The sequence below is a fragment of the Carassius auratus genome, chromosome 30 (assembly GCF_003368295.1).
Source record: "Carassius auratus strain Wakin chromosome 30, ASM336829v1, whole genome shotgun sequence".
In the NCBI taxonomy this organism is placed as follows: domain Eukaryota; kingdom Metazoa; phylum Chordata; class Actinopteri; order Cypriniformes; family Cyprinidae; genus Carassius; species Carassius auratus.
This window is the reverse complement of record NC_039272.1, coordinates 20,002,874-20,144,854: the sequence shown is the minus strand read 5'-3', so window position 1 is coordinate 20,144,854 and position 141,981 is coordinate 20,002,874. Positions and strand designations below refer to the sequence as shown.

Sequence of the window (141,981 nt, the reverse complement as noted above, 5' to 3'; positions counted from 1 at the left end):
GACAATGGAAGCAATCAAAAGCAACAAAAGAGCAATGATATGCAAGTGTTATAACAAGTCTCAGATAGCTTAATGCAGTACACATAGCAATGTTATTATTGTAATAGTAATATAATATATTATTAGATATATTATTATTGTTATTGTATAAATAAAAAATAATAGAGCACGCTAGTGATAAAGTCCTTTTTTATCTTGTTAATTGTATAATAAATTAAAATAAAATGTTGTGTTAGGTTTTTGTTTTTGTGTGTTATGTTTTTAAAGAAAACCGTAAGTAAATTAATAGAATGAAAACCTAAACTCCTTTTTATAAAGAATAGCATTAGAAAAAAGAGTGCTAGTGTTAGAGGGTCAAATAAAGATGGAAGATATTTGTTTTTAGCCAATTCTTGAAGATGGCCAGTGGCGGACTGGGACCGTAAATCAGGCCGGGAATTTGACTCCACCCCAGGCCACCTCTGTTTCTGCAGTCACCACCGCCCAATTAATGTGTCCACCATACTGCTAAACTTTTTGGCTCTTTCAGTTGTTTGAATTGGGTTATACTTAAAAAATAAATCAAAATCCTTAGACTGTGGACAGGCAAAATAATCAAATCAAGTATCAAGAAGTATCAAGGCATTCACTGTCTCTATCATCTTTCCCTGAATCCCCCTCTCTCTCACTCTGCACATTGAGTTTCTCTGCAATATCAAATAAGAACTTTCGATAATCTATATTAATTATGCAGCCATCAATTGTATGTCCCAATGATCACAGTCCTACTACTGATGACCTTATAAATCATAAAAGCACATATTTTTCTAAGAGTATATCCACCGTTTAGTTTTGCTTATAGCTTAAACTTTAGCTGAAGGTTCCTGCTCTGACTCAAAAGCTGAACTGTCCACCCTCTCTTGTTCAACAGCAGGAGCACTAGCAGCACTAGTGCTAAGTAACACTAGTACTACTGTTGCTTCTTTCGTCACCTTCAAAATAAATAAGCATTGTACACTAGGCTACATATTGTAGGCTAGAAATAGAAAATCAGTTTCTGGTCAATTTTGGCACTAAAAAAATACTGTATCTTCATATGTAAAACAGTGTGCTAGTTTGTCATTAAAGGGGGGGTGAAATGCTCGTTTTCACTCAATATCCTGTTAATCTTGAGTACCTATAGAGTAGTACTGCATCCTTCATAACTCCAAAAAGTCTTTAAGTTTATTATATTCATAAGAGAAAGATAGTCTGTACCGATTTTTCCCGGAAAAACACGAGCGCCTAGAGGCGTGACGTGTGGGCGGAGCTAAAGAATCACGAGCGCCAGTAGGCTTTTGCGTCGAGAGCGTTTGGAAGCTGTGACATTACCCAGAAAAACATATTTAACTGCTCTGACATTGCCTTGAGGAAAAAACCATCATCCAAAATAAACCATGGCTAATAGTCAGATTCAGCCGTTTATTTATGATCCAGAATCAGATCCCGAGGCTGAAACTGAACGAGAGCAGCAGCAGCATCGACTTGCTCCGAGCGGGGCTCGAACCCGGATCTCCGATGGGAGGGGACGCACTAACAAGGAGGCAGAGATATTTTAAGCAGTTTTACTCACCGCCTGCGGTTCCAACACACGATCGTGACCCTTTTTCGTTGGGATTGCATCATCCTTAAGAAATAAACGATACGCAAATCCGTCGTCAAACTGGCCCTTGTTTGTAAAACAAGCATCTTCGAAATGCAGGGAACAAACACAAACACTTGCACAACTCCGTTGATGCTCTGTAAAAATAAACCCCGTCCACTGGTCCCTTAATGCTGTTTTTTCTTTGGTAATCTGTGCACGGTTGTCTTGCCCTGGCAACCAAAAACACTCCTTCTTTTGTGACATTTCGCGACGCTCTCGCTCTGATCAGTGATTGTCTGTGCACAGCCTCTCTCTGCTCTGCTATACAGGAGCGCGCGCTCTTCCGGCAGATGCGCCCTCAGGACCCATATAAGGAAATTCCGCTCCATCTAACGTCACACAGAGCCAAACTCGAAAAAAACTTTCCGAAACTTGTGACAAACCGGAAGGAGTATTTTTGGAACGGAAATACTCCTTCAAACGTACAACTTAATTTTTGAAACTGTGTCCATGTTTAGCATGGGAATCCAACTCTTTAACAGTGTAAAAAACTCAGTATGCATGAAATAGCATTTCACCCCCCCTTTAAGATGCTCTTTTAAAACATCTATCATTATATACATTTGTAATATATATTTTTTAAATAGATTTTATCTATTGTAAGTCGCTTTGAATGAAAGCTTCCGTCTGCCAAATGATTATTTAAATATCAGGGTGGAACAGTTCAACTTTTTCACAGTTCGGTTTGTTTCACGGTATTAGAGTCACGGTTTCGGTATAGTTGTATGTGCTATGTTTATGGAAAAACGATACATTCAAAAAATATATATTATCATATGATTACGAATATTCTAACTACAAGCAACAGCACAAATAAATACAATAGAGTAAAGATACAAATAAAATAAACTGACTTTCAGGTTTTTTTTTTTTTTCTTTTTGCATTAGTTTTTAGGTACAGAAATTAAAGTAATCAAATGTGAAAACAGCCTTGCATTTTGGACTATAAATTAAAGATTATTCTTTAAGTAAAAAAAAGCTTTTTAATCAAGAGCAGTGAGTGATTTCTCGGTTGTTGCCGTTCGATTAATATAAAGACTGTCACTTTAAGAGAATGCACTGATATAGTTCGTATTAGTATTGAACAAGAGTATATGATTTGTAGAGGTTTTTTCATCGCTGTTATAATGTCTGGAAATCCAGAATGCGCGTCCTTCAACAGAAAAATAAATTATCTGAACCCTGTTTGTTTTACGTGTTATTTATTTAAACCATATTACAGATGCTTTGTCAGATTTAAGTTGAACAGCGGTCCCAGCGCATGTCGAACCGTGTGTGGTGAACTGAACAGTTCGTTTTTTTAAGTGAACCATACTAAATATAAATGTAATTCTGACCGACCTGCTCCCTTACTGGCGAAAATGGCTGGGATTTTGCAGCAACTTGCTGCGTCTGTTGCCAGGGCTTTTCTCCTTTCCCTCTGCTCCTCCTTTGCGCTCCATTTTTCGCGCGATTTTCTAAGATAAAGCCTGCCTCTGGATATAGCCAATTAGGCAGTGCTTCGCTGATGTTTGGTCATGTGGTGGGTTCATATCACTCCGCGATCGCCTGATTCGTAGATTCATAAGACCGTCAATTAATTCGCAGTTGCATAACAGCCTATTGCACGTCAGCCTGATAGACTGCACAGGTGCTCCCGATGGCCAGTCTCAGCTGCATGGATTGAGTTGGGCAGGTCATTCCATTCAAAAGTCAGTGAAAGTAATTTTATGCCTCTTTGGGATGGCACAGTAAAGCGACATTCACTTGCAGAAAGAAAGCTTCTAAATGGCACATACGTCTGAAGTAATGAATTTAATTAAAGGAGTGCAGAGCCAGTTGTGGTTTCGTAGGCAAACATTACAGGGTTACTCCACCCCAAAATGAACATTTTGTCATTAATCACTTACCCGACTGTCGTTCCAAACCCATAAAAGCTTCATTCGTCTTCGGAACACAACTTAAGACATTTTGGATTAAAACCAGGAAACTTGTGACTCTCCCATAAACTGACACGTAAATGACACTGTCGAGGTCCAGAAAAGCATGGTGAGAATAGTCCATCTGCCATCAATGGTTCATACGTAGCATAACAATGTATTATTTCTATAATTCTGTGTATTTGTTCTTGTGTGTGCAGATACCAACATTTATGAACATTTGTGAAAATGTTTTATTATAGCACATATAAGGCAAATATGTTATAATGTATATAATATATTCAAAACAAGAGCTCCTAAAAAGAATAAAAATAACAGGACATATGATTAAAGTTTGTAGAGAGACATGAATTTTTGAATAAAGTTGTTATTTTAGTTGTCTTCGTGTACAAAAAGTATTCTCGTCGCTTCATAACATTGAAACACAGATGGCAGTGTGACTATTCTGATGTTGTCTGTCTTTCTTTACTGGATCTTGACAGTTTAATTTACTTGGCAGTCTATGGGACAGTCACAAGCCTCCTGGTTTTCATCCAAAATACCTTAAATTGTTTTCCGAAGACGAATAAAGGTTCTACGTGTTTGGAACGACATAGGGGTAAGTGATTAATGACAAAATGGTAATTTTGGGGTGGAGTAACCCTTTAATGCCTTGAAGTTTATGTGAGCATCTATTGGTAGCCAGTACAAATTGCTAAACAGAGATGTGACGTGCATTCTCTTGGCTCATTTAAAGAGCCACACAGATGGGAAATCAAAAATTACCTGTATTACAGTGTATGATGTAGCTGTCCATCAGTGTAAACAATGTGCAAAGTAATTAAACCAAAAGGTACACGATTTATAAAATTATTGGCTTCTAAAGTAAGGAGTGGACTCTGAATCGCTGAAACGAGTCGTTATAGATTTCAAATCTTTTGCCCATCTCTATGTACGTCACTAGAAACACTTTGCATAATAATCTCCGCCTACCGTCTTGGGAGAAACGGAACTCTGACCTGCCCCACCCCCCTCACAGAAGCTCTAGTTGGTGTGATAGCATCATGTTGAGGAGACAGTGTGTTTTTAATTGTAAAGGCAAGTTTGTTTTATTTTCACTGCCAAAGAATGAAGATCAGAAGAACCAATGGCATTTCACTGATGACTGCTTTTCTAATCTCGGTGAGTACAAGGCGGGATTTTCAAAGCGTTTGGCCATAAAAGAGGGTTCATTACCAACTTTATTTAGACCAACAAGCATGTCCGAATCACAATGCGAAGTATGATTATGAAGTTATGTGTTTGTTTTCTCCCAAGGGTCTTATTAGTATGTCGCGCTAGCACTAACAGTTATATGTTAAAACCCTCTGGAGTCGATTAACGCGGATACGCATTATGAGTCATTTTCCCCTGATAACCCCGAAAAAGTCAGCGCTGATCTTCATTTACAAACACGTGATTAAAATGAAGTGTAACACCGTGAATACTCAACGAAGAGACATGAGAGAGATATCTATAGAAAGCTTGACATGTCTACTTTATATTCTGTGATAAAGTAATCCATATGAAAACAACATGATGTCCAATCTTTCACGTCTCCCTTCATTATATCTAATGTGACCACGCCCCACGCTGAACGCGCTATTCAGATTCAAACTGAAGCGCGCGGCTTGAATACACCCACACAGAAGAAAAAGCAGCGAAACTGTTCAAGTTTTTTATTTTACTGTTTGCTTCGCGATGAGAGGAATAAGACATAATTCACCCCAAAAAGATGCTAACGCATTGTTTACCGTGAAGTTGTGTGCGGAACAACCAATCAAAACTATGTTAGTTGACCAATCAGAACACAGTATGCTACCGAAAGGTGGGGTTTAAGGAAACTGAATCTTTTGAACGGCTTCGCGCGAACCGCTTGGGGATCTCTGAGAATTGAGGTAATTTTAAAATGATATTTTGACAAAATTACAATGTTTTTTAACCTTGGATGGATTTAAACCTGTTGTACAGGACTTATAGACAGTGATAGGAAGCTTAGAATTTTCATCTTACTGGCTCTTTAAAATTAATCTTGCTGCCACGTTCTGGATTAATTGTAAAGATTTGTTAAAACTGGCTGGAAGATCCACTAAGAGAGCATTTTAATAGTCCAGCCTGGACAGAACAAGAGCTTGAACAAGGAGTTGTGAAGCATGTTTTTTAAGAAACGGCCTGATCTTCTTGATGTTAAATAGCGCCAATCTATAAGTTTACTGGTACATGTACTGTGTATTATTAATTATTATTTTGTCTGTTAATAAATGCTATAAACTTGGCTGTATTCTATAGCCTATACATTTAATAAGTTGTGAAAAGTGATGATCTGATTAATTTCTTATAAGAAAGGTTATTGCAAGCATGTTTCACATTTTAAACTGTAAACAGAAATGTTTATACTTGTGGGAGCTAAAAGACTCCTATTCAACATGAACATTCCTCTTGCAAATAGATTTGTAATTTTGAAAGATGTTTTTGTCTTAAATTGGCTGTATTTCAGCACATAAGGGGAAAATGAATAAAGAGAGAAAACCAAAGTAAGCATCTGGTAGTTTAACTGATTCACAGAACATAAGACAGACACACACACATACAGACAGAACGCTGGAATAACACAAGTGATTTATAACAACAGACCTTTTCAAACAGCTCTCGAGTGATCAGTTAAACAGTTAAAAGACAAAAACATAAGTATTTTAATTTGAACTTTCATTGGAATTTATCTTGGCAGTGTGACGTGTATCCTGTTCTAAAAAAAAATTATAACTATATACCAGGTAGGCACTAGGCAGTCTCTCTCTCTCTCTCTCTCTCTCTCTCTCTCTCTCTCTCTCTCTCTCTCGCTCTCGCTCTCTCACACACACTGAGTCACACAAGAGGGTGCTGTATCCAACAAAATCCGAGAACATTAAGCTAAGTTCATTCAGACAACTCTAAGGCAACTAAATGGGCTTATAACATCAGGATCTTTCTATTAGAGAACCGTGACAGTGAGTATACCTGTTTACTTTGATCTTTTCTGCTGTAGTTGCTTTATCACTTCATCATATGTGAATATTTTGTCTTCCTTCTTTCTCAGCACATCTTCAGATCTTCTTTATGTAAATATATTGACTGAGTGGCATTAACTGAATCGTTTCTATAATTCTGTGTATTTGTTCTTGTGTGTGCAGATACCAACATTTATGAACATTTGTGAAAAGTTTTTATCATAGCACATATAAGGCAAATATGTTATAATGTATATAATATATTCAAAACAAGAGCTCCTAAAAAGAATAAAAATAACAGGACATATGATTAAAGTTTGATAATTATATAATAATATATAATGTGATATATATATATATATATATGTATGTATGTATGTATGTATGTATGTATATGTATATATATATATATATATATATATATATATATATATATATATATATATATATATATATATATATATATATGTGTATATATATATATATATATATAGAAATTTATGTAGATATTCTATATCAAGATGTGCATATATACATATATATATATATATATGTATATATGCACATCTTGATATAGAATATCTACATAAATTTCTATATAAAGATTGAATGCCCTTAACATTTTAAACATAATGAAAATGTAATATTTGTTTATTATTATTACTAGAATTTAGTCTTTTGGTGTAACATCCTTAGAATCATTTTTTAATGCTTTTTATGATTTACACGTGTCCTTTTTATGCTGAATTTATAATTTGATTTTCCCCTTCTATTTGTGTATAAAATCTGATTTGAGAATGTGTTAAGGGGATTGTTCACCAAATCATTAATTCATCCTAAAGCTGATCCGAACCTGTATGAATTTCTTTATGCAATGTTTATTTGAAATATTGATTTTTCTCTCCATCTAATGTAAATTAATAGACACCAGACTGTTTAGTAACCAAATTTGATCAAAATACCTTCTTTCATGTCCTGAGTAAATAATGACAGGATATTCATTTTTGGATGTTGTGTCTCTTTAAGGCAAAGAACTAATGAAATACACAGTGATGCAGAACAGCTGTTTTTAAGTATAGATGCCAAAGTGCGGACATTATACTAAGTGGGCTATCCCAAACCGATCGGTAAACAAAGGAGCCACACCTTATGCGTGAGAGTTTAATGTGTAAGAGTAGTTAATCATTTTACAACCACATTGTAAAATAGACTGGCAACAGTTTGGGTGACAATGTATTGTTTTATCATGATTGAATATCATTGCCACATTACATCGCAATAAAAGTAGAAAAAACAAGTGAGGAGAGAGACAACTGATGTAAATGTTTAATGCTTTATTCCTGTCTAGACACTGATAATAATCCTTCAGAAGAACATGTTGCTGCTGAATAAGTTCCCTGCATGGCTTTCTGCATTCGCTTTGCTTTTGCTGACTCAAGAGCCTGTCTCTACGTCAGAGGTCACAGCCTGTGGAGTTACGGGTAAGCTTCCTGCTTATTCCACTGAACTGATAAAAATAAATAAAAAATGGCACACTTCCAGACTTCTATTCATTCTGTTAAGTGCAAAGAGAATCAAACATTAGACTCTTGCTAAATATAACCATCTTTAATCCTCCCATTAGGTTCGGGTCAATTTGACCATTTTGATTTATGAGCTGTCGGAAATACTAGTTAACCTATGATTTTATTCTTGATCTTTTGTGTCTATTTCTCATTTAGGGCCATGAACATTCATGCAAAGTGTGGATACACTGATGTGTTTTGAAGTGCACACATAAACTGGTTAAAATTTTGATAAGCAACTGTGCAGACCCAAAGTAAATATATTTCTTGGGTATATGTTGTTATGTTGGTGTTTTACTACACTGGAAAAGGAAAAAATAGCTTTTCCTCATATATTATTATTTTTTTTTTAAAACTGGATAAAACTTTCTCAGACTCAGATGGTAAAAGTGAGTGGGGGGATATCCGTTCATACCTAATTCCTTCTTGTTTTTTAATGATCTGATATTTAGGGAATTGCATTGAATGCAATTCGGATCAATTTGACCAGCTCCATCAAAGTCGTACCCGTTAAACCCCTTAACTGGCACTCACATTTTTGAACATAGACTTTATAGTGCACGTTCCAAACACAAATTTTTTTAATTTATGAATGAAAACATTTTGTAACATGATGTTGATGTGCCATTTACATGGTAATGCAATGTCTGATTTTAAAATGGGTTTTTAAAGGATGAATTTTGAGATTTTATATTTTCAGTTGATAAATATTTTCTGATGATTTCTAAATTGTGATAGAGAAAAAGGCAACTAAGAAGTCTTTTTTTTAAACAAATGTCAGAACTCCTGTTATAATGTAGATTTTTGAGGGTGCACTCTTGTCATAAATTAATCTATTACTTTTCCTACATAATTTTTAACAAAAAACATTGGTAAAATATATATTTGGGAGTCTTAGACCTTTCCAACGATATATAGTTTGTCAAGATTAGATAAGATTTCATTGTAATATGTTGAAGTAAATGTAGGCGTCCCGGGACAGGGTGACAGTTAAAGGGTCTCTTTTAACACTTTCTCTACCTGGTCTTTTTGTAGCCTCATTTAAATAATGTCAATTGACCAGTCCTTTGACCATATCCGATTTTTTGTCCTGACATTCTATTATACCGTCACATTTTCCTACCAGTGTTTACTGCACATGTGCACATCAACATTGCATTCTTCTTCTTATGCTGAACAACATTTAATGTATCTGAAAGGGTAGGTTTAGGGTTGGGTAGGTGTAGACTACACAATCTATTTGGTAGAAATAAAAACAAAAAAATATTTATTGTTGGTTTCCTGTAGCTGTATCCCTTCTAGCTACAACCGTGAATATAACACATAATTATTGCATTACTGTAAGGGTATGTTTAGGATTGTGGTAGGTGTAGAGGTTAATGAACCAACTTTACAGTAGCTTTTTTCGTTGTCGAATTGCTCTATCCACTGTTTTAATGAGAGGTAGCAAAATCTGACAGGGTAGGACAAATCGACAGAACACCAGCACTAAAATGAAAAATATTTTTGGGAGGAAATTGGTCTCCCTCACATTGGGAGTTGTGAGGACAATCGGATATGTGTGTTTAGACGTAGGTCAGATGCCCAGATATCGGATGTGTATCTGCTTAAAATCCACATCTGGAAGTGGCAGATGTGGAAAAATCGGGTCGAGTGCAGGTTTTTGTGTTGACACGTGTAAAACAAATTCCGATCTGTGTCAGATGCAAGCAAAAAAATCAGATTTTTTTGTGCCAGTGTAAACGCAGCCAAAGTTTCCTTTATTGCTTAACTTAATGACCAGGCAGGGAGGCTTTAGCATGACTTTGTGTCGCAAAGCACCAATAATTTGTTCATTCGATTTCACAACAGTTTGACTCATGGGATTAGATGGAGTTTAAAAGTCTAACTGGATTCTTGTTGCAGGTGCTTGGTCTGTCTTCAAGTTGTTACTGCATTCAACATTGTTCATAGACCTACAGTGTTTTTTTTTTTTTTTTCACAGTGGATCCCCCTGCCAATATTGAGATAACAGACCCTGGCTTCCTGGGGTACCTCAGTATCCACTGGACTCAGCCAACCAGCCTTCAGAACCTTACAGGCTGCACAGTTCGATACCAACTCAGATACTATGACACCTATGAGGAACGATGGAGGGTAAGAATCCCTGAGAACTCACAGAACAGACCACACACAGTCTCATTTGTTTTCCTTTCAGCACATACGCATTTAGTGTATTTTTTACTTCATACATGACATAGCTATGCTATGAAGGATTCTAAGTTTATTTTGTGGTAATTTGTCTAAAATTGTTCTGACACCACATTACTAAAGCTCCGTTCAGTCTTGCTGGATAAACCTTCTCTAGTAATGCAGCCAAGTGCATATTTCTTTCTGAGCACTTTTACTGGTTATAAATATAGTGCTGTAATCTAAATAAAAAAGATGGTTCAGAGCCAAGTAAGTAAATCTGCATTTGTCTCTGCTCACAAGTCATGGTTCAGTAAACATCCTACACAACCTATTTGTAAACTAAAGACGGCTAAGTGTTCCATGTAACTCCTCAAGATGCAGTCTGAAACCCCTCAGCCAGAGTCAAAATCTGGGTTTCACTTAATGCAACCCCTCAGAAAGAACATCATCTACCTTCAGACAATGCACTAAGTATTAAGAAAGAAGTATTAGTTCTAAAGCATCTGCAAAACATTGTGGCTTTTCATGCATTATGTATACTGATATTATGTTGTTATTCTTACAAACGTTGATGTATGACTCAATATTTCCCTCTTTTTGTGTTGTACAGAGTGTTCGAACTGTCAAGCTAACTTATGCAGCTCAGTTTGATCTTGAGAAACCAATCAAGGTGAGAATACTCACTGTGCTGAAGTGTGCCTGTACCAAAGGGACAGAGGTCCAAGGAGAGGAGAAAGAGTGGGTCTACACACCTGAACCTACAGGTAAAGATTCAAAAGATATTCCTCCCCACTGAAGCGAGCAAGAGCAAAGATGAACCAAATATAGTGTATTGAGATTGCGAGGAACCTAACTGAACATGCACTTTACACATGCACTCAGTAAATCAATCACAATAAGTTTACCTCTAAAAATGGTTACTTTTGATAAATATGTTAAAATAAGACTCTAACATTCACCGTATGTAGTAATAAATAGTCTTTTTTACAAATAGCAGGGCATTTCTTTGTTTTTGGAGATGACGTAAAAATCCCTGTGATTCCTGTTATTGATACTTGTGCTGGCAAAAATATTCATGGCTCCCGCGTTGGTAACTAAAAACACATGCTTTTTTGCGAGTATCTGATTGTTAGCTCCAGATATTGAAAATAACGAATTAGGAAAAAAAAATGACAGACAAGAGTGCACAGGAAGACCCAACAAATATCAGCAAGGCTATGTAAACATACTGCATTTGCGTAATGCTGCATTCACACCATGTCGTAATGTATTACTGTAAGTTCAAGATAACAACAAGTGGCTTTTTACTTGGAGCTCTTCACACCCTTAAACTCTGAACTTTGGTACAATGCCTATAGACTCTAATGAATCTGATGTCATCAGATGGTACAAGTTGTAGCTCTCAGGAAATTCCCAATTCACAAGTTGTTATTATGAGTTCTACAAGGACGTGAATGCTTTTTACAAATTAGTTTTTCGTAATCATGGTAATATGATATGGCCTGAATGCACCTTGGTGCTGCATTCATGTCATCATCACTGTAATTTTGAGATGACCACAAGAGACATTCTACTTGGAGCTGCTCATGCCCTTGTATTCTGAACTATCGCACTCACTGCCTAAATATAGTGCTTAATGAATCTGAAATGTCAGGTGGTACCGTTATGTGGCTCTTTAATGTATCGTGAGTCGTAACAGATCGATGAAGTGCCTAGGTTCAAGTGGCATGTGAACCGATCATCTCTTACTCTTTACCAGTTATAGCATGAAATAAATATGTATGACTATCAAAATGTATCTTGTTTCAATCATCAATACACACAATTTCAAGTTCAAGTCCATCCACATTAATCTACTTTGCAATCTGTTCAGAGATTGTCTTACTATAGGGAGATAAGAGGGTCAGTATTCCTTACTATTGGAGAAACTGTAACAGCTAGCTTGGATCACGTGTGCCTTAATAACCAATCACATTACACCCTTGCCGTCATTGAATTTCAATCAGAATTTTACGACACTCAATCTGCATTTATGGATACCATAGGAATAAATGAGAAGTGCCATAAATTGAATCCCAGATGTCACAAGAAGTCAGTGAATCCTCTTATAAAACAGCATTTGGAAACAACACCAAAATTATTGTTTAGTGTAAAATGTTGAAGATTAATAGATTGTCAATTCATTAAATTATAAGCCGTTTCCTCTAAAAAGCTGTTTATTCAACTTAGCCTCTCCTCCATTGACATCCATTCAAACAAAACAGTCTTTGGTCTCCTTTCCCACATACTGCCAGAGTTAACATTATCCATTATGCTTTTTTGGCTAAAGGTTGCAGGCTTCTGATGTGGTTTGTCAGAAAAAAATGGCAGATTCAGTGTTTTGATTGGTCAGGCTTAGCAAAATACCAAAAAGGAACTTAAAAATAGGTACATGCTAGTTTAAACAGACCAATCTGGAATTAATTACTCAAACATTCATAATATTAATGTCCTGTTATCAAGGTGCTTTTTTTCAAAAGTGCTTTTGAGAAGTAGACCAACTGTTGCATGATTTAGATTGAGTCTTTCTATGAAATGATCCGCTAAATCTCATTATAGGCCTTACTGTTCGATTCGAAAATAACCGCAAATGTAATTAATTGAACTTGAGAATTATTGTCATTTAATGTCATAATTGTTATCACCTGTTAAATTAAACATGTAATCATCTTTCTCAGGTGTGGCAGAATCACGAATAAGAGATTTTCACTGTGTCTACTATGGGAAGGAGTACATGGAATGCACCTGGGAGGCAGGACCCGGCCAACCTCCAGATTCACAGCACTACCTCTATTACTGGTGAGCACTTCTGTATAAAATGCTGATAATAAACACCATTGAAGCATTCCAAATGCTTTGACAGATGCATTAAGGGGTTTTTACTGTCTGTGCCTCAGGGGGAGCAGAGGACAGGTTGAAGCACAAGTCATTTTATCTTGAATTTACCGAGTAACATCGTAGAATTAAGTGCTCAAATTGCAAAGCTTCCGTTGTTTTATCTTTTCCATGGAAAAAGAAATGCTATCCTTACTAGGGTGTACAGCACACACATTTGTTTTTGGCAAAGTTTAACATAAGCCATTTTGGTTGGCAGTCGTGGTTGAAACACTAGGATCTGATCACTGCATTCCACTGCACTACAGCTCAAGAGTCAGGACTGCTTAGCTGGAAGTGTGTAGCTCTTTCTGTACATTTATGTAGCAGGTAAACAGAATCTTCAATCTGATGTTAAAATACGATTTCAAACCCAAACATCTCTTCATACTCTGAATGTAGACATCATTTCTCTCTAGGGTCAATCGCATGCGTAATTTTCTTTCGAATAATATCTAATGATGCACATAGAAACAAACATTTCAGTTTTATGTTGATATTCCATGTTTTGAATAATATAATAAGCACACTTAAAGACTCAACTTCATGAGTAAATGTATATCTGTTCTTCCAGGCACAGGGAAATGGATGAAACAAAGGAATGTCCAGAATACTTCATATCATCTGAGGGTCGAAGTGGATGCAGGTTTCCTCGAGAATCACTCCTGGAGTTCTCGAAGTTTAATTTATGTATAAATGGATCCTCTCCAGCAGGAAGTCTGAAAATGGCCTACTTCTCTATTGAGGTCCAAAACCATGGTAACTACAGACTGCTTTACACCTGACAGAACAAACCTTTCAAAACCCAGCTAACTAGGGACATATGGTCTGACTCTGTTGTAAAAAACATATTCCTCATGTTCTTCTCACCTTCTTTCTCTTGCAGTAAAACCCACAGTGGTCTCCTCTGTGCATGTCTCAGAGACTGATGGAGAGCTGAAGTTAGAGTGGTCACCACCTAGTGGTCAGGTGCCAGACCACTGCTTGGAATATGAGGTGGAGAGCAGCACTACGATGGAAAATGGCAAAGAAAAGCAGGTATTTTAATTGTACTGTTTTTCTTCTATCCAGTGCTGTTAGATGATTAAAATCATCTTAAATAGTAGTAAAAATAAAAATGTACATACTATGTACTTATAGTAGTTACAATAACTATGTAATAACTAGGTACTAACCCTGAACCCTGAATCTCTTAACTTAACCCTACCCCATGTAGTTACCTTGTATTACCAGAACTTTTTCAGATAAATACACTGTAAGTACACTATAAGTACATGTAAGTACACATACTGTAAAATAAAGTACAACCAATAGACATTATCCTCAGCTCTGCTTTTCATGTCTTTGTGGTTGTTGCTGCATATTTTAGGTGTCTCACATTTTAACCATGCAGTTCAGATTATAGAGTACTAATGGGCTGATAAGAATCTGATATATTAGATAAGGGAAACATCTGAAATGCCTTCAGGAGAGGGACTGAGAAACATAACATTTATAGCTTTGTAGCATCTAGTCATTTATAAACAACACTAATTGACGTGAACAATTGCCATTCATTTCATTCTGAATCTCCCTTTCATGCACTGTCAAACCAAAATTTGGTTTAGCTGGTGTGCCAAAACAAATACCAAAATAGAGCCAAGAATGTGGTCTGTAAAAATCATCAATTAGGGATTTTTTTTTTCCCCTTCAGGAAAAGATTGTTCTTCAGAATTTAGAGGACACATCTTTTGGCATCCCAAGAAAGGCGGAAAGTCAAAAAACTTGCTTTCGAATCAGGTCAAAGGTGAACATGTACTGCGCTGATGGAGGATTTTGGAGTGACTGGAGCCAAACAAAGTGCACAGGTTAGACCTTGTTGTTTAAAGAGTGTTCTGTCATCCTGATCTTGTGAAACTAATATAAGTGACACGTTTATGAAGATTTAAAGATAGTTGTTGAACAGCTGTTGATAATATTTAAGGTTAACACCTCCAAAGACACCCTTAGTATATGGGAAGTCATGGCCTATTGTTTTAAGAGTTGGACTCATAATCCAAATGTTGTGGGTTTGAGTCTAGTGCCGGAAGGAATTGTAGGTGGGGGGAGTGAATGTACAGTGTTCTCTTCACCTTCATTACCACAACTGAGTTGCCCTTGAGCAAGGCACCAAACCCCCAAATGATTCCCTGGCGCTTCAGCAAAAAAATGGCTGCCCACTTCTCTGGGTGTGTGTTCACAATGTGTGTGTGTGCTCACTACCGTGTGTGCGCACTTTTGATGGGATAAATGCAAAGCACTAATTCTGAGTATGGGTCACCATACTTGGTCACTTTACTTTCCATTTTAAACTTCTAATGTTAGTTTTTATCCTTCATGTCTTTTTTCTCCTGTCACCATCAGAAGATAAGGAAACTCAATACATCCCAAAATGGAGATATCTCAGTCTGGTGGTCATTGGCATTGCTGGAGTCATCATCCTCTGTCTTTCATTATGGACATTAAAGAAGATGTAAGTATATGGCCAAAGGATTTATTAATAAATAAACCAACACTTTGATAGGTTAATTCTTCATTGATTTTATATTGACTCTAAAACTCATTTCTCTTCCCACAGTAGCATAAAAAAGATCAACAAAAAGGATGCCCTCTATACTTTATACAAGGAGAAGGTCAACAAAACCATGCCCACTATCCTTAGCCCCATTTTAAAGTGATGCTCCCTAAGACCTGTTATGCTGAATTAACTTTTAGCAGTTCTAGACTGCAGTAAAAGTAGACTACTCAGACACAGAAATAAACATGAGAAGTGAGACTTCAACACCCTTAAAGTGATAGCTGATAGAATCAGTAGTCTTGTGGAATAGGTATGTGGAGACCTTAATGAACCACAGCACTGACCCGAATGTATGAACCGCTTAGGTTTTCAAGACACTATACTACTATGTGATGTGTTTACGCACATATCATGTGTTACTTAAAGTTACTCAAAGATTTTTCAAATACTCTTGTCAGTTTAGTCAATTATTTTTTTCTAAATGCCAGTGATCTTGCCAATGATTTTTCAAATGCCTATCATCTTGAAATTTTAGCCAATGATTTTTCAAATACAAATATCTTGTCAGCTTAGCCAATGATTTTCCAAATGCCAATCATCTTTATATATTAGCCAATGATTTTTCTGATTCCAAAGATCTTATCAGTTTAGCCTGTTTTTTTTTTTTCAAATGCCAGTAATCTTGCCAATTATTTTTCAAATGCCAATCATCTTTATATTAGCCAATGATTTTTCAAATTCCAATGATCTTGCCAGTTTAACCAATTATTTTTCAAATGCCAGTGATCTTGCCAGCGATTTTTCAAATGCCAATCATCTTTATTTTAGCCAATGATTTTTCAGATTCCAAAGATCTTATCAGTTTAGCCTGTTTTTTTTTTTCAAATGCCAGTAATCTTGCCAATGATTTTTCAAATGCCAATCATCTTTATTTTAGCCAATGATTTTTCAAATTCCAATGATCTTGCCAGTTTAACCAATGATTTTTCAAATGCCAGTGATCTTGCCACCGATTTTTCAAATGCCAATCATCTTGGTATTTTAGCCAATGACTTTTTCAAAAGCCAGTGATCTTGTCAGTTTTATTTTCCTATCAGTTTTTTTGCTGTTTCACTTTGACCTATGACTCTTTCAGTATTTGAGATTATTTTACTGCTGATTACGTAATGAAGAAATCAGGAGTAAAGAGTTCATACATTTAGGAAAAAAGTGTTTTATATACATTATTCAAATAAAATTTTCAAGTTTTTACAACAGATAAAATCAACAAGAAGTCTGTAAAACACCCCCAACCCACCACTACAGTGTGTACAGATATGCAGATACAGAACATATTTCCATTCTTGTTCTAATCCTAATCAGAACATCAAAGCCCTTCCTGTTGATCATCATCACTTCCTGTGCTGACTAAGTATGTATGGTGACTGGAATGGTGATGTTTGGTTGAGTCATCATGATATCACACAGTACAGCACAAATGACACTCTATACCTCCCAAGAAACAGACTCGCTTTATTCATAGAATTATCGCTCATGCAACAAGCATCATTGTTTTTTCAATGGTCTACATTCACGTCATCAAGCCACAGTTCTGTAATAGTAAACCTAATTACTTTCTTTAACTTACTTTCTTTAACTTTAACTTACCAATGTAATATTGATGGATGCTAGTGTGGTATCCACACCCTGCTTACTTGACTCAACTTGCCTAGAAATAAGAAGTTATTAAAGGGATTTTCGGTTTTCCGAAAAGTGAAAATCCTATCAGCATTTACTGTAAAAATCATTCAGCATGTCTTTAAAATCTGTATGTCCTTACTGCTTCTGTAAAACACAACAGAAATGTCAAAACAATGTCTCTGTGTTGTGTTTTGTTTTCATGCAATGATATTTTGGACAGACATGTACAAAAAAGATGAACGTTTCATGAAAATATCTTATTTTGTGTTTTGCACTTTTTGTGTTTTGTCAAAAAGCTATTGTTTGCTGGCCAGTGTGTCTTTTTACATTGTCTAATTCATTGATAGAATTAGGTATTTTCATTCTTGAATATTTCATTTGCACCAGTTGTGACCTGAGAGTTTGGTATTAAAAATACTAATAATAAATTGAATGAACGTTTTGTAACACTAAATTAAACACGAAAAGAGTGAAGTAGTATTTTCATATGAAACAGTTGTTGTTAAAAAAAAATATTGTTTTACTGTGTACAGCAGTATATAATAACTAACACTTTGTAACAGTATTTCCATGTTGAATTCAAGTTTGGCCACTTATTGATACGGTGTCAAAAATCCTCTAATTCTACCAAATTCATCCTAATTTTGTATCAAAGGTTTCAATTGTGAAATTGTTTATATGTATGAATAAATAAATAAATCTTATACAATAGTCTATTTGTGTTACTATAAGCCAAGCTAGTATATGGTCACTGAATTCATCTTGTAAGGCAGGTTCCTGCAGAAGCCTGTCTGGAACTTAACATAACTAAAGCTTTGTTTCTTTACCGTAGCTAAAGGTCAAATTTGCTTTAATTATGGAAATTAAATTGACTGACAGTGAACATTATCAGTAAAGTAGTAAAGCACACCCTCCTTAGTTTTTAAAGGCCAAGTTTACTGGAACAGACAAAGACCATTATTACTGTAATCCTCTATTCAACAATCTCACAATATAAACCTTGATAATCTCATAGAGCTATAGCATTCACTGGAATAAGGAAAATGAACCATGCAATTTCTAAGGAAGGCTGCACATCAACCGTGACTACCATGCATGAAAGTGACACATAGGTGGCCATTCATCAGAAAGTGGCAGACAAAAACCTCAGTGAAACTGTGACTCAAAATGAGTCAATGGTGAGCCGTCCAATGTGAATAGCACATTACACTCACCACGTATGATTTGATTGATGAGCTCAACAATAAAAAATGAAGATGATTTTTCATCTTCAGACTAGATTGCTGAAGATGATACATGCATTTGCAATGGTACTTCCAGAATGTCAAATCCCAAACACTGCAAGACACAAAACTTGTTAAGAAGCTCAGTGATGCCGTTGTCTACGGCATCTCCCAAGAATCACACAATCAAACTCTGAGAGCTGTTCAATAAATTAAAGACTATCTATAACTATCCATTACTGTCGAACACAATTGTGAATTCTACCAGAATTCTTCTCCTTTTCCAGTAACCCCAAAAAGTAATTATCCAAGTCACCCCAAGGACCCAAGAGAATTCAGAAACTGTTTCTGTAATGAAGCTTTAGATAAAAGTTTATTTTCCACTATTATAGCAACATGTTGCAAGCTGACCAAAAAAAATGTGAACTGCTAAAGCTAACTTGCACCACCACAATTCCTGTATTTTTAATCAGTTACTGAATTTAGTGGAAGCAAGGTCTGCCATTGACTTTGGGATCATTGTCTTTCCAGTAGATTAAGCCACTTAGCTGTATGGAGCAGTACACATTTCCATTAGATCATAATTAATGGATTATTAGTAATTGTCCAGGTCAGTTAAAAGTCAAAAAGTGTCCATAGCATGATTCCATTTAGATTTACGTATCGTCTTGAAAAACTGAGCATTGCAACCCAAAAAGCATTTGAAATTTGGTAATGACAAGCGATCTCTGTGAGTTCATTGTAAAAATTAGTTATGTTCACATACAGATACAGAGGTGTAAATAAGCGCTTTAAAAACATTATTTGGTATCCACTTTCTGACTGACTGCATTCTTTAGAAATAAAATGACAGAAAACCTATAACATGACTAGAGCACTTATTTTTTTCCTGGAAAGGCGGAATGATTAATGATTATTCGCATAACTCAAGCCATTGCTAACTAAAATACAATGGGCCCTATCATACTACGACGCAAGGAGCAGCGCAAGTGTATTTGCTAGTTTCAGTCCAGCACCACCTCGTTTAAAACCCTTTAACATGCATTGCAAGTCTGCAGCCAGACCCTTTTGACTTTTTTTGCGATCAGATTACTGCAATTAAAACTCACCAAACCCCATTTTTGGCCGTTTGTCCTTAAACTTATCATTGAATAGAGTATGTAATGGCAATTATATCCACTGGATACTGTAGCACTGCAGCAAAAATATATTGTCGCTGAAAAGCTGTGACAAAACTGGAATGTATTGATGTGACGCCTCTCTTCAAACGTAGCTGCAAGTAGCCTAACGTCAAAAATTTGGATTAAAACAATTTAATCGTATTTTCTTGTTCTGGACCTCTTAACAGTTACTTTAGTTAAAATGGCAGAAACATGGTGATAAAATGTATACCTGTTTTTACCTTAAAAAATGTGCTCGACCGCTCGGTTGAGTTGCCCAGTTAGGGTAAAATGAACTGCATGCAAGCAATGCGATCATAACTTGGAATAGCAATGCACAAGATCATAGATGAATTTGTTCCTTTGTCTGAACAAAAACCAATGCTTCGTTGCATATCACAGAACATCATATCAATAATTTATTCTATTCTGCTTATATTATATTGCATTGATCATCTGCCTTTTACCATATATTTTGTACAGATTGTCACTACGTAGATCCATTATTGATTATTTTTTTATTTAATTATTATTTTGTTTATTGTTTGTATTTTTATTTTGGTTCGTTGTATTTGCTTATTTACTTTAAATTATTAGATTTCTATTACATATATCATTTTATAATTTTACATATAATTTTTTGTTTAGTGGATTTCTGTTATAATAGGAACAGGTTTATATATAATCATGGGTATTGTCATATTCTATGTCATCATATTCTACTGTCTGTAAAGTTTTTATACAAAAGAAAAAAAAAACCTTCAGTTGCACAAATGAAAAATTCCATTAATGCATCATCATGTTTAGTTCATGCTGAGTTACCCTAAATGGGCAAGTCAACCGGCTGGTTGACTTGTGTATTTGCTTAGTGAATGGGTCATCTAAAAAAAAAAATGGAAAAGTTGCTCAGTGTGGTGTCAGGAACACAATTTTAACAATAAATAATATTTTGCAAATGTATTTCTTAGTGTGACTGTTAAAGGGTTAAGCTCAGTTTTATGAATCATTGCTAGTGTTTCATACCATTTTATTTATTAAATAGTTTTCTCCATCACTTGTTTACAAGAACATGACAGCACATTCTTCTTGTTTAAATACGAAAGCAGATACTGTTGCATCTAAACAAGTATATAAATCACTGTAGTCACTTTGATTACTTTAAGAATGTCTTTTACTTCCTTTCTGGACCTTGAAATTCCATGTGTTCACAACACTGTCGTAATTTTGGTTATTTTTAGACAAAAAATGTTTTTTCGATGCTTCAACAAATTCTAACTGACCCTCTGATGTCACATGGTCTACTTTGAAGATGTTTTTATTACCTTTCTAACCAAGGCGGTATACCGTACATACATTTTCAATGGAGGGACAGAAAGCTCTCAGACTAAATCTAAAATACCTTGAACTGTGTTCCGAAGATGAACGGAGGTCTTACTGGTTTGGAACGACATGAGGGTGAGTTATTGATGACATAATTTTGATTTTTGGGCGAACTATCCCTTTAAGTCAACTTACAGACTAGTTGAGATAGTGAAAACTTAACATGTTAAGGGGGGGGGGGGGGTACAATGGTGTTTCCTGTATTCAGAGTTGTTCACCGTGTTAAAGAGATGGATTCTCATGCTAAACATGGCCAAAGTTTTAAAAAATAATTTAGAAGAATGACTGAGAATTTCTGTGCTGAAAATCTTAATTCCGGGTTGGTACACGTCTCGGCTGTTTTTTTTTTCTCGATCGTGGATCTAATGACGTAGACAAGAACGTAAGTCCTTATATGATCATTTCTCCCGGAAAAGCGTGCCCACGCAAACAGATTAACCAGAGGAGAGCGAGACCGACTGCATAGTATTTGTTCAAGAATGCCTCCAAATGCCTTTGGATGTGAGGGAAAGTTTACCCTGTTCAGCTTCACCAAGAGCCCAGCGTTACATGAACAGTGGAAGCAGTTTGTTTTCCGAGGCAGCAACGGAGTGTATCAAGTGCGTTTGTGTGTTTTTTTGAGCGATGTTTGATGTTTTGAGCGTTTGTGTGTTTTTTTGAGCGATGTTTGATGTTTTGAGCGTTTGTGTGTTTTTTTGTTAAAAACAAGGCCCAAGTAAACGCTGGATTTGGACATCGTTTGTTATTAAAACATGGAGCTGTCTCTGTGATAAAAGACCCCATTCATGTAAGTACAATTGTATCAGATTTCTCTTTTTTTGGAAATCAGCACATAAATGAATATATGTTAATGGAAACAACACAAAACATCAGTATTATAGCTCCGCTGGCACGCCTCAATGAGCTAGGCTTTTTCCGGAAAGAATTTGAACGTTTTTTTATTTTTTATAAATATGATAAAACTAAAGACATTTTGGATATATGAAGGATGCAGTACTACTCTATATGTATGGGAGACCAGGGACAGCTGTAACAGGGGACGGTTGTAACACCTTGAATTCCTCCAATCAGAAACAACCTATTGTGCACATGCTCAGTTATTTTCCCTCAATTTTTGCCATAAAGGGAGCCACATTTGAATCTTCCTGACAGACTTATCTACAAAAGATTGTTTCTGAGGTAAAAAAATTACTTTTCTTTCTGATGTACTTTTTTGGATGCTGTTATAGGATCAAATGTCTATCAATTCAAACAAGTATCATTAGAATCACTGTTTTGTAAGCTAAAAATAGAAATGGCTAACAAGTGTCAAACTAGCAGTCAAGCTAGCTCACATGAGATGGAAACATGGTTGGTGGTACTGGGGCGGTTGTAACGCCCCGTTCTGGACAACCATACCTCCCACCTTTCTGTGGAGGGGATTGATTTTTGCAAGAGCCATGGCATCGTCCTCCTTTCATTCCCCCCACACTGTTCCCATAAGCTGCAGCCCTTGGATCGCAGTTTACATGGGCCACTGAAGAGGCTGGTATACAACTGCTGTGACAGCTGGATGAAAGCTCATCCAGGAGCCACAATGACCATTTATGATCTGCCAGGCATTGTGAAGAGTGCCCTTCCCCGTGCTGCCTCACCGGCAAATATTCAGGCAGGGTTTGCATGCACTGGAATTTGGCCTTTTAATAGGAATATTTTCACTGAAAGTGACTCAGACTAGGCCTACCAAGCAACCAAACTACAAGTCGTATCATTACATTGAACAAATTAAAATGCAGAATATATATATATATATATTTTTTTTTTTTTTGCAGTGTAGACATGTGGCTGGAAAGCTTCAAAGCTTCATGTAGGTCTATATTGCAACCACTTGTTTTGAATATTGTGACGTTTCAGGAAACTTGTGTGAAACAAAGAACACTTATGATATATTCGGGCGTGATATATAACAACGAATTACCACTAAATTTCCATTCTCAATGAGCAGTCCAAGTCAGGTTCTACATGTAAAGTTTATCTATTGGGAGCTCGTTGTGTCCAATGTGCATGGAGACAGTGTGTCATGCTGGATTAGAAAAAGATCTTTCCAAACTGTTGCAACAGCAATTCTCCACAAGGTCATGATGCAACATTAACATTGGCTTTCATTAGAATAACTGAATTAGCAAAACCATTCTTTAAAAGAGGGATTGCGTACGTTTGACTGTAAAGTTTATATTCTAAATTAGCAATTTAATTAAAATCTGAATACAGTTATTGGTTTACTGACTACTCGTCCTGAATAGAGTATGTGTATTCTGCTCATACAGTCAATGATTCTGCTCTACATAAAGAATATGCAGATGGACACTTTAAGTATGTCATTATTATTATTATTATTACTCTTTATTTCAGACTCATGGTCCATATGAAAAGAAGAAAGAATGAAGAGGAAAATACACACAGAGAATTTAAAAGACATACAAGCTTGCATTCCAATGCTTCCGCAAGCTGGAAAAATACCTTGTATCACTTAATGTAACATCATTTAAGACCATTATGATACCATTTTTTGAATCATTCAGCAGACATATGAAATTATACATACACTTCCTTAAGACAGCATGCAAAGTAGGTACATATTCATTAATAATCACGATTACAATATTAAGGTAAATCATCTACAGTCTTATACAAATGTCCAAGATGTTTAAATAGTAGTCCAACGAACTGCTTATGATTCATTGATGTTCAGCAAGGTCTACAGCACCCTCCGTTGGTGACTAATTATACAGCCCATACAGAGCGCTCCTTGGACCAGCTATTCTTATTGGTCAAATTTCTGAGTCTTGTTTAGGTTCTGGGAATGTTGCTGTCAGTTGAGTATAACAGCAGAGGGCAGCACAGGACAGATAATGTTTTCATGTTCATCGCTTCACACCCTAACCACATTTTCACTGTGGTCATCATAACTCATAAGTCATTTAGTTGCATGAAAAATGCGTTTGTTGTGGTTGATTAGACTTGAAAACCACTAAAAATAATAAGCATTGTATTGTCCTGTTATTCACGTTTCTTTCAAGGCTGTGGTTTGTTCTGGCAGTTGTTGTTGTTGTTGTTGTTTTAACATGAGTGCCATTGGAATTTCTGTTATGTAATTCTGGTTATTTGCTCAGCCACTAGAGACATATGTTAAATCATGTAATGGAAAGACCAGATAGTGTGAAGGCAGGATGTAGAAAAGGAAGGAAGGAACTATAAGGGGTATCAGTTATAGATGTAGGAGTTATAGAGTTTGCAGATGTTTTTCTTGTGTATTATATTTACAATGAAAACAATGACATTCCAATACTCCTCAGAGAACAGTGTCATTTTTTTGCTTGCAAACCCTTTTCCTGCACTAACCTAATAATAAAAAAACTTAAAATAAAACTATTGTGTTTGAAAACTTATAATGTGAGATGATGTTCTTATTCAGGACTACTCATTTCAAACTTTTGTTTATATGGATGTTAGTTTCATATTACATTGTAATGGAGGCAGTGAAGGATCTTTTTTTTTTTTGTATTTTAATGTACACCCAGGTGAAATGGATCATTACTTGTACAGTCCATTGGTTTCTGAGTAGTTGGAAGCAGATCTGATGGGAGCATGACTGGTTGTAAGAAAGGGGCAGGGTTTAAACGAACTAAATGACTGAAGAAGTCTGGCTTACAAACACCAGAGAGACGTCTGTTGTTTCACCAGAAGATTAAGTTATGACATTGAAAAATTACCATATGCATGGATGAATTGCTCACAATAAGATCAGTTACATGCATTTAGAAAACAGGGTCAATTTCCCTTTTATTAACCTTAATTTAGGCAAGGCAGGTTTGTTTATATAGCACATTTCATACACAATGGTAATTCAAATTTCTTTACATAAAATAAAGTAAAATAATAATGAAAAAAATATATATCTATATATGTATCACAAAAATAAAACAAGGAATTTAAAAACTGAAAATTATTTAAAAACTGACTTAAAAATAATTTAAGACAGTTAAAAATAGAAAATGATTTTACATAAAATACAGTGCAATAATTTTGGGTTGCATAAAATACAGGGCAATACATAAAATACAGTGCAATCAGTTCGGACATCACACAGTGCTTATTCAATAAACGCATAGCTAAACAGATGAGTTTTGAGTCTAGATTTAAAAGTGGCTAATGTTTTAGCACATCTGATCTATTCTGGAAGCTGATTCTAACTACTGGTGGCATAATAACTAAAAGCAGACTCTTCTTGTTTAGTGTGAATCATTGGTATTTCTAACTGACTCAATCCTAATGATCTAAGTGGTCTGCTTGGTTTATATTCAGTGAGAATATCTGGAATGTATTTCACTCCTAGGTCATTGAGTGATATATATATATACGAGTAAAAGTACTTTAAAATCAATCCTAAATGTATCTGTAAGCCAGTGTAAGGACCTGAGGACTGGTGTGATTTTCTGGTTCTAGTCAGAATCCTGGCAGCAGCGTTCTGGAAGAGCCGCAGCTGTCTAATGGTCTTCTTGGGAAGGCCGGTGATGAGAACATTACAGTAGTCCACCCTGCTAGTAATAAAGACAAGAACAAGTTTCTCCAAGTCTTGACTGAAAACAAAACATCTAATTCTTGCAATGTTTTTTAAATGATAGTATGCTAATTTAGTTACTGCTTTGACATGATTACTGAAACTAAGGTCTGTCTCCAGAATCACACCAAAATTCTTGACTTGATTTTTTGTTGTTTGACGCCTAGAGTCGAGGTATGCATTCACCTTGAAAACTTCACCTTTGTTTCCAAATGCAATGACTTCACTTTTTTCCTTGTTTAACTGAAGAAAGTTCTGGCACATCCAACTGTTAATTTCATCAATGCATTGGCAGAGGGAGTCAATGGGGCTGTAGTCATTTGGCGATGAGGCTATAAATCTGGGTATCATCAGCATAGCTGTGGTAGGCAATATGTTTCTTTCTCATTATTTGACATGGGTGCATATACAGGCTAAAAAAGAGCGGTGCAAGAATTGACCCTTGTGGGACTACACATGGACACATTATTGTTTCTCATGGACGTCCACTTAGACTTATGCTCTCCTAGACTCACATAATAGCCTCTCCCTTCTAAGTATGACCTAAACCATTTGAGTACCATCCCAGAAAGCCAGAGCCAGTTTTCCAGTCTCTGTAGAAGTATGTTATGATCAACAGTGTCAAATGCAGCACTGAGATCTAGTAGAACCAGTACTGATATTTTGCCAAAATCAGAATTTAAGCGAATATAATTTATTATCTTTATGAGCGCTGTCTCTGTGTTGTGATGCGGTCGGAAACCAGATTGAAAATTGTCCAGGTATCCATCTGAGTTTAAGTATTTGTTCAGCTGGTTAAAAACTACCTTTTCTATAATTTTGCCTATAAAAGGAAGATTTGATATTGGTCTATAATTGCTCAAAATGGTGTTATCAAGATTGCTCTTTTTCAGATGGGGCTTAACTGCGGTTTTCAGGGTGTCTGGAAAAGTCCCAAAAAGAAGTGAGGTATTCACCACTTTTAAGAATTTTTTTTCTAATCAGTTTAGTACACTTTTGAAGAAGATGTGGGAAGTGTGTCAAGATAACAGGTTGACAATTGTAGCTGCTGCTCTATTAGACACTATTGGACACTAATAGACATAGTATCTTTTTGATATTTCGGCTGAATCTGTCTGACCTCTGCATAACTTGAGCATGTGCTAATCGCCTTCCTGATATTAATGATGCTATAGTGAATTTCAAGTTTCATCTTCCGTCACATCCACTCAGCTTTTCTGCATTGTCTTTTCATACTCTGTACTGCTGTTGATTTTCTCCAAGCTGCTTTCTGTCCGATTGTTTTCTTACTGACTATTACAGAAGCAATATCATCAATAACATTCCTAACTTTTGAGTTAAAGGAATCAATGAGCTGATCTTCAGAGTCTGTAGAAATGCTTGGTGTTAAAGCTATAGCCTCCTCCACACTAGTGTTCTTGTTAATGCATCTCTTTTAACAGAGAGAGATCAAGATAAAGTGGTAGCAGAGTTCAATATATCAAAGAAAATACAGACGTGATCAGATAATCCTTAATAACAATGAATGAAATGTTTAGACCCGTACTGATGATTAAATCTAGGGTGTATCCACCTTTGTGTGTGGGTCCATGCACATGCTGAATCAGGTCAAAAGTGTTTAAAACGGTTATCATTTCTTTTGGAGTTTTGTTTACTTTATTATCTATGTGAATATTAAAATCCCCTGCAATATAGCAAAAAAGTCAAACTCTGAGGAAATCATTGATAACATTTCTGTTAACTCTAAGGCTGGAGAATATTTTGGAGGCCTGTAAATAATGATCAACAGAATGCGTGGAGAACCTTTCAACACAATCCCTAGATATTCAAAAGATAAGTACTGACCAATGACCAATTGCTTGCATAGAAAGACATATATAAATAGAGCAGCTCCACCTCCACCTCTCCTAACAGTCCTGCAGACACTCATGAAAGTAAAGTTACGAGGGGCTGCTTCATTGTGGACTGTTGCACTGCAGTTTTCTTCTAGCCATGTTTCGTTTAGAAACATAAAATCCAGATTGTTTGTGGTTATTAAGTCATTGATTAGAAAATATTTATTTTTTAGTGAGTGAATGTTTAAAAATACTTGATTGCAGTGATTAGTGTCTTTACAGAAATCTTAGTTTGATGCATAATAGGCCTCAGACTTCACTCTCGTGATAAAACAGAAATAAAGAAAGATACAGGCACAGTGGGTTCCCGCTTGTTCTGTAAATATTTTTGAATGTCTATTATAAAATTCTAGCGGGAATATTATATTAGTATATTATAGCGGGAACCCGACACACATCACTGAGAGCTGCTATCAGTTGTTTTTGGTTCACCTAAGCAGATGGAGGGTTTGGGACCTGGCATTGTGACAGCGGTCGGAGAGCTCTCACAGGAGCAGGCTTTGGTAGTTGGTGGGCCCACCGTTTATTAGTTGATATCTGGGGACTTGCAGCAAAAAAGTGGGAGATTTTGGTCCCAGCATACACCAGTTCCTCCATTTTCTGTGAGAAGCATAGGAGTAGAGATGCTGGAGGGATAATGCGTCTGGTGAGGTGGTCTGTATATGGTGCTACTGGTGGCTGTGATATGTTGTCCTGGCTTCCCTGGCTGTTTTCCAGAATGCCGTCCTTGTGTACTGAGATTTGGAGCTGTTTTGATACATCACAGTCTGTCTGTGATGAGCTTTATGGGCAGGGCTCAAATGGGATAGTGTCCATGAGCAGTGCTTGTTGTGGCTGCGTGGTGTTATCAGTGTCCTTGTGGGATTTGTCAACCACACGAGGACTCGGATCAGGTGTGTCTGGGCCAAATGGATTGACACACTCTGCTGAAGGATGACGGATGGAGAAGTAGATATTGAAAGCAGCATATTGTGGTATTTCTACTACAATTTTTTTCTGATAATGGGCTTGCCTGCACTCTGAGCTGAATGCCGTTGTCTGGTCAACCATGTTAGCAGCTGGCTGATCCGATCCATGTTTAATCACATTTGGGGATTCCTCCCCAAGTATTCATTAATACTTCAAATCTGTTTTCAAGATGTATAGTGGGTAGTATAATACCAGTATTCACAAGCCTTGTCATAGTCGAATCTGGGGTAAAGGATGCTACGGCAGCAATATGAGAAAATTGTGACAATCTGATGTCTTGTGTGCCTTTGGGTCTGTTTGTGTGATGATCAGTTTCAGCTTGTTCTTCTACACTTTTAACAGTCTACAGGTTTAAACTATTGAGATTCACTAGATTCATGGGAGTCACCAGCTGTATGCTGAGAGGGTCCATGATGATGGTCTGCTGAGTGTTCCGCCTGTTTTGGAAATCCAGCAAGTAACTTTGTTTCTAGAACCACAATCCTTTATAGTTTATAGTTTTAGAAGTTTGCAGCAGTTCATGCAACAAGTATATTCAACAAGAGGCACTTTCTCTCTTTTCTGTTTGAAAGTAGGCAGTTGTTTTCCCGTCTCTGGAATGTAAGCTGCTGGCAGTCAGAGGCAAAGTCTTCTTTTTGTAGTATCTGTTGTTTGAGCACTGTGCTGATCTGTGCTTTTATCTGAAATAAAATCTTAGAAAAATCTGAGAAAAGTACAGAAATAAGAAATGAAGCGTAGAGCAGTAAGCAAAAATGTCAGAACTGTAGCGAAGCCGGAAGCAATACCAACAATTTAGAGACTATTGTGCTTTGAGTGTGTTCTGTCTTTGTTTTAGGAGGTATGCCAGTGAGCTAACTGCATTTGAGTGTGCAAATATACCATTCCAGTCAAATGTTTTGGAGACACTTAACTGAACACTTGGTCATAATGAAAAATAAAAATAAATAAATAATAATAATAATAAAAAAAACTTTGGTCTGAAGGTATGGAGACGAAAATAAATTGTGCCTACAAAAGAATTTATTTTAAAACTAAAACTTCAATTTAAGGAAAATTATTTTTGTTAAAATTATTATTATATATTTTTCATTAATATAATTTTTTTAAATGTGGAAAAAAAGTCTAATGAAAAATTCTAGTTGATTTCAAGTCTGTGTGTCTAAATGTTTTACTGGTACTGTGTTAGTCAGGATGAGATAAAAATGACAATCCATGTCCATGCCTTAATTTATTTTGCACATATATTGTTTCTATGGTATTACTGGTCTCTGGATTGAGTGAAAGAAAAATAATGATGGTAGGAAAAAAACTAAACCCCACCCTCAAGCGCCGCATCCAATTTTCCCCATACATTTTGCAATTGCTGTGGCATTCCTAGACATTACTCACATACAAGATCTGCCCCTCTCTCCCTCCCTCTTTTTCTTCTTCTCAGATCTGCCCCTCTCTCACTTTCTCTTTTTCTTCTTCTCAAATCTATCCCTCTCTCACTCCCTCTTTTTCTTCTTCTCAGATCTGCCCCTCTCTCACTTTCTCTTTTTCTTCTTCTCAAATCTATCCCTCTCTCACTCCCTCTTTTTCTTCTTCTCAAATCTATCCCTCTCTCACTCTCTTTTTCTTCTTCTCAGATCTATCCCTCTCTCACTCCCTCTTTTTCTTCTCAAATCTATCCCTCTCTCACTCCCTCTTTTTCTTCTTCTCAAATCTATCCCTCTCTCACTCCCTCTTTTTCTTCTACTCAGATCTGTTTTCGCCCTTTCACAAGTAAAACCTAATCTTTGTCATTAAAAGCAGAAAGCACACCCTGGATAAAGAGATGAAGTGGGAAATATGTTGGAGTCAGAAGGGTTAGAGAAAAGTCATTATCTGGCATCTGTTAATGCCATCATTGTTTCATTATTCTCGTTGGCAAAGAAAACTAAGCAAAGGATGGAGCACAACTGAGATTTCGAAATTTTACTGAATTTTATTAGCAAAATCAATTATTAATCACTCATGTACAATGTATTAACATATTAATGTAAAGACCTAGATTCATATTGATTTTAGACCAGGAAATGAAGCATGCAAGGCCGAATTTACCTTATAGGCAGTTTGTTTCCATGAAGTGCAGCAGAATATGTTTCTCTGGAACTTATATAATAGAATAATGGAATGTATGTCCGTCTGCACCCTAATAGAATTTACTGCAGACTAATTAAATTATAATGGAATGTATAGGATATCACCTCACGTGTAGGGAATAGTTGGTTTCTGAAGAAAAGGCCTAGAGCAGCTTTATTTTGAAATGATACAATGAATTTGTAAACTTTGGTTTAAGCAGTGTGTGTTCTGTTCATTGTTATTGTCCAGCTGGGGTTTGCTGAGGGTGTAAGTGAGTCTCTACGTCTGGTCAGCCCTGCTGATGGACCAAGAGGGACGGATCATGGATCATCTGGACTTTATTGGTTGTTCAAGATCTGCCGAGGTCGACCGTAACCTGTCATGCCTGCCTGCGATGCCCCTTTGTTAGTGCCCATCTGTAGGCCGATTACACTCTGACCTTCTTTCAGCTGCTCGTCAGAGAACTCCCTCTTGTTCTCCTGCGATTTCCTGATGTCGAGATGAGAATAAATCACTCAGTAAACATATTCAACTGATTAAATGTGTGGGGATAGTAATTAAGAAATTGTAACATTTAGTGAACAAAATGCATGCAGTTGTTCAAAAGTGCAGACATTAAAAATTTTACTAAAGATTTCCATTTAAAAAAATTGCTGTTTTGTACTTTTTATTCATCAAAGAGTCATGAATTTTTTTTCTTACTGTTTCCAACAATAATGATAGTAAGAAATGTTTTTTGAGCAGCAAATCATCATTTTATAATGATTTCTGAAGAATCATGTAGTAATGCGAGTAATGATTCAGCTTTATCATTACAAGAATAAATTTCAGTTTATAATAAATGTTTTTTTTTATATATATATTTCAAAATATTACTGTTTTTACTGTATATATGATCAAATGAACACAGCCTTGGTGAGAAGAAACTTCTTTAAAAATCTTACAGACCACAAACTTTTGAACAGCATTGTACAAGCAGCTTTCACTTGCCACCAAATGATATATATATATATATATATATATATATATATATATATATATATATATATATATATATGTGTGTGTGTGTGTGTGTATATATATATATATATATATATATATATATATATATATATATATATATATATATATATATATATATGTATGTGTGTGTGTGTGTGTGTGTTTATAACAGTCTCTCTCTTATTTTGTAATTATAATAACATTTCTGAGACTCACACTTATCTGCGTTTGCTGGTTCCATGCTGGACACATTTAAAATGTCTGACCAAAGAGTGTTTGTAATCATGTTGCCATGACAATAAGCCACAACTGCAAATCGCCTTTACAGTAGTTTGTTTATGTTTTTTGGTCGCTATGGCAGCCTGGTTCATTTTGCAAACAGGAAGAGGGAACTACAAGACTCACTTGTGGAACCAACTGGGGTCTCCGCGGTAACAGCCATCATCCTTAGTAACAGCAAGACTCCCTAAAGCCAGCAGTGTCATTTGCACAGCGGCAAGGTCCTTACCTACACACACACACACACACACACACACACACAAACAAACATATAAAAAAATAAAAACTGATTCAAAATAATATTAAATTCTGTAATAGTATATAAAACTGCTAAAATAACTGTTATATGCCAGTTCTGTTTTCAATGTCATAAGATCAAATCAAGGCAAGAGAGTTAATAATTTTCCATGAACCATGTAAATACGCAGGAGATCACATGAGGTGGAAACAGGTGCTCACCCTCCCACAGGTCAACTGTTTGAAACATGTCAGACTTGGTGACTCCGTAGCGTTCGGCAGCACCAAGAAACTGAGAGATCTGCTCCATCTGTTTAAAAGCCATTGGAGAACTTTGGATCTTTTTCACAGGCTTTGAATCCTTAGCGAGACTGTTAATCAGCTCACATAAAACCTATAAAGAAAGAACAGAAAAAGAGATGAATAAAAAGGTGAAAGGGTTTGGATAATTTTACAAAGATATAAGTGGAGACTTACACATCCATCCTTAAGCCACTGCTGGAAGCCTTGTTTTCCAGGTTGAGGTTTTCCTACAGAATCCCCACACTGAGCGACGATCCACTGCACCAGCCGATCCTCCAGCTCTGGATCATACTTCTTGTCAATCTTACTCTGCACCTCACGACTCAGACCGTAGGCTGGACCTTTATTTGCCATTTTGCCTGAGAAAACATACACAATTAAAATAATTTTAAAGGGCACCTATTATGCAAAATTCACTTTTACAAGTTGTTTAAACATGAATGTGTATTGTGTACACAACCACCCTATAATAATACTATTCCACCCACTTGGGCCGCTCCTTTTTTAATCCAGTTGTAATTTTTCAGGTCATATGATGTGATTTCAAGTTTTCCTTTCTCTTTGGAGTGTTACAAGCTGTTCGTGAATAGATAAGTTCCCTAAAGTTGCAAAGATTAAAGTCTCAAACCCAAAGAGATATTCTTAATAAAAGCCCTCCTAAAATGCCTTGTTTAAACATGCCCCCACATGTCTACATCATGATGTGGGAAGATTTGCATAACGATGCCCAGATGTTCACGCAAAAAAAGGTGTAACTTTGATTCTATCTGTTCCCGCCGGCACCATGTTGTGCAGACACTGTTTCACTGTGAAAGTGAAAATACTTTGTTTGGCCTTCCAAAAGAGGACATGGCTAGAAATCAGTGGTTAAGTTGTATTTACAACTCTTTTCCAGAACAGTTCAACCCAAATATTCAGATGTGTTGACTGGAGCACATTTCATGAAGGACTGTCTCCTGATCCCGGGAGAGAAGACTACAATGCAGGCTGTTCAACCTCACAGTCTTTAAGTACATTTACTTATTTAAAGAATTTGCCACCGATGATACAAACCCGAGTTTTGAGCAGTGTAGATTAGCACTTGTTGTTTGTCATTTCTCAGAACACAAATGCAGACATGGTTTTATATTTACATGGCGCATTGCAACACAACGTGTAAAAAGACAGTTATTATAAGTTATTATAATCCATAATTATGTCCCCACTGGATGCAACAAATACCTCGTTTGTAATTATTTTTATTGTCTTTGTCTTGTCACGCCAGTGTTCTGACCGGGACATGCATCACAGTATATTAAGGAGCGTAACATTTCCATCACACACGCTTTAGGTATTCGGCCAATCACAAAGCACTGGATAGCTGGCCAATCAGAGCACACCTCGCTTTTCAGAATGATGAGCTTTGTAAAAAATAACGTGTTTCAGAAAGGCTGGGCATAGAGGAGAAACAATAATGTTCAGTATGTGGAAAATTATGTTTTTTTACTTATGTGTTTTTTACTTATTATGTGTTTTTTGCAAAAACACATAATAACACAAATAATGTTCTTTTTAGCAACATCATATGACCCCTTTAACAGCATAGACAGCAGTATGTACAGTATATTACGCTGCTGTCACTTAATACACAGATCTAATATAAACGTGATCTTTCCAGCTGTTTACCTTCACAGATATAACCAACTGTGTTTTTGTAACTTATCCTTGTTTTTAATATAAACTTTTGACCGTTTAAGTGCAATAAGGCATGAAAGACAACTTAATTTACTACTCACACGGTGAATGACAGCTGCTCTATTAACTGATATGGCTTTAAAACGCATGATTTCAGTGCAACATACATGATAATCAACAGATATTTTTTAGCAGTTTATCTGAGGTTTGAGCTGTAAAGACACCATCCTATTCTGGAAAAGGGGGTGGGAGCAGCAGCTCATTTGCATTTAAAGATAGATGCAGGAAAGCAGCATGTTTCTGCTTCCACTCAAAATAGGTATTTTCAAAATGATATAATAAATGATCTGTGGGATAATTTGAGCTGAAACTTCACAGGCATATTTGTTTTTAATTAGTTTCCCCATTTAGGTAGTTTTTGTTCAGTTTTATAGTGCTTTTTTAATGTTTTATAGTTAATTTTAATACGATTTTAGTTTTAGAATTGTTGTGCTGCCAAAGTTATTATGTTCACTGTATATATGTATTAGGATTTGAATTTAATTTAAGTTTTTCCAGTTCTGTTAGGCATCACTGGACCAATGTGCCAGATGTGCTTTGTGTGTATTTAGGCTGGCATGCTATTTTACATGATCTGTTCAGGCAGGTTTTGTTTTACTGTTAAAAAGCCTGAATCTGTGTAGTCATAGGATTTGGCTAAGTAAGGAGTATCTGACTGTGATGACTGCCATGCAAATCCCTTTCTCGACAGTAATGCAAAGTTTCAATGCAAATAATGGATGCATTCTGGTAATAAACTGCATTTACTGTAGTGTGGTCTTTAATTGAGCAGCCTCATTCTCTGACAACACAACACAACCTTGGAACCGGCAAAGACACACAGACGTCTCAGATCCTCATAATCAGAAACTGATTACCACTGAGTGCCAGAAATGCTGAACCTGCTTTTGTGTCAACATGTTCTTATCACCTTTCAAACTGCTGTTAGACCATAATGGATTTATCAGGCCTTCATTTGAATTAATTGCGGTTTCATCCACCACATTGAGAACTAAAATGCAAACACAAACAGAATAGGCAAACTAATAGAGATAGAATCTGAGAGAAAAGGTAAAACAGAAAAATTTGTCAAAGTCCAACCCCAAAGCATCTAAAGAAAACTGTGGCCTGTTTGTGACTCCAAACACTTAAAACATGCACACTTTCTTTCCATTTTCTTGCGGTTTCCTCTTGTGTCCAGTTTAGTGCATTCAGCTTCCACAGCTATGAAACCTTTCATACACATGTACATGTACACATCCATGTCCATCTAAATCATTAAACTCTCACACCATCACTATAGCTGATATAAAAGACAAGTGACATCCTGCCCTGCCCATGTTTGTAAAGGAGGTAAGGTGTGCGTCTATTTGTCCTGATGTTCATAACTCCCAGTAAATCTCCACCTTTGGGTCCATATATAAATTCGCACACAAACATATGAGCATACGTGGAGTCTCTGATGCAATCGTACTAAGTTACAAAACTATCTAAAAAATGTCCTCATATCTCAAATTACACAACAATGTTCATTTTATCTGCTATTTGGCTTCAGGTTCAATATCATGCTACACTAAGACTCTCTCCTCAGCTCTTTGTAATATCTTATAAGACTGAGATGTGGTTTGTAAGCAAACACTTCAGATATGTCAAATGGAGAGACAAATATTTAAGAATGACTTTGTGATATTCACATTTTTTACGGTTTGTCCAACCCCAAAATTATATTGTCAACTGAGCTTTAAACACTAACACTCAGTCCTCAAACAGGAAACCAGGAGCTTTCAGAGGAGCTGGTTTCAGTTAAGAACCAAAAGCATTTTTACAGAGATCTGATACTCTCACTTTAATCTCATGAGAGAGAGAGAGAGAGAGAGAGAGTATAAAGAACAACCCTCATTTGAAGGGGAAAAATATGTGCGTCATTCAGCTAGATTATTATTAGTTTCTGGAGTATGCCATTTTAGAATGGAGAAGAATGAACTTGCCACATCATTAGCTATTTCCAATAAAAACACTTTATAGACAGGACACATAAAAACAGGCAGAGGCATTCAACGGTGTTCTGAAGAATGAACTACAATTATAAGATTTCTTCTTTGTTCAGATCAGATGTTATTCGCTGCTGTAGTCCGTTTGTACCACTAAATCACTTCTCTAAATGCTTTTTCTAAATCTGTAATACTTTCTCACTGTCCTCTTTTGGTCTTGGTGCACATTACATATTTATTTACAAAATAATTGGAACTTGGCAATACATAATTGTATTTTTACAGTACTTACCAGTTTATGTGTAGAAACCCTGCTCAGAAGCCTTGATATGAAAATGCGTATTCTGTGATGCACACAACTCTTGTGTGTCTATGTTAAAGAGAGTCTCTTCCTCTTTGTGACAGAGTTCAGTGTCCAAGCTCAGGGAGTGCCACCCTCATGGAAATGACTTCACCAAGAGTGAGCCCAAGCATGAGAAAGAGGGAGTGAAGGACAGGCAAAAGAGGAGGTAACCACATCCATAAAAGGTCATGACTTTTTTTTCAGAATCTCTTTTTCTCCATCGTTTTCTGCCCCTCCCTTCCTCTCTCAATTTTCTGTATTGCAATGTGCGTCCTTATTTGGGAGAGGGAAAAGAAGCGGTCTGGACAGAGTGAGGAATTTGTTCACATGCCTTTTCCTCCTCTCCGCCCAGAAAAGCAGGAAGAGGGCGAGAGGAATGACATGGGCATGAATGAGAGAATATCTTGGCATTTTCTATGGGGCTGCTGATTAGAAGCTCTGGTGAAACATGAAGTCACAAAGAAGACACGACACGCAAATGAAAAATGCCAAGGAATCTGGGACAGTAAATGTGGTAAAAGTCAGAGGAAGAGAGAATATCTGACAGACATGCGTACCATTCCTGAGTCTGACATGCCATGACATCATTGAACAAAGTGAGCTGTACTGATGTCAAGATCTGTCTCATTTCCGAGTCACTTCCGTTTGCTTTTACTGTATGTATAGATAGCCTTGTCCTTTGTACAGTGTGAGTTTACATTAGATTTATCTGTTTCCTATGCGAAAATATTTTCTCAAGTTTAATGTAGGCCTACTGTGTTCTGGGTATAATATATCATATGTATTTGAAAGGGCTTTTTACACTTGATGTACGGTAGTTAACGCTCAGCCATTCTAACTTCCACGTAAACAGAATCTTGTGTTTTCTTGCTTCTTGTTTCACACCCCTCATAGTTTACCCAGAGTTAATAACTGATTTAGCGATCAGTGTTTTGGACTATAAGCATAAGAATCTTTCCTTCACCCTGAAAGTCTGTAAAATATAAAATGTTGCTACCGTTTTTTTATTATTATTATTTATTATTTTATTTTTTTTACAATGTGTGATTTAAACTAGTAACCATGGATTTACTAGTGTAACACTAATTACACTATGGTATTGTGGCAGAAATATTGAATATTAATATGGAATTATATAATATTATAAATGTAAACCGCTACTGTATCAAATGTATTAAAGGAGTAATCCAATATAATTACAGTAGTTTTTTTATGATTAAGCTATAGCGTGTGTGTGACGATTGGGGCGGGGCCGAGAGACGTGGGAACAGAGCGAGGCCTGTGGAATGATTGGAGTGACACCTGCTCGACCCACCGGTCTCGAGTCCCACGGAGGAGATGGAGGGATATAAAACCGGAGCGACGACAGTGAAGGAGGAGAGAAGTCCAGGCCTGGTTCTCTCTCCTCCTTCACTGTCGTCGCTCCTGTTTTATATCGGCCCTCCACCAGCTGGGTGATCATCCTATTCACTGGGAGGAGGCGGCGGGAACCGGCGGTAAATCAAATCAAGACTTTAATGACATAAATAAAAACAGAACAGCGCATCAGCCCCTCACGGACGACTGACACGCACAAATAAAAACCAAACACAACTAAAACCCAGGCCTGGTCCTCTCTCCTCCTTCACTGTCATCGCTCCTGTTTTATATCCCTCCATCTCCTCCGTGGGACTAGAGACCGGTGGGTCGAGCAGGTGTCGCTCATCTCCAATCACTCCACCGGCCTCGCTCTGTTCCCACGTCTCTCGGCCCCGCCCCACTCATCACAGTGTGACTGTATACTAAATGTTTTTAGATTGTTTTTGAATGTTTTTAAATGCATGTGGTTGTCACACTTGAAACTTTACAGTGTGTATGTGGCCTATGATAATATGTTGTCAGATTAATAAAATATAAACATATTAAGTGTCTGATGTTGGAAATGATGTAACACTGACTATGAAGTGAGGTTTGAGCTGAACTTGTTTTGTTGCGCTTGTTGAGATTGTTCAGTGGCCGAGGCCTTACAGGGGTGTGTGTCATTCACTGATCTGATGTGAGACAAGATAACAGTGGCTTTGGGTGGAGTTCCCCACTCTCTCACTTACACATTAACGCACAAATTATGGTTTTACTACACTGTTCAAAAGTTTGTGGTCAATAATATTTTAGCATGGATGCATTGGATTGACAAAAAAAAGTGGTTAATGTCTTAACATAAGCCTACAGCTGTGTGAAAAACTAATACAACTGTTACAAGAGGAAGTAGTGGCCTAGTGGTTAGAGAGTTTGACTCCTAACCCTAGGAATGTGGGTTCGAGTCTCAGGCTGGCAAAACCATGACTTAGGTGCCCTTGAGCAAGGCACTGAACCCTCAACTGCTCCCCAGGCGCCGTAGCATAAATGGCTGCCCACTGCTCCGTGTGTCTGTGTGTGTGTGTGTGTGTGTGTGTGTGTGTGTGTGTGCAAATTCTGAGTATGGGTCACCATACTTGGCTGAATGTCACGTCACTAAAACAAGTGTGTGTATGTTTGAAAAAGTATGTCTACGAGTAAAGAGAAGTCTACATGTCTTAAACAGAGGCCATAACAATGACTTTGTCTCCACTAATTGTAGTTTATTCTATTGACATCACTGTTTAAGTGTTTGTGTTGTTGTCACTGTCGAAATGTTTGAATGTGTATGCAGCTCCGTTGAGCTGTTTTAGCTCTCAGTAGGATAAAGTAAGTAACTGCTAAAGATGTTTCGGCCCCATATGTCCCCACAGATTTCTCTGCCAGACATGAGTTGTGTGTAAACCTGCTCTGCAGCTCTGAGACTGAACAGGACACTCAGTGTGGCGCTGTCTTCTGCGACCTCCCTGTTGTCCTCCCACATAGCGACCTCAGAATAGCCCTGTCTCACTAGTGCCACCCGCTGGTACAAAACGCTGTCCTTTAGATCCCTTGTTTGAGTTCACAGTAAGGCTGAAGGAGAAGATACCTGAGTAAGTCACACACAGATTGATTGTGTGCAGTTTTATGCATTCATGTGTATGTGTGAGAGAGAATATACAAATTTGGTGTATGCATCCTGTACAAAATAACTACATTTAACATTTGTTCTAAAAAAAAATTATTAGTAAATTTCTTAATTTATTTACTCTAAATATAGCATATTTTCAAAATGTGAATACAATTTTTTAAATAATGTGTTTAGCCCTCTGATGCATGGGGGCAACAACAGATGTGTAACATTATTAATTCCATTATTATTAGATATTGAATTATTTTCGTATTTTTTAACCAAAAAATTTTTTTATTATATAAAAAAACTGAACATTAGATCAGTTTTGCTATTATTGCATTTTGTTATTGCATATTTGTTGCATTTTCCAACATGACAATGCCAGACCACATACTGCATGAATTACAACATCATGGCTGCGTAGAAGAAGGATCCGGGTACTGAAATGGCCAGCCTGCAGTCCAGATCTTTCCCCATAGAAAACATTTGGCGCATCATAAAGAAGAAGATGCGACAAAGAACATTTAAGACAGTTGAGCAACTAGAGCCTGTATTAGACAAGAATGGGAAAATATTCCTATTCCTTAACTTGAGCAACTTGTCTCCTGAGTCCCCAGATGTTTGCAGACTGTTATAAAAAGAAGAGGGGATGCCACACAGTGGTAAACATACCCTTGACCCAACTTTTTTGATATATGCCATGAAATTTAAATTCAACTTCTTTTTCCCTTAAAATTATACATCCTCTCAGTTTAAACATTTGATATGTCATCTATGTTGTATTCTGAATAAAATATTGAAATTTGAAACTTCCACATCATTGCATTCTGTTTTTATTCACAATTTGTAGTGTCCCAACTTTTTTGGAATCGGGTTTGTGTAATAATATAATAGAGAAGAAATTCTAAAAGAGAAGAAGTTAAAATGCCCCGCAATTTTGTTTTTAATGTCAACATTTTATTAATGTTAGACCGATATCTGTGTCTTTTGCAACATTCTATTATCATACAATCTGTATGTGTGTGTGTGTGTGTCTAGGTTTGTTTATATGTTTCAGTGTCAAATATTTAAAAACAAAGCATATGCTTGAAAAGCAACTTCATTTTAATAGGTCTTCACTAATTAAAATTCATATACATTTATCAAATCAAGTTTTGCTTCAGATCTAGGCAAGTCGACAGGTTTGTGTGACATTTAGGTTTCGAATTCATAATCTTTGAGTGAAACCCACTGCATCTATAAGAGCTCCTCTCTAATGTGTGTGTGCTTCACTCTGTAGCATACAGTAGAAAACCACTAAATGTGTTATAGTGATTCTGATCATCACAGATCCAGCAGCCAGCCTGGAGACTGATGGTAATGCGGTCCCCTGTGCTGAGCTGCACAAGCAGGACGCCAGTGGCCTGATCCTCCTGGTCTTGATCATAAATCTCCCGAAGTGCAGCTAGAGCCACACCATTCCTCCTGATGCTGGCACAGACAGCCAGTGATGCTCCTGGTGAGCCCGCATCGCTGAACACAGTAAATGCCAGGTTATAAACGCCTGACCGTGGAACCGTGAACACACCAGTGGATGAGTTATAGGCTTCTCCAATGTTGATGAAGATGCTTTGATAGACCACATTTGTCGCTGCCCTCAATGGACCAATGCAACGTCTCTTGTCAGTTAGACCCACAGAAAATGCCACTCGACTGTCTAAAGAGTAAAGAATATGTTATATGTGAAAATAAGGCCAACAGATTAGATGCAGTTATTTCTAGCCAACAAAATGTGTTTTTCTTTATAGTTTTTAAAACAGCATTTCATTAAATGGAGACATATCATGCGCCTGTTTACAATATGTAATATAAATCTCTGTGTCCCCAGAATGTGTCTGTGAATTTGCAGCTCAAAGTACCCCACAGATAATTTATTATATAATTTTATTAATGCCTATTTGGAGTGGAAGCAGAAACACAATGTATTAGAGCATGTCTCTTTAAATGCAGATGAGCTGCTACTCCCCGCCCCCTTTTCCAGTATAGAGCTGCAGCATGTACCTTCTATAAAACATATGTTTTGGTTCTGATTATCACGTTTATCGCACTGAAATTTCCTCAAACTTTCTCCATGGCATTGGAGCTGGTATACCGTTGTCGCTTGCGTAATCAAAATGATGGCGTGGGTGGAAACCTACAGATTAAGGGGCGGTAATATTATAATGAGATCTCTTTGCCACATACTTAGGGGAGCGAAATCATCTGCACTGGTTTTTTCAGACGCTTGCAGAAAAAGGCTTATCAAAACAAAGTTACTGGGTTTATCTATTTCACATTTCCTTGATTGAAAGAAAGATAGAAAATACCAATCTAAATTTTAATTCAGTTCCCCTCAGCCATGCATTCATATAAACTCCTGCCCTCAACTGTATAGCGATTTTGAATCGTCATATGTTTGTATCGATTTTCAACCAGTAGGGGTGCATCATTACATCCCTAATGTGTTTAGCCTACCTCTGATGTTTCTCATTGTGTTTTGTGCTCTGGCCAGCAAATCATCCAGTACATTCATACTAGAGTTTAAATATTGCTCTAACTCCCATTTTTTCTTCTGCATCAGACAACAACCACATGAGCTCTGGTCAGTCAGGCACGCTAGTGAGAGAGCAATGAAGATATTAGTCACACATGATATCTAGCTTTACATTTTGTTTTATTTCATATTGCTGTAAAATCCATGTTATTAAGATTTTCTGAGAGGTTTGCTAAGACTTACGGTTGATGGGATCGGGAGCAAGGGTGTTTCCTGGTCCGTCCCAGCTGAAGGTTTTTTCCTGGCCCAGCACCAGCGGCAACACACAGAACAGCACAACACTGTTTCCTGATTAAATTGTTTACAGTGGGTAATCATATTCTGTCATAACTTTCCTTGATACCGTTATATAGTCCGTACAGCACTTAGTCTGAGTCTGGTTTAGGCTATGCTTTATGGCTCATGAAAACAGAAAAAGGTGACCAAATGTATAGAAATCTGTCATTTACAACTAGGCCAACAGTCTGTCTAGATTCCCCTTTTTTTTTTTTTTTTTTGCTAGTTGAATTTAATTGAATTACATTTTTTCTACCAATAATTTTGCAGTAATCTTAGCTCTGTTAAACACATTTTGCTAGGTTTAAATAGATTCTGTAAAATTTATTTTTTTCCAACAAAATCTAAAAAGATATAGCAAATTTCATCAGGGTGAGCTAATATCTAAAATCTAAAAACCAAAATGCCTTCTTGTCTTAGGACCACTTTGATCATCTTTTTTGATCCACTTCAAATGTTGACTACTATATATACACACACACACAATAATATAAGATGTTAAATATTCTAAATATATACATAAAAAATTGTTGTTTAAAATCTATACAAAAAAACTTGGAAAAGTCCTCTTGAAACTTTTGTTAATTTTATTTTAATTATTATTAATAATCAGCCTATTCTGAATCATGTGTAAGTTTCTAAAAGACTAGACTTGCAATAAATTAATTGCAATAAATAAATTGTATATAAACAAACAAAAATAAATAATATTTTATATAAAATAAAATATAACTAAAACAAATATTATTCAAAACTTTAATAATTACAAAGCAATGTCTTTTAAGAGGTGCAATGATCTGTCAAGTTTGTCTGTTAGACTTTTGCTATCATAATAAATATTTCTTTACAGAAACAGTGATTATTTTCTCACCTTTCATGTTTCACTGCTGTGTCTGTTTTTGCCTTTTGAGTCTCAGTGTAAGTGAGTGAAAAATGGAGTCTGTGTTACATTCAGCTTTATGTCCTGGCAGCACTCCTCCTATTTTTAAGGAGGGAGAATCAGATTTCTGTTTGTGAAAAGGAGATGTATATCAGCAATATTAATAAAATAATAATAAAAACCCTACAACAAGGAAAATAGAAAATGACAAAGGGAAATCAGCTCCTATGACTTCCCTCAGATGCACTGAAATACAAAACTCCACTGAGCTTTGCACTATAGCGCCACACAATGACATCCATCAATTCCATGAAATGTGAAGAAACTGAACGCAATAATTTAACGCTGCTATCTTTTCTGAGAAATCAGACATGCACTTTCCCAGCAAAGGATCTCTGTTTCTTATTGACTGAAGTCCCAGAACAGCTATTCAAAGAAACACACCACACCTCTGTCTACAATTCAATACATGCTAAAAGTCACAATAATGTGTGCTGTAATTTAAGTAAAGTATTCCCACATGGCATTTCTTTATTTGACTTTATTTGTGTCAGCTCGTTTCAGTGATTACAGTCTGATAGAAAGTTCAGTGCAACAAAGCCAACAAGATCAAACGGCACACAATAAATCTCATTTAGGCAGCAAAATATTAACCCCAGCAGAGAGTAGGAAGCACTTAAAAGGGATAGTTCACACAAAAAGCAAAATCCTGTCGTTTACTTACATTAATGTTGTTTCAGATCAGTACAAATTACTTCTGTGCATTACAGAATCGAGAAGATATTTTGAAGAATGTTGGTTATAAAACTGTTTGGTGACCATTGGAACTACATTTTCTCAAAAGTCTTGTTTTATGTTATACACACAAACATCATTTTGGAATGGTTTGGAATGACATGGGCATGAGTAAAGAATGACAGTTTTTCATTTTTGGGTTATTATAAGTTTTTATTTAGTCTTAAATAATAATAATATATACATTTTATGAAAGGAAAACATAAAAATTAGCTTGTTATAACATAAAAAATCCAACTTGATGACAGACTGTATAACCCCACATCTGTCAACTTTAAGCTGTCACATATTTTTAAAGGAGTAACGTTTTGTATGTTGAAATTCTCATTAATTTAAACATTTGGCAGATGCTTCGGTCTGAAATGGATTGCTTTCAAGATATGCATCTTATCAGCATGTGTGTGCCCTGGGATTCAAATGGATGTTTTTCAGGTAGCTAGAAGGTATGGACTGACAGGCAGGTTACATGGTGATAAAAACCATTGTAAAAAAAAAAAAACAATTATCACCAAAGAGTGTTTATGATTTCTAATGGCAGTAGATCATTAACTGTGAAGTGCTCGCAAGTGTACATGTAATAAAGTCACTGGTTTTCATGCAAGGTTTTAGCCAGGGGTTTGTTTTTGCAAGCAAGCCATGACACAGCTGCTGAAATAAAACCAGGAAGACTTCAGACATACGCTCAATATGTCATGCATAAAGCATTCTTCAGCCTTCATCTTTTCCTTTCATTCATCCTCTTTTACTTTGCTGTCATAGGAGCCTTGGCCTTTGTATGCTGAAACATATCCGCTGGTATCAGGGATGTCTTCCCTCCCTGAACGGCCTTTTCCTTTACCCGACTCATTAAAGCGTTCCTTGTGAGAACCAGTGTACTTGCTGGTGTCTGTTAATCTGTCTACAGCAGAGACTTTTGCCACTTTCTGTGGAGAGAAAAAGATTATCAGTGCTTATTGTGCATGTTTGTTGCTTAATCTATAAAAACAGACTGGCTGGGACTCACAGTGACACCAACGTTGGCGGGTTCTTTGCCAGCAATGAGACCATAGAGAAGCTGTACTGCCTCTTCCTGGCTCTTCTCTTTAAAACGTTTTGTGGCCAACTCAGCCATGGCTTGAGTGAACTGCTCAAATGTGATGACACGTGCTGATTTAGCCCTAGAACACATAAGCAGATGCAAAACAGCACAGCCTTAGGTCCAGTCATGCATGTGTCTGTTATGAAGCACAGCATTCAATGAAAAATACTGTTTGATGTCAGTCATTGTGAGGATAATCATACTTGACTTTGCTAAAGATGATGTCCACATCTGTGCTGGTGACAGTTTTGCCATCGATGACCTTGCAATCCTTACACAGTTTAATGAAGTTTTTTCCATTCATTTCCTTTCCCAACGCTTTGTTGTCTCCATGAACTGCAAATTTACGAAATGCTGTCTCAATATCTGCCAGTGATACTTCACCCGAACCTTCAGCCATGCTATCAGATCAATTATGAGAGAAAAAAAGACAGACAAATAAAGACAGATGTTTTAAAGTTTTACTTATGAAATGTCATGTTGTATTGCATTATTAAAACACTGATCTTATTTTAGTATTATTAATCTACTATTATAGAGTTCTAATTATTAAATTTGCATTTATTGTTAGATTTGCATGCCTTTTAATTTGAGAAATATTTGTGTTTTTGTCTTTTTTTATGTATATTTTTGTTTTGCTTTATTTTTATTTCACTTCTAGTCTTAGTTTTTCATGTAATATTTATATTTCATTTAAGGCTTATTTTTACATTTTTAAATAATTTTAATAGTTCCAGCTGTAAATCTTTGACATGATAACATATATGTTCACCTGTTCATGTACAGCCATAACAAATTCTGATTTTTGTTACTGTAACAAAGGGAGGTGTGACAACAAAGTGGGGATCCACGTGCAGACTTTATTCCATTGAGCATAGTCAGAACAGGCAGGGTCAAACACCAGCAAACAAACACATCCAGGGCAAAGGCAAAAGAGTAATCCATGCTCAAGTCATGCTCATACTCTTTACCACACACACACACACACACACACACACACACTCAATGTATATAACTCTTACTAAAAAGGGCTTAATAATGAAGTACACTTTACTTTTTCCTCTCTCTCTCTCTCTCTCTCTCTTTCTCTCTCTCTCTTCATATCTTTATTGGCAGAATAATAGAATACGTAGAATAAGACAAAATTACTCAGAAAAATGCACGAAACTCTAGCTTTATTATGAATTAAAGGACTAATAGTAATAGTGCTTATGTTCCTTAATTCTGTAGTCACTTATTGTACATAGTCAAATAATGCATCTTCATGTGTACGGTATCATCAAAAAACAGTACTGTGAAAACATGCTCACTATATCTCATGCATAAAGCTCTGTTTGTTCTTGTAGGTACTGCAGATGCTTCCGGATAGGTGTGTGTTATTGAGAGGGAGATCCAGCCTACCTGACAGTGACTTTAACAATCCTGGATTCTGATGCTGAGCTGCTACTGAAAGGATGCTGAATGTGGGTGTGTGTTCATCTCTGCTCCGGTATGTGTGTGTGTACAATGACGCAAGACAGAGGGGAGGAGAGAGCACAGCCCAGCACCAATGATGACATCACTCTCTCCTCTTTCTGCCTCAGGCCCTCTTGTCTTTCTGCTTTTTGATTTTCTTTGCCTATTTGGCCCTTTTATTTGTCCTCTGTTCTACTTTGCTGAGTAGATATAGTTGTCCTTCACTTTCAACCCTTTCTCCCTCCTCCTCCTACTCTCCTGCTTCTGTCTTTGTTTTTGTCTCTCTATGCTGCCATGGTGACCGTGATTTCACCAAGTACAAAATAATTCAATTCAATCAATCAGAAATATCTGTTTCAGGCTTATGATCAGGGTTAGATGCTTCTACACCCTTGTTAATCAGCTATAATTTCATATTGATTTTAGGAATAAATTGTGGGTAGGGTTAGGTTTAGGAGTAGGGGTTATGTTAGGTGTATATTTTTGGACAGTAATGTTGATCCAGGATCAACAAAAGATGTTGATTCAGGAACATGTCTTACTTGGCAAAATCACGGCGACCATGCTGCCACACCCTTTCCCATCAGTCTCTGCAGAGCAGCATTCAGATGTTACTTAGTGAAGCCACACATGCACGCACACACATAGTTGGACTGTGATGCTCTAAATGTTATTTTCTCTAATGGCTTCAGGGCACCTCTGTCTAATGTGTCTTAGCAACTCACCACTTACTCAAACCACAACCGCATATAGATGAAGACCAATACACAGCAGATCACCATTGCTGACAACACAACTAAAGGAGCAATGACTCTTACACTTTTAAATACAAAGGGGTAACACTTTAGAATAAGGTTCCATTAGTTAATGTTAGTTAATGTATTAATTAACATGAACAAACAATGAATAATACATTTATTACTGTATTTATTCATCTTCGTTAATGTTAGTTAATGAAAATACAGTTATTCGTTGTTAGTTCATGGTAATTCACAGTGCATTAACTAATGTTAACAAGCACAACTTTTGATTTAAATAATGCATTAGTAAATGTTGACATTAACATGAACTAATACTTATAAATGCTGTAGAAGGATTGTTCTTGCTTAGTTCATGTTAACAAAAGTAGTTAACTAACATTAACTAATGGAACCTTATTCTAAAGTGTTACCTATAAAGGTTATTTATTGGCATTGATGGTTCCATGGCGAAACTTTAACATTCACAGAACCTTTCCAATACACAAAATGTACTTTTTTTTAGTTTAACCAGGTTTATTCTTATATATATATATATATATATATATATATATATATATATATATATATATATATATATATATATGTATGTATGTGTGTGTGTGTGTGTGTGTTATTTAAAGACTTTGTTCACAGAAAGATTCTTTGGGGAACTTAAAATGTTATTACTCTTGCATCATTTTGAAACTTTCCCTTTTGAAATCATCTTTTTTAAGAGTGTACATGGACAATAATAATTGTAATTTGGTCATACCCTCATGAAAAAGAAGTTTATTCAAGTGTGAATAAATATTTTTTGAACTAAAAATAGGAAAGTATGCTTTTAGTTTACTTTTTATGTACTTCTCAGAAATGGGCTTGATGTACTCTTCATAAATATATTTTATATAAATATATAAATTAAAATGACATTTAAGTATACTTGACTTATACTTACAAAAAGTCTAAATATATTTGAGCTATACTCCTAGAATCCGTGTTTTCATTACTATACAGTAGATGACACTAGTACACATCTTCTGCAGAGAATTTCCAAAAAAACAAGGGAAGAAGAAAAAAGAAACAACATATACTAACATGTTATCTAACATGATCATCTGACATGAAACAGCATTAAAACTGTAATGTTATGGAATAAAATGTCAACCGATGAAGAGTCAAGCTTTGGGGTGTTTTGATCGTTTTGATTATCATTCTGAATCCAATTCATAGTCTTTTTTCAGCTTTTTGTTTAAAAAAATTTCTTTACTTTTTTGTGAAATTTACCAACATTAAATTGTTTAACAAAAAGAATGAATGAAGCTAGAATACTTTTTTTTGTTGTTGTTTACAAGCAGATACCCTGTTGTACCTTTGGATGTTTTGTATGTTCAGATATTCATAAAACAAAATATATACAAATTAAAACCTAAATAGGCACATAGTAGTATACTTAAAGTATGATGTAAAGTTCACTTAAAGAAAACGTATACTTGCAGTATAAAACTACTAAACTAGAGGTTTACTGAGATCATACTTCAAAGTGTACAAAGTATTTAATTAGTAAACTATCAGTATACCTATAAGTTCACTTTTAATATAATTGCAGTACAACTTACAAAAATAGACGTGTACTCAGAGTCTGCTACTGTTATACTTATAGTATACCTAAAATTATACTTTTATATACTAGAAAGTGGGCCAATTTAGTCCCAAGAAGTATTGAAACAGTACACTTACAAGTGTACTACTAGAACACTGATATTTGTATACGTGCTACATAAAGTATACTTAAAAATATACCTGAACTTTACTTGAGTATACTTAATAAAATGAACTTGGCGTATACTACTTTTTTGGTAAGGGTGATCCTGGTGACTTGATGGGCTACATTTTGCAATACATTTTGGAGATAAAATAATGAGTTGATATTATGCATCTCCAGTATTTCCTCAGTCAAACTCAGTCAAAATTTTATTTTTAATAAAAATATTTATTCAGCAGTGCAACAATTAAAACAATACTGGAAAAAGAATTTGAATAAGCATATAGCATAACTTGCTTTATATGAACTACAAGAGCTCCCTCTACAGCAGTAATTCTTAAAGTGTGGTCCGCCATCGCCCCCTAGTGGTCCGCGAAAAGATGACCTAAAACTCTCCTCTTTGGAGCCAGACATTCAGAAACTGATGTGTGATGAGCAGCACCACCCATCTCATTAATATTCACGTTAAAGTTTTATATGGAAATCTCAAAATCTAAAATCCACAGATCTATTAGTTTTGTAATGTACTAGTTTTTGTTTCATGTGTAAAATCCCAGTAATTTCAGTGATATTGGACATTAAGGGGAACATTCTATTCAGTATTTTATTTTTACCATAGTTACAACCATAGACATCCTATACCCACCACCTCAGTTTTAAACTAATGGAATGGCATTAAGTGAGACCTAGGCTGTTACAGTATTTAATTGCAGTTTTTTTTTTCTTCACATGTGCAGTTTGTTGTTCATATTAAGCTGCAACTCATTTCGCATTTACTTTTTCAAATTAAATAAAAATTAATATAATAATTTCTGATCATATCATTGCATTTGTGTTTGAATAATTCGTTTTTGACTTGACACAGTCGCATATTAAACTTAAATGTAGCTTATCCTTCCTATTTTGTTGGTTTTTGGGGGCGTGTTAGAGTGGGATTCTGTTAGGTGGTCCTCAGAAAAAAAATGGGAGATAAAGTGGTCCTTGGGCTGAAAAAGTTTGAGAAACACTGCTCTACAGTATGCTGGAAAAAAATGGTTGCACTTTACATTCAATGGCTACAAAACAACATGAAGACAGATGAATCCTGAAGGTTACAATCACTGATTAAACAGATCCATTCATAGGTTATTACTTGCTGAGGATATTGATTACAAGCTGCAAAAAGCATTATAACTGTCTGCAACACTTGAGCCTTATAGTCATAGATAATGACAATTGGAAAAAGTACCAACATGTTTGTAGACATTTGTGCATGTAAATGTTTTGAGACCGGTGGAAGAAGTTAGAAAATTTTACATTGAAGACATGAATATAAGAGCACTCATAAATGTCACTTTTTCATTCTGTATTGAAACTAAATGCATCCACTCACTAACAAATTATATATATATATATATATATATATATACACATGTAATTTCAACTTTATTAGGTGACATTCATAAAACTGTTTTGGACCTCTGTTGACCCCAGAACAGCCTGAATTCTTTGTGACATGGATTTAACAAGATGCTGGAAACATTTTCCAAAGTTTATGGTCCATGTGAATACAACAGTATTAGGTATGTAGCTGCTGCATATTCAAGAAGATCACATGATCATGGCTGTGGCTTATAAATAATGTTCAAATTCTATTAAGAGTGTGTTGCAATGTGTGCAAAGAATGTGTGTCTTTTCTCTGAAGTGAAGATCTGGCAGCTCATCTAGATGGCGGGTCAGCATCCTTTACTGTTCCCTCCTTGGGCCTGCAAAGACACCATTGGGAATATTCATACTCAATATTAAATATTTATTGTATTTTTAACTTAATGTAAGAGTAAGGCCATTATGCTGTCTGATGTTTGCAAACCAACCAGTATTTAAAAAATGTCTCTTTACCTATAAATAGCGACCAATGAATTGCACATTCACAGGAAACAGGAAATTTTTCTATATTGAAAAATAAGGTATAGGTACTAAAACTATGATGATAACATTTCTCAAACTAAACAAGAATAATACAATTAAAAAACACCTAAAATGTGACAAAAACAGTGGAAAACTACCCATAACAAAATAACAAGAATCATTTTAGTACCATCTGTGTAAACAGATTCATTGGGTGCCAGAAAAATGGTCAGGTTATGGAAGAAATACATATACGATCCAAAGAGTTTCCCTTTATGTCACCAATCAGTTTGACCTTGACATTCTTCATATTCAGCTTTTATTTGTGTTTATGCTTTACCTGCATAATACTATGCTGAGTGTTTACAGTACAAACTGAGTTCACGTCACTGTAGTTCACTCACAGAATGCAAGAGCTGACTAGACAAATTAATTCTATATTTACAGACAAAACAGTTTCAAATTTCACTGCAGTTCATATACAGAAAGAGAGAGAGTGCCTTGACTATTCACTTTCATCTGTTAGAATTGTTAGTAAAGGAAAAGTTGACCCAAATATGAAAAAGAGTCAAAACTTGTAAAAAGTAAAAAGTTTGTTTTACCTGTATGAAGGATTAAAGAAGATACTTTGGAAAAATGTATTGTCCATGAAAGTCAGTGGGGTCCAATGTTGTTTACAACATCACTCCAACCAGTTTGGAATTAAAAGAGAACATCATTTTCTTTTTTGGGTGAACAATCCCTTTAAACTTGCTTTAACAGTTGCTATAATGCTGAAATTGTGTTCTGAATGATTTTTTTCTGGAATAGAAAGGCAAGTTACATGTGCCTTACAATACATCATCTATGTAAACTACTGTGGTCCCTGCCTCCACCCTTCTTTCTGATCTATAAATACAGGTTTGTTCCTGCTTCAGTTGCTCTTTCAATTCACCTTTCTTTCTCACATCTTTGTTTTAGAAAATGGCAGAATCTGACTTCCTCGACTACACCTGCGCCCTTTGCACATACACCCAGCGAGACCCTGTCACTATCCCGTGTGGAGACACTTTCTGCCTGGAGTGCATTAAGATCTACTGGGACCATTCTGACCACCTCGGTGTGTACAGTTGTCCGCAGTGCCAGACGACCTTCACTCCTCGGCCCATACTCAGACGTAACGTGCCCCACGTAGGGAACCCGGAGCCTCGGCCGCCCCCTCGTGAGCTCAACCCGTTTCCTTATCTTAAGCGCGAGGCGCTGTGTGATTTCTGTACGGGTCAGCGGAACAAAGCGGTGAAGTCATGTCTGATGTGTCTGGCTTATTACTGTGAGACTCACATCAAGCCACATTATGAATCGGCCACATTTAAACGACACAAACTGGTGGATGAGATGGGACACCTGGATCGGAAGATTTGCCCACAGCACGAAAAAGGCTTAGAGCTTTTCTGCCGCTCAGACCAGATGTGCATCTGTGTGCTGTGTACAGTTAGAGAACATCGCAGCCACAACATAGTCAGCGCAGAAGATGAACGCACAGAGAAACAGGTGAGAAATAAGATAAGAACTGTTTTGAATAGATCAGGGCAAGCTGTCACAGGGGTCATATCTGACAAACTGTTAGTCCAAGTACTGAATTTGGTTTTTGTTTGTGGTTTCAAACATCTACTTCAGAAACTAGGATAATAAAAATTAGAATAATGTTTGTGATTTCAAAATAATAATTTTGCGGTCTCCTAAGGAAGATTGAAGGTAGAACTGTTCTCAAAATAATTCTATTTTTATAATCTTTAAGTCAGAGAAAGTTGTCACAACCGGTTGAAATGTTATGAGGTTGTATTTAAATATTGAAAACTTTATCCAAATAATAAATTCATATTTAAATGGCAGTTTTCATTTGCTTAAACTGTGGTTTAGTATTGTAGTACCACAGATCAATTTTTACAGATAAATCTTTAGTGCTTTGATTATTCCAGAGTACGAGTAAAGAGTCAGCTGATAACGAGCCCTATACATTGTGACTGTCACAGGTTTGAACACTTTAACAAAAGATTATATTGTAAGAATCATCTGCGCCAAATCTGCATTTTTTGATCACAAATACAGTAAATAATATTGTGAAATAATACATTTTTAAATAATGGTTTTCTATTTGAATATAATTTAAAATGTAATTAAAGTTAAATAATGGCGGTGTGTATATGGATACATGAACATCACACATTGCCAAAAAAAAGCAATGATATATACTTAACTGACTGATAGTTTTTTCATGTACTTTGTATGTGGTTATAGAAAGTCTTGGTGATGACTCAGACAGAGGTTCAGCACATTACCCAGGATCGGATGAAAGAACTTCAAGAACTCAGACACAATGTGGATGTTCTCAAGGTTAGTCCAATCAGGAGAGTACTAAAGAAACATTGGGACAAAACATTTCTCACTTTTATGTAATTTATATGACTCTATAGCCTACGTCTTCATTTTCAGACCAAATCAGAACTTAAACCCTAACAGTTCAAAGAGATACTTTGTGATATGAGATATGTTATTACCGGTCATGTATTGCCCGTGAAAGAAAGAAAGAAAGAAAGAAAACAGTGGTAATCAAACATCTAAGATACTATCTATCAAAGCCAGAAACACTATAATGTGTTGTTTACTAGCAATTTAAAAATGTCCTAGTAATCCCATTCTCTCAAAGGCATGTGACTTTGATGCAGTGCTCTGTGCTGCCCCCTGGCTGTCTGGATGTATGCTGTTGCTGACTGTTGCACCTTCTCTGCAGGGAAATGCACAGCGGGCTCAGACTGACAGTGATAAAATCTTCAGTGAGATGTTACAGGCGGTAGAGCGCTGGCATGCTGAGATAAGACAACTCATACAGGCTAACCTACAGGCTTCCATGGCTCAGGTACATGCACATTAGATTCAGAGGGGTTAGATTGCTTCCTGCAGCTTTAATTGTAGAGCGTGGCACTGTAACGCCAACATCATGGGTTTGATTCCCATGGAGAGGAAGTGCTGATTAAAATCCTCTGCCCCTTACTAGGGAACTATGGTGAGAAAACTTTTTGCTAATGTTTAACTTAATGTTTGTTAGTCTATATGAAACTGTATAATTCTACTGCTCATACATTTGATGAAGCTTTCCTGACAGTTGCTGGTCCCTGCCCTCTGACTATGATAGCTTTGATGTACTGACAGGCACAGGGTTACGTAGAGAGACTTGAACAAGAGATCATGGAGCTTCAGAAGAGAGATGCTGAACTACGTCAAATACTTGATACAGAGGACAACATTCACTTCCTACAGGTAAATAAAGTCAAACAGCCACTCACATTTAACTGGATTTCAGTCATTCAGAATCAGAAAGTGTACTTGCCTGGCTGGATATTTCAGGAATATTCAAGGAAGCCACTTTTCAGAACTGATTTTGTTAATTGCCTTCATTACTTGTGCAGAATTTCCCCACACTATCTGTTGCACCAGAGCCCATGGTGCCCAAAGTGCTTATAAACCAAGAGTTTTCCTTTAGTGAAATCACCAAGACCGTCTCTGACATGAAAGAACACCTGGACGACATCTGCAAAAAAGAGCTGGGAAACATCTCCAAACAAGGTAATCATGAAGACTATAACATTTAACCACTGCGAGACAGAGGAACAGACATGAGATTTACCTCTGTTTTGGCTTTATTATATATATATGTCTTAAATGGTCGAAATAATGTAGATGTTAAGCAGAGATGGAAGGCATTGCTCTGGATCAGACACACTGACAGCAAATAAAATATAATCAGCTCTGCACCCCTAAATTATGGCTGTAAATGCAGATGCAGAGAGGGTCATAAATGCTATCTTTCAGAGGTTTGGGTCGGTAACATTTTTAAAAATGTTTTTCAAAGATGTATATTTTGCTTACCACAGCTGTGTTTGATCGCAAAAACAATACAAACAGTAATATTGTGCAAATTCATTGCAATTTTAATAAGCTTTTCAGCAGCCATTACTCTAGTTTTAAGTGTCACATTTTAATATGCTAGCTCACAAAACATTTCTTAGATTCTTAGTCAATGTCGAAAAAAGTTGTTGCTTAATATTTTTGTGGAAACGGATACCATTTTTCTTTGGTGTATAGACCTTAATCAGGTTAGATGCCATATAAGGGATACATTTACTGTTTTTACAATGACATGCACTGTATAAAGGCATCATGTTATTTTCACAACTATTTTATGGAGTTTTTGTCTATTTGAATTTTATTTTCTTTAAGTCGTTTCGACAGTTGAATAATTTGTGTTAAACAATTTAGTGATCAATTTAATGCATCCATTCTGAATAAAACTAAATTTATTATTTAAAACAAATCCTGCTGACCCCAAACTTTTGAAAAGTAGAGCATATAAAGCTATATTTTATATTCATTTATGCATTTGCATGATATTCATAATTGTTTCATCTTAGTGAGTGACTCCTCAGTCTATATCCTGATTCCAAGATCTGGAGGACGTTTGAATGGTGAGAGGACTTCTTGAGGTTTCATTTACACTTTGTTTCACTTTATGTAGAATGAAGTAGGTTAAAGAACAACTCTGGTTATTTATGTACCACCATATTTTCAGCTCCGTTAAGAACTGACTTGCCAGAGCCTAAAACAAGACTGGATTTCCTGAAATGTGAGTGTATAGACAATTCCACACCATTAATTAATTGAATTCACATTGCTTTATTGTTTCTTCTAAATGCTGAATGAGCCTCTTTTCGCCACAATTTCATTCAACAGATTCTTGTAAACTTACTTTTGATCTTAACACTGCCTATAAAGAGCTGGTCCTCTCAGACGGGAATCGCCGGGTGATCCGGAAAAGAACAACCCAGTTCTACCCAGATCACCCGGAGCGGTTTGATGGGTTTTGCCAGATCCTGTGCAAGGAGCCACTCAGTGGAATGCAGCATTACTGGGAGGTGGAGTGGAATGGTGAATTTTCCATTGCAGTTGCATACAAGAGCATTAGCCGCAAAGGAAAGAACTCCAACAGCCTTCTGGGATACAATAATAAATCTTGGAGCCTCCTATGCTCAGACTCAGGATACTCTGCCTGGCACAATAAGATGGATAAAGATCTGCTGGGTGCAGCTCGTGCTTCACGGATCGGTGTGTACCTGGATTACGCCGGAGGATCTGTGTCCTTTTACTCTGTGTCTGAGACAATGGAGCTCATCCACAGATTTAAAGCCAAGTTCTCAGAAGCACTGTATGCTGGGTTTGGCGTTGGATCATCTGTAACTCTGTGCATGCTGGAGAAGAACTACCGAACATACCACAAATAGGTTCTGAGCTGAGCTTTGACCCTGAGCTCTTTCAGACAGAATCTTGGAACGGTGAACAGTCAAAAAGGCAAAATTTGAAGAATCACACTGGATTATTATTATTATTTTTATTAATAGGATTCTTTGCATTGTTGTGACTGTTAGTATTTTTAGCAGGATTTGTATCATGTTACCCCCAAATTATCTTATTCTTACATGACAAATGCTGATTCTGCCTTTTAAAATCAATTAGTAATTAAAATAATGAAGACACTGTGCTTCCAATCATCACAGCCTTGATTTAATTTCATATCAACCATTAAATATAGTGCTAAAAAAAAGAATCATAATTTAAATAGAATGGAAATGGGTGGCAAAAAGTGGAAGGAAATATGTGTTTAAAAATAACTAAGCAGGCTAATCCAGTCAAGATAATCACTTTGAATTATCTTTTTTTTTATGGCGTGTCATGACGAAACCTGCAGCCAGTCAAAGCCAATACACATTTGGAAGACACAATCTTTGGGTTTAGACTTTAGATAAGACAGAAGAAGCAGCTACATCATCAGAAAAGTGTGTATTTGAGTGATTATGAGCATGTAAATAAAACAAGCCTTCTTGTCATTATTGTTTATTTGAATGGTTTCTAAGAGCATTTCAGTCATTTCACCCATCACCAAGTAAACAGAAATATGTAGATGAGAGGAACCTCACTTAAATGCAAATCCAGTTTCCCCTAAAAATAACTGTAGCCCTTAACTTAAGACATTGCTACACTTGTTTCATTAATCCCTAAATGTTGCTCCTTCCTCTCTCTTTCTTGTCTTAACATCTACCCCAAGCTGTTACTGTGGCTTAATTTGCCTAAGCATAAGGTCAGACCAAAGATATATTGTCACTGGATGAACCATTAACCTTCTCAATTAAAACAGGACAATCTTCCTCTGCTCAACAATACACAGTCAACTCACAGAGGACAAGTACAAGTAGATCAGGAGCCCTGACTTCCAAAGGAGTCATTATATTACAACAGAGGGAACCAATCATCATCGTCAAAAAAAAAAAAAGATCCTTCACCCCAAAAACAGGAAATTTGAAATGGGCCTATATATAAATGATTGTAAATGTCCACGACCATAATGCCCCCACATGAGTGAATAGAGATCAATCTCCACTTTCATTACTATTCAAAAAAATCTCAGACAGAACTAGTTAAATCAGATCTGTTTACTGTTATAATTTACATATACTTTTATGTTATAATATATTTTAAATGTATATTTGTTATGTTTTAAGACAAAAAAGTGTTGTGTTGTCATGTTTAGTATCATTTGGAATGTTTGTTAGATGCTTTACAGTTCAAATAATATGCTGGTGTGACCGTAAACGGTATTAATGTGCCTAAATCAAAAATTTACCTCTAATTGTATTTCTTTGCATCCAATTCAAAGTTTGAGTTGCCATTTGTATTGTAGTATTCTGTGCTGTCTGTAATTTCATCCATTTTTTTGAGTCAGCACTCTAAACACATTTCTGTCTGACAGACTGTATATCCACCTGTCTATCATATTCACCCCAAGACCCAACATTACAGGAAAATAAAAACATCTACTGTAAAAAAAAAAAACAGAGGTCACCATGAAAACAGTGACACTCCACTCAATAGTTGCTGTGTAGCAGTAATAGTAAGTTAACAAATTTATTAAAAACCATTCAACTTCTCTTCAAGATTTCTTCAGCTAAATTTGGCTAATAATTTATTTTAACATAGAAAGAAAGCCACTATTGTGGAAATAATTAATCTACTCACTAGTGGAAATCACAATGTACATTGTTTGGTATCTTCTAGGGAATTTGGTTCTTAAAGAAATAATTCACCCAAAGTTTAAATAATTTTCTCACCCTTATGTAATTCAAAAATTAAATGACTGTTTTTTCTGTGGAAGACATTTTACCTAAAGGTATGATATAGGATAAACTGCCTTATCAACATTGGACTCCACTAATTTTTAATGTGTGCACAAAAAACACTTTTTTTTCTCAATTTTTAAGACATTTTCTTCTTATTCCTCAGAAGAAAAAGTCATACAGCCTCGAACCACCATTAGGGTAAGACAGCATATTCATCTGTAAGTGAACTATCCCTATATTATAACATAAATGAGATGAGCCAATGGGAGGTTTTACTAAATGAAAAGCTGCCTCCATTGTTATAGCTTTAAAAGGCTTTGCGTGATGTCTGATGAATAACAGAATCTAGCTAAGCACTCCCATCAGCCTGAACCAAATCCAGCATACTGACATCATACTGTACCTTAAAACAAAATACACAAGCAGACACACAACAGCCTCGACCAAATACAATCAGACACCACAGTCGTTCAGCTTGAGTTCAAAGGGTCTAATGGCAGAGTAGTGTCCATGTTTTGCAGCTACAGCACTCGCTGTCCATTTATGATGACATCATCAAACTCCTCCTGCGACAGATAGAGAAATGATAAATACAGAAGCAGGCCAATAAGCATTCTGTTAGCCAGTGTGTGTGGATTTGGCTCTAACCTCCTCACTCTCTCGAAACTCCTCCTCTTCTTCATCGTCCTGTGTGTATGTGGCCCCATGGGCACGAAGTAGGGCTTGCACCTCTTTGTTGGGTCGGTAAAGGGCACAGTAGAATGGGGTGTGGCCTGCATATGAGCGCTGATTCACCAATGCACCAGCGCTCAATAATAACTCCACTACCTCTGACCTCTGACTTTCTATCGCCCAGTGCAACGGAGACCGACCTGACCCCAAATCCTACAAAACCAAAGAATTAATGATTTAAAATAAAATCAGTACAAAATTTTGAACACTAAATAATAATACAACTCCAGAGGAACCCTATATTCTTTCATAAAAATATGGTTGTATATTGAAATTATTTTTTTCTGTGTGTGTCATTAAGGTATTATTATAGATTTTATTAACACTTTGAATGAGTTTTTATTCTCATATTTTGTTTTTAATTTCAGTAAAAATTGTAGTAATTTATTGTTTTGTCCTGTTTAATGTCTATCTTTTTTTCAGTTATTTGAGTACATCAATTTAAGCTTAATTAAAGTAAAAAATGTTACAACTAGATTAAATAAAGTATGTTTTTAATGCTTTAATTCAATTAATGTTTTTTTATTTTCCAAGTAACAAAAACATTTTTTAATGGTCTCCATTTTAGTTTCAGTCTTAGTTAGCTGCAATAACCCTTATTCTCACCCGTTGATTTACATCTGCTCCTGCCTCCAACAGCATTTTGATGATCTCACAATTGCCCCTATGTACAGCCAGGTGCAGTGCACTCACACCTTAAAGAGACAGGTGGATAAAGAAAGGGACAGGATGCAAAAAAATAGATCAAAATAATGAAAATAAATTCTAAATAAAAAAATAATGGCATTATTTAGAGTGAAATACATTTGCATGAGTTTTTACCTGCATAATTGGTGGTGTTCAAGTGCACTGGTGGGGTCTGTGAGCAGCTGGTCAGCTCTCTCACACACTCTGTGCGAAGCTCTCGGACAGCCAGGTGTAAAGGTGTGTTTCCGCCCCTCTCTTGGATCTCCGCACTGGCTCCACTCCACAACAGTGCCCGAACACACTCACTCCGGTCTACAATGACTGCTAAATGTAAAGCGGTCTGAGCAAAGAAGGAGGGAGGGTGGACAATGTAAGAGATGGGTTGTTTGTTTGGTCAGTAACTGTTAGCATTATTTGCGTATTTGGGCTTGCTAGGTCTTGATTTCTGTTTCCCTATAGGTGTTTGTGAATGAGAAAATTTTAGTTGAACATGAAATAGTTTTAATTATGAAAAAAACACTGCAGGTAAACACTGCAATATTCCATTAAAAAAAGTATTGTAAATTTTGCTTTTATGGTGACTTCAACAGCACAATGAAATGTATTGGTTAATTTATGTAATGTTTTATGCTAACATAAATCACTGGAAGTAAAGCAACACTGTTTAACATTTACCTGACCCAGGTCATTTTGGATGTTCAGGTAAGGAGTCCAGGTGTTGTCCACCACAATTTCTCCAAGCAGGCACTGAACAACACCCCACTGCTCATGAATTATCGCCAAATGGAGTACCCTGGAAAACAAGAGGAAATGTTTACAGCCTAAATCTAATAGCCTGTCAAACTGTGCAGGTAATAGAAAGGCACATAGACTTACGTGTCACCGTCCTCTGACAGAAAGTTGGCCGTGTCGAAGAGCTCTTTCCTTCGCTGCCGACCCTCCTCAGTGTTTGAAACCTCCAGTCTGTCTGTACCTGCAGGCTCGCCCAGCATCATGGTGCCGATCCCGTCGGAGATGCACCCCACCACCGCATCCTCATTAATCGAGTCCCCTATGGCAGAGTCGAGTCTCTCTCCGCCGCCAATCGACACACAATCCACGGTACTTGTGTTGTCGGACTCGTCCGACGGAGGGACGTCAGACCGACCAGGTGTCCACATCTGTTCGGCCTCGGTGTACGTGCTGTAGGGAACCTCAAAACCGAGTCCGACCCCGCTTAAGGAGTCTAGCCCACTGTCACACCAGTCCTCCGGGACAGAGTCCACGGCGCCCCTTTTCTCCACAGCGTAACTCGGTGCAGGCCGTACATTCTGTCTCCGGGATTCACCGTGATTATCTTGCGTCCACTCCATTTATAAACGAATGCCCGTTTAAATGATGTCAGCTGTAACGAGAGAAACTGCCTTTCCTGACAAACAACTATCTTTTTGTCCAGACAACTATCTAAAGCGCCGTTTTCGCTTCTAGCCAGATGGATTCCGTCTGACGGTTGTTGATGTTTTTAGGGGAACAAGATGAGCTCTTTCTGGACAAATTCCCAAACAACAGCGGCAAGCGCCGATTCCCTCCATTTGCGGAGCATTATAAAACTACAAATTGCTCACCTTGTGAGCGGCTTGCTGTTGGCCAGTTTGTCCAGAAAAGGCCTTATGGATGCGTAGGTGTTTTCCTGGGGAATTCCCAAACCCCTCTCGTAACAAAACACCGTGCGGGACTGTGCGCATGCGTATGGCTCAGAGTGCGCATGCGTTGCAGTCATAATTAATTGTCTGTTACATTAGTTTAATCGGGAATTCCAAAGCATTGCGTTTGTTGGAGGAATTCCAAGTAGCTATTAATTAGAACTGGAATAAAAAAAGACAAATTAAAAAAACACGGCGTAGTCATTTGAATGGTATTTTAATTGTTTCTTTTGTAGCTATCACATCTTATTCAGCTTCTGTGAGTTAAATAAATAATACCAGAGTTTTGTTTTTGGAAGTTTTAATTGCCTGCTACAATTACAGTAGTTAAAATGTACAAACTATCTATAAACTAGAAATTAGTGTCAAGTATAAAGTGTGTTGTTGTTACAAGCCACTGCACTACCAGGATGAGTTGTAACACTAGGGTATAGAAAACAGATATATGTGACCCTGGACCACAAAGTTTTCTGAAATATAAGCCTTCCTTTGATGTATGGTTTGTTAGGATAGGACAATATTTGGCAGATATACAACTGTTTGAAAATCCGGAATCTGGGGGTGCAAAAATATCTTATATCTTAATGGAACATGATCTTTACTAACGATTGTTGGCATAAAAGTAAAATCGATAATTCTGACCCATGCAAAATATTATTGGCTATTGCTACAAATATACCTGTTCTACTTATGACTTGTGGTCCAGGATTGCATTTAACAATATATATATATATATATATATATATATATATATATATATATATATATATATATATATATATATATATATATATATATATATATATATATATATATATATATATAGGCCAATAAAAAACAATCTTAATACAAAAATCTAAACAGCATATAGGAAACACTGTAATTCAAAACAACAATTAAAACTAAGCAATAATAATTACATTAAATAATACATGATAAGATATAACATGAATAGTCCGTATGAGAATGTTACAGAAATATAAGTGTTAACAACCTCACCCTGCTTAGCTCTGATATTTCTTGTTTTGTACATGTCGCTCATGCAGACAATCAAACTATTTCCAGGGGCCAGTTGCATAAACATACAGCAACTATGTTAAGACTTCGCCTTAGGAAATAGTTTAACCAACTAGCAGTTAGCCAAGAGGTAATCAACTTTACTTTTCTGACACAAACTGGACCAATCTAACTTTTTGTAACTGGTTTTTGTTTTTTAATTATGACCGGTCTTGAAGAAAACAAATTGGATGACTAACTTTTTAAAACTAGTCTAAGCAGTTTATGCAACCGGCCCCAGATGTAAAATTAATGCAGTAAATAAAATATGGAATCGCACCTTCTCCTGTCATCTTAGGAGGATATGATGGTCATGGTGATTTCATGAAAGCAGCTCGTTTCTAATGGGGTTACGATTCACCTATTACAACACTCCTCAGCCCTCCTCTATCTGTATTTACCATTGTCAGTTCTCTTTACTGGCCCTTTTCATCAAAGTCATGAAATAAAATAAAATCTTACAGGGCAGGAAATTTAGAAAGGATAGTGTAGGGTATTTTGATCATATTCGACACCAGGTGGCAGTGTATATGCTAATTTCATATTTGTGTCGCTCGACCTGGTAAACAAAAGAATTAATCTTCACCAGTGGCAGGATGATGTCATTGTTCATGTCTTTTTGTAATCTATTTTGTATTAATTAAGGAGAATTTTTCAATAATAATAATAAAAAATCCTGTAACATACTAAATTACAACTAAAACATTTTATTGACATTTATATTTTTTATTTATCAAAAAGCAGGAATAATGTTTAATAGCGTATGTAAAATGCTGACTCTCAGAAAGTGTGTAGGTTCACCAGAAACTGCACTAAAAATGGTTAAAGGCAAGGTCACTTTTTTCTTTTTTTGCACTGCATTAACATCTCTTAATCATAAGTGCCACTGTAGATTGAGGGAAAGATGATTCAAAGTGACTATGAAACTAAAAGGAGAAAGAGACTGATGAAAGAAAGAGTCACTGGATATGGTGGAAAGAAAAGGTGTTTTTGAAGGTGACTGTGTGTGTGGTTAGTTTTTGTTTACACTGTGAGAAAAAAAAGTCCCCACAGGAAAAGGAATATAAAACCTAAAAGCCAGTGGTCTCTGCAATAAAAATAATGTAATAAACACACTAAATAGTGTTTAATGAAAATGTTTTATTTATTTATTTATTTTCATTTTAAAGTAGAAAGGTTTAAAGCCAGGATTGGGGTTAGATGATATCATTAGCTCAGTATTAAAAACGCCCCAACATAATAGAAAGCCAGAAATGTCTATGTGCATGGGCATGTAAGAATCATAAATGGTGCTGAGCTGAATGTAGCATTACTGGAATTTGAGGGGATTACTGACAGAGTTTAAGTTTGCCTTTCCCTCTTTATGTCTTGCTCTTTCAGTCTCTGTGTATCTGCATTGCAGTTTTTTCAGCATGAATGACTCCTTATACCTCTGATAAGAAACCCACTCCCATACACATCAATCTCCTTCTAAAAGAGAGGGAGTGGGAGATACAAAAATGATTGACAGAGAGGCACGATAGGCATGTTTTGTCTCTGACTTATAACTTGATCTCCTACCCATATTCAGATGCCCCTGTGCCTCTCTGTGCTCCACTGCTCTGTCAATCATTCATTGTCTGGACTGTTCCCTCTCTTTGTACTGTACTGTGAGCTGTGCTCTGCTCAGTGGTCTGTACTAAGATGGATGTTCACAGCCACTGTCAAGACCAATTAGGAAATAAGATTACACCTGCACTTAATTTATGCAGCCTTCCAGAGACCACCTATTGATCTCAGCATGGGGCTATGTGCAGTATGCTCTTTAAGAGAAGATGTCTTTTTAATGATATAATAATTGGATGCAATTATTATGGAAGAAAATATTTAACTGATATTACATTTCTACAAATTATTCTTCTCTCCTAAATACATGGACATTAAGTACCATTTGCAGCTATAAAAGCTTCCATTCTACTGGGAAGGCATTCCACAAGATTTTGGAGTGTTTCTTTTGGGAATTTTGCCCCTTCATCAAGCATTTGTGAGACACTTTGGTCAGATACTGATGTTGGATAAGAAGGTCTTTGTTCCAGCCCATTCCAAAGGGGTCTGATGCGTTTGTGGTCAGGGTTCTGTGTGGACCAGTCAGGTTCTTCCATGCCCAACTCATGCAACCATGTTTTTATGGACCTTGCACTGGGGCAAGACGTGCTGGAACAAAAAAGGACCTTCTCCAAACTGTTCCTACAAAGTTGGAAGCATAAAATTGTCTGTAATTTCTTGGTATGCTGAAGCATCAAGACAATTTTATTTACTGGAACTAGGTGGCCTAACCAAACTGAAAAACAGCCCCATACCATTATCTCTCTTAGAGTTGGCACAATGCAGTCATGTGCAGGTAATGTTCTTCTAGCATTCGCCAAACCCAGGGAAACCCATTAGACTGCCAAACAGAGAGAATCATGATTCATTACAGAACACGTTTCCAGTGCTCCAGAGTCCAGTGGCAGTGTGCTTTACACCACTCCATTTGGCGCTTGGCATTGTACTTGGCTTCAACTGCACAGTTTTTGTGCTAATATTCTTGCTAGTGAAAGTTTGGAACTCTTCAATAATGGAATCAGCAAAGTGTTGGTGATTTTTACACACACGAAGCACACAATAGTTTACTAATGCTTTGTTTAAGTTTTTTCATAAAATTTTAATTACGGCAGCAGAATGTCCCATTTTTGAACCATTTTTTTAGCAATTTTTTTTAATCCTTCTCTACGGGTGGAGTTGAGCTTTGACGGGGAGGTGATGGTGAGTGCTGAGCTACAGGCCAGATCTGCTGCCACTGCACTTTCCTCTGGTCATTCCTCAAGATGCACACACACACACATACACATCGCTTTACACACAGACTATAAGAGGGTCCTAATCTCAGTAACACTCTCAGTAATGTATTAACTCTGAATCAGTACTGCAGAGGGCTGCACTGCGCTATACAATCAATGGTCCCAAACAAAAGAAAAATATTTGTAAAATATATCCCAGCCCTGTAACTGGGGAATTGTATCTAGACTGCACAAAAGGACCCCTTGCCTGGAGTGCAGTTTTATGGTGTTTATAAAGAATATTTTAAACTGCTTGGTTTGTTTACAGCTTAAAAAGCCTCTGGACTTGAAACGGTGTGCTAGCTTGTGAATGTTTAGTAGAGGAAAACTAGCTCAGCCCACACAGTCAGAGGACTCTGAACCAGACTCGAGGAGTCCAGTTTGATTAACACCCTTGGTTCACAATAACAGCAATCATCGTTTTGTCATCTAGGTGTATGAATAATCCAATACTCATAATGTATGTTGCCTCCCAGTAGAATATTAATTTGTATGAAAGCAGCATTAGCCAGGCTCTATAAAGTCTGTGTATCCTCAGTTATTTGCACATATAATTGTTGTGGTTTTTTTAGAAGCTGATATTGATGATGAAGCTCATACTTGTCTGAGATAAGGTGAGTTGTTTTTGCGTTATGTAACACTGTTCCAGCTGTTATTCCTGACTGCTCCTATCCTCAAATTCACAGAGACGCCGCAATCTTATGCTCTCCCCCTCAGTTTCACCTTTGCTTAGCTTTTTAATACAGCTGGCACACTCACATATGTTTTTGTTTTTGTGGCAGGGACTTTCCATTGATTTCTACTAATATTTTCTGTGCCTAAGGGTGTCTGATATTGTCAAAAATTAAAACAAAACTTCTGTAAATTTGTCTATAACAATAAAGTAGTATTTTATCTTGTTAGACCCTATTGGAATTGTTTCTTCTTCTTCTTCTTCTCCAAAATTAATCACATTTTTGAGGGCCTAAAACTTACTAATTTATATATGCTTAATAAAAATCTCTGCACTCCAACTGCATGTACCCTTCAATCCTGTTCAGAAGCTAAATGAAGAGTAATTGCAAATAAACAAGTAACTCTCTGTGACCCGTTGATTATAAGGAAGGTTCTGTGAGTGCAGAGGTGACCTAAGAATGATAATGAGTAACACACAGAACTCATGTTAACAACTCTCCCCATTTTTACCTTGCAGTGACCTTGGCAGTCAATCTCTGTTTATGTTTGTTTGCAGTTAACCTGCCAAAAGGGCATCTTGATGGCTGTCCAAGTGCAGGTTATTCTGCACTATTTATTAAATCAATGTAGCACTGAACAGCTAAGCCACTCTTTCCACCTTATTTTTAATCTAAGAGCAGACTTGCTCAAAGACAGTCTCGCACATTCATAAGAAATAGCTTACTTTAATAATGAAAAAATAAAGTGGGTATAGGCCACTGCCTCACATTTGTAGCAAAAGAGCTTGAATAGTAAGTTGTATATTCAAGTTTTAAATATCAGTGAGAATCAGAAGAATTTAGTGAGAATCTGTGGATTAAAAGAAAAAACAGTAAAATAAGAATCACTGTACTGTATATCAAATCAAATCACAAAAAAATGGACACACACATACACACACACACACAAAATGCCAAAAATTAAGCTTTCTGTCCTGTGTTGACATGAAGTTTGGGTGGGCATTTTCAAAAGGCTCATTTTTAATAGCAGTCAGGCTCACAGTACACATAATCTAACTTTTGATGATATAGATCCATTTATTTTTGTGGAGGTTTTATACATGTGGCCTTTTGTGTGTGTGTGTGTGTGTGTGTGTGTGTGTTGTTGTTTATGGGTGAATGTGGTAGTGTTCGACTCAAGATCCTTTTCTGAATGTCAGAACATCTTTACTGTCTCTATCTATCATCTCTCTCTAACTTGATCTCTCTCCGCTCTCTCTTTATCATTCACATGAGTCATGTCCAATCTGCTGCTCAAGTACAGCTGGGATTAGACTGTAACTTTCCTTCTACTGGTAAATGTTTGATGTTGTTTGCTGTAATATGCCTGTCTGAACACACTTTCATCACACTGTGGTTCTTGTTCCAGAGAATAAATCTTTCCGGTGTTTTCATTCTGAGGAAAGCACTGTTTTGTGGAAAGGTATGGTGTCATACTTCACACTCAGATTCAGCTCTCAAGAGTGCTCTGGCAGATACAGGGAAATTCATGAGAGCTCTAGAATACTCAAAGCACTGAACATGTGAAGCTGAAGAGACAGTGTGTTAAGCGCTCGTGTGTGTATACATGACTGTGCGGTTTTGTCTGGGAGTGGGAGCACAGCAGATGAGCTGTGAGCACTTAGGTCTGCTTTCCTCCTCTGATGTGATTCTTTCTGATTCCCTTTTCTTCTTTCTCTCTCTCTCTCTTTCTCTCTCTCTCTCTCTCTCTCTCTCTCTCTGTCTCTCATTTCCGGTGGAGGCTGCGAGCGTTTGGGGTGGTGGTGAGGGGTTTTATGGAGAGTCGCTAAACTTTTCTATTGTTTTTTCTTACTATTTTTTCGGGTAAATTAGAGTTTCAAGTCTAATTTTAAATCGACTATTAGTTTGAGTTTAGTTTGAGGTTAGTTGACGCGTTGTGGAATCAGTATTCACGTGGCAAGTGCAGAGATGGCGTCGCACCTGGGTGTGCGAACGCCGTCGCTGTCGCTTCGTCATGGAATTAGATGCCTCACTCAAGTGGGTATAACAGTGGAGGATGTGTTGCTGGATGTAGCGGAGCGAGTGGGACATGAAAACATCATTTCCGCGTCTCGAATGAACAAGGCCGTGGTGGTCTTTTTGAAGGAGGAACTACTAGTCAATCGTTTGGTTGAGAGCGGCATAGTGGTAAGTGGAGCGTTTATCATTGTTCAACCTTTAATGTCTCCAACTGTGAAAGTAGTCATTTCAAATGTGCCGCCATTTATTCCTGATGAAGATATACAGCGGGAGCTTTTGAGGTATGGGAAATTTGCGAGCGGAATTAAGATGATACCGCTTGGATGTAAAAATGAGTCTTTGAAGCATGTGTTGTCTTTCAGACGGCAGGTGTTTATGTTTTTGAATGCCCCAACATTAAACGTGTCTTTTCGTTGCGTGTACGAAGGAAAATCGTACATGTTGTATGCGAACGCTGGGGAATTGCGCTGTTATGATTGCGGGGCTGTAGGACACGTAAGATTGACATGCCCGCAAAGAGAAGAAGTGACCAATGAGACAGATACGAATGGTAGTGCAGAGCAAACCATGGAAAAAAAAGTGGAAAATGAAGATCAAAATGTGCTTAATAACAAGGATTTAGGTAGTGTTGGTGCTGAGAGCGAGTCTAATAATACTGAAGTGTCTACTGAAGTGGTAGAGAATGTGAATGGTGAGATTGAGCTGATTGAGGAGATAGTGATGAAGGAAACTGAGAAGAATACAGAGCAAGTGGAGAAGGTAGGAAATGGTGAGGAAGTGATGTCAGTTGATAGAGATCAATCAAGTAATGCAAGCATTGTGAATTCAGAGGGTAAGAATTCAGAAGAGAGGATTGAAAATGAAGGAGAGGAAGAAAGTGATGATGACTTGTCAGATGTATCAGATGTGTCAAATTTATCTCAGATGGGAGGTGACCAGTTTTACACTTTGGAGGAAATAGATGCTTTTCTGGACGAGACTTTCGGGAAGGTAGCAGAAGTGAAGGATTACTTTACTGACACTAAGAAATTTGAAAGTTCTGCATTATACTGGATGAAACGAGTTGGAGAGGACAAACTGAGTAGGAGGAAGAGGTTTCGATTGAGAAAGTTTGTCACGAAAATAAGAAGGGGGAAAGCCCCGAAAAAAAGGAAATTTAAATGATGTATTATTCACTAAGGGTGTTTCTATCTCTTCTTTTTTCTCTGTCTTTCTTTTTCCTCCATTGGAACCTTATTATGGAGTCTATAAGAGTAGGATCCTTAAACATCAATGGAGGAAGAGATAGGGTCAAAAGAGCACTGATTTCTGAATTTATTATATTAAATGATGTCAAGGTAACTTTTTTACAGGAAACACATTCCGATAGTAATAATGAATTGGAGTGGTATAGATGGTGGGAAGGAGAGTGTAAATTAAGTCATGGAACAAATTTAAGTATGGGTGTTGCAGTTCTCTTCTCAAAACATTTGGATTTAAAAATTGTGACCACAATAGAGGTAGAAAAAGGTAGAGTGTTATTAGTTATAGCAGAAATAAAAAGTGTTAAATTCCTTTTTGTTAATGTGTATGCTCCGAATATAGGATGGCATCGTGAAATAACATATAAAAAATTAAATGATGCAATAAAACAATATGATGATGGCAATATATGTGTTGTTATAGGGGGTGACTGGAATTGTACAACACATTTCGTATTAGATAGGAATGGGGATGAGCCTCATTCAAAATCTAGTAAGTTATTACTTGATATAACAAATAATTTAAAGTTGGTGGATGTGTGGAGGAGTAGAAATGAGTTAGTGAACCAATATACCTGGATAAAGATAGTAGATTCTGTTATGACAGGAGCAAGACTGGATAGGTTATATATAAGTAAGTCAGAAATAAATAGAGTAACTAACACTAATATTTTACCAAATGGTTTTTCAGACCATCATATGGTTACTTTAGATTATAATGTTGTGAAAATGTCAAGACCAAAATTTTATTGGCATTTTAATGTAAAACTATTACAGGATACAGATTTTTATGAGAAATTCTGTAGTTTTTGGGAAATTTGGAGACAGAGGAAAAATAATTTTGAAAATCTGACTCAATGGTGGGAGGTGGGAAAAGCGCAGATTAAAGTTTTCTGTCAGCAATTTTCTTATAATGCTACTGCTACAATGAAGAGAAATGTGAAAATGTTGGAGTTTGAGATTAATGAAATGGAAAAAAGAATGATTGATGTTGTTAATGATGGTTCAGTGAATATTTTAAAAAAGAAAAAAATTGAATTGAAGTCATTGTTGGAACAAAGAGTGAAAGGTGCACTAGTTCGAGCTAGAATATCATCAATTAAACAAATGGATGCTCCAACTGCTTATTTTTTTGGACTTGAAAGGAAGGAAGCACAAAAGAAATGTATGCTTCATCTTAAAAGAGGAAATGGAACTATTACTTCAGATCCAACAGAAATGAGAAAAATGGGCATTGCATTTTATAAAGAACTGTTTGGAAATATGGGCTGTGATGTTGAATCTATGGACCAGTTCTTAGGAGATCTTCCTAAACTAAGGCCTGAGGAAAAAAATTCAGTGGACTTAATGATTTCTTTTGATGAACTTTCGAAGGCGGTCAAAGAGCTTTCTACAGGAAAGTCACCAGGAATTGATGGGTTGCCAGCAGAATTTTATAAAGCTTTTTGGGGTGTCTTAGGAGAAGATTTGTATGATGTATTTTGTGAATGTTTTAAAAGAGGTTGTCTACCAAAAAGCTGTCAAAGGGCTGTGTTATCACTTCTGCCAAAAAGTGGAGACCTAGGTTTGTTGAAGAATTGGAGACCAGTGTCTTTAATGTGTCTCGATTATAAAATTTTGTCTAAATGTTTAGCAAACAGACTAAAAAACATTTTGCATGTTGTGGTGAAAAGTGAACAAACTTACTGTATTCCTGGGCGGACAATAATGGACAATATGTTTCTTATGAGAGATGTGATTGATTTATCTATTAAAAACAATCTTGATGTGGGTTTTTTATCTATTGACCAAGAGAAAGCTTTTGACCGGGTAGGTCATGAATACCTTTTTACTGTTTTAAAAACCTTTGGATTTGGGGAGAATATTATTTCTTGGATAAAAATACTGTATGAAGATGCTTCAGTTATGCTTAAGATAGGAGGTGGCCTGAGTTGTCCAATCCCTGTTAAAAGAGGAATCAGGCAGGGATGTCCTCTATCAGGACAACTTTATAGTTTAGCCATAGAACCCTTACTGTGTAAGCTAAGAAAGGAGTTGCAAGGTTTAATGATACCAGGAGATAATTCAGGGCTAAGGTATTCTGTGTCTGCTTATGCAGATGATGTAAATATTTTTATTTCTGGTCAAAATGATATTCAGATAATTTGTAAAAATTTAAACCTTTATGAAAAGTCTTCTTCAGCCAAGGTAAACTGGGCAAAGTGTGATGGGTTTGCTGTTGGGTCTTGGGATGGTACGGGACCACCTCAACTTCCTGAAGGATTGAAATGGGGAAAGGAAGGTTTTAAAGTTTTAGGGGTGTATCTAGGCACTGATAAGTATAAAGAAAAGAACTGGGAGGGTCTGCTTGGAAAGGTTGTTGCTAAGTTGTCTAAGTGGAACTGGCTATTGCCCGAACTATCTTATAGAGGCAGAGTCCTAATTACAAACAACCTGACGGCCTCTATGTTATGGCACAAACTGAATGTGCTTGAGCCACCAGATGACCTTATTAAGGAGATTCAGAGGAAACTGGTGGACTTTTTCTGGTCTGGTCAAAAGTGGATTCCTCGGCAGGCACTTTATCTACCAGTGATTGAAGGAGGGCAAGGCCTAATAGATGTACGAAGCCGCATAAATGCTTTTCGATTGCAAGCAGCCCAGAGACTATTGTACGAGGAGAATGGTGGGTGGATTAATGTTGCTTGTGCTCTTCTGCGGAAAACATCTGGATTATTGTATGATAAACAGCTTTTTTTACTGAAAAGTGATGAAGTGGATTTGAAAGAGTTGACACCTTTTTATAAGTCAATGATAACAGCTTGGAAAAAGACATTTATTATACACAGAGATATTTTACAACCGGAGGACTGGATAAGGGGAGAACCGCTGTTCCACAACCCATTAATAAGAACAAGGATTTTGTCCTCTAAATCTGTGGAAAGCTGTTTTGTGAAGGCTGGGTATGTCAAGTTGGGAGATCTGAGAAGTGGTGATGACTGGAAAACAGCTGAGTCTTTGCAGAGTGTTACAGGGTTGAGATCTCTTCGACTCATGAGACGAATAATGGAGGAGGTGTGGGCAGCTCTACCGGGGGCCTGCAGAGAGGCACTGTCACAGGACTGGGATGGGCGCTATACATTTCCACCCATCAAAGTATCTGCTGCTGTGCAAGAGGAGATGGAGGAAACTGGACATTCAATTTTATCTTTTGAGTACCCCAAGTTGGGGAGTTTTCAAGATATTAAGAAGAAGGAAATCTATGTAACGTGTGTAAAAGTTATGCATCAGACTGTACTAAGAGGAGTGAAGACCTGGAGGTGGTCAGAAGTGTTTGGGACTGAGTTTAAGGCATGTTGGAGGTCTCTGTATAAGTTGCCTGTGGAGAAGCGTACTGCAGACTTGCAGTGGAGACTGATGTTCGGGGCTATAGCTACGAACAGACACGTTGCACACCTCAATCCAGCAGTGGGGATAGAGTGTTTATTTTGTGGCTTAGAAGAAACGGTTAATCATTTATTTATTGATTGTTTTAGGTTGAAGGGAATGTTTAATTTTTTAACACAAGTGTTTATAAAGTTTGGGGAGAATTTTTCTTATCAGAATTTCATAAGTGGTCCAATTTATAATTTTCAAGAAAGGAGGAAGAAATGTTTACTGAATTTTCTGATGGGCTCAGCTAAGTTGTCCATATGGAAAACAAGAAAAAATAAAAGGTTAGGTATAGGTCCAGTTAATGCGGAAATGGTACTAAGAGGGATGATAACTGCTAGAATCAAGATAGAGTATACATATTACAAAATGGTCAGCGACATTGTAATGTTTTCTGAAATGTGGTCGGTAGGGGGAGTACTTTGTCAAATTGGAGAAAATGAAATGTTGGTTTTAAATGTGTAGATCGAAAAATGTGACATGGAATTTTTTGTAAGACAATTGTATTGATGTAAAAGGAGAAAGGTCTAATAAAGAGTTTGTTAAGCCTCTCACTCACTCTCGCTTCATCACTATGGTGAATCTCCTCTCCTTAGATCACTTAGAAAGAAATTATTTTTGATCTTTAACATTTGTTCTTTCAAAGCCGTTTTGTATCTAAATGTGTGTGTGTGTGTGTGTGTGTATGCAAGTATAAATATACTGATTTATTGATAGAAATATATAGATTTTTCTTTCTAATGTGGTTCTCATTGCATTGATGTATTCATCAATGGATTTTCAGGTCAATTCCATTACAGTTAAAGCTGAACTGAACTCTTTCCCAGATTTAACAGTTTAGGCATTGTAACTAAATTAATTATAATTAAATAATTAAAGAACAGTGTTGTTGTTATTATTTAATATTAATTTGTACCCTGTTCATTTTATTAATGATGTTCAATTAAACAAAAACCAGCAGTGATTATTCTCTTTTTGGTCACGTGACTTTATTTGCTGCTCTCCTCCACCAATGGCTAACCAGTATCACAACAGGTGCCACTGTTTTCCTGTTATTCTGTTCAATTCATTTCCTCCTTTGTGTTTTAATCTCCTTTAATTCTCTCACCATCTCTCTTTCTGTCTCTCTTCCCTTTGTCCCTCTCTCTGTTTGCCCTCCAAATCCATGAACTGTCTCTTATAATGTCATCCTCACTTAGATAACATGATTTGAGGATTAGGATTATAATAATATAACAATGAAATATTACAGGACAAATCAATTTAGAAATATTCCCGCTTTCCCACTGATGTTTACCCAGCTCTCTCTTATAATTTATTTAATATTCATGCATTTTAGGCACTGGTTCGTAATATGTTATCATTATTTTTTTAATTAAAGAGAATTCATGTCAGAAAACATCAGAAAACAGCAAAATAAATATATACTGATAATCATATCTCAAACGCTCCTTCTGGTTACTGTTGTTTTACTGCCTTGCAGTTACAAACCAAAATAGATTTTGCTTCACTGTCAAAGGTCAGCAAGATCAAAGGTCAGAGAGGTTCATGTTATACTGTGCATCTTTAATTTTCACTTGTTTAGCAGCCAAATACACATGCCGCTCTACTCTCTATTTCATTTACAGCTGTATACATTCTGCTGTTGCCTTTCTCTTTCACTCTTTCACTCTTTCACTCAGTAGGAGTTAATTTTTAATGCTAAGTCATTTGGTGTGTACAGGAGGGTGTGATTGCAGTATCACTGTTGTAGTGTAAATAATAAATGTTTCTGTTATTATTGAAACTCTAAGTGTTCCTCTGCACAACTTGGTGCTCACAGCAGCATGCATTTCTTAGTAAGGACATGAGTCACCAAAAAAACAACTCTCAGTGTTGATGCAAAGTAAATTGTTGGCAGATTTTATACTAAGAAATCAGTTTGAAATGAATTCAACAACTAGTTCTATAAAAGGTTTTCTCCACTGACTACACACGTTGCAGTGTTTACAAGTGGGATCCATTAAGATGTGTTTAACAGCTACAAGCAGCTTTTCAAAGAAGAGTTTTGTTAGAATAAGTGTGTGTTTGTGAGGAAAACAGCTCAGTAAACACAATAAATACTGTCTAAATGAAAGTCATAAAATGCAGAAAGGTTCATGTAATGGTTAATTAAGGGGAGTGGAAAGAAAACATGTTTGACTCAATATAACAACAAAAGAAGTCATTGGAAAGTCACTATATAATAGAAAGAAACAAATGTAAATAATTCTGAAGATGGTACTTGTCCTGAATAAAACATAGGTCTAGTTGCAGTGCAAAATCATTTGTATTCTCTCTGAAAAAAGAAAACGCCAGCAGCACAGACAATAGGAGCTATACATAGCTTGTGTAAGAGCTTTGACTCATTCCACATTAGTTAGCAACCATTACATTGTCTTATCTACACTCATTTTCATTTCATTTCTAATGTCTTAATTTAGTAGCTTCTCTCTTTACTGCTAATTTGTTAGGCAAGCTCATGGGAATAATTTGGCTATTCGTGGCTCACACTCACTAAGTTTCTATCCAACAATTTTTATGGGAATTCTGAATTTAGAAATCCTGAATATAAAAGCTTGATATGTACATAAACTCCAAATTGTGCAGTTCAATACTACGGTGGGTTTTCTCATGTCAACAATCACATTAATTTGATGGGGAAAAAAAAAAAACCTATTATGGCATTTGAACTATTTAAGCATGTTTTTCTGCTCTTACTCGCACCAAAGATGCCCACTGAGAGGCTGCATAGTTGATAACAAAACACATATAATGTTGCACATTCTCTTTGTGAAACATTTGGATGGAAACCCAGGTAGTGTAAACCTATTTACTCTGTGATTGCTTTTCCAACTTGGCCAAGGTAAAACAACACACACACATTATTCCATTCAGAGAACATCTATGCAGGTGATCTAGTGCTGTGTATTGGTGTGTGATTTAATGCTTTCACCACCTTCATCCCTGCAATGATTGCATCCTGAAAAAAAAAAAAAAAAACTCCAGCATTGGCATGGCCAGAATCAAATGACAAAGAAATTGTTATGCCATCATATTTCATTTATTTCTTTAATAGTTTATTTGTTTATTTTTATGACATATATTTATTTAAAATTTATGTATTTTTTTTATATTATTGCTGCATTGGAGCCTTACTCAGTATAGACTCTCTCTGCCATTCCCATAGAGCTATAGATCTCCTCTCGCATGCTTCAGAATACACCTCAAAAATATCGGGTGCAAAAAAAAGAAACAGTCCATTTCTATACACAGCTCGTAACACTATCTAGCCATTCTAATGATGCATCACAACATGCCTTTGTCTGGAAATGCCCATAGTATAAAATCACAATTTTTCCTGTCCATTACAGAACAAATGCAGATAAACAACACAATTTAGTTTTTTTTTCTCTCTCTTTCTTTCTTTTTTGTTTTTGGCAATCAATGTGTCATTCTTTTTAAATAATGGCAAAAGCTACACTTCAATGTGTGAAATACATGGATGCTGCAATATCGATATTCTGAGATATGTACAGTAATGAATGGAGGGGTTGGGAAAACACAGGGATTCTAGGATTTGGACTGGGGACTGTGGTGTGTCAATGTTGATTTTTACATGAGGATGGAATCTCTTATGGCCCTCCAGCAATCGTGGGGGTGGCTCATCAGTAAATAAATGTTCGTTTTCTCTTCTTGCCTTGTATACTTAATAGCTATATCTATAAAACTCTGCAAAAAGAGACAGAAAATGAAAGAAAGCAAGTGGGGGAGAGGCGTAGAGGAGTCTGTGCTGAGGTACGGTTTTATACTCTTTTGTTTTTCCTCCTTTTTTTCTCTTTCCAGTTGTTCAGAATATAAGAGGATGTCTCAGCATTGACCATGGAGAACATTTTGATACTTTACAATGCTGAGCTGCCCTCTAGCTTCATCCCTCCATCTTTCCATCTCTTTAGACATCAAGCAACTCAAATCAGTTTTGTTTCTTAAATTTCTCTTTTTCTTTTGGAAGACTTTGTTGTTAAGCAGGGCTCAGGGAAATCAGTATGTGTGTGAGTGTGTGTTGCGTTAAAGTGTTTGTCTGCTAAGTATGAGTCCCGCTCTGTTCCCCAGCGCTCATCATCAAAGTCCGAAAAAGCATTTTTATTCTTCATAAAGTTTAGAATGCCAAATCTGATTTACTCCAGTCATTTTGCTATTCTTTTTTTTTTTCACCCTAACCCTCTTTCACCCTGTCCAAACTATGCATAAAATTTGCAATGTCAAGTCTGCAGCACCGGGTGTGGCCGTTGCCTCGTCAGCCACTCCCAACCTCGTCTAAGCCCCTCCCCTATTCGCTGTCAGACATAGGCTGATTCGCTAGACTGGGTGCGGCCCAGGTTGGGCACAGAGGAAAGGTGGGACACATCCTTTTTCCGGATCTCACAAATGGACTTCCTGCGAGCCTGGACACCACGAATGGCCGTCTTAATCTTCCGCCAGCCCAGATGGTTGAGCTCAGCCAAATTTAGCACCACGCAGATCCCACTAACTGCGAACATGAACACCAAGAAAACTGTCTTCTCCGTGGGACGTGACACGTAGCATTCGACCTCCTTCACGCAAGGGTAGCGGTCGCACTCAAACATGGCAGGAACATTGAATCCATACAGGAAGTACTGGCCAGCGAGAAAGCCGATTTCCAGAACGTTCCGGAACACCACTTGTATGACATAGAAACGGGAGATGCCCTCCTGCTGACGTATCTTGGCACTTTTGGAGTATGTGGCCCCTGGCGGAATGTTGGGAATGTCTTTCAAATCTAGACAGTCATGGTTGTCTTTGCTTTCCGGGTGAACCAGGATACCGTTGATGTTGCGGAGCTTGCGGCTCGGCCCATGCCCGTGGTCGATGTACGGGCCATGCAGGAGGGTGTAACTGCGATCTTTGTGCTTGGCAGACTGGTGCACTGAGTAAGTGATAAAACAGAGGCTGGGTGTACACACCAAGATGATCTGGAAAACCCAGTAACGGATATGGGAGATGGGGAAGGCTTTATCGTAGCAGGCCTGGTTGCAACCTGGTTGCAGCGTGTTACAGATAAACATAATCTGTTCATCCTCGTACACCTTCTCTCCCACTATACCCACGATCAGGATCCGGAATATCACCACCACTGTCAGCAGGATCCTTTGGGGGAGAGAAAAGAAGAGAAGCAGAGGAAAGCAGTGGTAGAGACAGGATTGAAGAGGGGAAGGAAGAAAAAGTGAGAAGAAAAGGGATGAGAGTTAATTTTTTCATTCAATGGCACAGCTTTAAACTGCTTTTCTAACTGCCTCTATCTCACAAATGCACAAACACATGACAAAGTGAGTAATTACTTTAAAAAGCAGAGGTAATGCAGGCATTTAGCATTTCTAAATCACCTGCTACTGATTTTAAGCTTAAATGTAAAACTAAAAAAAAAGTAAAAATAATAAAAAAAAGTACATTCCAATTTTTCCCACTTGTTTCATTTGACCAGCCTGACGCTGGTTCAACCAATGTGAATTTGTGGCAGGGCTATCAATTCATATGACTAATGGAAGATTGGTAGCCTGTTTGACAAAGGATCATTAGGTAATGTAATGCTGCACAGACCAGAAAAGTAAAAATTATGAAAATTAAAAATGCTATATTGTATATTGAAATTAATCCAAAATATAGATCCCACATTATTGCCATTTAAGAAGACTATAGGCACTAATGAAGCTGTAAAGAGGGTACTGAATGAAAAGTGAAGAATGTACAGGTCTGGGCTGGATGTGTAAAATACCTTAATTTTAATGTTATAATTAGGGCTGGTAAGTGATTAACATTTTTAATCTAATTAATTACATGTGGTGATTAATCTAATTAATCGCACATCATATTTGATCAAGCAGGCATTTCATAAAGTATGTTCAGAAAAAATGATACAATTTATTACATATACTCTTTTGGACAATGTGAGTAAATAATGACAGAATTGGCTGTGTGAACTATAACTTTAATAATTGATTATCTTAATTTTATTTATTATAACTATGAAAATATGAAATAAATTAAAATAAATTAAATATAAATTATTTATTTAATGAAATGATACTCTAAATAATAAACTAAAACTGCCAGTAGGTGATGGTAAATGTCTTAATGATTAAGTCATCGAGTTATTTATTCATTCATTTGATTCGTTCAAATGGCTGATTCATTCAGGAGTGAATGGTTCTTTATGAATCGTTCATTGAATCATTAGGCTTGTTCGACTTGAAGCGGATCATCACCATCAGACCGATCGGTGTGAGACATCAAAGAACTGCAAGATCTTTAGAGAGCAAACGGCTACTTGTGCTTTTGAATCGCTCTCGCGGTCTTTTGATGTCATACACCGATTGGTTGGTGCAGCGACACTTCAAAGCCAATGCATTTAACGCATTTAATAATTTTATGTAATTAATTAATCTAATTAATGCCTTACTAGCCCAAGTTATTATATATATATTTTCCAAATTCATGTTAAATCAGTAGCCCTGCTGTTTATTTGACAAATATTGCATCTCTTTCATCTGCGCTACAGAAAGCAAACATCATGTGGGGGTCACTACAGAAAGCAGAAAGTATCTGATTTGGCAGCTCCTTTTTTAACTCAATGTGACAAATCTAGCCAATCTGTAAGGTCAGCCACAGCTGAAGTCAAAAACATCTAATAGTTTGGCTAATGCACAGAGACCTGGATATGAAAAGCTGTGGATAAATAAAAGATAGTGTGGCCAAAAATTAAGAATTAGTTCACACTACTTAATTCATTCATTCCTGTTTTTGTCAAATCATGAACACATTATTCTGCTCCTTTGTATTAATTTGAGTAAATTGTGGCAATAACTCAAGGGACAGAATTAATATACTGTGGGAATGAATTCAGACAATGTTACCACAATTTAACTAAAATGAGGGGATAAATAATTTTCTGCAAGTGAAGTGACTTGTGGCACAGAAATTACACACTTAATGTTTATTGATGTGCTGAAATATCGAAAATATCTGTGTAGACCATTCAAGAACACCTTTTATGTTTTAACATTCATTCACATGTGTGCAGGCATATGTTCCTTGCTTATGATAACTGGGTCATACTGTATCAAGGCCATCAGAGTTTGTGTTGGGACGACTGTCCCCATCTCTGCTCTCTTATCAGCTCTTTGCAAGCTTAAATTAGAACTCAGTGAAAAAATGAATGAAGAAACACACACATAAATCACAAATCTTCCTCAGTCTGTCTAGCTCTTTTCCTCACACACACCTACACACACAGAGAGATCCACACACAATCTTGTGCAGAGACCGTCCTTCACTCACAATAACCTTGCTCTAGTACCAGCCATGACGTTATTTCATTGCAGGCTGGTCTTGGTGCATGAGCACATACATTTTCTCTCTCTCTCTCGCTCAGACACACACACGCACACATATAGTGTGAGCTATATAATAAAGTATTATATAGTGTAAGCTATATAATACATTATTTTGCATTTAGTATTGAGACTTATAATCATAAAGTACTTCATTTAGGTGCTGTCCACTGTGTTAAGCTACTAACTCTGCAACAATGACATTTTCTGTTCATCCTTAAAGAATGATTCATATAGCCCTCAGTCCAAGTCTCTCAGCTTATTTTTAGCATATTGGGTGGTGTAGCTTAGTAGCGGAAGATCTGGGTTGGTAACGAAAAGGTTGCATCGGGCAATGCTTGAAATATGTGCCCGTGAGCACAAGCACTTAACCCCAGGTTTCTCTATGGAGACTGTCCTTGTAACTGAACATAGTGCCATTCTACAGTAAACTTGCATACCGTATATTTGTAGAGACATTGAGCACCAGCCCTGGTTGTGTGGCGATAAATAATAAAATAATTGTTAACTCTGTTTTTTATGCCCTCACCAAGGTTTATTTGTTTGATGAAGAACAGTAAAACATTAATATTGTTAATTTGTAAAATGTAAAACATTAATTGTTATTATTGAAATATATGAAAAATAACTTTTTTAAATAACTTTTTAAAATATTTTTATATGTTTTTCACATATATTTTAAATGTAATTTTCCTTTGAGGCAAAGCTGAATTTTCAGCAGCTGTTACAGTTATACATCTTTTTATTTTTTGTGGAAAATGCAATAGTGTGTTTTTCAAGATTCTTCAATGATTCAAAATTGTACAATAACAGCATTTATTTGAAAAATAAATATCTTCACTGCCCCTTTGATCATTTTAATAAACTCTTGTTGAATACAAGTATTCATTGAACAGTAGTGTATTTTAATGGATAGAGAGTAATGAACACAAATTGGTTTTGCTTTCTATCAATGGTGGAGAGTCTTCAGTGGAATTTCCTCCTTCCAGACTTAATTAAGCATACAGAACTCATACAGAACTTAATTAAGCATCACTTTCATAAGGACAGTTGTTTATACAATATTATGGGCAGTCCATAAAAAAATATTTGATGAAAAGTGAGTAATTTAATGGCATTATTCTCTATTCTTCAAGGGATGCATAGTTTATTGCCTCAGAAAGGAATTTGAATACACACACTCATACATTTTGCTCTTCTATTTCTTTGTCTTCAAAGCAAGATTCACAATGTTTTGATTAATGCCAGAGCTGGCTGATTTGGTTCATGGCGTACAATTCTAAATTACAGAAAGACTATTTTGAAATCATTTCAGAGAAAACTAATGTGAAAAGAATAATGGGAAATAATTTTTGCTCTGAATCAGACAGACTAATGTTAGCTAGAAGCTGTCTAGGACGGTTAGCACTGGTTTTAATGGACATATGGTGAACATTTGCGCTGCGCTAAGTAGGACAGTTATGACTCTTGATCAAACTCAATGGCACTTTACTGTAGTATAACAGCAAGAGATGTTTCTCGGTTCAAACGGCAGATGGTGAAACCTTTATATAACACTTAATAATAATTACCGTAGGATACAGAAAAAAAACTAACGTTAGCTCTTCAGTGCTGTATCAATGACCAAAGGCCCTGGTGGGTCTTTAAATTAGCAGCACATCCCCCACTCCCTGCTGCCGTTACTATAGCAACCACATAGTGAACCACTCAGCACTCTGCACTGTACCAGAGAGAGAGAGAGAGAGAGAGAGCGATAAGGAGGGAGGGAGGGGGAGAGAGGGAGAGAGGATGATTGATGGAATATTGGGAAAGAGAGGAAAGAGTAGAGCCTGGAATGAGAGAGAACGAGAGCAAGTAGGTGTACCTACATAGTAAAAGTGTGGAAATGGGGGATGATGAAAAACACAGGAAATGAGAAAGAGAGACATTACAAGGTGAACTCGAGAGAGAGAAAGAAAGAACTTGAATATGGTGAGGAAAGGAAGGAGGCAAGAGGAGACAGACAGATGGGCAGAGGCAGACTTGAGGAGCAATGAAACAGACAGATACGGAGAGACAGATGGAGAGAGACGACTGGGAGCAAGAACCGAGAAACAGCATACTCAGGAAATAAAACGTACTGAAGGTCTCCTTTTAAAGCACCTGGTGTGTGTGCAGTAACACACATATTGTGTATAGTGTGTCAGTTTGCGGCAGGGTAATTTACAGTGAATGGAGCATGTGTGATGGTGGAGCTTTGTGTGTGTGTGTGCGTGTGTGTGTGAGCAATCAACTGGAAATGTGTACGGTACACTGACTATCTCCATGTTTGGACATAAGACCGTCAAGCTTTCTGTGCTTTTGTTGTTTTTAAAGTCACACAGACCTTTAAACACATTATTCCTTTATATGTGTGCCCACATTAGACTTTTCAAGCACAAAAAAAAAATATTTTCTCAGAAATTTTTTGTCTTGGTTTTTTTTTTCCAAAACATCAAAAAAGTTTAAAAGCAGAATTTTTTTTCAGAGTAAATGCAAAACAAGAATAGTATGTACATTTATTATTTTCCAAGAATACTTACACCAAACCAACAACACACAGTTAAATTTGGGTGAAATAATGCTCCGAACGTTTTGTATTCATTTTTACATACCGGAAAAAAACAAGAAAAGTTTACTTGAACTAACAGCATCTTCTCACATAAATAATTCATGAACTTTGAGAGCTTTTCTGAGATTTTCAGCTCACTTTCTCTGGCTCTCTCTTTCCATCTTCTCTCTTTCTCTGCATCAAAACACACTCGTTCTTCATATAAACAATGTCCTTGGTAGGAAAGCATCTTCTAGCTATGTATTTATGGCTGACCATCTCATCTGATTTTATACAGCTGACCTGACCTGTGTCATGTGTCCCAGTGCCCCTCTGCCTCTCCACGGAAGAAATATGAAGAACCTGTGCTTTTTCTAATTTATGCATGGATGTGTACTGAGCCATCAAAATGAAGGCATCACAGTTGATACTTATTTAAAAAGCTTATTGTAATGTCTTTAACCCCAACTTTACTTGTTTTTGTTGTTTTTCTTTTTTTCTTTTTTAGGATTAAACAAATATTATAAACTGATTCTCCAAATGAGAGCATCCTCAAATGTCCTCAAAGGGATGCTTTATCATATTCAAATAACTGCAGTAGACACACTTGTCTCCGAAGGATAGCTAAATAAACCACACACACACACTCACACACACACTTATTCAAACATGGAAAACGAGGACACCGGGACAGATATGTGTTTGTAAATGACTATCACTCTAGAGATTTACCTCACATGCTCTCTATCTCTTCCACTTACTCACTCTCTCTCTTTCTCCTTTTCTGTCTCTCCTCTGTGTCAATAAAGACTTCCTACTTCAAACACGATACAGCTAGTGATGCCCTACATCCTAAATGAAAAAAAAATGAAAGAAGACAAGTGAAGAAAAAAATTAATTCCCGAGAGACTAAACCAACTAAGTAGATGAAAGGATGAGAAAATGAGATGTAATGTTAGTTGTATGCGTGCACCATGACTTCAGAAAAACAAGCTGCACCCTCACAATGTCTCTATGTGTGTGTGTTTGATATGATAAGAAAGAATGAAGAGCTGTGATAGTTTTTACTTTTAAATAGTGTTCCTGTAGTTCTGTCAGTACATCATGCTGCTCTACTTCCAGGCTTCCCCTTAATACTACATTTCTAAAGTTAAGTTTCTTAAATCTTTTTGAAAAAAGTCTTTAATGCTCACAAAGGCTGCATTTATTTGATTATATAATGCATTTATTTGATTTGATATATACGTATATACTTAGAGGTCTTGTCATATGATCCTTCTGAAATCATTCTAGTATGATGGTTAGCTCAATAAATATGTCTTATTATTAGCTATGTTAAAAACAGTCATCGGATATGTGTGTATTAATAAAATAAAAATAAATAAATAAATGTTATTGCATATGTACAAATACTGATATTGATTTTGGAATAAAGGAATCATGTTAGTGATAAATGTCTAAGTAATTAAGGTTGAAGACTTCTTAATTGTGAAACTGAAACTATAATGTTTTGTAAATCTGCATTTAAATAATCTCTTTTAGAAAAATGTGCTATACCTATACTTGCATTGAACTGAATATGGAGCTTGTTTATTTCACTCCCCTCTCTAGCGCTGTAATAAAGATTGAGTGATATATGAGCACAGTACTCCCTCTGCTTCCATCTCACAGGTGCCGCTTATTCATCTGCGTTTCTACAGGAGGTGTGTGCATGTGCATGTGTGGCAAGAGATTATGAAAGATAGAAAGAGAGTGATGATTCTGTCTGTTTTTAATCTTTTGTGAAAGAATGACTTTTAGTCAATTTTAACGTGACTATAGCAACAAAACATAGGGACTTGTTATAGTAATGAAATGTGTGTGTGTGTGTGTGTGTGTGTGTGAGTGTTTGTTCTGCTGACCCATATGGTGTCCAGACCAAACAGTAAATGGAGAACGGTATAGATTACACTGTTGTGACCACTCAAAACAAATGCGGAAAGAAAATATTGACCTACAACAGATCAGCTTTCAACTGCAAGTGTGCACATACAGCCACACATACAAGTGTTTGCGTGTGCTTTTGTTAGGATCTGTTAAGTAAAGAAAGATCCAACTGCTCTGAAACATTTATACTCTCTTCCAGTGAGAAAAAGAATAGAGTGTGAGTGTGTGTGACAATACTCATAAAGCCTGAGACTGAAAGTGGCTGCGCTGCAGTGTGTTTGTCTCTATGTGTGTTCTGAGGGAAGGAGGGAATTCAGCAGCTGATGAATGATAGTAGAGGCTTTCTTCATCTGTTCATTCATTTATTCATTCTGTAACTATGATTCCGGCCTCAAGGGCTTGATCAGACCTCAAAGAAACACGAGAAGAATACTCTGATTACCTCACACGCTCACACATACATTAGCAGACATGTGTTTTCAACACAACACTGCCATGCAAATTCCAAAACAGCTCCACCTTTTGAAAAACAAGTTGTGTGTGTCTTTGCATCAATCTGTGTGTGTGCTTGTAAGTCTGGTTTTGTCTACATAGTGTGGATCAAATGTCCCTACATGTATAATACAAACTCTTTAGTCAGTTGTCTCAACAAGGAAACTACTTAATAAACCCATTAAATAACGTAATTATGAAAATTTGTATATGCAAAAAGGTATCCATACGGGTTAGGTTTAAGGTTAGAGGAAAGAAAATATAATTATTTCAGTGAATACAACAGAAGTCCATAGAAGGTTCCAACCATAATATAAAAGCTAATATGTGTGTGTGTGTGCATTTCCCTCGTATATAATGTTACATAATGTATGAAACAGTTTGCTAACCTCAGACAAACCAACATAAAGGATTCATTAAACGATGGCAAGTCAGCTTTCCATTTAGTGTCAGATGTTTTGTGATCGATTGATGTTAAGTGATTGACTGCTTGTTTAAGCAGTGCTGGACTGATGGACGTTTATTACATCACCTAAGGTGAAATCGGTTACTCTACATGCTGAAGATTAATTAGATAATAATGAAAAAAAAAACTTAATATCTGTTACGAGGCAAGTTTGACAAGATAATTAATAAGAAAAAAATTTGACTCAAGCCCCCCCCCACCCCAAAAAAACCTGTAAAGTTAATATTAAAATGATATTGATGATGAGATGCCTGATAACTATATCTGTGCTTTTATATGTGAGTACTGTTTGTTACATGTTGTTTGTTTTCATTTGTTTTGATAGTATTGTCTACATTGACTTTATTGCTCCTCTTTTTTTATCTTCCTTGCCCAGGGACCACAGATGTAAATTACCTTTATTATTAGCAATTTGTCATTGTATGAGTGTGTGTCATTGAAAGTGTTTGACTAGATTACATGAACATGTTTTTTCTCAGAAAACATCACTTAAAGTGCAATTTTCAGTATGTGTGCGTACAAATAAAAATACCTACACTTAGGTGTCCTGTACACGCTCCCTGACATGCCCTCTGTGCCACAACCTCTCATAGACAGGAGAAGGACGTGCCCTTGATGTGGGGCTACCTGCAGTTAAGGTTAATGAGCACAGCAGAGAGTAGTGCTTACTCAAGTCTAACACACACACACAAATGTGCACACTTTAAGCTCCCAATCTCAACCTGCCTTTATGACACACATGGTTAGTGTGGGTGGGTGTGTGTTAATGTGGTAACGGGACTGCAATATTCTTACCTGATTTGTCAATATGCTTGTTATCAACTGTTTATTTTTAGCAGCCATCTCTTTATTAATAGTAAATCTCTGGGTCTGAGTCTTTAAAGCTCATAATGCAGCTTATTGCTTACTGACAATTTATTTTGCATTAAAGAAAGAGACTGGGAGGAATGTATATAGTTCTAAAATGACCAAGAACATATTTGCATGTATTTCTGTATAAAAATGTTTCTGAAAGAAGCCCCTTATGCTCAGCGAGGCTGGATTTAATTACTCAAAAATATTATAAATGTAATTGCAATTGCATCCATGCTGAACAAAAGATAGATAGATAGATAGATAGATAGATAGATAGATAGATAGATAGATAGATAGATAGATATGTAAAAATCTATTAGCACATGTAGAAATTAACATTCACCTATACTGACCTAATCCATTTACTTCTGTGATCAAATTGAACCTTCATATATAAGTGTACAGTCCTTTTGTGAGCTGAGTGTGTTGCACTATACAACTCTTACCTGCCGATCATAGTAGAGTGCTGCTGCACCGCAGCCTCCAGCAATCTCTCCAGTATAGTCCACTCGCCCATGATGCCGCGTTTATGGCTCTCACTCCTTCGCTGACCCTCAGCCTCCGCTGTTACGACCTTTGCCCTCGGCAACTCTTCCAGTGTCCCTCAGTTGACCTTTGACGGGATTCTTGGGGCTCCTCTTGAAGCCACAGCTGTGTGCGTCTAAGCGTGCGTGTATGTCAGGGAAGCGCTCTAGTGCGGAGATGAGCTAGTGTAGCATCTGCAGCAGAAAATCTGATGATGCTGAGGCTGAGAGACTTCAACCATACTGCATCTCTCAGTCTCTCACACACGCACACACACTGGCCACCTTCACTATGTTACCTCTCTCTCAGAGTGTAGAACACTCTACCTGCTCTTGCATCCTACCCTGTGCTACAAATACACACTCTCTACACCTATCGGACCTTTTCTACCCTTTCCTCCACATGCACACTCAACCCAAACTGACACACACTCACTTACTTGACGGTCACTGCAGGCTCTCTTTTCCCATTAGTTGAGCCGAACACTAAAGGAGCACACATGCAAGAGCACACGGATGATGAAGCGGGTCTCTGAATCTCATAGCAACGCCTGAGCACATCCTCGCACACACACACAGACACATACACACACTCTCGACTGTGCTCCAGTGTGTGGCAGCAGCAGCAGCAGACGAGGATCATCAAGGTTACGTCCGGTTGACTGATGAGCCCGTGGTCATGTCTGCGGCAAAGGGCTCAGTCTTCTTCAAAACTCATCCTTTCTTTCTCTCTCTCTTCCTCTCTCTCTCCACACCTTCCCCGTTCTTTTCGTCTTTGTGCTGCACTGCTGTTGCTGCTGATGATACCTTTCCCTCCGCTCCTCCTCCTCTTCTCTCTCTTCCCCTCTATCACATGCCGCCCTCCCTCCCTTCCTCCATCCTAGACCTGCTTTCCCCTCCCCTCTTCTTTCTCTCGTTCTCCTCTGCTCTGCTGACTGTTTTACTTGTGCTGCTGTTCAGAATATGCCTGCTGCAGGAGACAAATAGGTTCTAATCTTGTGCACTTATCTCACCTTTTTACTCCAGTGTCAAGAAGGATGTTGGGGAAGGGTAAATCTGCAGCACCTCTCACTTCCTCTCAATGTAGTCAGCTCATTATCACACCAGCATTTTCTCCACATCACCTCTATCCAAGACAGTGTGTGCCACTTACCTCTTTGGAATATTTGCTAAAAATGTGTTGGTGATAATGTATAGACATTACTGCAGAAACGGTTGGAGTTCAAATTAATTATAACCTTTACCAGTCATGTCATCCTAAAGATTCCACTAAAAAAATATAGTACATTGCAATATACTAGGGATGGTAAGATTCAATGATTCACATCGGTGCATCGACATAAAATTTAAGGATGCTATGCATTGATTTAAAAAAGTGCATTGGATACAAATTGCCATTTGTATGGCAATGCATCGTTTTTAACATATTCACATTGGTAAAAATATATTTATTTCTATATAATTAATAGTAGTTCTGTCATTACAAGTTTTGGATGGTTTAGCATAGAAATGTACATACCAATATTAATGTTTTTGGTTTTGATGGAAGAGATCTGAAATGTTGCTGCTAATGCTGCTGTGGCAGAGCAAGTACTGAGACTTGCTACTGCCAAAACATCCACAACATGCTGCTGTGTGCATGTAAGAAATACTGCTGCTGCACATGAAACATGTGGAATAACCCCCATATAGCATACATGAATCACTATGTAACAGATCAATACTGGTGGAGCTGGAGAAGGTAGCAAGCTCACTGTCTGCTGATACAAAGGGACCAATCAGCTGACATCTAGAGTTTCAGGTCAGAACTTTGGAAATGCACTTTACATTTATTATTTAGAAAGTAAAGAAACATTAACTTTTATATTTTATATAGATTGATTTATCTTCTCTTAACTGTTTCCCAAGCACATTCTCTGAATTCTGCTATGTGAATATGACATATCACCGAGGCATGTCCTGAAAGTCGTGAAGAAGATTTACATGGCAGAGGCAGAGCTGCATCTTCCACCTATTAATTACAAATTCATTGTTTGGAAGCCCTTTGGACTTTATCCCTCTCAAGGCAGGCGTTGCTGATTTGCAACAGTTAAAAACTAAAAACCTTATTACTAAAAACTTGTTACTAAAACTTAATTTGAGCCTGAGAGGGTTATAAGAGAGAAGGAATTTTTTATAATACTACTGCAATTTGTAAAATAAAGAAAATGTAAATAACAAAATAAAAGTTAACTATCTATGCCATACTGAATTGCATAGCATCATATTTTTTCCATTGTATCATATTGTATTGAATCGCATTGATTTGAAACAACTTGAAATCAGAAATGTAATTAAGGAGAATCATATCACATTGCACCTAGCTGCTTCATATGTATATTCAGTATATCGTATCGTTGGCTATGCGTCAAGATGTGTTATCACATTGACCTCAGTTATGGAGATGCATATCACTACAATACACAAAAAAACAACTGGTTGACCAAAATGATGAACACTGCAACAATATAACAGCAATATTAATAAAAGGCGTCTAAGGTGATTTTCACTTAATTCAAAAATAGAGTTAAAAAATGGCACCAGTTACGTTTGTATGACAAAAACTTGACACAGGAGATGTTAAAGTGTTGATTTTAGTTACCCAGAATAAAAGTTCATATATACAGCATTGCTAGGCAGAGTGCTGAATAATTGGAAAATATATGACAAACATACCTTATGTTGTTTCAAACCTGTGTGATTGTCATTCTTCTGCAAAACATAAAATAATATTTTTTGAAGAACATTGTTAAGCAAATAGTTTTGGTGTCATAGGTTACCATTGTATGGTGAGATTTGTTTTATTTCTTTTAAATAAAAGGTAATGACAGTAATGACAGGATCTTCATTTTTGACTGAAATATTTTGTGAAAGTTAAAACTGCAGGTAATCACTTTTGTACCGTGTAAAGTCATAGCAACTATGTTATGTTATTAAGGGGGAACAGCTTTTTTAAAATAAATCTATTATCCAATTTCTAGAGCTTACACCTACTTATTAAAAGTCTGGCCTGTCATGAACTTCAGTTAATTTTCCTATATCTCCTATCTCTCTCTCTTTCCTCATTTCCCTCACTGTCCATCACTGCAGCCACAATGACTCTGAGTGCTGCATTTATTTGATTAATATTTTGGGTCGATTCCCTCCCCACTTCCCTCCTCTTGCCCGTTCTCTCGTTCCTCCACCATGTGACTCAGAGACTAGGGCTGTGAAGATGTGAAAAAGGGAAAGGAAATGATTCAAAAGACATTTAAGGCTTGATGTCCAATCATTTTGATAGAGCACCTACTTGAACTGTAACTTACATGAATATGTATTTGTACGGCTCTCTGTAACTGCTGTGTGATGATTGATACAGCTCGACTGTGTGCAGGCATGAGTGTGTGTGTGTGTGTGTGTCAGTGTCATGGTAACATTGTGTATAATTACATTAGTCTTGTACTGCACAGAGAGAGGAGAGGAGTTCACTATCCACATAGACAAGCAGTCATTAACCTTTCTCGCACTCTCTCTGCCTGAGTGAATCTGAAATAAAATAGTTAATCACAGAGCAACAATGTCATTATCAGGGGGCATTATGGGTAAGGACACGCTGACTTTGGCTATGTCAGGTGTTTTTACTCTCATAATGCACACACGCATGAACACTCAAGATGTTAACGGTGATGAGATGGAGGAGGGAGGGTTTTCTTCATGGTCAGACTGTCAGGGCTGCTGTTTCAGGAAATGCACAGTTTTAGAAATTATGGGCTGTCAGGTTTTGGGTGGCTGTGAAGCTTGAAGGCAAGAGGCACAGGTGCGTCATCTGTGACCTAGAACAGCTATTTCTCTTTTTCTCTCTCACACATGGGGGTATTCAATGTGGATTCGAAATGGTCTATCTATCTATCTATCTATCTATCTATCTATCTATCTATCTATCTATCTATCTATCTATCTATCTATCTATCTATCTATCTATCTATCGTTCTGTTGTTCTGTCATTTATCATTTTCTCCATCATTCTATATTGTTCTGTCTTTCTAGCTATCATTCCATCTATCTATTGTTCTATGTTTAGAGATACAGATCCCAGCCTTTTGAAAATGTGTGTATATGATTATTGTGAATTTCTTTTATCATGGCCCCATTTTGAAATATCATCCAATCATCCATTTCATCCATTTAACACTCAAAATCAGTTTCACGGCATCCTGTTCATTTTTAAGTCACATTAAATACATACAGTACATAGAGGCCACTCATTTGCTGAGAGTTTTCAGGGATGCTCCGAAATCTAGGCTGGGAATGTTCTAAATGTTGCAGCAAATATTCATAGAGCCCTCTAAAAACAGTAGTACCTTCATCATTAACACTCAACAATGGTACCTGCACTATGGGCATATTGGTTTGATTAAGTTAATATATATGTAATTGAATATATTGAATTTTAAAATGTTACAACACAGGCATTTCTCAAGGCAATGAGACATTTGCATTTGTTCTCCTATAGCTGTTTTACTAATTAAATGACTTATTGGGAATTTTCTAAGGGTCACAGGAATACAGTCTAAAAGAAGGATCAACGGGGTTGAATGCTGAGTCAGCATGTGCTAATCTATATGTTTACTAAAGTGGTAACTACAAATGAGATTCACCTATAGCCTGCTATGGAGGTTACAATAGCAAAGTTAAATATAGAGCCGGTTTACTCTGCTGGGCTACCAAATCAGGCCATTAGCAGAAATGGGGTTGGAAGGAAGTCGGCCTGTGTGCAGAAGAGTAAAAAGGGAAGAACATCATGTGAATGAGATTTTTATGATTATATAGCATTAAGGATATAATTTGTGTTAATCTTGGATCATTTAAGCCTACAAAAGACAATCTCATGAGAATGTCATGAGGATTATAAGTATTCTGTCGGGTTAGAATGCTAAATTCTATTAACAAAATTAATTAAGCATGAAGAAATTTAATGACTCTAATCATTTGTTTTGCTTGTGTGTGTAACCATAGAATATTAGGATTATTGAAATGTAATTGATATTAATTTCATCCCATCAGTTTAACTTTGAAAAGAGACATGACAATGGCTAATTGCTATTCATCAGTTTTATCGGCAAGATACTATTATAGTTTTTAAATTTTAGTTAGTTTTTTAATTTTATCTGTTAATGTTCAATTTACTTCATTTTTTTCTGGTTTTAGTTTTAGTGAATAACCCTGCAGAAAAGAAATATTTTCATGTAAAGCAATGAATAAAGGCTCACAGTCAATCCAATGGGTGTTAGTTACGCACTGCCATGGAAATTTGGAAGCACGCACACAGGTCAAACGCTTTGTGCTTTATACACACCATAGATTAGCAATCATAAAAAACGAATTTGCCTACATACACAGTAGTAATTTGAGAATACCAGACTCTGTCTACAAACTAAAGACAAAATCTACAACTGAGCTTCTGCAACCCCAGGGTTTAGCTGTGAGACTATAAGAACAAAGCTTTGTGATTTTAAAATATGAGTGCTGCGGGCAAGATAGAAACCAACATGAATGCTGCTGGGGGTTTTCTTACTTATCTTTGCCATTTAGCAGATGCTTTTAATCCAAAGCTACTTACAGTGCACTAATTGCAGGGACAGTCCCCTCGCTGGAATAACATAGAGCAAAGTGTTTGGCTCAAGGGCACTAAGAGCTAGCTCTCTTCTCTTGCCATCAACTCTCTAACCTCTGTCTTAGTGTTCCTGGTCCATATCATTATGCTACCACCTCCCTAAATACTGTCAAATTTTGTCATCGTTAAGGATTTGAATTCATGCATACATAAACAATGGACTGCCATTCAGTTTATACATTGCAATTAGTGCAATTTATAGCAAATTCCACATTTATTTGAATTCAAGTTATGTTAATAAATAGCTGTCAGGGCTGGGAAATTGTTTTGGCTATATAGCAGTTGTGATGTTTTGTTCAGTTTTCGCCACACTAGAGTGTTTTGCGAGCAGCTGCCATACCATACTGTGCTATAGCTGCTGACAATACTCATAAATATGGTCATTGAACCTTTTCAGCAGTTCAAAATTCCTATTTGCTAGTAACTCGGCATTATCATGCTACCTAATAACAGGCTTTTCCAAAGACACTATCAGTTTAGAATGTGACTGGGTTGGGATTTGTTTCAAAGCATATTAAATAGTAGGTAAATGCTCTTAAAAGCCACATCAGAGGATTTGGAAAAAACCTGGTCCAGAACAGTGGGGATGGAAAAAGTGTTATGTGTGGAGATGAGGACATATGGGCAGTAACTGTTTTCAAACTGAGTCTCACCTTGCTGTGATACCTTGCTGACCTTTCAGAGCGCACAGGCGATGAATGTGGGTGGAGGATGAGGCTGGATTCTTGTTTGCCTTATTTGTGAACTACAGGCACAAATATTATATCATTCTAATGCTGTTTATGAGAATTGTTGGGCAGAAAAACATCATGTTCACATCACAAATAAACTTCACTTACAGTTATGTAGGCTATGTGTACTTTTTGTTTAGTCATGTATAAACATATACATACATTATAACTAAAATAACACATCAGTATCTTAAGGTCACATATAAATAATGTGTGTTAATATTCTTAAAATTCATAAACATCTGTTTGGGAAATGAGGAAAAAATACAATACATGCTAATATGAAGAATATGTCCATCCGACCCAGTGAATGCTGCTTTTTGAGAGACATTTTAGAAATTAAACAGTGTTGTAGCTGACTCTTCCAACAGCACAGCATTAACAGTTTTAATGAATGGATCCATTAGAGTTTCTCCACCACCTCTTTACCTAATCAGATGGTCTGTTAGATTTGATCAGGAAGACAGTGCTCTCTGTTGTTTGTAAAAGGCACTGCAGCTGATACCAAAAGCACTGAATGAGCCTTACATTCCCATGAGAAGCATACAAGCAAGTGGGAAAAAAACCTGCAATAAAATGGCTGAATTAGCAGTATTACTAATTATATTTATTATAATTAGTAATATTATATTATCTGCTATTTATATTATCTGTATTTACCTTGTACATGAAGCTTCATAGAGGGCATATCATGTTGTAATTAATCTCACAATAAGAGGTGGACATCTGCACTAGTAATAGTGTTTATGTATGATTTTAGAATGTGACCTAGGTTTTGGATATATAAGAATATAAGTGAACGGTATATTGCCGTGAAACCGCAACACCTAAATACATTCTTTCAGTTCTTTCACATCACCTACATTTGAAAGGCATTTCTTGCAGCCCACCACATAAAGCCATGAAGTGTGGGTATACTTATCCAGGTGCATCTAAAAAAATAAAAATAAATAGAACATCGTGAAAAAAAAAATTCCTTTTTTAGTAACCTATTTCAAAAAGTGAAACTTTCATATATTCTAGATTCATTGCATATAAAGTAAAACATTTAAATTGAAGTTTTTTTGTGTTAATTTCAATGACTTGAGCTTACAGCTCATAAAAGTCAAAAATCCAGTACCTTAAAATGTTAGAATTTTTCCTAAGATCAATAAAAAAAAGAAAGAACTCGCAAAACAGAAAAGTTCAAGTTCTTTAAAAGTATGTTCAGTCAATACTCGGTGAGGGCTCCTTTAGCACAAATGACAGCATTAGTGAGGAGAAGAATTAAAACGAGCACTGACTGCTGAGATACAACTGAGCCTTCACCTTTTCTGTATTGTTGGATCAACCGTTTCTCACCTCTCTTGAAAATATCCCACAGATTCGATATGGGGTTCAGGTCAGGAATGTTGGCTGCCAATCAAGCACAGTCATATCATGGTCAGCAAACCACTTGGAAGCTTGCGTTTATCCTTGTTGATTGTGCACCTTTTCCTTCCAAATTTCTTCCTTCCAGTCAACTTTGCATTTAATATGCTTTGATGCTTCTGTGACTTACCCTCTTAGTGTCAATGACTGTCTTCTGGACCATTGCCAAGTCAGCATTCTTCCTCATTATTGTGGTTTCAAATAACAAGAGATACCCGGAATTTATATACAATAGGGATGGTCATTTAATAACACAAATATAAATATTCTTATATTTTGAGGTTCTGGATTTTCGACTTTCATGAGCTGTAATTATCAAACTATTTAATTATCAAAATTAAAACTAAAAAACTTTTGAAATGGTTTAATGAACATGTCATGAATATAGAATATATTAAATGTTTCACTTTTTGAAGTAAGTTACCAAAAAAACTTTTTCATATTATTTTTTAGATGCACCTGTGTGTCTATATATACGTATGTGTGTGTGTGTGTATATAACAAGTTAAATAAATAAAATACCACTTTGCTTCTACTGAGCAACATTGCTAATCTTTAAATGCATCTGGTGCAATTAAATGCAATTTATGCATGAATTAGAAAGTGTGACACATTAAAGACATTAAAGCACTTTTAGGCTCTGAGACTCCCTAATCCTTAACTAAAAGCATTCAAGACTCTTGAGACAAACACTCTACATCATATTACAGTCCTGCCAAATTATGTAGTCCAAATGCAGAACTGTGTGCTGAGTGCTTATACCTATATGCAACTACGAGGCATAAAAAATATAATACATTTTGGTGCACAGAAAATGGCACATACTTCCTGAAATGTCACTGAAGCCTTAAAGTGGTAAGCATGAGGTAGAAAATGTCAGTCTTTGGTTAAGGCAGAGTTCCTGCATGGCTGGAGGGTGGTTTTGAATGTCAGCCTGAAATAAGTAAAACACTGTATGACTGATCTCGGATCATCTATTGCCAACACTCAGATACATGAAAACCAGATGATGTCTGAAGGATAGATTAGGGCCACAAAAAAACTCTGTATCTGTATAAAATAATAGTATATGAAAATGTAATACCTTAAATTGAAGGGTTCATCGTTAAATTAAAGCTATGTTTTGCTGATAAATTAAAAGAAAAATGTTTAAGATCCTTAATAATAAAGTAAAATAACATATTATTATTATATAATCATCAGTGGATGAACCCATTAGCCTGTCTCCTCTAAACCTGATGACCTCCATGATGGAACAAACAAAAAAACAGAGGGATTTTGCACAAAACAAAACCCCATCTGAAACACTGTACTCCTAATACTTAATAATAATCAGGTATGTCACATCTGGCTTTAAGCCAAGAAATTCATAGTGGGAAAAACACGTCAAGAACGCAACTGGTACTGTAAAAATCGGCAATTTTGTGTTTACAGTTTTATTGAAGTGCATTCTGGGAGAAAATGATTGACATCGCGGCCATTTTGGCTCTGGCCACCCCGCTCCCATTGTGTGTGAGATAGTAAATACTGACACTGCTAGACAAGCCGAGCACATATTTCACCGCGCGAATTAAAACACGTTCACCTGAGGTAAGTGCCCCAATGCATCACTAACTCCTCTCTGAAATACTTTTCAACAGCTTTGTGAAACTTTCCTGCAGAATAATGTTTATTTTAAGCGTTAAAACGTTAAAATCCCATCGTCTGAAAATGAGAAAGCCGATGGCGAGACGCGAGCGAAACAGGCTATCCTTTTCGTGTCGGAGGACACACTGAAATCCGTCCCACTTTCGTATGTCTCTGTTTACTTCGGTCAAACGGCGTAAATTCGCGGCAGATTTTCCTTCTAAGCGATTATTTAGTTACCCAAGGATGCCTGCTACCGTATTGTGTTGTGGGTTTTGCGTTGTATTTATTAGATTTAGAATTTTAGTTCAAAGTTTATGTCCTCCCCTGTGCCTCAATGCACGGACTCTCTCCAGTTGCCGTTCAAATTGCAGCCATAATCTTGCGGTTAAGGGCGGGGCTTAGACAGGCTGAGCTGCCCCCAGAACGGCCTGTGATTGGCTAGTTTATTCCGCTCTTCAAATTGTACTGGCCGCTTCTTTATTGTTGTTTTATAGTCGTCTGTGATTGGTTGAAAGGCAGTCTTAGTCCACGCTGATTGGTTACTTTTATTTATTGGGTTTAATGTGACGAGCTGGAGGAAGTGGCCTGAAATGGCACAAATGGGGCAGGGAGTCAAATACCAAATCAAGTGTAAAACTAGAGACGCTATTTATAGTAGAGATTTACTTACTTTTGTATCTTAGTCTGCCTGTGCACAAGACTACGTGCTTCATATTACACAGCTAGGAGAAAGCACTATTAAACATGTTAGCTTATTCCTAGAGTTGTTTTGTATTCCTGCCTTGTATGTCATAATCTGACCATGACTTAACTGTGTTCTAAAATACTCAGTGTTTTCTTTTCTCTCAGGTGATATTGACTAACAATGGCCCGTACTAAGCAGACTGCTCGTAAGTCCACTGGAGGAAAAGCTCCTCGTAAGCAGCTGGCTACCAAAGCTGCCCGCAAGAGCGCTCCCTCGACTGGAGGAGTCAAGAAACCTCACCGCTACAGGTGATCTTCAGTAGACTTATAATTGTACACCGCAAAGAAAGACCCCTGCATTAAACATCTTTCTTGTCTGCAGGCCTGGTACAGTGGCTTTGCGTGAGATTCGTCGGTATCAGAAGTCCACTGAGCTGCTGATCCGTAAGCTGCCATTCCAGCGTCTGGTTCGAGAGATTGCCCAGGACTTCAAAACTGATCTGCGTTTCCAGAGCGCCGCCATTGGAGCACTGCAGGTACGTATCAGGGTTATTATAGCTAACTAAAACCATTATTATAGCTAACTAAGACCATAAAATAAATACTAATTGAAGTTTGATTTTGTTTTGATAACGTTCATTTATAATAATTTATAAATACTAAAATTATATAAACATATTTAAACAAAACAAATCAATGACAAAAGACTTAAATTACAACTTTAAAATTTAATTGAAAACCAAAAATAAAATGTTATTCAAAATATTATATATTTGGCTTGTTTTTGTATTCCATAAATGTTGATCTTTTTTGCACACATTCCTGTTTGAAGATTTGGATTTCATACTTTTTGCTGATTTTTGTGTATATTCTTGCAGGAAGCCAGTGAGGCATACCTGGTCGGTCTGTTTGAAGACACTAACCTGTGTGCCATCCATGCCAAGCGTGTCACCATCATGCCCAAAGACATCCAGCTGGCACGCCGCATCCGCGGAGAGCGTGCTTAAACTCACCCCTTCTTTCTATTGCCCTCTTTATTTCTTTCTGTCTCTCCACTTGTTCTCCTCCTTTTCTTGGTAGAGTTTAGAGTATCAGTGATGGGGAGTAACTGTGTCTCAGTCTGGTAGTGCTGTCTAAATGACGCGTAGGGTACCTATATGTGCATGTAACAGGTGCTGTTGATCTCACACACACACACACACACACACACACACATTCATTCACACACACACCCACACATTCACACACACATTCACATTTGGAGCGTAAACGAGGTCCAGCCCGCCCGCTTTAGGGACACACTTTCAACAGGCATGTAAAGAGAAGAAGTCTCACCCTGCACTAACACTTACTCTGCTGTCCAGAGAAAAAAAAAAGGGTGGTGTCTGGGGTCAGTCTGCTTAAGGGGAGCGGAAACTTCCACAGCAGGGTGCTACTAAAACTGCCTCAGTTCACCTTATTGAAAAACCTGTCCTCGCCAGTCCCCCAACTCACATATGTTTTTAATCTTAATTCGTTTACCCTCCCCTTCCTGCCCCCACCGATCCATCCAGTTCTTACATGTCCTGCTTGAATCCTTACTTGGCCCTTCATAGTGGAGGTGAGTGTGGGGTCAGACTTCTCCTCTGTGTGAGTGCCTGTGGGTGATGAGATCAGCAAAGCAGAATCGTATTCAACTGCAAACCAGCATCTATTGGTTAAAAAGTTGTTACTTGTAATATTGATGATTGCTATTATTGTCGATATGGTGTCTTTTTTTTTTTTTTTTTTTTTACAATGCATAAATGAAATTTTCTTTAGAAAAAAAAAAATAATCCGCAGAGAATCAGTATGAATTCGTGTTAACTGTCCTTTTTCATATTGTAGTGAAAGCCGATCCTGCTCCTCCTGTTATAACTTCAGGCAGCCACAGGGGGGCGCTCTAAACCAGCCTCTCATTCAACGTCACTGTTCGACTAACATCCCGCTCTCCCTTCCTTTGTCTTTCTCTCGTTTTCCACTCTTCCAATTCCAGTTTTGTCACATTAAAGATCGGCATTAGAGTCACAGAGTGTAGCAAAACATATTATTTACGTTTAGTACTCTAGTACTGAGTCTGTCACTTTTTTTGGGTAGAACTTTGCTCCTTCCCTCTATTTGTGATACACAATGTAACCTCATGTTTGTGCTTCTTTTATTTTTCTTATTTGGAAATTTAAATCAGCTGATCTTTGTATTTTCAAAATTTCTCATATTCTGGTGGTAATAAATAGATGTTACACAAATTTACTTTTCAGTGTCATTTATAAGCACACCCAAATTCATCATGGCCTAGTCCTATGATCTACTGTTTAGAGTATATTTTAAATGTTGCTCAATAAAATTGATTGTAGAATTGGTGAATGTTGAATCCTGCTAATTTTAAAGAAACAAATTCCAGCATTTAAAGAAATACATGCTAAAACTGTCTTATTATTTGGTTCCATACGTGCTTTACCTGTAAATGTTACACAAGATATATACTTTTAAGACCTATACTTTTAATATGTACAAACCAATATGTGCGTTCAACTGTTTCTTTAACAAGCTGCACTTGCGATAAATAAGGAACTGATAAATAAGGAACTGAAACTGGTTATAAAAAAAAAATATATATTTCAATCATAGCATAGGATGTAGAAAGGTAACACATAAAGACAAACGTTTTTAAGCTATCAAACTGATTGTGCAGGCAGGCCAAAGAATCTATGAATATGGTTAAAAAAATAATATCAATTAAAAAAAGCAAGGTGTCTGCTGGTATAAATAATTGGCTAGACCACTATGTGAACTTACACCGATAAAGACGTCCCTCCGCTGTTTTCTGTGATCGTGTCACAGTAAGAACGATCAGCAGAGGGCGCTGTTTCTTTCCAGCGATGGACATAGCATCAGATCATAGAGTAACAACAGGTACGCTACTTCGAAAAGATGCGAGTCGAAAATCACTTTACTGTTCGATAGCTAAGCTTATGTGTTTGTCTTCTTAGTTTTTTCTTTCTCTTTGACTAGACACTCATCACCAGGTGTAAAGCACGTAATTTAACCTGTTACTACATTAACATAAAAAAAACTGTATTAAATGTATTTACAGTTGCATAGTTTGAGGTCTACGTGTGTGAGAGAGTCTGTTATATTGTAGAGTAAGTAATGCATTTGTTTGGTATCATATGTATCCACGTGAGGGTTTGTTATGTGTGTGTGCGTGTTCCTAAGTGTGTTGTGTGTGATTTGTTGGATTTGAAGGCTCAGCAGCTTCTCCTTTTGTCTTCTTGCATGAACTACAGACAATCTGTCACAGAGAGAGAGATTAATATCTGGAGAAATGGGGAGGGTGGGAGGAAAAGAGAGTTGACCAAGGAAGGCTACATAGACAGATAGATAGATAGATAGATAGATAGATAGATAGATAGATGCATACACAGGCTATAGATACACAGATATAAGGTAAAAGGGGCAATAAAGTAAAATTGTTACTTATTGTTTATTAAAACGTGTTATACACATACAGAAATGTTTATATGAAATTAAACAGTCACATGATTCATTTTTCAAATTCAGAAAAAAATTCTCACTTGTGACCTATACATAAACATTTGCACTCACACACACACACACACACCCTTTGTCCTGGAAAAAGTACATGTGGTTTTATTCAGGTCAGATTGGGATTATGAAGCACTCAGGACGGGTGGAGGGGTGGATAGAGAGAGAACAAGTGGGAGAGGGCATGAAAGATGGCACAGAGAGAGAAAGGCCTGCGAGTATGTTTAGATGTTACTGAACATCTTTCACTGTCTTCATGCAGGTATTCTCGTGAGAGATGTACATAAAGAAAAAAAAGAGGGAGTGAGCGCACAGAAAAAAGGTATATTATAATTTCTTTTTAAATAAACCTTGGTTTGTTTTTTTGTATATGATGCAGTGACACTGAAATTGTTGATCTTCTGGGGGCCTCTGAATTATATAGGCTGCATGTTTATGGGGCCATCAGTGTATATTGTTTCTCACATTTTTTTTTTTTTTTTTTACTTTTACTAGCCAGCTTTAGTTTTAAGCATCTTAAGTCATTTTTTGTGGATGTTGGAAGATCACATATTTAAATTTTTCATACATTTTTGCAACCAGAAAATATCCAAATTATTTTAGTTTGAATTGTGTCTGCAGTGAAAATGTGAAAACATCATGAAACCTAACTAACCAGTGTCTTAGTGCTATACTGGTTTTAAAAGGCATTTGATTCGACATTTTGTTGTATTATCTAATGCTAAGACATTCAAACATTTTTAGACATACTATTATAAAAAAAAAGGGGGGTAAATAACTGCAACTCTAGAACTGAGTGTGAGACCAATATACTGAAACAGATGAGGAAAGAATGGTGGAATAGTCATAGAATAGTCATAGCAGACGGAGAGGGAACTGGAATCAACAGGAGGAGATGCACGGAGAGGTGCGGAGGAGGGAAAGAGAGAGAGGAAGCCTCAGTAATCCTGTTTAATTGCTTTAGGGTAGTGTTCTGTCGACAATAAGGAGATTGAGGTGCTCTCTGGGTCATTGGCTAAAATAACCCCACACACCCGGTCATAGGCGGAGCCAACCACACCACATCATCACAGCAACACAATTACCAGACAACACCATTGCAACAACTTTCTGGACCCCAGATGCCTCCTCTGTGTGGGCCGCCTGTGATCCAACCCCAGAGTGTCACAGTGACTCAAGGAGAAGATGGTGAAAGAATATGAATCTTGCACTTCATTTTTCTAGATCCAAACTACTGAAATGTTCATCTGTTTTCAATTTAGTTGGTTAAGATCAAACTTATTACAGCCTGAATTACCAGTTACCTTTCTGATACCAGGAAAGCCCCTATTAGATGCCTGAATAGTGTGTTTTCATTTTTAGTACTTTTATTTATTATTAATTTAGCCATTATATATTTAAACTTCAAATTTTGTAAAATAACCTCTAAATTTGTAATCATGCATGCTTGCTCAGTATGAGGGACAGACGTAGCTTAATTTAACAGGCATTAAGTTCAGTTTTAAGGGACCCCCCACCACCCCCTTAAATCTTGATTTTTATTGATAGTATTCATCTTGCATAATCAACGATTAGACAGCTCTTTTTAGACAAATCTTGTGAAACAAAGTCACATTTAATTGTGTAGATAAACTAAGAAAGAAAATAAAACCTTTAATGTAGCGCCCATCATGAAAACACCAACATTTTTTCAACACAAGGTCACCCAAATAGAAAATATATATCAACAGCATGCATGCAATGCCATTAAATAAAGTTTAATTAGTAACGATTAATTCAAACTAACAGAAAACAACATTATTTGTTATAAGTTAACAATTTAACAATACATAAATAACAGCGAGCTAAAAGCACAACACAAGAACTTCTAATGCCTCCCAGTACAGACAAACCAAACCAAACTTATGAAAAAAGTAGAAAGAAATTTGTCCCATAAAGAGCTAATTTTATAGTCAGAGAAACTGAGAAGTTTCCCTACATATATCATATGTGCTTGTCTTTCTGTGATATGCATGTGTCTGGGTTTTAGTGATATTTCCTTCAAAGTGTTGGGAAATGTGTTCTAATGTATGTTTGCGTGTGAGTGTTTGCATGTGTGTGTGAGGTAAATGGTTAATAATGATGACTGATCAGTATACTTGAGGAGTCCCTTCACTCTTCACCAATCACAGAGCAGATCTGGATTACAGAGGAACAGTCTTCACCTGTTCCAAAATGGGCACCCCTTTTCACCTCCGTGTTCATGTGAATCCTGCTGATTCAGTCCTGTTCATCATCTAAATGTCTCCGGCATTTCAAACAACAGTTTTGTTTCATTTACTCTTCACCCGTCTTCCCTCCCATTTTCTTCACTTGCCCTCTTTCTCTTCTACAGCACCTGGAATTTATGGTCGAGGCAGTCAACTGTGCTGAAGTTGAGCTTCCAGGCCTGCTGGTCCTTGTAGTCCAGGCAGTCTACGGAACTGAAACCCAGCGAGGAGGCGCTGTATCCTTGGGAGGAGAGGGAGGGTGACTGGCTGAGCGAGCCGCCCATGGAGGGCACAGTGAGGGGAGAGAGGGCGCCCCCGCTTGCAGACAGCTGACTGGTCATGGGAGAAAGGTATGGGCTGCAATCCAATCCACTGAAGTAAGGAGAGGAGCTGTAGCCCTGGCCATAGGTGGAGGGCTGACCATAGCTCATAGGATAGGGAGCGGGGCGCTGCACACAGGGTGTGCCGGAGCCACACAACGGGTCAGGAAGGGGGGATAGAGAGGTGGGACTCCACACAGAAACTGGTGCTGTGCCTGTGTTGGCATTAGAGGGCACGGCTGGGGCAGGGGCAGCCACCAGTGAGGAGCTGGCACCAGGGTCAGAGGTCAGTTCAGAGGGTGGAGAGGACTTCTTTTTAGGGGGACGGGGCTTTGGCTGACCGCTGGTCTGCTGTTGCTGTTGGCGGCATTTAGCACGACGGTTCTTGAACCAAACCTGAGGAAAAAAAGAGTGGGGTTAAAGGTGGAAATAAAAGTTTGGCTCATTCTGCTAAGTACCAAACTGGACTTATTTAATATGCTGTACAGAACTCATGCTCATGCTCAAGATTTGTAGTTATGTTCTACACTTAAAACTCAACCATTTAGAATAGATTCAACTTCAAGATGCACACACTGTAAAGATTTAGCTGCAGATGTATGGTTTACTTGCATTATAGCAAGTGAGTGTTAGATGCCAGGATAAATTTATTTTATTTTAATTGAAGACAATTATCTGCATCATCAGGCATTAGGCCAGGTGTGTTTAGAAAGAAGTCAGGCAGTCTGAGAGGTGTCAGAGAGATGTTTGTCTCAGTTTAAGATAGATAGTCTCACCTGAACTCTGGACTCGGGCAGGTTGATTTTCAGAGCCACCTCTTCTCTCATGAATATGTCTGGGTAGCGTGTTTTGGTGAACAGGGCTTCCAAAATGTCCAGCTGGGTCCGTGTAAAAGTAGTGCGCTCCCGACGCTGCTTTCTTGGAGTGGCTGTTTATAAAATCATTACACAGTAAGTGAAACAGCTTTAGGTTTTTCAGCAGAAAAAAGTATTTCCATCACAGGAAAATAAAAAAACTTTTGATGCTATCACTGTAGATGCTATCAGTTTTAATTGTGAGATTATAACAGTTAAGGTTGATGTTGGTGAGAGAAAGAGGGAGGGACTTGGACTATTCATGCTCCTAAAACAACAGTGATAGATAGATAGATAGATAGATAGATAGATAGATAGATAGATAGATAGATAGATAGATAGATAGATAGATAGACTAACGTCCATCACTAAAGAAAAGCATATAAAAATAGTTTTTAGCATTTCACATTTTTTTAAATTAGTGCTTTACTAATATTTACATTCTGAATCCATTCAGTATTTTTATTCTCCATTCAGTACGATTATTTATCATAAAATTATTTGCAACAACAGGGAACCAAACGCGTAAATTTTAAAGCTGGATTTAAACTGTTCATAAGTGGCTATGAAGTACCTATATAAAATTTTGACTATACGAAAAAAAAAACCACAAAAAACAAAAACCTCTTTAACGTTTTACAAAGAACCCTCAAGATTAATTTCAAATAAAGATTTGACGTCGACTTCATAAATGTACTTTTGCTAGAATATGGGTGATAGCTAGCCTACTACGTGAGAGATGTGGATATCAACTGGTTATAGGCTATTACTTTACGTAGCTTAAATTGTAAGAAAAAGGATCAACTCATCTGAAATTAAACAAGAAATACGGGGTTACCTTTCAATTTTGCTTTTCCCTTTCTTTTGGAAGTTTATTGACCACCAAAATGAATCAAATGTCTGACATATTTAAACATATTTTAAATGATTAATAAGAATGAACTGACCTGGGTAGCCGACGGCGGAGTGGAGCAGGTCCATTCCTGAGGCGGACAGTGTTAACCCGTTCACAGCATAATGGGGCTGCTTTATGTAGGACATCATTCTTGGGACGGTCGCGTCTCTCGCACACTCTCTATTGCTCTATCTCTCTCTCTCCCTCCCTCTCTCTCTCACTTTGATTTTCTCTGTGACGCTTTTTTTTTATGGGTCGGGGGTCGCGCTCTGCTGCTGATGCCGCGTGTCTGTGCTCGCGTCTGGCGCGTGCGGTGCTCCTTGAGTGTCGCGGCTCTTCAAACACCTGTGGATTCTTCCCCGCTTCTCAGTGTCTTGAACAAGCTTACACTCTTGCCCAAGTTTAGACCATCAATATCCCTCTGAATATCAAAGATATGCGTACTCTTTTAATGTGAGGTAATTGTAAAAGTAAATAACCTATTAAACACACAAGTGTTAGATTCTGTGTCAGAGTTTTGGCGTTGGTTAAGGCGCGTGTCCCCTGGACAGGAGCGGGACACTATGAATAATAAGACACTGAGCAGCTAATCAAGGGGCATCTCTCTCTCTCTCTCTCTCTCTCTCTCTCTCTCTCTCTCTCTCTCTCTCTCTCTCTCTCTCTCTCTCTCATCCCTTGACGTGTATCTTAACACGTGATATGACAATAGACATTTATTTCACTTAAAATACAAGGTAACGTGCGAAATCAATAGATTATGAGGGATTGTCTGGTTATGGCACATAACAATTCGATTTTCGAACGTTTAAGCTATTAAACGAAACAGTTTCTTTCGTTTTTTAGTTTGAAACCAATAGGCCTAAAAAAATTGTGAAGATCGAAATATGGCGGATATTGCCTTTAAAATATTTCCGAGGCTTCGGCCAAAGATGTTTTAAAATGCCGCAGATATTGAAAATATTTAAGATGTTTAGATGTTTTCAAAATATAGCCTATTTAGCTCTACTAAAAACATATTTAAATATAATGGAATGTATATATATATATATATATATATATATATATATATATATATATATATATATATATATATATATATATATATGTTTATGGTCTTTAATTGAAAAGTAGACTATTTTATTTTTTTTTGTGTATGTGTGTGTGATATTATCTGGGTTTATGTGGTTTTAGGAAGCGTAGCAGCCATTAACTGATTCATTTGAAGCATTAAAAATAAATGTCTGTGACATGCTGTAAATTAGATGTGTTAGAAAAATGAGCCCTCGCAGGATATCAATTTCAGGCAGAAATCGAAATAATAAATTAATAATAATTATAAGCTATAAAAATAAATTGTATTTCTATTATTTTAATTATATTAAGTTTAATTGAGCACAAGCTATTAACTTTTAGTTCCACTTGAATAAGCTGAATGTTCTTCAATATTGACCGGCGCTGCGCAATTTCTCCATCTTTTCCAAAAAGCCATACTATAATATTTTAAATGTCACATATTAGACGAAAGTCTCGTATAAATCTCATAAATAAGACACCTAAAAATTATTTCTTTCGTTACTCGAATAATATGTAAACCAAATGTTTCTTGTGAACATTTTCTTGTTCAGTCCTCTGTTAACACTTCTCCATAACAACATGCCTATAGAAATAATATATAGCTATAACATATCATCAGGTATATCTGTTAAATAATTCCAATTACGTGATTAATTAACTTTGTAATTAATTAATTAATTAACCAATCCTTTGTCATAATTTCTTGACTGAACACAAAACATAAAAGCAGCATAATACCACTAAAATATTTATGCTTAGTAAAACATCTAAATTTGTAAAAACATTTGTTATTGCTCTTCACAATTTCTTTTTTGACCTAGACACATACCCATACACACACTGCTGAACTATCATAATAGCCTATGCTTTATGTGAATAGTCCCTTAACCCTGGATAAAAAAAGGAAAGAGAGATTTCGCATTAGTCCATAAGATGTGTGTAAATACCACATGGAAGAAGAAAAAACATCACAGGACACAAAGGGGGGAAAGAAGAAGAGCTGGAAGTTAAGGAATATGTAGAAAACGATGAAGACAGAAGGATGAATGTTTCTTAACCAGTGATGGAGACCTTATAAAAGAAGAAATGAAAGGAGCCATATGGAAGGTTGTTGACCAGTTCTGAGGAGAAGGATCCATAATTTCTGTAATAATAATAGTAAGTATAGTTTGTCATTTTTTTATAATTTGCTCAGATTTCAGCGGTTGTTATTGTTGTTTTGTGTAAAAGTAGTTTTAAAAAGAGAGAATTTGTTGTTGTTGTTGTTCTGCATCAGTATAGGATGTTTGTATATTTATGTGTTCAGGATCTGGGCTTGTGCGCTTGCAGAAGGGGAAGTTTTGTGGAGGGTGGTGCAAGTGGGGGTGGGGGGACCAGTCCGTCCATCTGGCAACAACCAGCTACGCAGGCACAAGAGCAATTATGGAAGTGGACTAAACTCTAATCCGCAGGCACACACACACACACACACACACACACACACACACACACACAGAGACACTCCAGAACACATTAGCACAGAAATACACAGACGAAACAGTGACACTGCAACAGAAATTTAATCTGAGTGGAGAATTGGACAGATGAAATAAACTAAATGTTCCTACGCAAAATGAGGTAAAGGAAAGAAAGATGTGAAGATGGATTGGGGTGATGGAAGGCGAGTGAGGTAACAGATAGAAAGAAAGAAAGAGAGAGAGGGAAGGAGGGAGGGAGGGAGAGAGAGGGGTAGTGGGCCGCATCATTGCAGGCACACTGCATCAGTTAATCCAGATTAGGCAGTCTAAAAAGGAGCGGCTTAATCTGCAGGCCAGCCAGTAATACACAGACCGCTGTCAGCACCAATCACTCACACAGTTCTAATCCCCAAAGAAACGCACACGCCGGAAACACGCACACAAACACACACACATGCTCTTTGAACAATGTGAGTTAAGCATGCATATATAAAATATTCTGCACAACCAGACAAAAGATTCATCAATGTTCAGTATGTGCTAAATTTGTATACAAAACTTTTTCCAACTACTTTAATCCCTGTCAAATCAGTGATGTAATCACTTAATGCAGGCATTAAAAACAGCTAGTGAGCAATTGTTAATGCAGTAGTAAATGTGTTTCTTTTGGAAGATGTTGTGATGAGGCAGTTACTTTCTGACGAAGACAAAACGTCCCATTGTGGACAGAGTTTGGGTGACAGATTAAAAGGGTTTTAATGTCAGTGGGGCTGTATGCTGAGGGCCCCAATAACTGATTGACAGCTTGTCTGTCCCTCTAGTGGAGATTCTGTTCATTTATCCAATTTATTTAATTTTAATTCAGTTTATTTCAGTTCAAGTTTTGCTGATATAACAAACAAAACTTTACAGTAAGTTATTGATATATACATGTATGTGTGGAAGTATTGTATGAAAATGTGCAAAAAAAAAATAATTCTTAGACTTTTGCAGTTTACTTGTATCAGATCTTAGGTGTACCATATGTCCCATAATTCAGTATGCTTTCCATTTATTTGAGTAACAAAACCAAAATAGTATCTGTTAATACTGAACTGAACTGTGCTGGATGATGACATCACTGAATTCAATGTCCAACAGTTTTTAACTGAAAATTAAGTGTTTATGTCCTTCTGCATCATTGAAACACTTTTTTCCTATTCGATACTGTAAAGCTGCTTTGACAGAATCTGTACTGTTAAAAGCAAAGCATTAAACTAAAGGTGACCTGACTTGACTTAAAAGTAATTAATTAGTGTCTAATCTAATTAACCCAATTGTTGTCACTTCGGGATATCATACACCAGACAATGCTGGATATTTAGTTTTGCAAAATCTTATTTTCAGATGCCTTTGATTGTACTAGCCTACTTCCTAATTAATGTAATTTAATTTAGACGTCACTTCAGCATTAAGCCTGTCAAAAGTAGTATCTTTTTCCAAACTGCAAATTATAATGTTGTTATGCTCAAATGTAGGCTCCCTGATACTTTGATTGATTGATTGATTGACAAGAGATTTTCATTCAGTTGATGGCTGCCAATTTTAATATAGTTTTTAAGTGAATCTGTTGTATAGTTAATATTTTTCTTATCCATACAGACACGTCTTCAACCGTATATATAAAGAAGGGTTTAATAAAGAAAGTAAATGAGTTTTTAATTATAAATGTAATTTCGCCCCCTGTAGGATGCCACTTTTCTTTCCCGTCGGAAAAAGAAATAAATTATTAGCACAATAGCATTAACCCACTGCTTTCAATTTATTGCATCTTAACCACTGAAAGAATTAGACAGAAGAGCAATGAGAAAGAAAGAAACTGGTATGGAATGACTTTGACCAAAAAAAAATTCAATGTTGATATCATTGTCGGCGACAGCTGATGGCGTCAACCTCACGTCGAAACTTCCGATTTGTTAAACAATGCGACAAACGCAGATGATTGGTCAAATGTACTCACAAACCCGCCCATATACGGATGTTATTTTTTGCCAGTAGAGTGGCAGTCTAGTAAGGTCCAACTCAGTCTGTTTTTATTTTTGGTTGTGATTATCTGTAATATGTTACCGGATATAAAAGGCGTGTGTCCATTTGTGGAAGACAGTTTTAGTCGTTTTCCCTCGCAGAGTAACATATACGGACTCTGCCAGGCAGGCGAGCAGGAGTTTCTGGCAGCGACCCTGAAGGGGAAAGTAGTGTGCTTCAGATATCAGGACCAGCAGAAGAAAATCAGACCTGTGGCCAGAGAGATTCAGTTCACATATATACCAGGTATATATGGTATATATCCATTGACGCCTTCAACAAATCTGCTCCTAAAAGAGGAATTTTCGTAGGAATAACCTGCATTAAGGTGTGTTTCATTATAACGTGATATAAGTAACTAGTTATTACAAGCTAGATTAAAAAATAAATAAAATCATCGTTCTCTCCTTTTTCCCGGTATATTGAAAGGGTATATTTGTCAAGAATCTGTATACCCTTACAAATAAGACATGTCATCAGTGTCGGTCCATTTTTAGTTTACTGAAGGTAAAACACTTGATTTGGTTTCATGAGATTTCTCAAGTTTCTGTAGGTAGGTGGTGTTGTGGTTTGCTCTTCCCAGGAGAGGGCGCCCTTAGTTAACATTGTATCAGTGTCGCAGTGCATTTCAAAGATCCTGAGCTCAGGCTTGATGTTTGTGCAGCCTGGGGCTTGGTCTGAAACTGCTGTCATGCTTGGCTCTCTCGGGTCTGCAGCTAGTTACTGTTGGACCCTCAGCAGACTAGACAAAACCAGTTCTTCCTCAGTATTTAGACATTTTTTTATTTTTTTTGCGCCATCAGATTCCAGATTTGTATCTCGACAAAAAATGTCATATCCTGACAAATCATACATCAATGGAAAGCTTATTCAACTTTCAGTAGATGTATGAATCTCAATTCACAAAAAATTATGATTGGATTTGTGGTCCAGGGTCACGTATCACTGGATTTTGGAGTTTAGTTGCTTGGCTGTATCTTTAATCACACAATATAACAATCCCACTGATATAAGCCAACATGCACAAGAAACAAACTCTTCACTAATTTATTAAATTGTCACACAAATTTACTGTTATACAAGACCGGTCAACTGAGAAACATAAAATACAATATAAAAAAGCAAAAAATCTTTAAACATACAAAACTTTGAATCCAGTCTTATTCTGGAAATAAGGTTATCTTAACAGTCCCATCTCTTTCCTTCCAGGTCAAGAGTTAAGAAATGTTATAGTGCTGTGCTCAAAAGGTCACTGGGAGTCAAAGGTTAATGGTTGTTATGATGGGTTCAGTTGGCGTGCTGTGCGGTTGAAAAACACAGTTTAAGAGTGTATGGGTAAGGCCCACCTGAGGAAAAAAAAAAGAGAAAGATGAGACTTAAGGAACAATGTGATTTATGGTTAGAGCAAAACAGCTTATAAACCCAGAACAGTGCAAAACTGTGCCGTCACCAGGCGAGTACTTACTAGGGTTCTTCATCTGGTAGTGGTTCATCATTGCAAGAGCCTCCATTGCATCATTTACTGACTCCCACTCCAACAGACCAGATGAGCTTCTCTCACCTGCGGTTCCACCAACACAAGGGCAAACACACACACAGGCGTGTATTTATATAGAACCAATCCTACACCAAACTTTACCATATAATTCACACACAGTACATGGTCTATAGACAAACACAAACTCATAAGTAACTCACTCTTGCCAGTGAACAGTTTGACGCTGACTGGAGTCTTGATTTCCAACTCATCACAAATCTGTAGATAAAAACCCAGAATAGATGAGTACAATAGAATTACATACACGCATATCATAAAAAGCACAAGCCATTTTTGTCCAAATTGAAACAAATATCTTTTTTTTTATTTATATTTTGACATAAGTGAATTGGCTATTGGAGAGAATGGAGGGAAAAAAACTTGAGCATTGTAGCAAGAGGGAAGGAATATATGTTTTTGATTAAGCTTAAAAAAAAACATACACTGAAACATTTCATGAATAATTGTATATACATGTATATACTCTCTCGCTCACGCTCTCTCTCGCGCTCTCTCTCTCTCTCTCTATATATATACACACACACACATATACGTATATAGATGACAACACCTCTGACCTGATGGAACGCTTCAACACTGCAGTCTGGTTGACCGTTGAAGAAGTGCAGTACGTTGCTGGGCTGCTGGATGCGGTTCTTGGCGGCCTGCTCAGCGGTGGTGAAACGGTTGTTTCTGTTGCCATGGAAATCCTTAAAACTACAGCTGCCATCTTCCAGCTGATATGACTGACCCGGCATTATGGCCTGCTGTTTGGATACACTGCAGACAAAAAGACAGAAAAAAAACGACTATTTACCGTTACTATTTAGTACACACAAACAGATAAATCATGCAAATTTAGTTTTACTTGTCTTGCACTGAGAAACAACTTTGAGGTCTGGCACATTTACTAATTATTAAATGTAAAAATATTTATTTTAAAGAATAAATACATTTAAATTACGAACAGAAAGCTGTGTGTGTGTGTGTGTGTGTATATATATATATATATATATATATATATATATATATATATATATATATATATATATATATATATATATATATATATATATATATATATATATATCTACACACACACACAATCCCATTGTACACACCAGACATTGAGTTTCTGTCCAAACATCATGTTGTTGTTCAGGTGTGAAATGGCTCTGTCGACGGCATAGCAGTCTCCCATCTCCACCATTGCAGCACCTGGTTTACTCTTCATAAACTTCACCTGAGCACACAAAATATTCAATACAATCAGCAAGGACACATTTATTCAAAATTAGCTTTTATAACATTCAATGTTTGTGTTCTTTCAAATAAATCCTGTTTTTTAAACTTTCTATTCCAAGAATCCCCCTCAAAAAATGAGTCATCCTGGTTTCCACAAAAATATTATTTAGTATTTCTGTTCAAACAAATGCAGTTTGGCGAGCACAAGAGATGACATTCAAAGAAAAAATGAAAAAATGTATATCACCACTGGTTTTCCAGCAGAAACTCATGAGCTCAACCTCACTCACCCTTTCCACATTGCCATAGAGACAGAATATGTTGAAAACTCTGTCTGCGTTGATCTTGGTGGGCTCAAGACCGTACACCATTACCACAGGAGAGTCAGCATGAACGCTGTAGTCCGGGGGAGGAGGGCCGTGTCCGTATTGTGCCCCACCATACCGGGGTCCGCCACGGCCACGTCCCATTGGGGGCCCCATGCGCCTGCCATCGTAGTGAGGGGGTGGAGGAGGTGGTCCATAGGTGTCATCATAGTGACCATAGCCACCCTGAGGACCACCTAGAAGAAAAAATAAATATAAACCATAAGCAACGTTAAAGCAAGAGGCACTAGCTTCAGTGCCTCCAGACAAAGCATCTCTGACAGTGTGCATTAGACTGACCATATTCAGGTGGATGATCCCCCAGCAGTGCTGGCTGCCTTTGCCGCTTGTTTGGGTTAGCATTGGGGTCTAAAAAGAGTGACAGAACAATAATACAACATCTCATCTGCTATGAACATCAAGAGTGCAAACACAAATGAAAAGGAAAGGCTGTGCAGTTCTGGGAGTGACATGCAAAACTAAGCCATAATGGAGATTTTTGAATGGTATATCAGGTCGACCAAAGATAAATTCAGCTACATTTACACTAAGAAAAAAATTTATTCTCTCAGACCTCACAACCAAACACACACCTTGTGAATTGTTCCAATTGCCATCTGCATCGGTATCTGCACAGACAGGTATACACAACAGATTCAATTAACTAAAATTACATACACAAACACGATTCCTTCTAAATTAAATATGCATTTGTGCATTACTCTTGGTTCAGACCATAAAAACCACAGGTACCAAGAGGTGTTCAAAAGCACAGCATGTATTAATAAGCAAGAGGTCTCCTCCAGAAACAAGTGGTCTTAAAAAAAAAAAAGCACTTCAGGCAAGTAGCTGAGTTCTAGATATGGTTAAAACAGTTTGTCTGCCTGCAAGATCACGACAAATGATCGTCTCAAGAAAAATGACACCCAAACCACATCAATATCAAAATACAGGATTACACAGAAATTGCTACTACAACAATACATAGTGATTAACAAATTTTCCTAAATATTTTAGACAGGAACTTAACTGAATACAGAAGAGTTAAGCGTTTTGCTTAAATGTTATAAAATACTAAACCTTCAGGAAGTGTCATAAGGGTCCTTATATTTAAGTCAACATGAAACAAGGTTGCAACCCATTTTATTTTATTTGTCCTATTCTTGTTTTTGTTATATATTTGACATGGAAACAAAATGTGTATGTGGAATAATGTGCACCAATAAATCTTGCACAATAAAAGCCTAGAAAAGAGACTTAGTAGAGTAAATGGGAGTTGCTTTCATGTTGACTCAAGCTAGACAAATGAACAAAACTGCTGATTAATAAGGTGCAAGGTCTTTTTGGAGCAAGATAAAAAGTTGTGATAAAATGAAAAATATTTTCTTCTTTATTGGGACATCTGAGGGAAACAGATTAACTAAAAGGGGGGAAAAAAAGAGCAGGAATTGTTTCAATCTATCAGTTTTTGATTGGATGAAGGCAGATCTAAATAAGAGCTTGCAGTCAATCATAAAAAAAAGAGCTAGATTTAAGTGGACAGAATGATAGGAAAACATCACCATACATCACCAAAGAGAAGTCTGTCATTTTAATGGAAGACAGGATTACAGTATTTCGATTTAAACTTACATGATCAAAAACAAAATCAACATATGCACAGATGAAGTGTTCTCAAGAGTAATACCATGCATTTAGAAAACGGAAAGTGAATTTTCATTTCATGTCCAAAAAAAAAGAAAAAAAAAAGTGATTGATCAAACTAGAAGAATTCTAAGTTTTCACTCCCACGGGAAATGTTACCTGCTAAAAATAAAAGACAACATTAAAAATATTCACTTATGCCACATCATCCAGACTAAAAGAGTCTGAAAGGAATTAAACGAGAGCTACATACACCCATTCGAGTGTGTTATTCAAGGGTCTTCACTTCATGCCAAAAGTGTGCAACACATCTTACCAATAAAGTTCCAGCTGATCCAGCCAGGACAAACAGTTTGAATGAGCAGTGTTCTATACACCCATTAAAAAAAAAAACAAAAAAAACAAATGCAGCAGGCACCATGGAAGTATGATGTTCTTTACCAGTCGCCCTACTCCTGATGATTTAGTTTCCATTCAGTTCCTGAGGACATTTCTCCTAGTCCGCTGCGTGTGTTTTTGGTGCGTTCCAGGCACACCGGTTCTTACCGTAGTAGTAGTAAAGGTGGATAGCAGACAGCAGACGGTGTTGAGCTTAGAAGAGACGCCACACCAGCGGTCAGACTAATCCACACCTGCGTCACACAGGGATCAGAACACGGTCAGCCGTGCCCAATGTATAAAACAGATTCAACACAGAGAGGAAGAGGAGGAGGAGAAGGAGGGATGGAGAAATGAGAGATAGAAAGCACTTCAGTCCACAAAGAGACAGGGCTTTGGGAGGATCTGACTGTGTGATCGGAGGGCAGCTGCGGTCCTTCCCATGTGTTACAGTGGTGTATTGTCGCTAGTGTCGCCCGTAGTGTCTTGTCTGGTGTGTTTCGCTATATTTAGCAAGATGTGTTTGTGACAATCACACGTTGATGTCAGCGCATGTAGCCTGTGAACATGCGGTTTTGGATGTGTCACGGTGTGAAGTCGATGTCATCTCTGCGAGTTAAGTATAGAAAAATATCTGCTCTTTGCTGGGTGAGCAGTGACGATCTCAACTTGTTGTGCTATGTGCAACGAGACCACCGGTGCTGTGTTGGAGCAATCTTGACTTGTGTCGCGATGATAATGACGACCCGCTGATCTCTGCATAAATCTCAAACGATTTGTTTGTTGGTGTGTTGTCATGGCAGTGTCAGTTTGGCACCGTCTCGCACCATGGCGCTTGTGTTGTAGCAATCCTGATCTGGTGTGTTGTCACGGTTATGTCAGCTTTGCATGTTTGCATGATGTTCTCAGGAAAGAGGAAAGAAGAGAGAGCAAAAGTAGACCAAACACCCAAGAAACATGACGACATTAGGCAGGGAATGCGAAGGAAATATCTGTGTTATTCTTCTCTGTTGTTCTGTGTATCTGTACCACTTTGCTTCATGTGTTTGCTGCTCGATCAGTCGATGTTGATGTGCGATGTTGATCTTCGGTGATTGGCTGTAATGTGTTATCCAAAGAGATTAGACCCATTCCCCTAAATGTGTTGTTAAGATGTCCGCCACCTTTGTAGAGAATGGAGTTGTTAGCGGAGTATGAAGGATATCTTGAGTGTTGTTTTTGTTGTTTTTTTATCCGTGTGACTTCGATATGAGTGAAATTGCCATCTTTGAAGCGTTAAAAGCTGTTGTGAGTTCCGTTTCACTGTTCCATGTGGCCTGTTGAATTGCTGCGACTGTGTCTTGCAGAGAAACTTAAGTAGATGGAAATGTTTTGTTGGATGTAAAATGTGTTCAGCAGCTAGTTCAAGCACAGGAGCTTAATGTATCTCAACGCAGAAGTTAAAAAGCTCAGCAGTTTTACCCCGAGAGACCTAATACATAGACAATTTGAATAAGGAGAACACTGAATATAAACCACATTTGGGAGCTCTAAAAATCTAATCATTTTAAGACTTACATCTTCAAATGTGAATTTGATCCTACAAAGCAGAACATTTACATAATCTCTGCCTGAAAAAAGCAGCATTCTGAACGCAAAATCTACATTAGAACAGTGAATCTAGGTAACATTGGTTCCTGCGTGATCCATTACATTTTGCCTGGACCTTTGTGGATCTCTGCATTCATAAATCTACCTGTCTCTTACATCAAGCCTGGCTCTACGACCATGTTCAGGCAAGTATTTGCCCTATTGCTGAGGTGTCCAATCCTGCTCATGGATGGTTATTCATCCTGCAGAAGTCTAGCTTCAATATGCTCACCCGCCAGGAAATTTCTAGTGATCCTAAAGGTCAGCTAGTTCAAAGTTAAACTGGGATTTGAGCTACACTATGTTGAGCTATACCAATTTTCTGCACCCTGCTCTACTGCAATACAAAGAAAATCAAATCTCCATCATGTAACCAGCTAGATGCAGTGTCATGCTTAGTGAGTACAAGTGAAAGAGTGCCTGCTCCTTAGGATTTCTGTGTATATGAGAAACATTTGAAACAGGTGACATGCGCAACAGACGAGTGTATATCAATAAGAGCTAAGAAGGATGTGCGCTTCTGCCATCAATATGATAATCAGGCCCACTCAAGTGCCTATCTTTGGTTTAAATGAACGGATGTGTTTTTTAAAGGCGCATGTTCTTTTTGCATATGTGCAAGATCGCATGTCCATGTAAGAACATCTAAATGCATCTACAACTGTGTAAATATTTGTATTGTAATCCAAACAGAAGGAATGCAAGAATAAAGCAGCATTACTGAAGTGACATCCTTGGGGAAAAAATGTACTTTAAACTTTCCAAGATTTCACTTTAGTAGGCTTATCCACACACACATCCTCATAAATCATAAGCAGCACAGACAAAGTGGATGAGATGTACTGTACCTTGGCCACTCAGATTGGGGTTGGTGTAGTCCCAAGTATCCTGATCGTTTTTGAAGACGTTGAGACGGGTTGGCTATACAATAAAAAAGTGAGTTTTCATTGGTAATCAGGGTTATATGTAGTCACAACCATTTCAAATGTGTCATCAACATTTGTGTCATTTGACCTGAATGACATTTTAAAGATGGGAATTTTACAGGTTTAGAAATCACATTTAAAACCAATTTAAATAATTTTAAGCCATGTTGAGGCTCACTCAGAAGCCTACCAACTGAGCACCAGTAGGTAACTTTTTAAATGAATGAATTGATTGCATAAACTACTTATATTATATTATTATATTAGTCTTAATTTTTATTTATTTTTTAATCGGCAAGTGTGGTCATATTTTTTAAAGATCTAATTTGAAGACTTGGCTAACTGATAGTTAGTCAGTTCTTAAGACAATTAAAGAATTGACTCGCTGTTATTTTCATCTCGGAGTCCAATCACCTTTGTTTGGCCTTCCCAGGGACGCTGTACTTAGAGATCAATGGTTACAATTCGTCTTTAACTCGGTTCCCGAAATTATAATCCACATGTAAAACTATGTGCAGCACATTTTGCTGAGGACAGCTTCCTCAATCTCAATCAGTTTAATGCCGGATTCGCACAAAGATTATTCTTAAAAGATGGAGCAGTTCCCTCTTTGTCTGGAGAAGTTATGTTGTTTAAGTGTATTTTATTATTTAAGTTGGTGCGTTTAACAGTTTCTGTAACTTATTACACAAAGGGCAATGCTGCTTAGCTTTGTTAACTAGAAGTTAGTTTTTTTACAAAACTGACTCCAGGCCTGCAGAGGGCACTGTACAACACAAGAGGTATCCTACATGTAATATTTTGGGGTACTAACCTTGGCATACTCAATTTTAAGGGTGCAGCAGCCTGAGTAGATGTCAGCTCCATTGAGAGATGCTTTGGCTCTCTGTGCACTCTGGACAGAGTCGAATGTGACCAAAAGTCAAGGAGAATGATATTTTGATTGTAAACAAGAGCATGCAGTATAAACTACACACTGATGGGGCTTGAGCTTTGTTCTTGTGCAGAAACCATTAAACCATATTAGAGAAGATTTTGATCAAGGATATTCGACCATGGCTTGAACTCCATTTTTCCTGAAGATCACAATCCTTTGCACAGGTCCACAGTTATTACAAATGGTGTAGAGAACATCCTACAGACAAGAAATTAAATTGCAGAAACAGGGATGAGAATAAGCTTTAATGCAATAGTAGACAGTAAGGGAATAGAGTCCACTCAGCTACATCACGATGGGTGTCATTAAAACAACTTACCGTGGTAATGGCATAAATGGGGTTCATGATGGTAAGGAGCAGTACACTGTTGACGCTCCGTGTATCATCAGAGTTGGTGGGCCGAGAGATTTTCTGACTGGTAGAGTAATTGATGTATGATGGCCGGCCAGCGATGTAGATTTGATTACTGTTAGCATACGTCACTGCGTTACTGGAGCCGTTCATGTCCTCAAACTCCACCAGTGCCTGACGCTTCTTTGGCATTAACACAACATAACTAAAAAACAGATGGATATACAAAGACTCTTAGCTTCAAACTTTCAAGGAGAATAAAGGATAAAGTTATTTCATTAAAAAAATTTTTTTGAAAACAAGCTGTTGTTTTCCAGACATACTGGGAGGTGAGTAATATTGAATATTGTGTTCAACAGGGAGACTTTGAGTCAAAAAGGTAGAGTGCCATAGGGCTTGGGCGTTGTGACGTCATTACTTGGCGTGGCCGCCATGTCGATGGCCTCCTTTACTGCTACCCGGACTACTGCGAAAATTATTTTACTATGGTAAATATGAGCTTATGATAGCATTTATAATTAAACCACAGTAGCCATAAATTTACAGTTGTCTGAGACGTCATGAAATGTTCTTTAGCATCACAAACCATAAAATGTAGTCAGGGTTCTGCTATGGTTTAGCATGGTTTCCAGAGATCTGGAGCTGATTCGGGGTAGCTCGGTGGTTTGTGACCGTTGTCTCGCGGCGCGTTGTCTTTTAAGGGGCCGTTCACATATCACGTCTATTGCCTGCTCAAGTTCGTTATTTCTAATGTAGGCGCGCGATAAGCGCGCTCATAATGGAAGCGACGCGCACGAGGTGCGACGCACTCGTTTTTTCCAGGCTCATCCCCACTGCATCGAGTTAAAAACATCTCAACTCTTCAGAATGCCGCAAGCGCAAGAATATCAGACCTGAACCAGGAAGTTGGTCACCAGATCACATGGTAACCAGTTAAACCGTAACACCGGAGAGCGCCAAGATGTTTTCCTCTGAGGTGCTCGCACACATAGACAGTAAAAGAAATGGACACAGCGACCCCATTGGAACTCAATTGAGACAATTGAAGCCCATTTTTAGAGTTTTTTAGCACTTCTGTTTCTGACGCGCAGACTCAAACGAAGCTTGAAGACATCAGCAACCGGTCGACTTCCTTGCCGCCTGCTCGCGCATCGCAGTTGTGCTGCCGTGGTTCACCATATCGCTTTTACAAAGGGAACAAAGGGCCATTTTATTTGTCCTGTGTTTAAAGTATTCACATACTTTTGATAACAACGGTCTCTATTTTTGTGATAGAATGCAACTTTCTCCATTCCAAGTATGCCATTACGCGAGATGTAAACAAACAGTGTGACGCGTTGTTGCAGCACTACAACACATAATCGCCATGGGTATAATAAAATGAGAATGGATTAACTTTACACCGCTTTCCTGCTTGGAGGCGGGATCACGGAGACCATAATATCTGAATATTAATTTATATAGCTTAAGTCAACATTGAAAATAAGGGGAAATTTCTCGGGTTACTCATCCAAAATACTGGAAATTTCAACATTCATCTTTTTGTTGCTATCCCTCTGCTGACAGCAAAATTTCGTACCACAAAACTGCTGCATTAACTAACATTAAACGATTTGTGAAGCTAGGTCTTAACGTGACTTTAGTAACAGATTGGCGTGAAATCGTGCTCACACAACAATCACGCTATTTTAAAAAGCCCAACATCACGCTAAGGTTGCTTTCAGGTAAGTTCACTAGAAAGGCAAGGCGTAGCAACAGGACAACAGCACAGAGACTGACAGGTCAGATTGAAGGGCTAACGGGATATTTTACAGGAAAATACTAAAACGGGAAGAAAGCGGGAAAAGTGCTCAAATACATGAGAACCCCGGAAAAAATGGGAGGGTAGACCGCTACTAACTACACTTTTGGAACACATAGTTAAAAGTCCATGTGTGAATGGTTGTTAGCACTAACGTTAACAGTTACTAAACTAGCAGCTAGATAGAGTGCAGTTTACCAGATTACTGTATACTGTTTGCCCCTGTTCCGGTTCTATGATTTGCAGCTCCTGAACCCATCCATTTGTGAACTGCACATGAGACTCTACTGACATGTAGCTTCAGAACTATTTTGAAGTGTAGGCACTCACAAAACAAACAAGGTAGCCGAAGATATCTGTAATGCAAAAGTGCGGCAGCGAGTCGTCGTCGGTACTCCACTCTTTGTTGGGAATTTCATATGGAACCCTTAATAGTGCCGATTTTGTCCACATACCGATCCCTGGCATCCCTATGTAGCTTATCCCTATAAATCCCACAACATTTTTGCGATTTTAACATCTTATTCTTTATCCCAACTCTTCTCGTTCCACTTGCTGTATGTTTACATTGGCGAGGCCATCAACATGGTCGCCACGTCCCAGAATGCAACGCAGCGCCCAAGCCCTATTAGTTTAAAGGAATTTTTTTTTTTTTTACCACTTCTCTAAATTCACCAAACACACATTTTTAACTTATTCCTATAACACACCAAAGAATGGACTCAAATGAGCACCACAAGAATCGAGTATACCATTTGGCACAAAGACGATTCTTTTCTACAGTGTGTTACCTATAAGTGTTACCTTATGGTGCCAAACTCCTGTAGCGCCTCCACCAGGTCAGCTTCGGTAATGCCATCAATAAGCCCCCTTATATGCACCACAAGCGAGGGCAGGGTCTTGTGCGGGTCCTCATATCCCTCCTGACCGAACAAAGGGAAGAGTGAAAGGTTAAATCAAACAATAATGTAAAGCCAGAAACCTTGTGAATGCTTAAAGCAAATATATAAGATAATTACTCATTTGTTTTACTTAATTGGTCAAAATTATGCAAAATTCGGTATAACGTTAACTTGGTTCAATACCATGACTGTGGTGCCCTGGAGCAAGGCACTGAAACCCCAACTGCTCCCTGGGCGCCGCAGCATAAATGGCTGCCCACTGCTCCGGGTGTGTGTTCATGGTGTGTGTACACTGCTGTGTGTGTGCACTTTGGATGGGCCAAAAGCAGAGCACGAATTCTGAGTATGGGTCACCATACTTTGCCGTATGTCACATCACTTTCATTCACTATCACTTGAGATAAGGTTGCATGAAACTACTTAAGTGAGGGTTTCCTTGAGGGAGAAAAAATCCCTGAGGTAAGGGATTTCATTAAGAGCGTTGCAAGAAACCTCTTAACTGTCACCCTTACCTAAGTGTTTATACTAAATGTTTCACAGTAGTTTCTGGCAAAGATAGCCGCGGTTGCTATAGTTACTACCTCTAAAAGTAAACAGAACATAACAAACCACAAAGCCAAACCATTGCTAAAATCACACTTGTATTAATATATTTTTGCTATGGAGAGTACAAACATAACAGAAAGCAAAAAAACGTAAACCAAACTGGACAGAGGACGAAAAGGCAATTATTGTTTTCGTAAGTAGTTATGATAATAATAATACTTTTCAGCCTTTCATCAACCATTCATCGTCTCCAAGGGATTATTACGATCATTAAAAACACGCCTTGGTATTTCCTCCTTTTCAATCAACACTAAATCAGCCATCATATTTTGAGTTTAAGTTGACTTAACCTCCTGAGACCCTATAGATTGCCTGTTGTGCATTTTAGAATTGTTCTTGCTATTTGGGATATGTAGGACCTAATAAGTATAATACCTAAAATTTGTTTTTGTACAGGAAGTAGTTTTCGCAGAAAAATATGTCCTCATGTGAGGACAGTGGGTCTATCATAATGTGAAATGATGCAAAGCAGTTTCGTTCACTTTGCAAGCACAGATGCAAATTGCATGTCATGCATCGCACACAGGATTTTCCAGTGCAGCCTTGTGCTCTGCATTCATGCATTTCATTCATAAGTTATGTTATGTCCTCCGTATAGGACATCGGGACTTAATGTCTTTAAAAAAAAAAGGAAAAGACATGAATGGAAATGCATAGGCAAAAACAATTTTTTTAAATCACGAATACATTTTTAATGTTCAAGATTTTTTATTTTATTTTTTTTAACCAAACTTTGTATAAAGATCATTCTCAACTATGGTATAACAATGATTCAATATACTATTTTTCTTTCTGCAAAATGTGTGTTAAATTACAATTAATGGGTTTTCTCATTATATACAATGTATCTATAAACTAAATCTAATTTGCATATTAATGTGTTTTTGGGGCAACATGTAATGAAAAAAGAAGTGTAATAATGGGAGTAATAATTGACAAGATTTTCATAATAATATATAATATTTCATAGAATATTGAAATATAATTTCTTTCTCTATTCATTTGTTATGTCTCCAAAAATGCGTAATAAGCATGCGTTTAGTCCCGGTGTCCTCATCTGAGGACATGTATGAAATCAATGTCCTGTTTAGTAACAGAAAGTCATATTTTGATTTGAAACCCCATAACATATTTCTGAGATGTTGATTTATGACACAGAATTTAAAAATTAGACAGATTTAAATGATAACTACAATATATTATAGAAATATTATCATATTTCTATAAGAGTGTCACTAAATTAATTTCAGACATTTTGATGACCAAGGAGAGGGAGTGGTCATGTGAAACATCCAATCATTTGGTATCTCTGAAAAGCCCTGAATGTGCTCTGTACAGGACATCCAGATCTAAAACTGTGGCATGAACAGACTCAGAGAAATTCACAAAAATATAATGTCCTCATATGAGGCCACAGGGTCTCAATTATGGGAGCTGTTTGGGTGATTCTCACGAAATCGTAGTTTCAAAGATTTCATATATGACATTTAAAAAAATGTTTGTATCAACAAATTTTCTTTTTAAGCATTAAGAGCCGGGTCTGAAGTGTCAGTGACCATAAATTTAAAAAAGTTTTACTGACAATTTAACAACTTTTTGAACATATTTTCCAAAACATGTCCTTAAAAATCTCATTACCATAACACTCTGAAAAGTCCAGTGATGTGCGGAAAAATAATACATTTTCACATTTTTAAAAATGGTTTATTAACAGTCATGCACAGTTACTTGAAACTCTGGAATAAAATATATTTTTATAATAACATTTTTATGTGATTTTCAATTATTTCTCTCATTACCGCAACACCTTCTGCATTTTGCAGCCAATTTTTTTTTTTTCAGTAAAAACTGAAATATTTTCAAAATGATGTTGCAAACCTGAAAGAACAATGTATAGATTCTGCACATACATTTAAAAGCAGACTACTATTTTTCAATTTCTTAAATAAATCTTAAAAGAACACATGTTGCGGTAATGATACATAGGTTACGAAAATAATAGTCAAATAGTCAAACAAATAATAATGTAGAAAATAAATTAGATAATATTGGCATAAATTATTCTGCAGTGCTCCATAACTAGATAACATAGGGTATAAACACCAGGGGCCATTTTCACAAAATATTTTAAGTGAAACTAAATGTTGCTCCTAACTCCACATCTTTAGGACTCTTCGACTCTTCTTCGAGTACTTCATAAAGTGTTTTTATGTAAAAATCAGCTCTTAAATCTGTGAAAAGTTAGTGGTAGTCAAAAGGACACCTAAATCACAAAGACCAAATCCTAAACAATCCTAAAATGGCTGTTTCCACAGCAATCCAGTTTGGATTTCTTTTACCTTTGTACTAAATCTTACTGTCATATCAGCCATAATAATTCTAGTCTGTTATTTAAAAGGCTGCTTATACATATAACAATTATTTATAAGATGCAGACATGTAGAAGCTGACAATTAGATGAACATATGCTTGTTTAATTAGTGACACTCTAGTTCAAACTTTATTTGAATATTGCAACATTTTAATTTTGAAATCTTTATTTGATTATGGCAACATGATATCTCATTCTACAATATTTCTATTATAAAATAACTGACAGAGACCCATCCCTTATCAGCCAATCACTGTGGGTGTAGTTAGTAATCATGCTGACATCATCCATACCAAAAAGGTCATCCTCACTCTTTTTCTTAGCTTAAGATTTCTCCCCATTCCTTCCAAAATTCTGTCACAGCTGCTTTATGAATAGGTTTTATGAGAAGCAGTTTAAAGGGCACCCTGTGGTTTTCCACAAAAATAAATACTTAATAGTTTAATGTTAGAAAACAAAGACTAATATTAGTTTTGTAATTTTAGTTTTATTATTAAAAGATTATTCACAATACATCATTACAAAATAATGTTTCTTATTTTATTTTATATTTTATTTAATAATCATATAATTATGTAATAACTATTTATTAATAGTCATTGAGAGTGGGAATGTAGTCTTTGATAACTCAAGTGGATTTTTTTCTTTCTACTGAAAGAGTTGGTTCTGGTAAAGAGTATACCCAAGTGTGAACCTAAAGTTTTTCCAAAATCGCTCATTCCTAAAAAGATGATTCACAATATATTTTTCTATTTTCCTTAATGATGTTCTCATTCAATTTAACCCTAACCATTCTATAATAATTGTTTTTGAATTAGAATTTAAAACTGCTTCATTTTTTCATATTTAAATACACTGCCATTCAAAAGTTTATCATCAATAATGAAAAATAAAAAAAGTTTTTTTAAAGCCTCTTCTTCTCATCGAGGCTGCATTTATTTGATCAGAACTACAGTAAAAACAGTAATATTATGATAAAGTGATTGTTATCTTTTTAATATACTTTAAACCAGAATTTTATTTCTGTGGTGACAAAGCTGAATTTTCAGCATCATTACTCCAGGTTTCAGTATCAAATGATCCTTTAGAAATTATTCTAATATGACATACAGCCAAGTATGGTGACCCATACTCAGAATTTGTGCTCTGCATTTAACCCATCCAAAGTGCACACACACAGCAGTGAACACACACACAAAGTTCTGTTGCTCAGTATAAAAATCATTACACTTATAGAAAGTCTTCATAATGATAGATGAACCAACATTTGTGTAGGCTTCCCAACAATTTTTGATAACTACTCTACTGCTGTAACCTCTAACCCATAATGTCTCTCTTCTTCCTGGGATTTGGTGGGTTGGTATAAACGTTTTCTCTGAAATTGGTCATCCTAGCCTTTGCTTAAGCTTTTTTGTTTTGTTATTAAATAATATTTAATTTAATAACTCATTATATACATTTAACAATAGTCTGTATGATTAAATTCTCATTACCGAAAAAGAGGTTCTCTCTACCGCAACTGGCCTTAAAATGTTGCGGTGAGTGAAAATGGTGTTGCGGAGGATGAGGTGTCTTAGCATGTTTTGCTAACAACAGAGAAGCCATGATGATTTAGCTAAGTTTTACTCTGTGTATATAATCAGTCATTAATGAAGTATATTTTCATAGAAAATTTGTAATCTAATATTTTTCTAAATGTGGAAAACTACCCGTTTCGGTGATGATAATCAATTTGTTGTGTACACGTTCTGACAAGAGAATTTTACACTTTTAACTGGAACAATATGAAGATATCTGCCTACCTTGTTGGTATTTCGAAGGTTCTGACTCATGTGTTGCTTAATTTAAAATCAAGATTTATATATATAAAAAATTGTGTGCGTAAATGACCCTCAAAAAATATTGCGGAGGATGAGAACATTAGTCATGGACACTTTATATTTCCACTATTGTATCATTATTATTATTATATATGAATATTCAGTCTGTCATTTTTCTGTCATGTGAAAAATTATAGAAGAATATCCATTTACTTTTTTCAGAATATTTTAATTGTAATTTGTTTAAATTACAACATAACATAAGTCAAGATACAGCTGGACGCATTGTGGTAATGAGAATTTCAGCAGAAAATGCAATAAAATGCAAAAATAATTAATTCCTATGTTGAAATTACTCTTTGTGCAAGGTAGAGAACAGTATTGTCTTTATTATGGTGTTTTTATATATTACTAAATTGCATGTTTAATATCTAAAATCACTAGTGACATGGCGTTTCAACTGTTTCGCGAGAATGACCCGTTTGGGTCCCTTAAATTTATTAAGGTGAAATGGTCACTAAAGACTTTGTAGCAACGCTTAAGGGAACACTTAGATAATTAAGGGGAAAAACTTAATAACAGCCTTAAGTTCCTTAAGGAAACCCTTAGGGTTTTTTCTTGCAACCCAAGTTTCACTAAGGGTATCCTTAACCTTATATCTAAGGGATTTCTTAGCTTAAGGAGTTTCATGCAACCGGAGATGAGAAGAATGAACCTAATCTATGGAGCAAAAGAGTCTCAATAAAGATAAATGCACACACTACATTCACATATGCACACACAGGATTCATACATGCGCACACATGATTCATAAATACACACACACGATACACAAATGCAAACAACATTTACAAATGCACACACACAATTTTAAAAGCACAGAAGATTCACAAATGCATACAAAATTCAGAAATGCACACAAAATTCAGAAATGCAAACAACATTTACAAATGCACTCAAGATTCACAAATGCACAGGACAAGATTCAGAAATGTATTTCTGATTTACACACACACATATCTTGATTTACAAACTGCGTGCGGTCTGTGAACTTCACTGCATTTGTGTGTGAATTTTGAGACTCCTCTGACTTAGCTTGACACACAAATGCTTTTTTTTAAAAACAGGGAATGATCAGCAACCAATCAGAAATCTACCTTCTTTTAGCCAATCACAAGAACGCACTCCACGTGGGGGATTGTTTACTTATCAGCCAATCACATGAACGTGTTCACACAGCGCGATATGCCTATGAAATTGTATGAAAATACAGATGTTTAGATTCAATTCAGGTTTATTTTTTATTATTTTTTACAAAACAAATGTAAAAATTTCTCAATACATATAGCTCAGTGACTGCAGAAAAAAGTTAAACATGGATTCATAAATTTGCAATAGCTAATTATTACATTTTATTGAAATATTTTAATGAAAGTAAAAAAAATTTTTTACACCTTTTTGAATATTTAAATATATCTAATATTCTTTTGGATGCAATATAGAAGTCACTTTAATTATAATATTCGGTCCCTACATGAAGAGAGAGTCAGTAGTCCACTGCGAGAGAAAAGTGACTCTCCGGCTGTGAAAAGTGGGTCTCCAGCTGCATGAGGAAAGTGAGTCGTTCGCTGAGGAAAGTGAGTTGCTCGCTGCGTGGCTCGTGAGGAAAGCGAATCGTTCGCTGAGGAAAGAGAGTCGTCCGCTCAACTTCGCTGCATGAGGAAAGTGAATTGTTCACTGAGGAAAGCGAGTCGCTCGCTGCGTGAGGAAAGTGAATCGTTCGCTGAGGAAAGTGAGTCGCAGGCTGCGTGAGGAAAGTGAATCGTTCGCTGAGGAAAGTGAGTCGCACGCTGCGTGAGGAAAGTAGGCGTTTCTCAATGTCAATGATACTTCCTTGGTAGGACTGATCCTTCCAAGTCACTTCCTTCAGAGGCTAGGTGAGACTCCTCTTTAGCATACGGAGAACACGTAAATGGAACAGGCCCATTTGATTAACGCTGTGAATGGTATCATTAAATTACTTTGGACAACTTAACTAGTTATTTATAAAAGAAATGCCGTTGACGCAACCAATTGTTAAATGACAGGTCCGGTTCAGTTAACCATTTGTATTTGTATAATTTACAATATCAATACGGTAGTAATTTGTACTGGCATTTAAACATCAAACTTTACTTATATTTACTAGTTATAACAAATGTTTGGTAACGTAAATAAAAACCGTTAACGCTCTGACTATGTTAACGTTCAACTTTTTAATTTTTGAATTAAAGTTAGATAGCAAAGCTGCGCGCATAGGATTGTGGGTGATTTGAGAGCGCGAAGGATACACATATGCATCCTTTCCTGTGTATGGGATATTCTTCGAACGAAGGACTCAGTCCTTGGTTGAAATTCCAAGGATCCTCGACATTGGAACAGTCCTTCAACGGATGTCGATGACGTAGCATCCTCTAAATACTGGCTTCCGAGGATCCTTCCTCGACATTGAGAAACACCTAGTGAGTCATTCGATGAGGAAAGGGAGTCGTTCGCTGCGAGAGGAAAGTGACTCTACAGCTGCGGAAAGTGAGTCTCCTGATGCGCAAAATGGGTCGCCGGCTGCGCAAAGTGAGTCGCCGGCTGCGTGAGGTAAGTGAGTCGTTCGCTAAGGAAAGTGAGTTGTTCGCTGAGGAACGTGAGTCGTTTGCTGATTGGCTTATAAGTAAACAATCCCCCACGTGGGGTGCATTCTTGTGATTGGCTAAAACAAGGGAGATATCTGATTGGTTGCAGATCATTCCCTGTTTAAAGGGGGGGTGAAATGCTCGTTTTCACTCAATATCCTGTTAATCTTGAGTACCTATAGAGTAGTACTGCATCCTTCATAACTCCAAAAAGTCTTTAGTTTTATTATATTCATAAGAGAAAGATAGTCTGTACCGATTTTTCCCGGAAAAACACGACCGACTGGAGGCGTGGCGTGTGGGCGGAGCTAAAGAATCACGAGCGCCAGTAAGCTTTTGAATTGAGAGCATTTGGAAGCTGTGACACCGTGAGGACAAAACCAACCAAAACAAACCATGGCTAACAGTCAGATTCAGCCATTTATTTATGATCCAGAATCAGATCGCGAGGCTGAAATTGAACGAGAGCAGCAGCAGAAACGACTCGCTCCGAGCGGGGCTCGAACCCGGATCTCCGGCATGGGAGGGGACACACTAACAAGGAGGCAGAGATATTTTAAGCAGTTTTACTCACCGCCTGTGGTTCCAACACACAATCCTGATCCTTTTTCGTTGGGATTGCATCATCCTTAAGAAATAAACGATACGCAAATCCGTCGTCAAACTGGGCCTTGTTTGTAAAACAAGCATTTTCGAAATGCAGGGAACAAACACAAACACTTGCATAACTCCGTTGAAGCTCTGTAAAAATAAACCCCGTCCACTGGTCCCTTAATGCTGTTTTTTCTTTGGTAATCTGTGCAGGGTTGTCTTGCCCTGGCAACCAAAAACACACTCCTTTTGTGACATTTCGCGACGCTCTTGCTGTGATGACTGTGCTCAGCCTCTCATTGCTCTGCTATACGGGAGCGCGCGCTCTTCCGGCTGAAGTGCCCTCAGGACCCATATAAGGAAATTCCGCTCCATCTAACGCCACACAGAGCCATACTCGAAAAAAAACTTTCCGAAACTTGTGACAAACCGGAAGGAGTATTTTTGGAACAGAAATACTCCTTCAAACGTACAACTTAATTTTTGAAAATTTGTCCATGTTTAGCATGGGAATCCAACTCTTTAACAGTGTAAAAAACTCAGTATGCATGAAATAGCATTTCACCCCCCTTTAAAAAAGGCATTTGTGTGTCGAGCCAAGTCAGGGGAGTCTCAAAATTCACACACAAATGCAGTGAAGTTCACAGACCACAAGCAGTTTGTAAATCATTTCTGAATCTTGTCCTGTGAATTTGTGAATCTTGAGTGCATTTGTAAATGTTGTTTGCATTTCTGAATTGTGTGTGTATTTCTGAAATTTGTGTGCATTTCTGAATTTTGTATGCATTTGTGAATCTTCTGTGCTTTTAAAATTGTGTGTGTGTGCATTTCTGAATTTTGTGCGCATTTGTGTATCCTGTGTGTGTATTTATGAATTATGTGTGTGCATGTATGAATCCTATGTGTGCATATGTGAATGTAGTGTGTGCATTTATCTTTATTGAGACTCTTTTGGCTCCATACTAATCAACATCAGATTCATAGTTAAGATACGAAGATGAGACTCGTCTAAGCTAAGATAAGAGTTTCACACTTACGTTAAACAAATCAGTTCTCGTTTCTTTCGAGTTCTCTAGAGAACTTTACTCCATTTTCCATTTAATTAAATTAGTAAAAGTTTGTAACATACAGTATGAACGGTTTACATTATAGTCTGAGCTGACTGAGCAGAACAATGAATGAGCATTCAGTACAGCACCTAGCCGAGACACAGGAAACGTTTCCAGATGTATTAGATTCTGTGAATTATACATATCTTCTTATAGCTAGTAACGTTACTTCTCATATTCTTCACAATCGCATACTTATTTCTCATAACTAACGTTAAACAGACGAACTAGCGTTGGCTACAAGCTAGCTTTATAGCATCACGTATTGAATGAAGAAAAACCGCGTTTCAGGAGGGAAAATTAAAGTCTAGCGCCACAAGCATGTAGAATGCAATAAACTGAATTAAATGAAAGTACCGTCGCCATTCCGTCGCTGTCTGTTTTCTGTCTTTTTGTTGCTCTGCCTCCGTCGCTGTAATAATGCCCTGCCGCAGCAGCCATGTTGTCTCAAATGAAATGTTCTAATGGTACCAATGGTATACACCACTGATGCAGCTACGGCAACCCGCAGGTCGTCAGGAGGGCAACGCGAGAGGAAAGGGAATCTTGGGAACGGTTGAGTTACGACACCTATTGAGCAGTCTAGCTGTACGCTATTTTACGGCCACGTAGTAACGTTCGAATGCGTCTGGTCCTCCAAATGTCGTTATATTACTGTATTATAAAAGTGTAAACCTGATTATATACGTTAATGGTGTTTTTCTCTAGACTGAGCCAACATGTAGGTAGTGTGTTAACAAGGAGAGGTAAGTTACGTTAAAAATACGTTTGATTTTAAATGTCCTAACTTTTCCACACATTTCTCCTCTTGTTCTCTTAAAAAATATGATATAGCTGATGTTATAAACTAAAGAATATAGAACTATACAAAACATTTTATTTCCCTCCACCTATAAGATTTAACTTAACTGTTTCAGTGTCCCTAGAATACAATAGAATGGATTTTCCTCATAACGCAATTTTACATAAGTGGTTTTTGGTGAACAATTTGATATGAGCTGTTGTTTTTATTCAAGAGTGGAGTCAAATGTACACTAATTAACACCTTTTTTTAACCCTCAGGAAAAATTATACTTTAACACAAAAAAACCTGGGAAAGTAAACTATTACCCAGGCAGTGGTGGACAGTAACGGAGTAGCTTTACTTCGTTACTGTACTTAAGTACATTTTTCAAGTATCTGTACTTTACTGGAGTAGTTTTATTTTTAGCAACTTTTACTTTTACTTCACTACATTCCAAAGCATAAAATCGTACTTTTTACTTCACTACATTTCATAAAACACATCGTTACTCCCTATATCACGTGCTCCGACACTCAGAAGCGGTGTCTGATTCATCATGAACGAACTGAGTCTTTTCAAAATAAACCTTTAAATCGGATCGCGAATCGCACCAAACGATTCGTTTACGAATTAGAATGATCCGATTGCAGCTGTTCTGGAGTCGACCACTCACTGATTCAAATGAACCATTTAGTGCGAGTCACCAGAAGTAAGAACCGGGAGATCTTGTGAGCGCACGTGCGTCTAATGTTGCTTAAAGTAAGTTATGTCGAAATTTTGGATTAATTATTGTAACTGAAAATCATATTTAGGTCAAAACTGTCAGTTGTTTGGGAACTAAATCCGTTGTAAAGAGAGATCTATTTAAGCCCACTCAAATGCTCGAGTGCAGACGATGCAGACACATCAATTTTAGGTAAAAAAAACAACAACAACAACAAAAAAACCTTAAAACAACACAGATTAAATACAATAACTCATGCATGTTCAAGTTCACCGCTGCCGTAATGTTAACAGTTTAATTAAAATGTCCTTTGTGACGTCTGTTTTTATATTGTTTATCGACAGTAACGTTATGTATATTGTTTGGATTAACTAGACGAGTAGACAGACATGAATGTTCATCGTACTGAAAATAAGTAAATATTGTTAGCTAATGCTAACTGTCTAGCTAACAAGCTTGTTGGTGCTAAGTTGATGTAATTTTTATAAATGTCCAAATATTTTTATTCAGCAACATATATATATATAGATAGATAGATTACATCTGGTTAGAAAAGAAAGGATGTGATGTTCAGAACATGGTAACTACAGTAATTATCAAAGTGGGAGGAGATGCACCCCGTTTGGCTAGGGGTGTTTTTAAACCACAGACAAGATTTGAGAAGGAAAAAATCATTATAAATTTTTTTTTTATTATTTTGTTCCTTAAAATGTTCTTCCTAACTTCAGGCCTTATTATCATGTCATATATACAGTTCAGACCAAAAGTTTGGACACACCTTCTCATTCAAAGAGTTTTCTTTATTTTCATGACTATGAAAATTGTAGATTCACACTGAAGGCATCAAAACTATGAATTAACACGTGGAATTATATATGGAATTATATGCATAACAAAAAAGTGTGAAACAACTGAAAATATGTCATATTGTAGGTTCTTCAAAGTAGCCACCTTTTGCTTTGATTACTGCTTTGCACACTCTTGGCATTCTCTTGATGAGCTTCAAGAGGTAGTCACCCTTTTGCCTTCTGTCTGCGGTCCAGCTCACCCCTAAACCATCTGGATTTGGTTCAGGTCCGGTGACTGTGGAGGCCAGGTCATCTGGAGCAGCACCCCATCACTCTCCTTCTTGGTCAAATAGCCCTTGATGCCTTCAGTGTGACTCTACAATCTTCATAGTCATGAAAATAAAGAAAACTCTTTGTATGAGTTTTCCAAACTTTTGGTCTGTACTGTAACTTTGATGTTCTGTAAAACAACTAACTTTAAAATACTTTTTTCTTACTGGTGAAAATCAGATGGTCATCTCTGTTTTCTCTCAGGTACATCACAGTGTAAGCTTCACAGTTAACATCACTCTCATCAGCGTAGTCCATATCAACAACAAAAATATATCTTGATTCCATATAGTGGTTATTTTGGAAAAAATCCCAGGTATTTTGAGCAGTAGGATTATAAAAAAATTTGCTAATATAAAATTAAATTAAGTAGCCTATGTAAAATTGCAAACATCTATCTTGCAGTACTTTTTTACTTAAGTACATAAAAAATTGAGTACTTTTGTACTTTCACTTGAGTAAAATTGAAAAAGGAGTACTTTTACTTTTACTGGAGTAATATTTTACCATATGTATCTGTACTTTTACTCAAGTACTTGATTTGTGTACTTCGTCCACCACTGTACCCAGGAGAAATGCAAACCAACCTTATGACTAAATGCTGTATACAAAAGCAACAATGGTAAAAAATTATGGGTAGGTAATAGGACCAAAATCTTATCAAATACCCACGTCACAATATTGATATAACTACATAATTATTTCACTCAAAGTATGGTTAAATTACCAAAAATGTAATTAAATTATACCACCCCGCGTATATATATATATATAGGTGTGTGTATGTATTAGGGCTGGTAAGTGATTAAAAATGTTAATTACATGATGTGGTGATTAATTAAATTGCATATCAAATATGGAGAAATTACTCCCAAAAGATCATTTAAAGTCATTTTTTGTGTAAAGCATCAAACAGAGATAAAGTCAGTTCAGCAAGAAATATTTAATTAATTTTCTTAATTTTAATATTACTGTGAAGATATACAATTATTTCTTTAATGAAATAAAACCCTAAATAATAAACTAAAACTGCCAGTAGGTGGTGATAAATGTCTTTAATGATTAAGTCGGTGTCATTTATTCATTCACTTGATTCGTTCAAAACATGGATAAAGAAATGAAATGCAACTGTGTGCTGCTTGGAGATGAACAGTTCTGATTTGTCTTTAGATTTTGGTTGACAAAATTAAGCAAAACAGACAACATCGTGTCTAAAATAACACAATATTAAATTCTTAATGAACTGTTGTACGAGTATCACATTTGCACACGTGTGATATTGCAATTAGCCTAATTCTCTTGTGATATTTCTATGTGATGTAAATATGAGACAATTTTCAAACAGGGACGTTTTGTCCCATATCTTGAATTTTAAAGACTTTCCCTAGGCTCCATCACGCAGTAAGTCACTGCCCTGCCTCACATTAGTCATTAATTGACTATGAAATGGCAGATGGTCCACATAGGTCTGGGGCGGGGCAAGAACATAAAATGCCTTAATTTTAACTTATTTTTCTCCATAATTAATTAATCTAATTTATGCATTAAAATACCAGCCCTAATATATATATATATATATATATATATATATATATATATATATATAGAGATATCTCAAACCACACACACCGGTGAGTCAAACTTTAGAACGGAAACAGTTGGGTTTGTAAAGCTTTACTTTATTAAAAAGATCAATGCCATTTTCAATGAATAATAATAAAAAAAAAAAAACATCTCTACAAACAAACAAATCACCACATACTCCTCAGCTCATATAATACACTGACTAAATCACAACATAGCTCATTCACCACCTTACCCACAAATCAATAACCACAGGACACTGGCTCAACACTAAAATTAAAACAATGGAGCTCTTAAAAAAAAAAATTGTTTACAATCTGAAGGGGGGGGGGGGGTATGTAAAAAGGAAGGGAGGGGGAAAATCATGTGATGATAGAGATGCTTTTACAAGGAGCTTTCATTAAAATGTGTGGAAGGAGAAGAAAAGAAACCGCTTTGTAGCTACAGTAGAACCAGTATTGAAATCATGAAGATAAAACATTTCAGCCCTGAGGCAAAGGAGGGGAATGGGGGAGAAGCATCAGTATTCAGATCAGTCAGCATTCGGTGTTGGACTTCTCCTTGGGCTGGCAGACCTGGAATGACTAAGACAAAACAGAGTTAGAATCTCCTTGTTTTCTACTAGAACGACATAACTGAAATATGCCTTTGTGTAAATTTTCATTCACCTGTTTTTCTTGTGACTGACCGAACGAGACCGAGAGCGAGATCTGGACACACTACGAGCTCTCGGTCTAGAACCAGATCGTGAACGGGAGCGAGAGCGACTACAAATACAAAAACAAACAATTTAACCAACCAAGCATGTACAACACTAATACATTTAACTTCACACATGCAAAACTGAAATAAATTAGCATGAGTCAATGAAGTACCTGTCTCTATGGACAGGCGTTCTGGACCTGGACCTTCGGACAGGGCTTTTCGACCTACGAACAGGTGAACGTGAGCGCCGCACCGGGGTTCTGGATCTAGAGCGAGCCGGAGAGCCTGACCTAGAGCGCAAAAAGTAAAAAAAAAAAAACAAATCACTCCTATAGACTACATTTCCTACAGAATACTCCAGCAAGAAGACGATGCAATTAGAACTGGTAAAAACAGGAATGTTACTCGATAACACAGCTTACCTGCTTCTGCGTTTTGAGTATGAAGGTGAACGGTGCTTCCTATAAAACATTTATAAAATTTTTTTAAAAAAAAGTCAAAATCAGATTGATGAATCTAGACCATGGATCCTCAAATCTGGTCCACGAGATCCACTTAACTGCAAAGTTTAGCTCTAACCCTAATCACACACACTGAGCATGCTAGTGAATGTCTCAGGATCATTAGAGAGAAAAAAAAAAACATGTCACAGGTAGGTGGAGTTTGCTCAAGGTTGGAGCTAAACTCTGCAGCGTATTGGCCCTCCAAGACCAGATTTAAGGAACACTGATCTAGACTGTAAATCTGTACAGACACAGCTGGAGCAGAGAGGACTTGCCTTTCATTGCTGTGGCTACGAGAGCGGTAGCGCCGGCCACGAGATCTGGATCGAGAGCGAGAAGTTGACCTAAAAACAAATAGAAACAAAATTAAAGATTAGCAATAAAAGTGTCAGGTACCAACGCAATAATAAAAAAAAAAAAATTGGTTAAAGTACCTGCTGCGTCGACCACGCCGCTTGTTAAAGCGATAACAGTCATAGGCATAATGACCACTCTCCCCACACTGGTAACAGCGGTCGTTGGGGTCAAATTGTCTGCGACTGGGACGGCCATAACGAGACTTTCTGGACATACCATTAGACATCTCAACTCTCACGCGGGATCCACAAAGCACCCTAGGACATTACAGATCAGAGGGTTATTTGTTTCTCTATCCCAAACAAAGGTGCACTCAATGTGTCTCAGCTGTTGACAATTCCCCCATGACATTCTTGGTATTTGTTTTTTTTTTTTACCCCCAAAGCAACAAACTTTACCTAGATGCAGCCTAACGTCAGATAAACTAAGAAAAACAACTGAACTCTAACTACAATTAATCTGCATACAGGATAAAACCCAAATAATTTGGGGCCTTTGTGAGCGGAAAGAACAATGGTAAACCGCTGACACTCACCCCTATGGGTCTGAGCTCCCTGAAGAGGTCAGGGGGTTAAATGTGCTGCAGTAGCATCATGGCAAATGTAGGCAGGTAGAACTCAAGTTGACTCACTTTCCATCCATCCCCTTTACGGCATCCTCTGCATCCCTGGTATCCTCATACTCTACGAAGGCAAATCCTGGAGGGTTCCGGGCGACCCACACGCTCCGCAATGGTCCATAGTAACTGAAGGCGCGTTCCAGCTCACCTTTGGCTGCACCATTGCCAAGGTCACCGACATAGACCTTACAATCAGCGGCACGAGAGGAACTCCGAGATGAGTAAGACATCTTGCACCTGTCATGTGGACAAAGGTTAAGAAATGAATTGATACCCATTTGCAACCTTCAGTTAAAAAAAAAAAGCAAAAAAGAAAAATTGGCAAAACTTAAATTTTAACCCTGCTAATATATAGTACATGATAACTGATTCCACTAATTCAATAACACAATTAATGCGCATGTTTTCTAAAACTCATAAAAAACAAAGTCTTAGAAATCATTTAAGCCAGGGGGCTAAGGACCACTGGGGTAGGCAATATGAGCTTAAATTCATATCACGATATATTACACTGTCCAGGTGATATTAATATATTGCAATATGAGAAAAAATAAACTACAGGCAAACTATTAACGTTATATTACTAGAAAAAGTGAGGGATTGGATATAGACCTGAAAAATATTTTTTATTGTGCCACTGTTTTCCTCAACAACAAAAAAAAAAGTGCAAACATGCAATATGAGGAAGGCCTGTATTAAATTCTGTAATATTGTGAAATTATCTATTTGAATGTTTTAACATGGGATATGAATTTTCAGCATCATTACTCAAGTCTTCAGTGTCACATGATTCTTCAGGAATCATTCCAATGCTGATTTGCTGCCCATAACCATTTCTGATTATCAATATTGTAAACATTTGTGCTGCTTAATATTTGAGGAAACTATTTTTTCAAGATTCTCTTAAAAATATTTAAAATTGTTCTTCGTGTTAGAGTGCTAGAGTTCATCAGAAATAGAACAGGGCATCAGTTTCCTCTCATGGGTTTGTCTTGTCACATCAGAGCAGATCCATGCATCGTTAATTTCTATTTCTACAGGACTCCTCGAACTACAACTGATTAATTCACCACGACATCTTTTGTTCTGTTATTGATACAACCACAACATCTACAACTGATAACGAAGCGCTCAATTGGGTACTGAGAGTCATGTTGAGGTAATTAGGTACTGAATGAGGGAGACATACAAAATGTGCAGGGCAGGGGGTACTCCAGGACAGGTTTGAGAACCACTGTTCTATGGCATCGTGAAGCACCTGTATTTTATGAGAACATCTACAGGATGCATTGAGCAGGAACCCATACTACACTCAATGGCCAAGTGATGCTTTTGGTCCATGATATTGGTACAGATTCTGTGTAATAAACAATGCATGACTGTATATTTCAGGTTGGAAAAGACATTTAGTTCCCAGATCATCTACAAGATTGATTAAAGTCCTGATTAAATCAAAAAGAGAGGAGACAAACACGACAGTATGATTGAAATAAGACTACAGTTTAATTTCATGCACATTGTTTTGCGTTCTATATTTAATTCTACAGTATACATCTTTTTAATATTTTTTTCTTTTTTTGTTTGTTTACTTTTATTTCATAGCTATATTTATGTATATTTTTCATCTGTGTTGTATTCTTTAATAATTGCACTTTCCATGGAATGGACCTGACTCACATTTCACTGCTGGTTTTATATGCTCTATATAATTGTGTATGTGACGAATAAAAATCTTGAATCTTTAAATGTTAAAATTACACACAGAGCTGTTGTTCACTGACAAGCTGCGCAAACTTGAATAAAATATGATTGTGGTTTTGTGCAGCTGGTCAGTGAACAACGGCCCTGTGTAATAAATGTTGCTCCATGTGAAAGTGTGTGTGCATGTGATGGAGATTTACCGCTGATTACAGAACTGGCTTGACTGACCAGATGCACATTAAATACCACATGCAATTTATCGTGCTGCCCTCAATACTGCATTGATTGAAAATTAATAAGAATAAATAAATAAAATAAAAATAGATAAGTATTTGTGTACTATTTTCAATGGGAAAAATTGTCATTGCATAAATTAATTATCATAGACTTCTCAACATACAAATAAATAAAATATATTTGATTGATTTTACTGAAGAAGAAAAAAATTCAGTTGTTCGGTCACTTTTGACCATGAATATAATGGTCAAATGAGGAGCACTCAAGGATTAAATATCTGCAAACATATGAGATTTTTAAGATTTAGTGGAGTCAAAATCTTACACATAGCACCTTTAAAGGGACAATCCACCAAAACTGAACATTTTCATTTTACTCAACCCACTCACCCCCACACAAATTCAAATCTGTTGGACTTTCTTCAACTTTGTGGATTGTGTCTATACAGTGAAAGTCCATGGTCACCAAATCTAGTTAAAAACATACTTGAAATATTTTGTGTTCTGCAACAAAATCATACAGATTTGGAAAAAAAAGTGAGGATGAGCAAATGACAGCTTTTTCTATTTTTGGGTGAAATTTAGGCATTATATAACGCAATGAAGTTACAGTGTACCCATAATTACCGTAAAGTCCCTGGTTCTGTTCATAATGGTTCTGTTCAGCTCTGCCATAATGTAGAGTGTCCAATAATATAAATAATACAGTGTCTCGTGTACATCACTGATCAAGCAGCGCGAATAACAGCACGTTGGTCGAGTAACGTTAGTACAACCCTACATGTACTAAAAACATTTCGCAAATCGCGGTCAGCTGTTCCCTTATCACGTACAAGTTTCCAAATCGGACAAAACTGAAGATACGAAAAGCGTAAACCTATTTCTACAAGCATTGTTTTAGTTTCGCTTTCCTTTGGAACACCAGTCGTTTCAACTGCCGAAATACGGCCATGATGGACGGTTCAATCATGTGTATCAATACATGCAGCAAAGTTAACAAGACTCGAACAATCGAATTCACACCACACAATAAGACAAGGGCTTATAAGCATGATATGTTTGAGAACGTAGCAAGTGTGTAGATTGTTGGCCAATAAACAAGATTAACGCCGTTAATAAGTGCGCCAAAATCGCAGGCCGCTCTTTGTTTGGCACGTTTTTGAATCAAGCCATACACCTACCAAGGCGCAAAGATCTGTCAGCTGGCGCAACCAGTAAAACCCCGAGCTTTCGCACAAAGTTTATAAACAAACAACACTTTGAATAATACACAAAAAACAAAACCATCGGCTGCACGCGGACTTACCGTGTGACTCGACGTCCTCGGTTCCGTGTGAGGGCGCGTGGACGTCTTCTTCTTCCGGTTAATTAAAGGTGCTTGAACCAAACCCTGGCCGACGGGAGAAACCGCGAATGAATACAAAGAGGTACAAACCTGTTTGTAGCTACTATCTGTAACCGATTAAGTACCGACGCTCGTAAATCAAAATAAAGCTCTAGTATCTTATCTCATTCTCCTCACGCCCTTGGCCCGGAAGCATAACCCGTCACCGTCTGAGCGAGCGCGTCCTATCGACTTCTCTGACTTCCAAGAAGGGGCGGGGTCTTTATTGCTTGAACGTGATTGGCTCTCGTTGATGTAACTCAAACTAAGGGCGCGTTTTCTATGGTTTGTAGTGGCGGGTTTTTCATTCATTCAAGTCGTTTTTACGGATCCCTGGACATGACATGCAAGAAAAAATAAATAAATTGTGCGCACGATATACTAAATCGTGTGCACGGTTTAGTACATTGAGGGAACGAATTAGTAAATCGTGCACACAATTTAGCCTTATATTATTTCCTGCGTGTCATGTGTCGGGCTCCGTAAGTTTTTGAATCAGTTCACGAAAAAGATTCGTTCATTGATATAAAAAAAAAAGAAAAAATGGTTTCACTCACAAATAACATAACAAGTAAAAACATATATATTGTAAACCGCTGGAGTGTTGTTATTACGTCCGCATTATTATGTGTAATTAGCAGTAATTTTACAACATTAATAATTCACATTCATAATTTTTAACTTCCCCTCTGGAAAATTATCTACCGTGTTTGCGCATCTCGAAAATTCTACAAAGTGTATGTTGTTGCTGTTTACTGTAAAAAAAAAGGAACATAAACGCTCATAAAAATTATCATTATTATTATTCATTTTTTTAAAGGAAATTATGAGTAAACCAGAACAATTCAAGGAATGGACTTTGGAAATGTGGTACTGATCATGCCAAAATCGTTGCAACTGTAATTTCATTTTAAATTTCCAAATTCAACGTTTCAATCAGAATACCAATGCACAATAAGAACAAACACTTCAATTTATTATTTATTTATTTTTACTTACATTTGATTACTTACATTTAAATGCTGAAATAATAGATTTGAGCAAATTAAAGAAGTGACATCCTTATAAGAATCATTATTATCTCAGTAAATATATCAATGTGAATTATGATAATGATAATTATCACATACATTCTTTCTTTGATCAGCTTGTCATGGTAGGTCTCATAATGTCTGACATACTTAAGTAAAACTGGAAAAGAAGTTCGGTTTAACTTCTATGGTCATTTCTATGGAGAGCCATAAGGGCCTTTTCTCTCAGAGAGAGGCCTAGCATCTCTTCAAGGAACATCAAACACTTGTCAGCATCATCAGCATATAAAAAGACATCACAGTCCCGTCAAAATATTGCTACATCTTGCAGTGTGTTAAAAGTCCTCCATGCTACTGAGGGTCTGGTGATGTCAAAAGTTCATAATACCTCTAATGTGCTTTGAAACCAAAGGCGACCAACAGTTAAAGATATCCTTATAGCAGTGCAGTCATCCTGATAGTATTGCAGTCATGCAATCTTGCTCTATCTCACTCATTCTTTTATTTCATGTACATTTGTTTATACAGAATGCAATCTACTTTATGTACACAGAATATACAATACACTGATTTCTCTCATAGCTCAGTTCTCACATAACTCATTTCATGTGAATGTCATTAGTTTGAGTCTGGTTGTTTTGTCTTTCTCTGTCTCCTCAGAAACCGGTGATATGACAGTAGGCCTCTAGGCTGGAGAATGTGATGTAGAGAAGCCACAAACCGAGGAACAATAGTGAAGTCAGAACCTTCAGCGTTTTGGGTCCGCCCAGTTCTCCGCCCACCGATGGCCGCCGCCGTAGCATCAGCACACCAATGTTAATGAAGGC

The 141,981-nt window shown here is 36.9% G+C and overlaps 12 protein-coding genes and 1 long non-coding RNA gene across 17 annotated transcripts in view; 4 read left to right on the top strand and 9 right to left on the bottom strand.

The window, feature by feature from the left end:
* Positions 1-6,408: 6,408 nt before the first annotated feature.
* Positions 6,409-17,734, top strand: LOC113049582 (interleukin-13 receptor subunit alpha-2-like). Of its 2 annotated transcripts, none has more exons than XM_026212026.1 (10): positions 6,409-6,587; positions 7,936-8,068; positions 10,137-10,288; positions 10,935-11,088; positions 13,042-13,162; positions 13,812-13,996; positions 14,124-14,275; positions 14,931-15,084; positions 15,623-15,728; positions 15,834-17,734. In XM_026212026.1, exons 2-10 carry the CDS (start codon positions 7,963-7,965, stop codon positions 15,931-15,933), a joined length of 1,230 nt encoding a protein of 409 aa, XP_026067811.1. In that variant the 5' UTR covers positions 6,409-6,587; positions 7,936-7,962; the 3' UTR covers positions 15,934-17,734. The 2 variants fall into 2 exon arrangements, with proteins under 2 accessions (XP_026067811.1, XP_026067810.1); XM_026212025.1 differs by having other exon boundaries at positions 6,410-6,587; positions 15,620-15,728.
* Positions 17,735-21,458: 3,724 nt separating this feature from the next.
* Positions 21,459-24,584, top strand: LOC113050044 (uncharacterized). The gene is made up of 3 exons (XR_003276705.1): positions 21,459-21,815; positions 21,926-22,003; positions 23,608-24,584. It is a non-coding gene; the product is annotated as an uncharacterized LOC113050044 (long non-coding RNA).
* Positions 24,585-30,621: 6,037 nt separating this feature from the next.
* LOC113049581 (transgelin-3-like) lies at positions 30,622-36,777 on the bottom strand. The gene is made up of 5 exons (XM_026212024.1): positions 36,601-36,777; positions 32,779-32,963; positions 32,524-32,695; positions 32,191-32,293; positions 30,622-31,272 (listed from the first exon to the last, which is right to left on the bottom strand). The coding sequence occupies exons 2-5, from the start codon at positions 32,956-32,958 to the stop codon at positions 31,122-31,124; spliced, it is 606 nt and encodes a 201-aa protein (XP_026067809.1). The 5' UTR covers positions 32,959-32,963; positions 36,601-36,777; the 3' UTR covers positions 30,622-31,121.
* A 3,796-nt stretch (positions 36,778-40,573) lies between these two features.
* On the bottom strand, positions 40,574-43,722 carry LOC113050043 (complement C1q-like protein 4). The gene is made up of 4 exons (XM_026212754.1): positions 43,357-43,722; positions 42,393-42,497; positions 42,131-42,271; positions 40,574-41,333 (listed from the first exon to the last, which is right to left on the bottom strand). The coding sequence occupies exons 1-4, from the start codon at positions 43,361-43,363 to the stop codon at positions 40,906-40,908; spliced, it is 681 nt and encodes a 226-aa protein (XP_026068539.1). The 5' UTR covers positions 43,364-43,722; the 3' UTR covers positions 40,574-40,905.
* A 550-nt stretch (positions 43,723-44,272) lies between these two features.
* LOC113049580 (tubulin polymerization-promoting protein family member 3-like) lies at positions 44,273-46,909 on the bottom strand. Its single transcript, XM_026212023.1, has 4 exons — positions 46,640-46,909; positions 45,442-45,639; positions 45,164-45,317; positions 44,273-45,083 (listed from the first exon to the last, which is right to left on the bottom strand). The coding sequence occupies exons 2-4, from the start codon at positions 45,636-45,638 to the stop codon at positions 44,889-44,891; spliced, it is 546 nt and encodes a 181-aa protein (XP_026067808.1). The 5' UTR covers position 45,639; positions 46,640-46,909; the 3' UTR covers positions 44,273-44,888.
* Positions 46,910-51,737: 4,828 nt separating this feature from the next.
* Positions 51,738-56,844, top strand: LOC113049578 (tripartite motif-containing protein 16-like). The gene is made up of 8 exons (XM_026212020.1): positions 51,738-52,612; positions 53,360-53,455; positions 53,853-53,978; positions 54,272-54,379; positions 54,529-54,685; positions 55,531-55,584; positions 55,689-55,742; positions 55,850-56,844. The coding sequence occupies exons 1-8, from the start codon at positions 52,046-52,048 to the stop codon at positions 56,395-56,397; spliced, it is 1,710 nt and encodes a 569-aa protein (XP_026067805.1). The 5' UTR covers positions 51,738-52,045; the 3' UTR covers positions 56,398-56,844.
* A 1,143-nt stretch (positions 56,845-57,987) lies between these two features.
* Positions 57,988-61,425, bottom strand: LOC113049579 (NF-kappa-B inhibitor alpha-like). The gene is made up of 6 exons (XM_026212022.1): positions 60,583-61,425; positions 60,382-60,499; positions 59,842-60,046; positions 59,626-59,714; positions 58,936-59,172; positions 57,988-58,853 (listed from the first exon to the last, which is right to left on the bottom strand). The coding sequence occupies exons 1-6, from the start codon at positions 61,056-61,058 to the stop codon at positions 58,809-58,811; spliced, it is 1,170 nt and encodes a 389-aa protein (XP_026067807.1). The 5' UTR covers positions 61,059-61,425; the 3' UTR covers positions 57,988-58,808.
* Positions 61,426-75,734: 14,309 nt separating this feature from the next.
* On the bottom strand, positions 75,735-87,983 carry LOC113049577 (gap junction delta-2 protein-like). 2 transcript variants are annotated; one of them, XM_026212019.1, is made up of 3 exons: positions 87,347-87,983; positions 86,829-87,101; positions 75,735-77,834 (listed from the first exon to the last, which is right to left on the bottom strand). In XM_026212019.1, exons 2-3 carry the CDS (start codon positions 86,897-86,899, stop codon positions 77,006-77,008), a joined length of 900 nt encoding a protein of 299 aa, XP_026067804.1. In that variant the 5' UTR covers positions 86,900-87,101; positions 87,347-87,983; the 3' UTR covers positions 75,735-77,005. The 2 variants fall into 2 exon arrangements, with proteins under 2 accessions (XP_026067804.1, XP_026067803.1); XM_026212018.1 differs by having other exon boundaries at positions 86,829-87,983.
* An 8,202-nt stretch (positions 87,984-96,185) lies between these two features.
* Positions 96,186-99,316, top strand: LOC113049575 (histone H3.3). The gene is made up of 4 exons (XM_026212017.1): positions 96,186-96,329; positions 97,218-97,361; positions 97,435-97,588; positions 97,931-99,316. Exons 2-4 carry the CDS (start codon positions 97,234-97,236, stop codon positions 98,057-98,059), a joined length of 411 nt encoding a protein of 136 aa, XP_026067802.1. The 5' UTR covers positions 96,186-96,329; positions 97,218-97,233; the 3' UTR covers positions 98,060-99,316.
* Positions 99,317-100,553: 1,237 nt separating this feature from the next.
* On the bottom strand, positions 100,554-105,533 carry LOC113049574 (homeobox protein otx5-like). The gene is made up of 3 exons (XM_026212016.1): positions 104,987-105,533; positions 103,962-104,113; positions 100,554-103,581 (listed from the first exon to the last, which is right to left on the bottom strand). The coding sequence occupies exons 1-3, from the start codon at positions 105,081-105,083 to the stop codon at positions 102,985-102,987; spliced, it is 846 nt and encodes a 281-aa protein (XP_026067801.1). The 5' UTR covers positions 105,084-105,533; the 3' UTR covers positions 100,554-102,984.
* Positions 105,534-110,562: 5,029 nt separating this feature from the next.
* LOC113049573 (heterogeneous nuclear ribonucleoprotein L-like) lies at positions 110,563-130,924 on the bottom strand. Of its 3 annotated transcripts, none has more exons than XM_026212013.1 (14): positions 130,766-130,924; positions 121,148-121,266; positions 118,510-118,747; positions 118,303-118,388; positions 118,068-118,164; positions 117,176-117,248; positions 113,270-113,305; positions 112,977-113,045; positions 112,602-112,873; positions 112,188-112,309; positions 111,645-111,846; positions 111,228-111,285; positions 110,995-111,102; positions 110,563-110,875 (listed from the first exon to the last, which is right to left on the bottom strand). In XM_026212013.1, the coding sequence occupies exons 1-14, from the start codon at positions 130,847-130,849 to the stop codon at positions 110,817-110,819; spliced, it is 1,623 nt and encodes a 540-aa protein (XP_026067798.1). In that variant the 5' UTR covers positions 130,850-130,924; the 3' UTR covers positions 110,563-110,816. The 3 variants fall into 3 exon arrangements, with proteins under 3 accessions (XP_026067798.1, XP_026067799.1, XP_026067800.1); XM_026212014.1 differs by having other exon boundaries at positions 110,995-111,090; positions 130,766-130,849; XM_026212015.1 differs by lacking the exon at positions 130,766-130,924 and adding an exon at positions 121,429-121,469.
* Positions 130,925-134,692: 3,768 nt separating this feature from the next.
* On the bottom strand, positions 134,693-140,310 carry LOC113049572 (serine/arginine-rich splicing factor 7-like). Its single transcript, XM_026212012.1, has 8 exons — positions 140,046-140,310; positions 136,815-137,039; positions 136,261-136,440; positions 136,102-136,170; positions 135,746-135,784; positions 135,494-135,613; positions 135,287-135,385; positions 134,693-135,202 (listed from the first exon to the last, which is right to left on the bottom strand). Exons 2-8 carry the CDS (start codon positions 137,030-137,032, stop codon positions 135,151-135,153), a joined length of 777 nt encoding a protein of 258 aa, XP_026067797.1. The 5' UTR covers positions 137,033-137,039; positions 140,046-140,310; the 3' UTR covers positions 134,693-135,150.
* Positions 140,311-141,094: 784 nt separating this feature from the next.
* The window catches only part of LOC113049571 (sodium/calcium exchanger 2-like), a 15,552-nt gene continuing 14,665 nt past the window's right edge, over positions 141,095-141,981 (bottom strand). The window contains exon 13 of the mRNA XM_026212011.1: positions 141,095-141,981. This exon is cut by the window's right edge and continues 206 nt beyond it. Within this exon, the coding sequence (XP_026067796.1) occupies positions 141,811-141,981 (171 nt within the window). The 3' untranslated portion in view covers positions 141,095-141,810.

Excerpts from the sequence above, each read along its gene's own strand:
- LOC113049582 (XM_026212025.1), top strand. The coding sequence starts at position 7,963 with ATGTTGCTGCTGAATAAGTTCCCTGCATGGCTTTCTGCATTCGCTTTG. Across the intron at positions 11,089-13,041 it reads CTACACACCTGAACCTACAG|GTGTGGCAGAATCACGAATA; the intron begins GTAAAGATTCAA and ends CATCTTTCTCAG. Across the intron at positions 13,997-14,123 it reads TATTGAGGTCCAAAACCATG|TAAAACCCACAGTGGTCTCC; the intron begins GTAACTACAGAC and ends TTTCTCTTGCAG.
- LOC113049581 (XM_026212024.1), bottom strand. The coding sequence starts at position 32,958 with ATGGCAAATAAAGGTCCAGCCTACGGTCTGAGTCGTGAGGTGCAGAGT. Across the intron at positions 32,294-32,523 it reads AACAGTTGACCTGTGGGAGG|GTAAGGACCTTGCCGCTGTG; the intron begins GTGAGCACCTGT and ends GTGTGTGTGTAG. Across the intron at positions 31,273-32,190 it reads GACCCCAGTTGGTTCCACAA|GAAATCGCAGGAGAACAAGA; the intron begins GTGAGTCTTGTA and ends TCTCGACATCAG.
- LOC113050043 (XM_026212754.1), bottom strand. Across the intron at positions 42,272-42,392 it reads TGCTCCCGATCCCATCAACC|CGTGCCTGACTGACCAGAGC; the intron begins GTAAGTCTTAGC and ends CTCTCTCACTAG. Across the intron at positions 41,334-42,130 it reads CACAATGAGAAACATCAGAG|ACAGTCGAGTGGCATTTTCT; the intron begins GTAGGCTAAACA and ends TTTACTCTTTAG.
- LOC113049580 (XM_026212023.1), bottom strand. The coding sequence starts at position 45,638 with ATGGCTGAAGGTTCGGGTGAAGTATCACTGGCAGATATTGAGACAGCA. Across the intron at positions 45,318-45,441 it reads ATCATCTTTAGCAAAGTCAA|GGCTAAATCAGCACGTGTCA; the intron begins GTATGATTATCC and ends TATGTGTTCTAG. Across the intron at positions 45,084-45,163 it reads CCGCCAACGTTGGTGTCACT|AAAGTGGCAAAAGTCTCTGC; the intron begins GTGAGTCCCAGC and ends TTCTCTCCACAG.
- LOC113049578 (XM_026212020.1), top strand. The coding sequence starts at position 52,046 with ATGGCAGAATCTGACTTCCTCGACTACACCTGCGCCCTTTGCACATAC. Across the intron at positions 53,979-54,271 it reads TACAGGCTTCCATGGCTCAG|GCACAGGGTTACGTAGAGAG; the intron begins GTACATGCACAT and ends ATGTACTGACAG. Across the intron at positions 55,585-55,688 it reads ATCTGGAGGACGTTTGAATG|CTCCGTTAAGAACTGACTTG; the intron begins GTGAGAGGACTT and ends CCATATTTTCAG.
- LOC113049579 (XM_026212022.1), bottom strand. The coding sequence starts at position 61,058 with ATGGAGTGGACGCAAGATAATCACGGTGAATCCCGGAGACAGAATGTA. Across the intron at positions 60,047-60,381 it reads TCCAAAATGACCTGGGTCAG|ACCGCTTTACATTTAGCAGT; the intron begins GTAAATGTTAAA and ends TTCTTTGCTCAG. Across the intron at positions 58,854-58,935 it reads AGTTTCGAGAGAGTGAGGAG|GAGGAGTTTGATGATGTCAT; the intron begins GTTAGAGCCAAA and ends TATCTGTCGCAG.
- LOC113049577 (XM_026212018.1), bottom strand. The coding sequence starts at position 86,899 with ATGGGCGAGTGGACTATACTGGAGAGATTGCTGGAGGCTGCGGTGCAG. Across the intron at positions 77,835-86,828 it reads CACTCTACTATGATCGGCAG|GATCCTGCTGACAGTGGTGG; the intron begins GTAAGAGTTGTA and ends TCTCCCCCAAAG.
- LOC113049575 (XM_026212017.1), top strand. The coding sequence starts at position 97,234 with ATGGCCCGTACTAAGCAGACTGCTCGTAAGTCCACTGGAGGAAAAGCT. Across the intron at positions 97,362-97,434 it reads AAGAAACCTCACCGCTACAG|GCCTGGTACAGTGGCTTTGC; the intron begins GTGATCTTCAGT and ends TCTTGTCTGCAG. Across the intron at positions 97,589-97,930 it reads CCGCCATTGGAGCACTGCAG|GAAGCCAGTGAGGCATACCT; the intron begins GTACGTATCAGG and ends ATATTCTTGCAG.
- LOC113049574 (XM_026212016.1), bottom strand. The coding sequence starts at position 105,083 with ATGATGTCCTACATAAAGCAGCCCCATTATGCTGTGAACGGGTTAACA. Across the intron at positions 104,114-104,986 it reads CTCCGCCGTCGGCTACCCAG|CCACTCCAAGAAAGCAGCGT; the intron begins GTCAGTTCATTC and ends TTTTATAAACAG. Across the intron at positions 103,582-103,961 it reads TGCCCGAGTCCAGAGTTCAG|GTTTGGTTCAAGAACCGTCG; the intron begins GTGAGACTATCT and ends TTTTTTCCTCAG.
- LOC113049573 (XM_026212013.1), bottom strand. The coding sequence starts at position 130,849 with ATGGCTGCTGCGGCAGGGCATTATTACAGCGACGGAGGCAGAGCAACA. Across the intron at positions 113,046-113,269 it reads CAATTGGAACAATTCACAAG|ACCCCAATGCTAACCCAAAC; the intron begins GTGTGTGTTTGG and ends CACTCTTTTTAG. Across the intron at positions 111,847-112,187 it reads GGACAGAAACTCAATGTCTG|TGTATCCAAACAGCAGGCCA; the intron begins GTGTGTACAATG and ends TTTTGTCTGCAG.
- LOC113049572 (XM_026212012.1), bottom strand. The coding sequence starts at position 137,032 with ATGTCTTACTCATCTCGGAGTTCCTCTCGTGCCGCTGATTGTAAGGTC. Across the intron at positions 135,785-136,101 it reads CGTAGCCACAGCAATGAAAG|GAAGCACCGTTCACCTTCAT; the intron begins GCAAGTCCTCTC and ends AATGTTTTATAG. Across the intron at positions 135,203-135,286 it reads GTCAGTCACAAGAAAAACAG|TCATTCCAGGTCTGCCAGCC; the intron begins GTGAATGAAAAT and ends GTTTTGTCTTAG.